The sequence below is a fragment of the Caretta caretta genome, chromosome 13, assembly GCF_965140235.1.
Source record: "Caretta caretta isolate rCarCar2 chromosome 13, rCarCar1.hap1, whole genome shotgun sequence".
Classification (NCBI taxonomy): Eukaryota; Metazoa; Chordata; order Testudines; family Cheloniidae; genus Caretta; species Caretta caretta.
The window spans coordinates 11,867,677-12,011,855 of record NC_134218.1 but is presented as its reverse complement, the minus strand read 5'-3'; the positions used below and the strand labels follow the sequence as shown (position 1 = coordinate 12,011,855).

The 144,179-nt window shown below is 41.6% G+C and overlaps 1 protein-coding gene across 1 annotated transcript; it reads left to right on the top strand.

Annotated features, from left to right (window-relative positions):
* The first annotated feature begins 47,427 nt into the window (after positions 1 to 47,427).
* CIMIP1 (ciliary microtubule inner protein 1) lies at positions 47,428 to 141,473 on the top strand. Its single transcript, XM_048820503.2, has 5 exons — positions 47,428 to 47,914; positions 52,950 to 53,060; positions 134,004 to 134,085; positions 136,157 to 136,255; positions 140,646 to 141,473. The coding sequence occupies exons 2-5, from the start codon at positions 53,035 to 53,037 to the stop codon at positions 140,799 to 140,801; spliced, it is 363 nt and encodes a 120-aa protein (XP_048676460.1). The 5' UTR covers positions 47,428 to 47,914; positions 52,950 to 53,034; the 3' UTR covers positions 140,802 to 141,473.
* Positions 141,474 to 144,179: the final 2,706 nt, after the last annotated feature.

The window sequence follows — 144,179 nt, the reverse complement described above, 5'->3', positions numbered from 1 at the left end:
CAGTTACTGCTCTCCTGCAGCTTTTTCCCCTGAGCAACTCTTTGCTGCTCCTTCTGCCTCTGCTCTAATCTGCCCTTCCCTGTCTCTTTCAGGCAGCTCTGACTCAGCTTCTCCTTTTTATGGCCCAGGTGTTTTCCCTGAAGCCCAGCTGGGCAGCAGCTTACAAGTCACAAGTATACTGGACCCCCTCCATCTTTAAGGAGCCAGTCACCCCGTGGCAGAAGGATTAGATGGAACCGTGATGGCAGGTCTTTTCCATCTTCAATATTTATCACTCTGGGGTCAAATATGAACTCGCAGTGAGAAATAATGTAAAAACCTCTTTTCCTGAATGTGTATCCTGGGGGATCATGTGTAAAACTCAGGAGGTAACATTGCCTCTCTATAGAAACCTAATGTAATTGCATCTAGAGTCCTGCATGCCGTTTTAGTCCCCATAGTTTTGGAAAATACAGAGAGGAAAATACAAAGGTGTGCAATGGAAGTGGTACAAAGATTGGACGACGCGAGGTATGCAGAGAGATGAAGGCAGCTAAATGTATGCAGTTTAGAAAAGAGAAAATCTAGAGAGACAATGGAGGTGTTGTGATCACATTCTATAAATACCTTCAGAATAACAATGTAAGATAGAGGTAAGAGGCAACATTCTCCCCTCAGTCTCACTGGTATGACTCTACTGGCTTTACTGACGCTGAAAATGAGAGAAAAATGCAGCCCTGAGAATCACTCATAGTCCCAGAAGACAATAGATAGCACAAAGAGTGATGGCCTAAAATTACAGCAGAAAATTTCATATTAAGAAAATATTCTTAGCAGAGAGAGAGAGAGAGATTGGATAGCAGAATTCCCCCAAGGGTGATGATGAAGGCATCATTACTGCAGAGGTTTGAGGAAAAGAGAGATAAGACATCAAACAGGAATAACATCATTAATAAATAACGTCATTAATAACTCCAGATTCAGGTTTTTCAGGCCAGTCTTTTCCAGGCTTGCTTTTCACAAACCTCCAAATTTACCAGATATAGTTTGTTCTTTTATATTAATTCTCAAAAATCTCACTACTACAGCAAAGAAACCCTCCAAAATAATGTTGGGTTTGTCATGTTAAATAAAGCAAAATGACAGAGAACTTTGAAAACCCAACTGAATCATATGGATGTGCAAGGCTAAGTAGCAAGTGAAGGCAAACTGTGTGCCTCACAAGAATTATAGTTAATCGTGGTCTGTGAAATATGATGAGATGATGAAAGGCAGGATGAACAATTAAGCCTGATACATAACATATGACAAGCATAAATTGCTCTGTATTGTGGCCAATCTAATGCAGTAATGAAAGGGGATGTCACAAAAGATGGACAAGAAAAGTGAATGACACATGAAAACTATTCGTGGACACTGGGTAGATTATCATCTTTTTATAGATCTAGTCCTAAACCATAAAAAAATCCCATCATGAATGGAGGGGGGCGGGGATGGGATAGGCAGAATCAGGAATCTGATGCAGTTTTGCAGGGGGAAAATAAACTAGGTAGTGAAAAAAGTTTTTATGTGACTACAGTTTGGACTGGCATCCAGACACAAATTATATACAGACTGGTGCTGAACAAAGCCTGTAAAAACCAGTTCATAAGGATTGTATGAACCAGACTCCATACGGTTAGCAAAAGTCATCCGTGGACTGACCTTGGCTGATTCATGTGAGGTTCTACTCCCAGAAATTTCTCTTCCCCAATACCTTAGCTCCTTCCCTGGAGACTGCACCTTGAAGTGGGGGAAGGTTTATGGTTTTCAATGACCCTGAAAGCTATGCTGGTGGGAGTTTTAACTCCTGGTAGGGCCACCCAACCTGAACGGGTCAAAGCGCAGGGATCAGATAAAAATAAGTTCACTGCTCCTCCAGGTTGGGGTTTGAGAGAGAGAGACCCTTTACCGATACATTACAGAAAGACAAAAAGGGAGCTATTCCAGCAAACAGCATGGTAGGCAGGGATGGTGGAGCCTTGGCCACTCCCTTAGCGATATCTGGTGGTGCAGGAAGGAATTAGAATACTTCAGGGCACATTTCCTACTCAAGGCTTCCAAAAACACATTCTAGAACAATGAGCTGGATGTACCAGCTGGTAATGAATCAGTGAATGGAGCATTTTTGGATGGTATGACTTACTGGACCTCAGTCCCTCATGACTTGCCATGCAAAAATCATTCACCATTCTGGCAGCTAAGAAGCTAACACATGTCATTACTGTAGCACAAATGTATTTCCTTCCTCACAGAGACAATAGGAGGATCAAGTTATAGCATATGTCTTTTTTTGTATATTACTTATATAGACCTTTATACAGCTTTTGGATGGAGGAAAATGTTCTTTTCTATGTTTAGCTGTGTCATGTTAGCTATCATTTCTTATTTTCTGATATTGTTGCTGTAATTAATTCAGGGAAACTCAGCCCTTTGCACTGATGACCTTTCAATCAAGGATCTCAAAGCACTTGATCATTCCCTAAGCAATATTAACTAAGTCTCACATAATTTCATGCAGTGGGTCAATATTCAGTAAGTTCTATTTGAGAGAAAGGTAAACTGAGGAACAGTGATTTTCACCAATTTGCTGAAGGCTACAGTGGATTAGTGGTCAGGAACAGACTTGAGGCATTCTAGCGCCCCTCTTTTGTGTTAGATTCCAGGCTTTTGTCCAGTACAGATTGAAAGCCAAGGTTCTCCTGGCTCCCAGACCCAGAGCTCTCCTCACTAGATGATGCAGATAATTCTATAGATCTTCTTGATGCATTTCATATTGTATTCCAGGGAACAGATCCTCAGGGACTGCCAAAATGCCTGGAGTGCAGGCTAGGGGATGGTGTGCAAAAGAGGCTACAACTCACCTTAGCACTCCCCTCCTCCTGATACTGCAGTGAGCAGGGCAAGTCCTACTATACCACGGTAAGCAGACTGAGGCCTGATCAAACGTATGCCAGGCTGCAATGCAATAGACACAAGGGCCCATAGTCTGCAGCTGAGATCTGGCTTAGTGCAAAGGCATCGCTCATCATGACCCCTTTATTCCAGCCTTATGTCCATACACGCTGGTGGTACCGTGTAAAGTTGCTGCTCCACACAAAAGTGACTGAATCTAGGTCTCCAGTGTTCAAGGTCTTCCCTCCCCCACTCTCCCCCATACCTCCATCTTTTGTTTTTTTCAGGGTAGCTTTCCCTAGAATTCCAAACCGGCACATACAACATAACCAGAGGTCATGCAGCATCAGTGCTGATTCCCATGCAGAATCTACCAGCCGCTGTAAGCAATTGCACTAACCTGTAAAATGTTATTACCTTAAAAACCAGTTTTAAAAACACATTCACTGAATAAAATCTACCTCAAAGCAAAGCAAATTTTGTGTCTTGCAATGAACTCAACAAAATGAGGGGAATTCACAGTTAGGTATTAAACATCTGACACCCAGACACAGAGTAGGAAGTAGTCAAGGAAACCCTGACAATAGAACATTTAATTCTTAACTGGGAATTGTCTTGCTTTTATGGGGGGTTTTGCTGCTGCTTTCCCACCACAGTGAAAAACACAGACGTTCATTAATTTATAGACTAACATCAAAGACATTTCTATATTACTTATTATTATTAATTTGTATTGCTGTAGCACCTAAGAGCCTCAGGTCATAGCCCTGCAGCCCACTGTGCTAGGCACTGTACAAACACAGAACAAAATAATGATCCCTGTCCCAAGGAGCTTAAGTATAGCACTTGTGATTACAAGTACTGAAATTGCATGAGCAATTCCTGCACTTGCAAATTATCATGGAGATGCACAAGCATTTTTGCTCATCTACTTTTCAAAATCTGGGCCCACACTGTGACATAAGTTGAACTGTATCTGCAAATTTCCCTGGCACTAATGGGATCTGCATTTCTTACTCCCCAAACATTGTCCTAGATACTTTCCTCAAACATCCTTGAAAAGATTGAAATAGCTCAATGAGTCTTTTGGGTCTTTGATTTAATATATTACTGCTTATTTAGCATCTAGGCAATTAATACTCTTGTGACAAAAAAGTGAATAATATTGGTTTACTACTGATTGTATTTCCTTCTCTGAGAGGGATGTGTCACAGCTCAGCAACAGTATACATTACAGTCTCCACTTTCCCCCACCCCCTGGGATGCACAGATTTACTGTGTGTGCATAAGTGAGATTGTGTATGTTTATAATTAGCTGCTGGGGAAGGAAGGAGGGAGAAGACAAGTGTGTTCTGCCTTCAGCATTTATGGATGAAGATGCTTCATGGTTAGTGTTCTGTCAGGAACCTTCATGTCCCCAGTTTGCTGTATGGTTTAATCCAAGAGGAGGTAGAAATTGCTCTCCTGGCTAAATTCAAACTACTCAGAAATGTTCCCTGCAACCTTTGCAGCATGCCCATCTCCACTCCTATCTCAACACTCACATTACCTGGCAGGCAGCAGTAGGTTCCAAACATCTTAAACACATGATCTGCCTATGGGGGGCTCTGCCTCCCAACAAAGTCAATGGGAAATCCTCCATTGACTATATAACAGTAGTTGCATTAGGCCTGTGTTTATACAACGATATACACAAACTAACCCAGATATTAAGTAACCCTAGAAATCAAAGACGTGTTTCAAAATTGGATGGATTCTTCCCAATATACACATGAAAAAGCAGATATATCTGTCCTTGTGACGTTCAGATGTGAGAGAATTTATGTTTTTCAGCATAGTAGGATAGAGCTCTTCCTGAGCAACTAGGGTACTGTAAATAATTGCCTTAATTAAAATCACATTCCCTCCAAATTTGAAACCATTCTCAAGCTCTCTGATTTTATGCACACACTTTTTGCATGGTCAGTTGATTTTTTTATCAGCAAAAGAATACGTCACAACCCCATTTCAAACAAATTAAGCTAGCATTTGCATGTGCAAAAATGGCCGGGCAGTGTTAGTGAACATATATATATTAGATTAGTACATAGCACATTACACAAATGCCGGGCAATTATGAGAGCTGAACTGGCCTATGTTTTTCCCAGCTTTCTGTTCCCTCATGCTAAGCCACATCCCACAATACCCTTGCAATAGTACAACTCTGCATTTGACATAAGCAGATAGGAAACTTGTCAAAATCAAGATACATTTGTTCTATGTTATAGTCCAAGCTAGGGAGGTACCTTCACGGACCAGTACTTGGAATGCTAGTATCCAAGACAAAAGATAAAGAAAGGAACAGAACATCAAGTTAAGGAATATAACAACGCTGCACAAGACGGCTTCCTGAAGACTGGTATTGTATTGAACCTTTCTCCTGTACTATATTATTATTGGCTTATAGCAATAAACCAGACTGATGTTGCTTATTTGGTCTCTTGAATATATTTCATAATGAGCCACAATGTGGTCAAGCAATTGACTGTACAATTGATCAGCCGCAGCCAGCTTCCTGACCTCTGCATGAAAAGGCTGCACACATCAGCTTTTACAGGCAGTCAGATGCACATGAGTAAATTGTTGTGAGTGCAAAACCAGAGTCCCTGGGTAAGGAGTAGCAGCAGGTGCTGTCCCCAAAGACACACCTGAGTCACAATTATTCCTCTGCTTCCTGCTCCCTCCTGGAAAGGGTGTCGTAATTTCTTGCTGGCGTATGCACTCCCATCCTCCCCACACACACTCAGCTATTCTGGCTAGCAAGAGGTGGGCATGAGCCTCTTCCTATTCTCCCATTTCTCTCCACTCATTCCCTGCTCACCTGTTCCAGGGAGGGTATAAACAGACATGGTAGCCGCACTTACCCCTGTGTACCTGGACCAGAAGTGCAGATAATCCATCCTAGAGTTTAGGAGTGTGGCTTCCATAGGGAATAGATCTTAATATTGATCCCAAAATGGTTATTAGTAAAATTATTATTTATTCTAAGAATTTTAGGTTATTGCAATTTTTATTTTGCCTTTACTGAATTTAGGAGATATGATGATTTTTATCTACATGATGTTTGGAGAATAGTCCACATGCTTATGGTTTTGGCGGCTTATTTAGTTAAATGAAATACTGGAATTCCTAAGAAATCTTTGCTTTCTATCAACTAGTGACAGGCACCAGGAGTGTCAAAGAGGGCACCTCCTTAGCCATAAAGCTGTATTTATTATCTCCACATATGTTTACACAGACTCTGGGATGCAGCTTTATAACATCTACTTTCAATATTGTTTTCTTTTATGCTATGTCTGAGAGAGGTAAATAAGTGTTAGTGTGATTTGTGCCTTTTATAGAATTTTGCTGGAGCCTTTAATTACAAATGGTAAATGTACAACAACTGATAACCATTTAAGTTTAAAGACATAAGCGAACTTTGGTAAACAGAGAGGAAATAGTGGGATTTAATATGAATGTAAGAGTCTTAATATTCAAAGCTGTTTCTTGAATGGCCCATTTATAAGTTGTTTTACTGATTTATGATCCTCTAAGATGGGACTCACTACTGATGAGGGGGAAAATGTACTTTGATCCTAGCTCACCTGGAGATCAGTATCCATACCAAAGGTGGACCCACTGTGAAGTTATAATCTCTATTGAAAGCTGTCCATTGAGACACATACAGAAGAAACTGTAGCCAAAGTACCCCATGGGTCTAAATAATGGGAGTCACATCCCTGATAATTAAGAGATAATTATTAAGATTCAGCCTGCCAGTTCTTGTTTCTCTAGTCTGTACATCTTTATCAATTTTTAGATAGAATTACTTGGGTGTCAGCATCTGAAAACACCCCTTCCTACCCCAGAGTTCTTACTCCCTCTTATTTTCCTGCATGGCCTAGATTGCAATCTAGCCCTTAGAGAGCATATTGAACTCTGAATTTGTATTCTCAGTCACCATATTCTTGCACATAGGTACCATTCTCCTCCTTTTCCTGCCTGTCTGATGTCATGAAATCTCAATAATAGAAATCTATCATTTCAGTAGTTAGACATGCAGCCGTGCCTGTTAGCCACAGAACAAATATGCCTCGCCACGCTCACTGGCCAGGCAGTTACAATCCTACTGCTGATGGGGGGGAGGGGAGGCGAGACAGTTATGGCTTCCTAAATCCTTTATATAATAAAACATCCAATTTGCATTCAGCTTCCAGTCTTGCCTGGGTCTAGCACAGCTTGTTTTTCATAAATTTCTCACCAGAAGTTAAGATGTTGAAGAATACACGTCAATCAAATGACCTACATTTCCAGAGAAAGAAACTCCTAAGGGTGAAATGCAAAACTCCAGTTTAATTAGCAGACATATACAACTCTGTGACAAGGCTCCAGGGGCCTGGGGGAAGGGGGAGGGGAGCCCTTGCATCTTGACTCTGTCTAGACAGCAGTGCTGAATGTTTTCCAAAAGCCTGATCTGCAGCAACCTAGTCTCCACCAACATCTCCTTGAATGAGGGATTTGCCATGGCCTCTTCAGTATTTCCCCTGAGACACTGGAATTGTAAAAAAAAAGATCTTTGTACCAGACACCGCATGAGGCACATGGCTGACGTGTGCTTAGAGACACACCAATTACATAGTCACTTCCCAAATTAAAATCGCTCTTTACAGCTCTACCTGTTTGCAATAGATGGACCCCCAAAAATGGCCCCATTAGGAGACATGAAGCCTAAAAATACACACAAGCTGCACCCAGGTTACATTTTCCTATTAACATTATGGTCTGCCACAGTTTATTATTCCTTAAGACCACTGCGAAATGTCAAATGGTTTTCATATGCTTGTCTGAAAGACTCAGGCATTCACCAGTGCTTGTGCCTAAGCAATGTAGACAGCCATATGACACACACCCCTCATATAGAGCTTCACTGGGAACCATGATGCTGCTGCCCACTGTCCTAATTATCAAAGATGCAGCTCCAGTCGCCTCCATAGGTGTAAGCTAATGTACTGTGAAGCTAAATGAAGCAGGACTCTTACACAATGATAAAAGCAGATGTCTCTGATCTAACAGGAAAGAAGGGAAACCGCACTAGCAGAGATTTTTAATAGTGATGGGCCTGAAGCAAAACTCCAGATCCAAAAACACTAGTGTGCCCCCCTTTCCTCCCAAACTCTCTGGCAACAAATTGTGTAACTCAGGGCCCCTCTGCGCTTTTGAATTGAGTTTCTCATTATAAATCCCAATCCATACCCCTCACTGACTCCAGTTAAAGTTTCATAAGGAGTACAAGACTGAGATCAAATTATTGATACCCTACTCATGTGGAGTGCCAACCTGTGCATTGATTTTGTGGCTGATTGTAGCAGTTTGTATCTTTTCTGTCTTTATATTTTAATGTAGGGTGACCAGATAGCAACTGTGTAAAAACAGGACATGGGGTGGGGTATAATAGGCGCCTATATAAGAAAAAGTTCCCCAAAACAGGACTGTCCTTATAAAAACGGGACATCTGGTCACCCTATTTTAATCAGTTATGAATTTGTTGCCTTTCTCTTGGGTTAATTGCCATTGTCAGGGAAGCGAATTGCCTCTATCTAGAAGCTCCAAATCTGTAACTCGGGAAATCAGAAATTTGGGAGATAAAAAGAAAGGACCCTATATCCTTAGCAGAAGGAGGAGTGGGGAAAAAGCTACTGAACAAAATAACCCCCGCTTCTGCCACAGACTGGAACATGGAATTGAGAAGACCAAAGATAATCTACGATGATATGAAACTGCTCAGGATGAAAGAAAGGGATCAAGGAATGGAACCCCTTCCAGATGTGCAGCCTGAAAGAAAAACAAAGCTCACAGGAAGAATGGGACATAGCAAAGAAAGCACAACACCAACTAGTTGCTGGAGAGCAGCATTCTTTCCCCCCCTAGGAGCACAGAACTACATCCATCCTTGGGAAAACTGGGGTAAAGAGCAACATCCAGCTGAGCTCAGCTTAGAACAGATCCATGTGTCATCCATCCGGAAGACAGGCTGCCATGTGGCTCCCTGGACAGAGCTTCCGATGTGGATCTGGCCAGAGGAATGGCCAGGACACGAAGTAGTAATCAAACCAGCAAAATGGAGAAGTCCACTAATTGGCTCAGTAAATTATAGCACCTGACCACAGCAAATGCCCCAGTCTCTGGAATTAAGACATTCAGTAGCAGAGTCATAAAGAAAAGTTTCCAGAAAAACAGAAAAGAATTCATTAAACAAGCTGGAAAAGATTTGAAATGAGGCACTAGAAGAGCCCCAAACTGCATGGAATTAAAGAACAAAACAGCTCGTAATATCCTGGAACATCCCTTCCAGATTCCTGACCAGAACTGTGGAATAAACAAGAGAGAATCTTTGTTCCCAGAGAATCTTTGCCAAATATTGCAATAACATAGTGTGGGAAGGATTCCCTTGAGGTCAGTTGTTGCTGTGTGAATACTTATAAACCGTAGATACACACAATCAATGAAGCTCATAGTTTATGGAATTCACTGTTGAGTTTCAGTGCTTTGATTTAAGGAGCAAATTGTAGCCTGATCTTCTGAAAGTGAGTTCCACAAGTTAACGATGCATTTTGTAAAATAAGGTTGTTGGTTTTTTTCCATTTTAAAATGTATTGCCTTTCTGTTTCCTTGTCTGTCCCCTTGTTCGTATATTAGGAGAGAGGGGAAAGAGGAGCACCCACTATTCCTTCTCTGGATCAATCAATTTTTACAACTCTGTCTTCTCCTCCACAAGCCAAATGTCCCAACTTTTTCAGGCTCTCTTCACTTTTGTTTCCTATCACTAAACATCACCTTTTTACTGCTATTTTCTTTTGGAGACAGGATGACCAGAAGTGAATACAGCACTCCAAAATGACTTTATATGGGAGATGGACTTTATATGGGAGATGGACTCCTCCACTGTGAGTTCCCTAGTTACAAACACTAGATAAGTGCAAAATATTTGATATTAATTATTAGCACCTGCTGGCAACATTTGAATGCAGGATTCATCGAAAAGTCTGCTTTCTTGTGCATCTTCCTGGGGATGGGGAAGAACCCACAGAGATTTTGAACTTGGATTTGAGCTTTCACAGTGTTAGTTTAAATTAAGACACTTGGGGGATAGTGTTTCATTGTCCTATATATGTTAAAACGTCTGGGGCAGTAAATACATTATATATTATTATTGTTATCTTTGCATTGCAGCAATGCCTATGGGTCAGCCCTTTTCTAAGCTCTGTGCAAACACACCATGCCCCAAAATGCTTAGGAAGATTTATCAGATGAAATATAGTCAGTATGGGATTTTACTTCAAAGAGTAATTTGTTGATCAGTACTGTGCATGCTATAAGTGGCAACATTTCAGTTGAGTAATTCAATGGTCACCCAGTCTCCTAGGGCAGACATTAGTTCTGACATACACAATCTTTACCAGTGACCAAATTCTTCTCTGGAAGTCCCTATAGGCCTCACCTTTGAAAGAAAATGTTTATAAGTCAAATGATTTCATGCAAAGCCATTAGAAAATAGCTTTCTGTGCTAATAATTACAAAAGATATTGCACCCATACCAGAGCAAATAAAACAATCAGAGTGGGTTCAGAATAGTTACATTCATGCTTGTTGGGTTCCAGTGTGCTGCAGCAGATGTAAAGCAGCGGTGCCCTTTTGCTTGGATGCCAAGAACGTGACAAGCATGTTTCAACCCAAATAAACCAATCTTTCCCTCCCCCATTTTTTCCCTCTTCCTCTTGACACCTTTTTATTATTCTGTTCAGCTGGTTCTTGAACTGCTTTCACGGATTAAGCGATGGAGGCTGTCTCGCATAGATTTCACATGCATGAAAATCCCCAAATCTCACAATGTTTTGGACTGATCTGTACAGAGCACAGCTCACAGGACTCAAAGCTCTTCTTGGTGCCCCTATGATCCTGGTGCTGTTTGGTTCAGGGCTCTCATCTCTGCCTGAAGACTGCTCTGACTTATGCCGGACTGCAGAGAGCCAAAGGGACTGAAAATACAGCCCAGGATCAGCATGATACAGGGGTGTTCTCACCTCACTGCCTTTTCTCTGGCCACATCCCCTTTTCCCTTCTGCACCATATGCAAGAGAGTGGTCTAAAATCCACATACATCAATGCTCTACAACCGGAGGATACACTGTGCAAGTCACAAATACAGAACTGTGAGCACAAATAATTATGCATGCAAAATATTGCCCCCCAAATTGGAGGCAAGAGCCCTGCAGTGTGGACTCTGGGAGTGTGAACTTTAGGTACCTTTTAGTGCACAGTAGCAGGGTCTACACCAGACAGTTACAATGCAGCACTTTAGTGTGCAGTGCAACTCACACACCCCATAGCCTACACTGCAGGACCACGTAGACAAGCCCCAAGTTTGAGTCTATGTTGAAAATGTAGCTCTATAATGTCCGTCTGAATGTTGCCATTTAATCTCCAGCACCAGCCACCGCAATGGAAAAATCTTGGCAGTGTGAAGAGGGGATTAACATGAGACTCGGAAGCAAATAATAAAGATGATTTGCAAAAAAAAAACCCAAAACCCCAGCAACCAAGCATGATCATTTCTCTGTGCGTTGAGTTTTTCCAGTGTTCTGTATTATATACAGTTTGGTTTTTTTAAACCCACCATTGGGCTCGTTGGAAGGGCTGTTGGGTGAGGACATTGTGTGGAGTTTAAAGCCAAGAGTCTCAAACCTGACACATTTCAAAGGTTTTGGAGCAAAAGTAGGCATATAGGATAAAACCTTACAAGATTCCTCCTGTAAAAGGGGAGAACAGAGACAGAGTTGCAGAGGGATTCTTGTTCCTTGCTCCGTTTCAGTTCATTATGGAGAATAGGCCTGAATTTGAAGATCACACCTGAGCAGAGCTGATCCTCAGGATTGTTTAAAATCCCAGTCCACATCCGGAGATGGACTTTGAACATGACCCATATATTTACAGTGGACTGAACCAAATGTCCATACCCAAACTTTGGCTAGCATGAAAACTACATCTGGATCTCAGTTTTATGGCTTGAGACAACCTCAACTTTACAATCTCATCTCCATCATAGAAAATAATATAGATCATCATGGGCATCTCTGAATAAAATGGGACAGATCCCACGTGGGTATAAATCAGCCTAGCTCCACTATCTTCTCACTGATTTACACCAGCTGAGGAACTGGCCCACTGGGTTTGGACCAGCTCTCCCCACAAACAGACTCCTAAATGTCATTTAGTCTTCATAATTAATCATCATGTTGTTTTAATGAATGCTCTGTCTACCTCGTGGCTTTTTCAGCTTTAGATATTTTTTGCTCATATCCTTTTGGACATGTGGGGATTTTTAAATGAGCTAAGTTCCCGTTTAGGCTCTTATATAATGGCCAGATTTTCAAAACTGTTCTGCACCCAGAAGATGCCATTGTGACGCTAATGGTGACTTAATCTGATACTTAAGTGAAAGCTGAACTCTTCTGGAAATCTGGTTCCACATGCTTGCTTTCCCCACCAGTGGCCTGAAAAGGTGTAAGAAAAACCCAGACTGCCAGACAGTGAATGAGCTGCTGAATAAATTGCTTTTGTTTATGCCACACATTCACGAAATTGACAGAATTAACCCACTCCTAGCAACACTCTCCAGGCTCCTGGCAATATTGGCTGCCTTTGTGTAATGGATTGGAATTGTTGTATAAAAGCAAGATTATTTCTTAGAGTGTTTGCTGGTAGAGAATGGATTTAATTGTCAAGCTAATTGGAAAAGGGGATTTCTGAACATTTTGTCATGAGCGCTTTTTTGTTTCTCAGAATGTTAGCTGCAAAATGTTTTTAGAAAATCCCTGTGATCTCAGCGGGGGAGTGTTTGAAAATTTCTTTTCTCAACCTTAGCTGATTTAAAAAAAGGTATTATTTGCAGGACAAAATGGGGTTGCTCTAAAAAATTCTCAATTGCAAAACACACTTTGCTTAAGTCAGTTGCACCTGATAACACAAGGTGCTGCATGTTGAAAGCATCCGTGCTGTGGTCAAATAACCATTAGAATAAAACGAAGGTACAACATCCATGTCCCATGAATTAAAGAGGTTAAAAATATTCAAGGCTCTCTTATTGCATACTGGCTTTATCGTCAATAGCTCCTCATGGCATTAATATAAAAGTAATTGAATTTCAAGCTTCATCATGAAAACTGATGTCTTGAGGGTCAAGGTACCATGCTGCCTTTGTGTAATGGATTGGAATTGTTAGGTAAAAGGAAGATTATTTGTTAGAGTGTTTGCTGGTAGAGACCGTGCTATATTATTAACTAGGTACATTATGAAATAATTTTTCCTTTCTCTAAAGCATTAGGCACTGGGTGCTTCTGAAAACAGAATACCAGGCTTGCCGAACCAAGTCTGATGTGACAGAGCAAATCATAGAATCATAGAATATCAGGGTTGGAAGGGACCCCTGAAGGTCATCTAGTCCAACCCCCTGCTCGAAGCAGGACCAATTCCCAGTTAAATCATCCCAGCCAGGGCTTTGTCAAGCCTGACCTTAAAAACCTCTAAGGAAGGAGATTCTACCACCTCCCTAGGTAACGCATTCCAGTGTTTCACCACCCTCTTAGTGAAAAAGTTTTTCCTAGTATCCAATCTAAACCTCCCCCACTGCAACTTGAGACCATTACTCCTCGTTCTGTCATCTGCTACCATTGAGAACAGTCTAGAGCCATCCTCTTTGGAACCCCCTTTCAGGTAGTTGAAAGCAGCTATCAAATCCCCCCTCATTCTTCTCTTCTGCAGGCTAAACAATCCCAGCTCCCTCAGCCTCTTCTCATAAGGCATGTGTTCTAGACCCCTAATCATTTTTGTTGCCCTTCGCTGGACTCTCTCCAATTTATCCACATCCTTCTTGTAGTGTGGGGCCCAAAACTGGACACAGTACTCCAGATGAGGCCTCACCAATGTCGAATAGAGGGGAACGATCACGTCCCTCGATCTCATAGAAATACTATGTTCTTTATAAGGGGGCTCAGAATTTATTTCTGGATCAGCCTCTGATTTGTTGTATGACATTGGAGTAAATCCTATACTCTATGCCTCAGTTTACTCATTTGTAGCATCTGATCTAAGGTATTTGGATCTGTGGGTGTTGTTTTGTGCAATCTCTAAGGCATACCTGTTCGGTCAAAATGAATACGGATCTAATTTTTACCTACATTGCAGAGATGCTGGAAGGTTTAATTCACTGATATTTGCAAAGCATTCTGAGATCCTAGATAAAAGATTCGAGAGAAGTGCAAAACACAAAAACAGTGAAAGACAGAGACTGTATTCCTGAATGAAAACACAAAATTGCATCATGTTAATTCAGTTTCCTTTTTAAGAGCTGAGCCGAACATTTTATAACAAAACCTAACTCAGCAGGCTCAGCACAATGGCATCGGGCATTCTCCTGGCACTGTGAAATGATAACTTCATGTCCTGTTTGTGGTACGCAACCTGTTTAGATAATAACCGGAAGAGTCCTAGAACCAAGAGGAACGCAATTAAAATTCAGGAAGCCCACAAAAGCATGAGACTTATAAACAGGGGCATAATGAAGCTTACTCATGGTGCACTCTCTTTAAGTATATCTGTGTCATCTTAAACAAGTTAGGTGAAGTCAGAAAGAAACATTGTTAGAATTCATTGTAATGTTTGCTTGCTAGTCTATCATTAAAGACAATATCCAGCACAAATGGAATGGGATGTCTGAGATTTCAAATACACAAAAGGTCAATCAAGGCAAATTATAGTTCCCGCAGACACTGCAACTGACCCATTGTAACATTTTGCATCACTGCATGGCATTGTATGTTATACACAGTTACACAGTGTTAATCTTTTGATTTGTAGGGCTCATCCTGCAGAGTTAAGTAATTGGGGGGGTTGCATTAATAAGGTCTGCAGGATCTCTCTCTCTCTGTCTCTCTCTCTATATATATATGCATGCTTAGATTTAAAATAAAAAAGGCACCTATGCAAAGCCCCATCACCCTAACACATCACCAATAAAGCAATCAAGTCTACATGCACTGTTTGCTGCTGGATGCTCAGCACTTTTGAAAACTCTGAGCTCCTATTTAGGTGCCTAAATTTGGATCTATGAACCTATTTTTAAGCACCCATTTTCAAAAACTGGAGCTGCAGGATTGAAGTGTCCCTTGCTACTTCATTATTAATAGTAATTATAATAGTTGTTGAGACTCTGTAGAGTACAGATATGTTAAGAAACTAAGTTAATATGAAAAAATTCTGCAGTGTAATTTAAAGCACTTTTCCCCACACTATTTTACCTGTACTGTAAAAAAAAAAAAAAAAAAATCATTGCAGATACATAATGACTTTCTGAGGGTGAAATAATGCTAAGGACATTTTGATCGCTCATAATTTTTATTTAAAACTTTAAAGATTTGGGAGACACCTCACTATGATTAGGTACCCACTATGGTATGTAATGCCACTCAGCTCTTTTAAATGCAGTTCTGTGTTTGTTTGTCTAGTATTTAAAAAGTAGCTCCATAGAAGCACATTAAGCCTCATGAGGCAGTTTTTAGAGGCAGGGAGAGAGGAAGCTGTTTGAGAGCACTGATTCTACATGTACATACTGTAAAAAGAAGGTGGAAAAATGTGTTGGGGGAAAATTGTGGAATTTAAATGAATCCTATAAATAACGTTTATAGCACACCCATCTGCATGGAGGTGGAAAAGGGAGAAATACATCATTTTAATTCATTCCGATTATCATGAGGTTACTCGATATAGCCATCATTCAACTACAATGTTGAGTCTTGTATTTCTCTATCTCCTTTCCAATAGATCGTATGTTTTCCAGACAATTACAAGGACATGGACCCTCAGCTCAACCAAATCCTTGAAAAGTATCAGTGGAGCATGAAATCTAAACCTTTGTAAAAGTGGTTTGCTCAGCTACAGTATTTCATGTGGCTCTTTATAGCCTGGATGAAAGAAGATTTGAGATCCATACTGGAAGGAAAAAGTATCAGTGATGATAAAGCACTAAGAGAGGAACATCTTCACTGGGAGATAAAAGGAAAGGGACGGTCTAACAGATGACATCACTTATGCTATGTGAAGACAATAGGGACAACAGAAGAGGTTGCAAATGGTGCTGTTCTACTGAGTTTAGTCACTTTAGAAAACTCCTCAGGTTCTAGGCTAAGTGAAAATAAAATAGACCAGACTTTAAAAAGAATTCTCCTGGGCTTAGAATGCAAATAAGAACACTTTCCATCCCCAAAGAGTCCACTATCTGCTTTTTCCTGAACTAAACAAATAAAATAGAAGAGACTCTAGAAAGGACTCTCCTAGGAAACCCCCAAACCTTCACCCATTTGCTTTTACCGAAGTTACATAGAAATAAAATAGAACAAACTATTAAGAACTCTACTAAGCTCAAAATATAGCCCATAACCCATTTGCTTTCCCATTCTCTCCTTCTTATATGGCTCATATCACCAGGTGACCAATCACCAGCTGAAGATCCTGGCCTTCATTAACAACCAGCTGTATTCTCACCTGTTCCATTTACAAAGCCCTTAAACTTCACCCTATCCAATTAGCAGGACCTGACCCACCGTACCCCCAACAAACAGTGAGTGAAAAGGCACCTCAGCTCCAGGGAGTTTAACTCTGCACAGACCAAACTTTCAGGCTCTGTTTCAGCCAATGAAAACCACCACTGAAAGAACTAGCTTTCTCCCACCAAATCAATTCAGAGACAAGTCAAATATTGTATCTCCTTTTATGAGCGTGACAGTCTCTCCTAAGAGGTGATAAGGAGGCAATGTTCTGTTTCAAGCAGAATTTCAAAGTTTTTTAAAAGATGCCTATTTTTCTACTACGCAAATTTGACCTGCCCCACTATCAGATACACCTAAACTGCAGGGACTGGCTTCTCATTAACCCACAGACCCCTTGAAACTTTCAGACTGCCAGAGCAGTGCCTACTCTAAATGAGAAAAGGCCTCAGGTCTGTAATGGCCACACTCATACATTTTACAGAGCTTGAAGGATGTGGCTTTTTTCCTCATTTAGGTTGGGTTGTTGTTTTCAGTGACTTCATGAATAACGACCAGAATCCAGCGTTACCAGTTTTCATCCAAATGGAAACTTGCTCTCCAAAAGTTAGCTCAGCTCTAGTAACAGATGTGCACACAAGTGCCACAGAAGGCCTGGACTAAAAATGAAAATGATCCAGTAGCTAAATAAGAAACATAAAGAAAGAAAATATCTTTCGTGCTTTACTGCATGGCACTCACAGGCACACAGGAGCAATATTTTCTTTGGCTGTCTTCCTCAATGGCACATGCAAGCCTGGGACAGTAAGGCAGTTGCTTGCTCAAGCCTCACATTTGCTCATGCAGCGAAACACCCCGAAATCCAGGGTGGATGTGCGTAAAACTTGCTGATACAATTTTGGAGGCTGTCTTTGAGACCTGCTCAAAATTTGACCAATGCAGTACTGCATACAAATAATTAACGGGTGGGTGTGGGGTTGAGTGGTAAGAGAAATAGTTTTTTTCTCCTGAGTACTGGTTGCTTTAGTATTTGAACACACAGAATCCAACAGCCATCGAGAGGGGCAAATAATTCTGGACAATCAAGGTGTCAAACCATCTCCTGGTACTGTAAACCATCTGTTAATAGGGCAAAAAAATTCTGGAGACTTAATATTATGGTGGTAGGCACAATGGAAAAATTGGAGACAGATGAAGAGTGAGAGATTAAAGCTTGGGATCAGTTAGCTGCCTCTTTATTATATTCACTGTAATTTATGAAATGGGGCCATATTCTAGAACACTGCCTGGTCTGTTGTGTTTTGGTCTGCTGTTGAGTTTCTCCACAGGAAGTCTGCAAAACCAGGTTCTCTAGGAAGGGATATTTTGACTTTGTACTGAGGTATTAGATTTTCCAGTAAGTAGGCTATGTCCATATTGTTGAGTGCAGAAGCACATCCCATACAACACATCAAGTTCATGGACTTGCTACCCTCCCATGGATTCAAATTCCTTCTTTCTTGCACCTTCATTTGTTCCCTTCATTTTTAATCTTCTTACATATTTTATTATGACACAAAAACAGATCGCACAAATATTACACATAAGCAATGCCCATTTGATGTGGTCCCATGGGCTTAGTTGTTTACAAAACACAGTGGCTAAATTCTACCCTTTTCAGTAAGTTTTCAGCTAGTGTGCTTCCTGCTTAGAAATTTATTCCTCCATGCTTATTTGTCACCATGCTGATGACAACAATTTTAGAAGTACAGTGTGTTTATCAAAAAGAAGATGCATATCAAATTAATATTGCTTTAGGCAATTCTTGCTAAAAATCAAGCCTTACAAATCCTTCAACAATTCAGATATAATAAGCCCCTTTGGAAGTTGTTTCAGTACCATTTTTTAAACTTGTGCAGCAGCAGATAACCCTTCCCTTCTAGAGCCCGCAGTTCTCATCCTGAACTTGACGAAGCCTTCATTTGTAGTCACTCTATATTGTATACAGCAGGAATAGCAACCTAAAATGTGAATCAGATCTGATCGTTTGAACTTTCTCTCACTGTTTTCTATGCATTCGTTCTCAAGCAGTTTGGCACCAAAAATTGCTCTTGAGTCTGCCTTAAAATACCCCTAAATTGTAAGAGGGATATATATACACACACACACACACACACACACAACTTCTGTGATCAGAATGCAAACACCCAGATATCTGAGAGTTCATTCTCTCTCTATGAAGCCTTATATGCTTTTTCAGCTCCCTGCATTTTTATCTTGAGCCCTAAATACCGACATGATGGGTCATGCCAGGAGGGCAAATGTGAGCAGATGTGCGGTCATCCCTGCTTCACTAATATCTCATTTTTCTTGTTGTTATTCAGCAGGATAGCTACATTGGAACCAAATGTCACTTGGTTAATTAAGTGAAAGCAGAAATGCCTTTTCAGTGGATTCCTGGTTTTGAGGGCTTCCTGTATCTGTCTGCTAAAGTGTCCTTCTCACCACAACAATTACCATTTGGGGGTGACTATTTCTGGTTATTTGTATGGTGATGCAGCACAGTTTAACTATCTCAGAACAATTCCTTGCGTATTTTGGAGAAGGGCAAATGTCTGATTCTGTTTTAATCAACTGAAGGAAAATGAAAGTTCAATCAATGACCTACTGGCATCATTTAAAACTGAGGGTGGGAAATTAAGTTTGGCTACCTGTTTTATTAGTTCCTTTGCTAGGTATTAACACTGGAACTCTGACATCGGGTGGTTTTGATTTGCTTCATCAAGAATTGATTCATCTTTCTAGTGGAGTGTGATTTTAAGGGTTTCATTCTCCTTGCCCACCTGTTCACAGAGGCTGACATATTTTTCTTCTGTTTTATAACTGTAATAGCTCATAGAGTGGTAGAATACAGCAAATCAGGTCAGGCTAAAACAGCAGGCAAGGAAGTTTCACTGATCCACTGCCATTCGCTAAGGTTTCATAACTAGAAACCTTTGTAACATTTGAAAAACTTGATATTAGAACGCATTGATTTACCTAAGTGGCTCAATGCTTAGAGCTTTTCACAGCTCATGGATGTTTTAGCTAATGTTTAACGTAAAAATTTAATGAGCAAAATAAGTCTTCTGTTTGCAAACTTAGAGGGGGAAGGGACCTCTTAATATAAATGACCCACAGTGTATCTAAAAGGATTGTGTAAATGAGATGTAATTTTATTTTGATATTGATTGCTGAAGGCAGACATCTCTATTATAGTTTAGTACACTTTGGATCTCTATCAAATATGTAAAGACAGCACCTGCTAACCAAGCTGTAATGTTACCATTTTGGAACCAACAGTGTAGAACTAAATATAGCCGAACATGCAAGGGTCTCTTTCTCTTTCTCTTTCTCCCGCACCTTCCAATTTTAGTGCCAGGTGTCAGACTGCCAGCAAAGAAATACTAGGGGCAGAATCCTGTAAATGTATGATGTGCACTGCTCCTATTTGAGTACAACAGGAGTTTCAGCTGCTGGCTAAAAGGCTGAAAGTCTTGGATTAAGAAGTCTTCTGTTTAGCCGCATCAACACAATGGGAAATAGATGTACAAGTCTGACCCGTCACAGAACCTCAGCCACTTTTACTGGGTCCCCGCTCTTGGCTAGAGTGTAAATTAAATAATGCAACAGAATTATTTAATATTATTTACTGGATGATTGATATATGAACTGAACCCTGGCTTTATTGAAATAAGTGGGAGTTTTGCTGCTGACATCAATGAGACAGTATTTTGCTCATTGTGCCCACTTGGTTGTGACTAGAAACAAATTTAAATAAAATAAGTAACTGATAAGCCTTTGCCCAGAAATAAGTCCGGGAACCTTTCTGAGTTCAGAAAAACTTTTATGGTGGTTTTTTTTATATATCCACCTACTGCAGGTCACACAAGTACAATTTATACATTGGGTAACAACAGAAAGTGAAAAAGTTAGAGCACCGACCAGAACAAAGCATGTGGCAGCCAAGCACTATGCAGGCTTCCCCACCCACGTCGCTCTGCCAATGAACCGCACAATGTTGCTCGCTATTTTAATTACATCAGGACTGTGGGGTGAAGTCAGTGGACTGGGACTCAGCAGATCTGCATTCACTTCCCAGCTCTGACACAAGCTCTGTGTGACACTTGACCAAGTCTGTCTGGAACATGGGGACAATAATACGGGGGCACTCAGGCCCAGCTCCTCAATGGTATTTTGGCATCTATCTGCCTCTTTAGGCACCTATGGCCACTATTTAGGTGTCACTGCCATTATCAAAACTACCGCTCAGCTGCCATAATCACCTGCATCCCCTAGGTGCCGGTCTGTATTCCCAAAGCCATTTAAGCTCCGATGCCACCCCAGCTAATGAGCAGCTCGGGGCCCCGGCAGCACCAAAGTAGGATTCTCAGCTAGGTGTGGGAACCTATCTCAGGGCGGCAGAACTGGGAGGTCAGCAGGGACTAATGCCACCTCACTGGAAATATTTTGTGGGGGGGGGGGTCATTTATGTTTCCATCCCCGCGCACACATTCTGGGGACCTGGGAACTGCACGCACGTGCGGCAATCCATATAGTGTGCAGGCTCTGGTGGCTTAGGGTGGGCAGGGGTGCCAGGGTTGACACAGCCAGGGAGGGTGTCACAGTCGCTGTCAGGAAGCAGGATACTCGAAGGAACCTCCTGGCTGCAAGTAGTCTCGGCGACTCACTGGGCTCTCCAAGTAAGAGGCGGCCGCAGCTGGTACCCACTCCTGCCAGGGGTATGGCTCAGGGAGCAGATGATAGTGAATCGGGGATGCTCCTTCCTCTCCACTTCCTATAGGCACCCAGCACCCCCCCTTTGACTCTCCCAGAACCCACCACCCCTCTGCCTCCTGCAGGCACCCACTCCCTGTCTCCTAGAGACACCCACCACCCATCAACGCCTGCCTCCCATATAATCCTCCCCTGCCATCCACCACCCAGCCCCTGCATCCTCCAAGGCACCAAACCTCCCCCGCCCCCACAACTCCTAGTTTCTCCCCAGCATTACCAATGTAGCTGACTGGGCTATCCCCCTCCAGTTTCCCACAGCAAGGGGATTCAGCTCTGCTTCCCCAGTCCCTCCTCCCTTTTCACAGTCTCTGGACCTCGGTGGCTGCAGGAAGCCTCCAGCCCCACAGCCCAGGAGAAGCCTAAGCCGCAACTGGACGGGAGCCTCCATGGCCTCCTCTTCCTCCTCCTCCACTCCAGCCCCTCCCCCCGCACAGGACAGTGCCTAACTCCACGCAAAATGGAGGGGGAGGCAGGGCAGAGGACGCATACCTCTTGTTGGCATCTCCCATGGATTTGCTTAGGTGGCTCCCTGCCTAGCATGCTGGCTTTTGTGGATGCAGTCTCAGGCACCTCTCTCTCCACATTTGTGGATTCTGGGATTGTCAAGGTACTTAAAAAGAAAAGGAGTACTTGTGGCACCTTAGAGACTAACCAATTTATTTGAGCAATTTATGCTCAAATAAATTGGTTAGTCTCTAAGGTGCCACAAGTACTCCTTTTCTTTTTGCGAATACAGACTAACACGGCTGTTCCTCTGAAACCTGTCAAGGTACTTAAAAGTTAGAGGTCAGAATGCTTAAGCTTAGGTGCCTGACTCCCAGAGAGGGTTCATAGCTGAGGATCCTGAGTGGAGGAAGGTGCCTAACTCTAGCCCCTTAGCCAGGCACACCAGGTCATCTGCTTAGGCACCTATGCCCCTCTCCTCTCCCCCATACCTTCCCTCAGCATTTCACTCCTGGCTAGCTTAGGCAGTTTCCTGCACTGCTTGCTGTCTTCCGAGGCTCTTTATTAGGCGCCTAACTTCCCCGGGTATTGCATGGGGAGTTTAGCCACCCAGCTTGGGACTGAGGATTTGCTAGGTGGCAGGGCACCTAGCAGTTAGTCATCACAATAGGGAGCAGAGTCTGGGATCTGGGCCTCAGTTACTACAGAAATAGCTGCCACATAACAGATAGATTTAATGTGAGCATGGAGACTACTGATGCATTGTGCACTCCCCAAAGGCATGATTAAGATCCAAATACCCTAAGGTGCAAGGATATAGCACCACTCCTGCCTTCTCTCCTTCAAACAATCAGGCTGGTTTCATCAGTGGAGAGGTATCCTGATAAGGAATTTTTAATTTAATGGCGCTCCTGCAAATAAACAAGCTTAATGCAGATTAGACTGTCCCTGGAATCCATTCTGCTGCTCCAGTTTGATGCTATCACTTACATAAGAGACTATGACAAAGTCTCCAGAAAAAAATAAAATATGCAAATTCAGACACTTCAAAGGCTTTTATTTTAATTGTGCAAAATGCAGAGCAGAGCTCTAGCAACTCCACTAAAAATGGAACAAGTCTGAGAGAGGAAAATTTATAAGTTTGCAGGAGGTCTTTCAGCTTTTTTAGAATTGCTCTGAAACAGAACAGTTCTCTGAACAATTGCTCTGAACCAGCACAGCTCTCATGACTGGTTTGCAGAACTGTGTGAAATGGCCACAATAAAACCTGAATCTCCCACACCTCTCTCTCAATGTCAGATTTTCTTGAAAACATCAAGCTCAGCCCAGATTTTCTAAAGTTTGTAAATGTTATGAGCCAACTTTGGACCAAATTCAAGTCAATCTGTGACCTGTTTTGAATGAATTTAGGTCCAGTTTCAAACACACCTGAGTTGAGTTTTGGTTTGGCATTGAAACAGTGAAATTGGGTGGTTTTGATAAAATTTTGCATTGAGTTTTGGGGATTGTTTGAATTAGAGATGAGCTCAGGATGAAAAAACTAGATTTGGACCAGATTTTGTGGGTGTTTGGGTCCAGGGTTGTGGTTCAAGCCCAGAGCTAAATTGAGTCAAAACCACAACCCAGATCAAAACTGAAGAGAATGTACATGTAAATCCTGCCAACTAAAAGGTGCCAGATTCTACACAGCTCTGCTGGTTTGATGTTTTGACTGGTCACAGTGGATATGCTACTCCATTCTGAATGCACTAATTTAATCCTTATTCCTCACCAAGGAGCTATAGATGTAGCATTGTGCATATTGCAATTTACTGCAGGGGAAGAATTTCTTAAAGGAGACAAAAACCATATATTTTTTAGGATTCAACATGTTTGTCTGGATGTTTTTCCTGTAGAATTATGACCTGGTTATAGTCAGTGATACTACTGAGTGTACATTTTGTATCCTATGTACCAACCAACAGCCTATGCTACATCTGCATGTAGGCCTATCCACCAGTAGGGAAGTTGGAATTGCAGGTAATCCAAAACATACTGGTTGCAATTTAGCAAGAGACAAACAACTTTAGAGATTTACAGCTGTTACAGTGGGTAATAAACCCTAAATTGAGTTAAGATCTTGTAAAACCAAATGTAGTCAATTTGGTCAAGAGAATGAGAGTGCACAAATTTCACATGACAGATTTTAGTCATGGTGCACGATAGTCATCATCCTAGCAACACCATCTGCTTTTATATAGCACTTATAATGCACTACTGGAGGGTGTTCAGATACTACAGGGAGGAGGAAGCTAGACTAGACTAGACTAGACTAGGTCAAAAAGTGGGTGCCTTTTAGTATAAGCAAACAAATTAGAAATACTATTATCCCACTACCCAAAGTGTCAGTGCTAACTGATAATTTACCCCATTCAAACGCAAAAAAGCAGCAAGAAAGCAAGCAAGTTAAATCTTCATATTGCTACACACCTCGCCACTTATATTCTACTTCATAGCATTATTTCCTAACCATCAGTAGGCAACCTGGATAAAGATTCTATTGCAATCTGACAAGCCTTCATGTTCTGTTATGCTGTACTCCAGAAACACATTCTAATTTAAGGATAATTAATACTTTTGCAAAGTTGACAATTTAATTCCCTTAAATGTCTAACAGCAGCAGATACATCGTTATAGACACAGAGCTGTACGTGGCCCTTAATTTTTGTACAAGATCTCAGACCTTGGATCCAATGGGAATTCCATCCCCGAACAACTATAGAATAAAACCATAAGCTTTTGCCCCAACACCCATCTCTTCTTTGGTAATCACACTGTAAGAAAGCAATTGTTGTCTGTAGTGTTCCCAAAGAGTCCAATAGCAATAGGTAAATAGCATAACAACACTCGGAAGGATAGCCTTGTGGTTAAACCACTGGTCCACAGTCCAGGAGATTTGTGATCAGTGCTCAGCTAAGCCACACACTTCCTGTGTGATCTTGAACAAGTCACTTAAGTGTCTCTCTGGCCTGGCCAGAGATATTAGGCACTTAACTCCATTGATTTCAAGAGGATTCATGCCTCAGTTCCCTGTCTGCAAATATGACATAATAATGCTTCATTTCTCCCATCCTACGTCTGTCTTGTTTGTTGATATAGGATAAGCTTTTAAGAGGATGGCCTGTACAATGCCAGGCACAACAGGGCTCTGATCTCAACTGGGCCTTTTAGGTGTTATTGTAATAAATAAAAATAGCAATTACAATGAACCAAGAAAAAAATCCTCTCAATAAGGATTTACTTTACTTTCAAAGTATGCAGATAAAGAACCTGCCCACCAGGGTTATTACTGACAGCAGTACAATCTTTTAGAACAGAACTGATTAAAAAAACAGTCAAAAGTCTCATGGGATTTGTTCACTTTTTGAAATATAGGTGTTTGAAATGAAAAGGAGGCGTTCCTTCTAGGAGATCAGCCAAATAGGATTCTGCCTCCAACCAGACATGAATAAGGATGGACTACTCCAATGAACCAAAACAATTCATTCCCTGAGGAGGGCCTGGGCTGCCATCTTGGTACAACTGATCTACAACCCAGCTGAGAGCAAAGGAAAGTTTCATGGGGATCAGGAGTATTATTATTATCACAATTACTCTGTTAGGTACTTCTATGGCCCCCGTTACCTCAGCACCTTTAATATATTTATCCTCACAATGCCCCTGTGAGACTGGGCAGTGCTGTTATCCCCATTTTACAGATGGGGAACTGAGGCACAGAGAGGCCAACCAACTTGTCTAAGGTGATATAGGAAGTCTGTGGTAGAGAAAGGAATTGAGCCCAGGTCTCCCAAGTCATAGGCTAATGCCCTAATTACTGGACCAGTTTTCCACTCCTAAGAGGGCCTGCATGTATTATTTGGGTGGTCAACTGCTTGGATTTGTCCTCAGAAAATGATTTAGACTAGGGTTTTTAAAAGTGATTCTGGGAGACAGATGCCCAGTTCCATGGGAGGTGAGTGCTTAGCTTCCTTAGAAAATCCAATCATTAACTCTGAAGAATTTGCCCTACGATTCAAAAGCCAAAGGAATAATGACGAGAAGGGTGCTGAATGCACAATGATTTACATGGAGAAATGTGGGTTACAATGTGGGGACAGCCTTTATTCTGACTGTCCAGCTATGTCTGCATAGCCAACCCATGGTTCATTAATGGAACCTCATCACTGAAAAGAGATTATATCTGGATTGTTTTCATTATGTCTCAGGTTAGCTTCCAGGAGGATGGAGTTCCCCGCTGATCTTCAGAGACACCTCTGGCAACCGCTGCTTTGCCCCAAAAAGAGCTAACAATTCACATGCTATTTAATGAGGCTAATATTTTCAAAAGCATCTAGTGATTCTGGCTGCCTCCATTTTTTGGTGCTTGAAATAAGACACCATAAAGGGGGCCTGATTTTCAGAAATTGCTGACCACATGATCTTTGAAATGTCAGACCCCCTCAAATTGTCCTATGCTGAGCACTCCAAAATTAAGGCACCCAGAATCACTAATCACTTTTCAAACTCTTAGCTCAATCCATCATGTAACAAATGGATGCTATGTAGTGTTTTTAAAACTAACAATCTCATCCTCTGAACAAGTATTTTTCAATAAAAAATGGGTGGGAATTTTTCCCTTCAAGCTAATGCATAGTTAGCGTCTCAAATTGTCTTGTGTAGTTTTTGAAACATATTTTGTCCCGTTCCCCCCCCACACACACACTTTGTATTTAAGTGCCCAAGATGCACATGCTGGACTATCTTATTATGATCAAAGTAATCCTTAGTGTAAATTACTCCATAGATTAATTTGGCCTACAGCATGCCTGGGAATGCACACTCTGTTCTGACTTAGTGCTTAATTTACCTCTGCCTTCTACAGGAGGAATAAATTCTGCCCTCAGATGCTTTGTATGTAGTTCTCATTGAATAAAACCACATCTGCAGAGCATTTGAGGGGAAAAATTAACCCACAGACTTTTTAACTTCCTGAACATTAACTACCTCGGTGGTTAATTTTTTACCAAACTGCCTGGTAAAGAATTCATCATGGAAACTAGAGATGCTTCAGTTCTAGAGCTGCCAAACAATAGGATATTTTGTTATGCAGCATACATTAATATAACTGATTATTTTAAAATGGAAAGGATGCTGTTACTGCCTTTAAATAAACCACGAGAATACAAGTTCCCAAAGCGTGATCGTGCTAAGGAATATGGGTGCACATGGTGTGCGACATGAAAATTCAGCAGTTGAGCATCTATGGTTTGCTAAGGGCAGGATGAACCCCAGTGCTGCTGATATAAAGGCTTTACAGGGAATAGCATCAACCAACAGAAGCTGAAAGAGGCACTAATCCTACAAGATGTTCTGCACAGGCAGAAAAAGTCAGCAGGTCACATTAGAAACAAGCCGATAAAAAAGTGTTGGACCAGTTGATTCTGTTAATTTTGTTCCTACAGGATCTTATCAACTCATTTTATCCAGGAGAACTTGCAGTATATAAACTTAACAGGTATGAAAAGAAAGGATTCATGAGAATCTGTAACTAAAGCCACATGGAGGAGAACTAGAGCATAGTGTTCCTTCCTGTGCTGCCTTTGAATAATACTTCATAACCCTAAGGATATTATCGCAGGCAGGGGTCTGTTGAGCAGGACAAAAGAACATCTACATCCCAAATCTCTTTAATGTTAACGTTTGGCAGGATGAAACAGGGGAGTGATCTTCAACAGTAATTTGTGCTCAGGGTGTGGGCTTACTAAGATAAACTGAACTGAGATCCAAGATCAGTGTCCTCATGCTGGAAACATTCAGACCTGCTCAGAAGGACTCTGCAAAGAAATTAAAAAACAACAGACTGCAGCATAATCAGAAGAATTTGGAAATCTTTTCTTAGTGCCAAGAGACAAAGTACTGGAATGCATTTCTGTATTTATAGCTGTTTTGGGGAGTTTGTGGCTTTGGCTGAGTGGTTTAATAGCCATCTGTGAAGTGCTTAAACTTCAACTGCACCTGTTAGAATTCCATGCAGTTCTGGTTTTAAAATGTTGGGGAAAAGTTCGTTAAATTCGATGTGGGGTGATCTGTAGTTTTGCAAAATCCTACAGTCAGTACCAACACTCTTTGTAGTCTTAGAACACATTCTGTCAATCCTGAAAACATTTTGGGGTGGGATTTTGAAGACAGTCTAAGGATAACATTTGCAAAAGTGCCTAAGTCACTTATGAGCCTACATTCCATTTTCAAAAGTGAGTTAGGAACTTAGAAGCCTAAACCTCATTGAAAGTCAATGGGATTTAGACTCCTCGGACCTGACTTTCTGGAGCTGTTGAACCACCCTGTTCTGATAATCAGACTCATTTAAGGCTTCTCAGACTGGGCACCCAAAAAGTAAGAGATCCAAAATCACAGTCACTTTTGAAAATATGAACAATACTTTACACTTATACATACAGCATTTTTATGCAAAAATCTCATAGTATTTTACAGGTAGATAGGGTATTTATTATTCCCATTATATAGACAGGGAAGTAAGGCACAAAATGTTAAGGGCCTAATGTTCAGAAGTACTGAGAACTCACCTCTGAGAAGTCAGGCTTTGTGTGAATTGCCCAAACTCAGAGAGAGTCAGTGTTGGAGCTGGGACTAGAACCCAAGCTTCTTGATTCCTTTATAGACCCTCTTACCACTAGAGCATGCTCCCTCCCAGCTAAGAAATTACTGGCTCCCTATGCTTACCAAGAAATCAAAGTGCCAGGCTAATTAGAAGTGTCTCAAATCACCAATTTAAAATATAAACAATGAGATTTTTTAGAAAGTGTTCCTGCGAGTTCCCAACTCTCATGGACTTTCAGTGGGACTTGGACATGTAACTCAATTATTTTCTCGAGAAAAGCCCGTCCATAATCTTTCCACTGCTGTTAAGAGAAATGTATCCCAGCAAGGAACAGCCTGCATTATAGCTCATTCAAAAAATGCACCAAGCTGTAATTCATTTTTTTTAAAGTGATTAGACTAGCAAGAGTCATGGAAATAATTCATCCCTGTTCTTATGAGCTCCTGGAACTATACTAGGCTGAGGGACAGCATCGTACAAGTTGCAAATGCTTTCTGACATAGCAGCAGCTCTGATTCTTTAAATGTATTCACTCTCCTTAGAGATAGCATAGACAGTTGTTTTATTTCTTTGTTAATACACATACATCATACAAAAAATGCTAAATCTTACCAAATCTTGTTGCGAGTCTCAGTATATTGAGGGTGAAATCCCGACCCTGTTGAAATCAGTGGGAGTTTTGTCATCGACTTCAATAGGGCCAGGATTTCACCCTGAGTGTTTTTCTTAAACCTCAACTCCTGGAGCTCAGTGATTACTTTAGAATCTCAGCTTTCATCCAACGTTTTCAGCCCACAAGGCTATGGAGAAAAGCTTGAAAACATGACCCACTTGGGTCTCCTAAAGGCACAGAAACCAGCATGCAAATAAAGAATCCAACATTTATTTATTTTTAAATCTCTATCTTTGGGGGGTCTGAGTCAAGTTTTGGAGGGCTGGCAATACTTCAGGTAGATCAACACCAGAACTTGCCAGCCTGATATCATTATTGTTTTAGGTTGTTTAAAATCTCCCAGGAATTTATCACTGTTTATTACAAACATTTAAAAACAGATGAAAGTAGGTGCAAAAAATTAACTTCACTGTTTTCTGAGTAAATACTGGGGTTAATACTGGGGGAATGGGAAGATGGGGAAAAAAGCAAAAAATAGAGAAAAGTAAGGTTAAATAAAGAGGTGAGGGCAGCATCTCTTCACACTGCCTCCTCCATGTCTTCCCCTTCCAAGTCCATGCCAGATGAAGAGATGGTAGCTCAGTAACCTGAGTGACCCAGGTTCCTCAGCCAACATCTCTCCTTTTGAGCTGGTCAAGGGAAGCCCCTTCAGTTCCCCCAGGATCTGCCCCAGTTTTCTAGCCACAGCCAAAGTTCAGGTGAAAAGAAAAAAAAATCAGTAAAAAAAAAAAATTGCTAGCTTTTGTAACACCTAGGAAATTGTTAGTAAAAATCAGTAAACTCTGAGAACAAAAGGACTTACCTATAAGACAGTTCAAGCCAATGCATCTCAGAAGTTTAATTTGCCTATATATGCCTTACAATTTAGTAATACCATAGGGATGGGTCTGAATCCAAACCCTGGATCCAACAGACCCCAACATTATCATCTCTGAAAAATCTGGATCTGGATCTAAAGTGCTGGTTCAGGCCCTTTTATAATATAGTGTTAGTGCTACGTTTTCAAAAGCGCTCAGCTCCCTTTTAGGCACCTACGTAAGGGTCAGATTTCCAAACCCTATTGTGACACTGATGGGCAGTTTGTCAAGAGAACTCGACACCCAACTTGCTGAAATCTTTTGAAAATCTGGCCATTTATTTAGGTTCCTAAATGGGAGCTGAGCTCTTTTGAAAATCTCGCTCCTTAAATACCATATTATATATGCCTTTTTAGATAGGGATTTTAATGTAATAGTAAGGGAGAACTAATATATAACAGATATAACAGGACTGGAACAGTTATCCCTTACTATTACAGTAAAATCCCTATCTAAAAAGGTACTGCGCCCTTTGTTACTTGAGATCTGTGTTTAAATAGTCCCATCGTGTCTCTGTGTTATCCTCTATCTTCATCCATTTCCAGTGGAGGGGCACAGTGAATATCTGACTGTATTGATGTTTTCCACTTCTGCCGCTTTTACATATTACTGAACTACCAAAATATTTACTGGATGTGGACAAAAGGTTCTCATTCAGAAATCTGGCAAGCTTGAGAACTTGAACCACAAACAAAGAGAAATATAGGTCTGTAAGTTTGAAAAAAAAAATTGAATAAATGCCCTGGCTTTCCATTTCTAAAACCCTCCTTTGTTTCATTATCTCTGCTCTTTTACTGTCGGAAGTTCATGACCTATCAATCAACCAGGTATTAAGAGTAACTATTAACATAGTTGATAGAGTAACATATTTATGTGAGAGACACATCTAATTCTTGGCATAGAGTGTAGCCTTCGTCTCCCTTTGAACCCACTGATTTCTCTTGGAGCATTTTAATCTTGAAAGAATAGCCTACTGTCAAGTCAAGTCATTTAAACCATTGACAGAATGCCTGCTTCTCTGATTTTAAATTTGTAATCTGTGGAGGAATAATTGTCTGATTCAGACATTAACGTGGGCAGAAGGCTTTGCCCAGTGGATCATTAATGTGGAGTGCATTTTAGGCACAAAAGTCAGTAAAGACAAGTCAGAGCAATAGTCTGGTGGGAGGTTCTCCCTAGTAGGCCATGCTCTCGGTGGCAGTGGGCTTTTTGAGCTCTCCGCTGTTCCGATGGGATATGCAGAGTGAAATCCTGGACCTAATGAAGGCAGTGGGAGTTTTGCCATTGATTTCAGTGGGGGGAGGATTTCCCCCGCAGCATCCAGAGTGGAAGAGTGTAAGGGACAAGAGACTTGAGTTTTGTATCTCTTCAGGGCTGAAAAAATGCATATTGCTCCTCCTCACTTGAGTCCATACCTAACTTCTGCTCACTCACAATAAAACAGAACAGACTTGCACTCCCTACCTACCTATCTTAGACTTGTCTAGAGCATGGATAGGTATACCACTGAAGTCCACCACCCAGTCACTTGCAGGCTCAAGGCCATATAGTTAACAGAGGTTCAATAAACCCTGTTGGCTAAACAGTACTGAATCTTTTTATTTCTATAGGCAGTATGTCTATTATAATAGCCTTGCTTTCCCATTTGTCTCTCATCTCTGTTTCCCCCATGACACCCAACCCAGTCCAGCCCTCTTGCCTGCTGTGATGTTACAATGCAATCACTCAATAATGAACTGTTTGTAGGGCATTAGCAGAGGGAGAAGAGGGGAGCAGGAGAGCAGCAATGACCATGCCCTTGGATGCTTTCACAGGCATCAGCTTTGTCAGTTCTTATCATTTCAAGGAGCTGGAGCAGTAAAACAAAGATCAAAATTCTCTTCTGCACTTGGGTCAAATGGGACCAGTCCTATTACTCCCATGTTGTGCTGAGTGCTCAGTGCACCCATCTGCACAAACATATAGAAATTAAACTAAGCCAAAGCAGTTAAAGGGGGATAAAAACCACCAGCGTGCTAATGCATCATGGAAAGCTGTCACAATAAGTGAAAGAACTGGAGCAATTAACAGGCACAGTACTAAGCACTGAGCTGTTCCTTCCCCCTCCCCCCTTTAAATTGTGCTCCATCTTTGTCAGATGCTGTACTCGGTTGAATATAGCAGAACTGACTCATATAGAAGAGCACAATGGTCTAACAGTTAACTTCTACCTTCCTGACAAAATAAGAAATAGGATTTTGAGAGCCGAAATGTGAGGGAGGAAAAGACCTGGGGGTTTTGCAAAATCAGACCAGAAAGACTTTGGGTTTTTGGATTTTAGACACTCATAAAAATCTGCAAAGCCACCACATTGTCCTCCTTTAAATCCCTCCTTAAAGCTCACCTCGGCTGAGATGCCTACAAAAAGTTGACCATGGTATGCTGTGACCACTGCTTATCACAACCATCTTATTGTTAGCTTGGGAATCTTTCTTATAGTTACCTGTTGTCTCTCATCTTATCCTTAGATTGTGAGCTCTTTGGGGCCATCTTTTTGTTACTTGTTTGTACAGCACCTAACACAATGGGGCCGGGACCTCTAGGCATTACTGCAATGCAATTAATAAATAATAATAATCAAACAAAACCCCAGACTGCTTTGGATCTGAGTCTTATTTATCTGAATCCCTGAAAGTTTCAGTGAGAGGGGAGAGGAGTTTTTGGCTACCTTTTCTATCTCAAAAGCCTGGGTAATATTTAATCATTTATGTATCAAAAATATAGACTCCTGGTGGGAGGAAGATACTGCAATTGACGATGAGGTTCTGTGCTCCTAGGGCCAAAGCAACCCCCAGCCTTGTGGCACTGTCTAAGTTATGGCAAACTGTCTCTGCCATCCATTGCCAGCAGCACTGCCCGGAATCCCTGCAGCGCTACCTGCTGCAGCCCTGCACCTGACATGGCCCTCTCACTGCCAGCCCTTCCCTGGTCACATCCCCTACACTGGGGCTTGCACAGGGGTCCTTGTCTTCCTGAGATCCTGCACCAGGTTCATGTTCCACCAAGCGAACCTGGGGCTCTTACAGCTTCTTTATACCACCCTGCCCCTTTACCTGGGGGCATAAACCTCCAATGATCTAAGATAAGTCATTAGTAAAAGAGTTATTCATACTCCAAGTGTGTTATGGCCAGTGGAGACTCCTCCTAGTCAGAGACGGTTTATTCTGCACCCACCCACTTTCAGATATCAACCCCTCCATTGTCTATGGCATTACTCCTGTTACGTACAATAAGGAACAAGAGGCTGCTATGTTTCTGAACAGCCATGTCACCATGCAAGAAGCACAATATCCACTTAAAAGGGGTGGCCCTGAATCTTTTCTCGCTGTTATGCAATGATATTTGCAAATGACAATACAGGAGCCAGCTAGCCCTCATGTGTAGACAGGGTATAGGTGTGATATCGCTGGCAGCCAGTGACAGAGCTCCATGGATCTAAAGACATTTCACAGCTGCTGGGTGAAATGCTTGTTAGGAGTCAGTGAGTTGTTTTGGAGATTACTCGTGTTATGAGAACTAGTGCTGTTTTCTTTACCATATCTGCCACTGGGCACGCTGGTATCCTCACCAGCCCTTTTTTGTTCAGTCTGTGCATTGCTTTCGAGAGGTGCTTGTTACTGAAGGTCTATTAACTGACCTGGCCTCTTCTAAGGGCAGCTCCAGATCAGTATTTCTCTAGGATGGTATCTTGGATAGTTTTTCCATTTTCAGCCAAAATTTTACAATTTTTGATTTTCAGGTGCCCATAATCAAACAACTCCGTTTTTAGATTTTCAGTTAAATGTTGAAACGTCCCACAGAAACCCCACTCCCTTCACATTTTCTGACCAGCTGTATATTATTTACTCCGTGAGTTCCCCGGGACAGGTAAAACTCACCAGCTATTTGAATCTGAGATCTGCTCCTGAACGAAGAGAGGAGGTGCATTTGTGCTCTGCGCCATACACGTATAATATAGGTGGCTAAACATATACTTATACTTTGTAATCACTGCTCAAGAACATCTCAAACTGGCAATAAAGAATGAAGAGCCAGATCCTCAGCTGGTGTCAACTGGCTGATGGAGATGCACTGATTTACACCAGCTGTGGATCTGGCCTGAAATGTTTAAATCCTTCTTGTTGCCTTTTCCCCCTCATTTTCCTTTGCCTTTGATAGGGATCAATGCAGTAACTAGCAGAAGAATCACAACCCCTTTTCTGGCTGAAAAGTATAAGGGGGAAAGTACTGTATAAGTATTACATAAATGCTACTCCCACTGCACCATATCACGACAAGCTTTCTCTGAGCTGAAGTTTTTAGCAGCTCAGGAGCGGGGTTAGTTCTCTTTCTTTTAGGCTTGGGGGAGTACCTTTCTCATTGTTGTTACTGTGTTAGCTGCTGGCAGCAAATAAGTCTTCACTATTTAAGCAGATAGCTTGCGGACAGACATCTTCCTGCCTTAATCTGAGAACTACCCCGCTCCGCACAGGCACAGGGACATGCCAAGAGCTTGCACTGAGCACAGGAGTGAAAAGCTTGAACAGGCATGGTGGGTGAAATTCTCCACCCCCTCCTTCCCTGAACAAAGCCTTGGTAAGGGGAACACCATGGGGTTTGGAGCAGGCGGAATTCACCATTAGTTCAACTCAGGGGCAAGGCATGGGAAACCTCTTCTTCTTGCAGCCAGTATTCCAGCCAGGGGGAGCATCTCCTATGATAAGGTTTGTATCCGCTGGAGCCACATGGTCACGAACCCAGAGGATCTCGGGCCACTTCCTAACACAAGCCCCTCCTCACTTGGTGATATGAAGCTGGCACATTCCTGCTCGACAGCTGCCCATCTCCTGCTCGACAGCTGCCCATCTCCTTGTGCAGAACAGCTGTGGTTCCCTGTGGGCCAGGGGCAGGGGCGGCTAGAACTGCCCCGACACTGTCAGGTGAATTACATGCTGCTGAAAGAAAATAGTGCTGCCCTCTGTCTCCAAAACAGACATCTTCACACCGTTAAAGAAGCCAGGGCACTGGCTCAAAGAAGAGGTTAGTTAATATCGAATGGCATCATAGTCCGATGGCTCGTGGAAGTCAGGAGACCTGGGTTCTAGTCCTGGCATTGCTTCATGAGCTTAATTAAGTCACTTCACCATTTCTAATGTAAGATTTCTGGAGCAAAGTCGGTCTCTTACTATGCGTTTGTCCAGTGCCCAGTGCAATGAGGCCACAATATCCTTTAGGGCCTCCCTAGAAACAGTAATGAACGTAGCCATCATAAACCCCTTTTCACCCATAGCCCTCAATGTGATTTACGACAGTGGGTAAGCATCATTATTCCCATTCTACAGAGACAAGTGGACTCTGGGCGATGGCTGACGCACTGAACAGCTTTTAGAAGGCTGTGCTTTCTTCTTGACTCACGCTTGCTCCATGAGAAATTTGCTGCATGCACCTCCCCTCCATGACATGATTTACAAATGCAGCATGCGCCCTCGCTACGGCAGGATATTGGAACTGAAATGTAATGTTTCAGCATATCCTTCTTGTTGCCCTCCCCACCAGGCAGCCTGATGAATACTCCTCATCAGTGAGCAGAGCCTGTGCTGAGCTAGGCTGGGATGAGTTGCCACATGCCGTCTGCCTTCATTAATCATTATCACCCCGCTGCTTCAGTCCCTGGGAAGTCTTGTGGGCTTCATAAATAAATTACTTCATGTAACTTGGTCTCTCTAAAAACAAACTTCAAATGCTCCACACACACACACAAAAAAACCACAAACACACATTAGGTTATTGGCCTGTTAAACAGAACTGTGGCAAATGCTTCTTCCCTCTGGGCAACACACAGCTGCTTCAAGCTAATGAGCCCGAGCTGGCCAGTTTACTCTTCTGTTACGCTCAGTCTTCAGCGCAAACCTGAATATCCCCGTTAGACTCACGCTGCAGAAGCTAATGATGGACAATGATAACTCTGAACATTTTGGGGGGATTATGTATTATTACTACTACCTGTATAAGCAAGCCTAAGGCTGACCTGTCTGTCTGAGAGAGAGAGAGAGAGAGAGAGTGACAGACAGAACATAAAATAGTAATCTGGAACTGGGTACAATCCTCTGAATTGATAAGCTCTGCCATTGTGCTGGAAGGGGCTCTGTGTCTCATTAGATTGGACCCGACAAGGGTTTTGGGGAGAGTATTTCTTCTTCTTTGTCTCTCTGTTTTAAGGAGTTCTCATCCTCAAAAAGTTTCACACAGAAACTGAAGGCCAGGCTGGATTTGGGTTGTGAGATTTTGGCCCCAATGTTGGAAAACTCAGAAGATCAACTGACATCATGAGATTCCTACCATACAAAGAGTAACAATTTCACAAGCTGTTTTCACAAGATTTTGGCCAATCTGGGTCAAAATCTCGCATGATTTGTTCTCACATGATTTGGGCAGCACCCCAAACACAAATAGAAGATGGGACCCTTCTGGTTTGAGACCTGAGCTTTAACCAAAACATTAATGGCAAGTTCAGTTCTGGGGTCTGAATCAAAACTCTCCCAAAAATGAAAGCGGTCTGGAGTCACCATTCCTGTTCAAGTCCATCTCTAGTTCGGAAAAGGGTTCTATTTTGAGCTACAGCAAACATAAGGTTAAATGAGAAAATAGCATTTGGCAGCAGTCACTGTTTGATGTCCTACTGACAATAGCTGCCCATAACATAACGTCAACCAAAACCAAATGAGGGGATTGTGCCACTGTTGTTCGAGTTAAATGTAAAACTGTATAAGGACTTCAAAATCTGGACTTTACATTTTACCCATTTGTCTTTATCATCCCGCTGCTTCAGTCCCTGGGAAGTCTTGTGGGCTTCATAAATAAATTACTTCATGTAACTTGGTCTCTCTGAAAACAAACTTCAAATGCTCCACAAAGAAAACAAAATATAAAAACACACATTAGATTATTCTGTTGTCCCTAGGTTTGGACAACTAACTGGTAGAGCTGATGGAAGTTTTCTCAATGAAAAATGACATTTTGACCAAACCAAAATTGTCATTTTAGTCAAAATTTTGTATTTTCATCAAAAAACTGAAACAAACTTTTTCGGTAAAAAATCAGTTTTCAGTTTTGTTTTTACTATTTTTCATATTTGAAAACTGAAAGTATTTTTCAAAATCTGGAAAATGTTCAGGTATTGGATTCATTTCTTTAACCCATTTTAGCCAAAAAACTGAAAAATGTTTGCAGGAAATTTTTTTTTAAAAAAATCACAATTTCCCATGAAAACTAATTGGCATTTTTTGACCAACTCTACAAACTAGTCAATTCAGTCCACAAATGTAGCCTTCTAATACACACACAACTGCTCTCAGAGATGTGAACGCTGGGGTCTCTGCACACAATAAACACTTTATATTTTCATCCCTTTTTACAGGTTTTGGTGCCCCATTTTAAAATACTTTTTTCTTTTGAGAGATTTTGCATCAAGTTATCAGCCAGACTGTGATATTTAAAGCCCACTTTATGTACAACTGATTAGCATGCTGAGCTTCCCTTTTGCTTGATGCAAAATGTGTGCGCGTGTTCTTGTGAGAGTACGAGCCGGCACGTAAGCTGGCTCACAGAATCAGAAACCACAGCTGAAAATTTGTTACCAACCAAAGCAACTTCATGTTGGCCTTAATTTGTACATGGAAATGAGCTTAAGAGTTGCATATTATTTCTTGTGGATACAAGTGATAGTGCCCAAAAAATCCTCAAAAGTCCCTGCAAACGCAAAGTTGCTGATGCACAAACAGGAGCCACATACACAAACAAGAGCCCTTTCCATCTTTCACAGACTGTGAGACCAAAACAACACTCAAGCAGTACACTCAGGGGAACTTTTTTGGGGAAAATCGGAAACTAAGATAACAAGAGTGAGATTTTTATGAATTCTGAACAAAAATTAAAACAGTATGTTTAAGTACCTTTTTAACCAAGAATTTCTAGTTTTTATATCCTTTCTTCCTTCCTTCCTCTTTGCCTATTTTTTTAACATTTACTTTAAGGTCATGTAGGCAGGAATGGAAACAATGACAGATAATTTGATCGCATCTGGATTTCTTCCCAGTTCTAGTTATTACCAAACAACATCTGTAAGGGAACTTGAGATGAAACTTCCTTAGTCCAGGGAGAGGCTGGCACAAAATTGGAGACCCTGCTGGAATTAAATAGCCCCTAATGATATAGTATGGAGCAGCAGGAAAAGCCACGGTTTAACATGCATATCACAAACCAGAGAGACAATACAGTTTATTTGTATAGAGCATCCTTCCTACACAGTTATCACACAATGTTTCACTGTGAGCTACAAGAAAAAGTGTTTAAAGTGACATTTGCAAAGAGGAAGTGTTTCCCAGAGAACGGGTAGTAAGGAAAAAGGCAGAATTCCAATGACAGAGATTAACACAAGGGACAGCACTATCTCCTGCCCCACCACTGTGGATAGCAAAGAGTGGAGGCCCAAGACCGGAGGAGGAGAAGGAGTGAGCAGGGGGCTAGAGGGCATAAGATCAGAGACGTGGTGGGGTGGGGAGAGCTTCAGTGGCAAGTTTTGAAAGTGAATAATGTGAACTTGAGCTGAACATGATGTAAATGGCTAGATGGCCAGTAAAGGAAGATGGGAGAGATATGGCCGCGCTTCCTGCAGTGGGAGAGCAGTCTAGCTACAGCATGTTGGGATCTCTGGAGCTCAGAAAGAGGGGATGTAAAGAGACTGTCAATGAGTGAATTGGGGAGGTAAATTCGAGAAGTAAAAAGGCAGCACTGTGGATGAATTGCAGCACGTCACAGAGATTGTAACATCAAGGAAGTGCTGAGAAAAAACAAAGTAAGCTCAAGATCCAGCAAAGTTAAGGTCTAAGCTAAGAAGAATGAAAGCAAAGTGCACATAGGACAAAGCTGGATAAATCAAGATTAGTTACACTTTCTCTCAACCAGAAACAGTCTGTGCTTGAGCCTGACCCAGGATGGCTCTAGGCACCAGCAAAGCAAGCATGTGCTTGGGGTGGCACAATTCCAGGGGCGGCATTCCATCCACCCCCTTTTTTTTTTTTTTTTGCTTGGGCAGTTGTGCTCTCGGAGCCCGACCTATTTGCACCATGGGAAATCTGGTGAAGTCAGAGTGCAGTTCAAATAGAGTTACACTCATGTACCTGAGATCAGAATCTGGACCACCATCTTTATTTTTGGGCAGCAAGATTTCTGAATGTTATGATCCGAAGTATTGTTTAAAGGCAACATGAAAAAACATTGGCTTTTCCTAACCCTTGAATATCCTCCACTAGTCTTCAACTCTCTCCTGAGAGAAGGAAATGAAGCAGTTTTGGAGAGCTGCTTTGTTTCCTCTTGACTTTTCTTAGCAAACATGTAAGAAGCAATTTCCTTTATTTTACAATCATAGGTCTCGATCCTTAAAACACTTATGCACATGTTTAACTTTAAGCATGCCTATAATCTCACTGAACTCAGTTCAACTACTCCTGTGCAAATATGTTTACAGGATTGGGGTCTATGTTTGCAGCCAAATAAAACTGATTGAAATAATTATAAAAAGCAAGTTTGCAGTCTTTCATCTCTATTGCAGTAATATGCTCCCAGGTTGCCGAGACAGGAATCCTTATTGGATAGGTAGGAATATTAAATAATCTTAAAATGGGTTTCAAGATAATTAAGAGATTAGGAAGTTAGAACAAATACTGAGCTCTCCTTAAAGCTGTTTTAGTTTAATCCTCCCATTGCTAAACTAGCTCACTGTGAAATATAGCACAGGGCCACAACCCACAGCATTCAGGATTGATTTCAAAGCCTGTTTATTCAAAACAAGTTTTGAAAGTTGAATGGAGCCATTGCAATTTCTTCCCTCAGCTTCCTGTTGGCGAGAACAATGCTGGAAATAAAACCCCCTAATATGTCATCCAAAGTCCTTCATGCTCTTGGCATATAATCATCAAGGACAAAGAAGTATTAGTCCTCATTACTAACCACTTAGGTCCTAACCTGACCGACACAATTTTTCATCCTTGAATCACACCATTTTTTATTATTATTAGTTTTATATCAGCACAAAACATCAGAAACCAACAAAGAAGCAATGAAGAACATTTCAAGAAGTGAATAAAGGGCTATTTAGAGCAGAGATTGTTTTCAGGCTGGCCAGTGCACAGAGCCTTGTGGGTGTCCATCTTGTGTTAATAACATGAATGTTTTACAGATAGCCTGATTCAGTAGTGAAATGTCAGTCACATTAATTTCTTAGGGCAAAATCCTAAGGTCTTGACTCGGTTTTTATTCAGAAAAAATTCCCACGAAGCCCCCTTAGAGGCAAAGGACATTGTTGGTTGTTAAAGCACTGGGCTAAGACTCAGGAGATCTGGGTTTAACTAGCTGTCACGGAATTCCTGGGTGAACTTGGGCAAGTTGCTTTGGCCAAACTGCACAGAAATAGTTGGTGCCTAAGTCGCTGTTTTAGGTACCTAAGTCCCAGCTTCAGGACCACTGTGATGCACAAAACTCCCCCTGAACCCTGTAGGCACCTAAACTCACTCAGCTCCTAAATTTTTGCAGGAAAAAGTTCCCTAGATGCCTATATTTCTGCCTCTGGGCATGAGCACTTTTGCCTCCTTCTAGGCATCCAGATGCCTACTTCCTACATAAGCCTCAGAGCAATTCACAGACAGGAAAAAGAGACTCTTGGCTAGCTACGTCACATGCCAGTCCCAACCCAGTAGGCAAGCTCAGAGCCAGTTCACACAAAACAGCCCAGCGGCAGGCCCTCCCTCATAACTGCTAGTCCCAGGGTTCAGAGATATGGGATATGGGATACCCCCAGTTCAAGTCCCCCGCTTCTGCCAAAGGGAGAAAGGGAATTTGAATTTCAATCTGCCACCTCTTAGGTGAGTGCCCTAACCAGTAGGATGTAGAGGGTGTGCCCAAGCATGAGAATAACTCTCTAGCCAGCTGGTTATTGACCTTGGCCAGGATATGGGAGACCCAGGATCTCGTCTCCCTGTTCCAGTGACTCTTTTTATCCAGAGCACAACAGACAGAGAGCCCCACATCAGAATATCCCGTAGCCCAGAGGTTAGGGCTGTCACTGGAGAGGTGGTAGGTTCCCAATTCAAATCCCTCCTCCCCTCCAGGCAAAGGAGGGACCTGAACTGGAGATCTCCCACATCCCTGGTGTGTGCTCTAACCACTGGGTGAAAAGTTATGAGGGAGGAGGTGGCTTCTCGGTAGAATGGTGTGGAGGTGTCTAACTCCAGAGGAGATTTCACAGCTGAGAATCACTAGCAGAACTAGGCATCTCCCTGCAGCCTGGATTTAGGAACCTATCTCTGTGAGAGGGGTGGGCCTGAGCTGGCATCCCCCATGGGCTATCTTAGGTGGCCCACTGGCCTAGCATGCTGACTGTTCTGAATCACACTCTAAGGCATCTCTCCCCACTCACTGTATAGATAACACAAGTGCCTAAATCAGGCCTTGTGAATCACAGTGATAGTCTAGGGGCCTAAAAGTTGAGTGTGGTGATGCTCAGCATCACAATGCCCAATTCCTTTTGTGAATCCAGACTTTGACCTCTCTGTGCCTTAGCTCCCCCTGTGCCAAATGGGGATAATAATCCCTCCTCTCTCACACCCTTGGCCTGTCTCATCTATTTAAATTGAGCTCTTGGGTGCCTGGAGCAGGGACTGACTCTTATTATGCATTTGTACAGCATCTAGCACAAGAAGGCCTGAATCTTCATTGAGGCCCCTAGGGCCACCATAAATAGTAAAGAAAATATGAATGAGGAAGCCATTCACATGTGATATTGGAACTGATATAGGGTCTTAACTCAGTGTTTAACTTTTGCAATTCATCTTTGACCCCAGTTCATCTTTGACACTGCAAAGGGCTGATCAGTTCCTGGAAGTGTAGCGCACACTCAGCTTCCCGTGGCTTTGATGAGAATTGATTATTCTCGGTTCCCGTGGGGGTTGCTCTGCCCTTTGCTGGATCAAGTCCTATATTAGCAGAGATCCCATCTGAGATGTAGACTGAGGCAGATATCTCCAGCTCAGTAGCTCTGCTGTTAGCACATCCGAGATGCCCTGAGACTATCACACATCTGTGGAAGGGACTAAAGCATCATCAAGTCCTCAGCCCTCAGGGATAAGCACCTTCTTCTTGAGCCTCCTTAGCATTACCTCAGCATCCCCAGGGATAGCTATAAGGAGGATGAGGTGTTTTAATGGGTCCAAGACCCCGACTCTTATCTTACTACAAACCAGTGTAAATCAGGAGCAACTTCACTGAAGTCATTGAAATTATACTGGTGTAAAACTGGGATGAGAACGGAATCAGGCCCCAAGTAATTATTAAGGGGAAGCCACTCCAAGCCACACCTCTCTTGTATCCCTGGTTCTACTCCCACACTTACCTGAACTGAGGCTATAGAAAGAATTATTTACTGTAAAGGAATGAATCCCAGAGTATTTTAAGATTTCAGAGTAGCAGCCATGTTAGTCTGTATTCGCAAAAAGAAAAGGAGGACTTGTGGCACCTGAGAGACTAACCAATTTATTTGAGCATAAGCTTTCATGAGCTACAGCTCACTTCATCGGATGCGAAGTGAGCTGTAGCTCACAAAAGCTTATGCTCAAATAAATTGGTTAGTCTCTAAGGTGCCACAAGTACTCCTTTTCTTTCTGAGAGTATTTTAAGTTTCTTGCATGCATAATTTTTGTGTTTTTCATTGGCTCTCTGTCCCACCTTGTGTTCTACATTTGGGCCTGAACAAGGTGAGAAGCATGCACTGGAGTATGACGTGCCATCACCTCAAGAAGAAAAGCGTCCACTCTAGTGTTCAATAAGCCTCAATTCCTCCCAGCACAGCAAACTTGGTAAATAGCATTACTTAGAAAAACTATCACTATTGTGTTTCCCAGAGCGAAGTCTAAAATGAGAATTAGATATCTAGTCCTCTCTATAAACTCAGAAAGGAACCTAACTGAGACAACATCTGAATAAAGATAAAGGAGCCTGCTCTGAGAGCTCCCTTGTGGCACATTAGTATAGAAACCACATTCTTTGTCAGTAGGTATTGGGATTATTCTCCCATGGAGTATGGCCTTCAATCATTGTACCACTGAAAAAAAAAGAAAAACAAAAGCTTAAAGTGAAAACAAAACTAGCGTTTTTATGCTGGGGAAAGAAAGGAGTCGATAGAAACTTGTTAGAGCGGTGGACAATAACATCTTTGCAATTTTGTCATGACAATGCTAGTAACATTACCACTGTATTACCACTAATCTCAGAGTAATATTCAATACCTACAGATGGCAATTGTGAAGTTTAAATATAACAACTGTACATTCAGTACTGAGTTTTTCAAACCTGATGCAATAATGTTTCACTTTTACATTTTCCTTTGAGTTACATGAGTATGTGATAACATGAGGTATCTTAGTAGTATGTAAATATTTATACCACGTCACCTCTTAGCATGCGACCGGCGTGCCCTGCAAAATTAAATAGATCCACCATTAGGGTGACTGTATTGTAAGTTTATCCATTGTGGGCCAGATTTTCATAGACTTTATTAACACAATTATTTTGCTGCCATGTGCAAATCAGGCTATTGAACGTGCAAATGGACAGTTAGATGCATTTGTACTTACATAGTTACCTGATTTGTGTACTCTATTGTGGTAATTGCATATGTAATTTAGGCATGATTCTATGCCTCAATTATATAAACAATCTGCCCCTATATATCTAGGTCATTTTTTCAGTGTGTATGTATAATATTGAAATGTATGTTACAAAATATTCCCAATTCAGCATGTGTCTAACTTCAAGCACACGTATCCCTTTCTACTCTGGTATTTACAATTGGCATGTGCTTAAGTGCCATGCTGAATCTATATTCCTATAAATATATGCCTAGTGTATTTTTATTGTAGTGGAAAGCTTGCCTTGACAACTATTGGATCCACCACTGCCTTTCCTTCACTAATTTCTGCAATCTCAGGCCTGAGACACACCAGGATATATTGTGGAAACTAGGAAACTTGAGACTCTCAGTAGGGGTGAGTGAACTTGTGTTCTTGTTTCAAACCCACAGGAATCATGGGTTTGAAAGTTTGGCTTCAATTCAATCTTGACTAGGTTCACATTCACTTAAGAGAGGCTATGTCAATAGGAGCAGACAGAAATTTTCCAGTGAAATCATAGAGTAAAAGATGGAGGTGAGAGCAGGAAGAGGGTCTATAAGAGGATCCACGGGAGTTCAATTCCCTGTAAGGACCACCACTTTCTAAGGTCATCAGCACACCTAGAATTTGGGACCTTCACCACCAAGCACAGATCTCTACCACTAAATAATCCATTATTTGGTAATAGTAGTCTCTTATCATCTGGGCCCCTCTCAGAAGATATGATATACCTAACCAATATGTTGCATATTTCTGCCGTAGCAGGAAATCCATTAGAAGTTAGGCACAGCAGAAATAAGCTACCTGAAAGCCTCATTCTGCTGGGGGGCTTAAAGAGGGCAAGTGGCTGGAGCTCAGACAGGGCCTGATCCAAAGCCCATTATAATCAAGCATATCGTGAATGCAACCAGTCCAGATAGAACTGGTAAGAGGCAGATTATCTCAGTGATGAGCTGATTCAGAAGCTGCACCTGAAATAAAGTTGTAAATCAGAGTGCAGCATATAAAAATGTCTGTTATATCTGGCTAACGGGGCCCACCTTCCAGAAAGAAATATACATCCTTATTAGCCAAATTCTATGCTTTAATTTTTCTGTTTTTGTAGATATTCTAAGTGCTTATTACTAACAGTTTGTTGTCCCCGGAATTCTTGTTTGTATAGTTGATAAAAAGCATCCAGATGTCACCAAAAATATCTGCCCTGTTCTGTAGTCTGTACTGTACGTCACTCTTTCATATGCTTCTGAGTTTGACATTGAATCAACCATTCGGCACCAGATGGTCGAGTTTTACTCTTCCAGTTTGTTAATTTAATTCCTTTTTTAAAGCATATTGGGGCAATTTTTCTCTACATTCTATTTAGGCTGGAGCCACTTTGCATTTCAGAAGTATCATTTAAAATACAGAGGGCAGGACAGATCTATAATCTGATACTTAAAAGGACAGTGGGCTTTTTATGGTAACTTTTATTTTTATTTTACAATTTCTATCCAAAATTCATGAATGACAGTACCCTTCCAGAGTGTATGATTTATTCTAGGTGTGTAAAGCATCCTATACATTTATGGCACAATATAAATAATAATCTAGTATTATTTTTGCAATTCCAGCAGGTGATGGAATTTCTCAGGTTCATGGAATCACTATAATGGGGTGCAGAACTTCTAACATCTTTAATTATGGCCAATATACGATCTGATTCTGTTAAAGTAATTCTAATGGGAATTGAGGGCACTCAAATTTTGCAGAAGGGATAGAGCACCGTGCTGGGTGCTGGACTTTAGAATAGTATATTCCAGTGCTCAGTAATGGCCTCCTCACAGCTGAGAACACTGAACATCCGTTTATTTTTTTAAGATCTCATTCCAATTCTCAGAAGGCTTCCAAGTGTGCTAGGGGGCCTTGGGTTGACTTGAATCAGACATCTCTGCAAAGTGGAAGATTGATACCTCTTGCATCTTATTTCTTGTTACTGATCTGCAAGGCAGCAGTCTGGTGATGTTCTCAGAGAAGGATTTAGGAAGTTCTGTATTGTGGCTCCCAACTGCAGACACTGCCAAAAGAGTGCTCTACTCAGCCCCTTTTGTTCCAATTTGAAGGAAGAGACAAATCTGTTGTTTTTTTTAAAACCAGTTCTTCATCCTGTTTGTACAGTTTAGCCTTTAATCAACTTATTAATTGAAGGCTTACTCCTGATATTGGGCCAAATTTCCTGTTGATATAACTCCAAGGGACTTTAATGGAGTTACATCAGCAAACAAATGCATACCATAGATTTTTAATTGGACTCCTTCCTGGATCCCCCATTTTCTATGCATTTTACCATCTCCATGAGCACCCAGTACTGGGCTTCTTGGAAATAACAGATAATCTCCACAATCAGATATTCTTTCATGCTGGATTAACAGTCGCTGACAATGAGTTCAGGGTGGAGAATACTATTCATATACCTGAGACGTGAGCATGAGCCAAAGGAAGTGGTATTCAGAAGGAGGTATATTGCGCATCTGTGGCCAGTCAGTGAAGAGGTTGAGAAAGAAGTGCTGTCATTGCAGATGAGATGATGACCACCTGAAGATTTCATCAGTGCATTGTTTGAGTCTCTCCATGACAGAAAACAGAGTAATGACAATTGAGAGAGGAAGGGTTAAGGAACAAATCTGGGAATCAGGAGGCCCAATTCTGAGTTTATGCCCGTTTTATACACTTAGGTACCTGCATTGACTTCAGGGGACTGCTCCTGATTGACACTATCGTAAGTGAGATCAAACCATCAGCTCTGTGACCTCAGGGAAGTCAGTTAGGCCAAGATTTTTAAAGGTATTTTGGCATTGCTGTGCTCAGCATTGCAATTCCAAACTGATTTAGGATCCTACATCAGATTTTCAGAAGTGACTTAGGCACTTATGGGCTGTACATAAATTAGATAACGTTTTTTGGTGATTTTCAAGACCCCCTCACCCACCTTTGCAACACTAAAACAAATATGCAAGATTAAGGATCCACCCACCTCCAGTGCATCACATAATTTATGGACAGCCCCTTAGTCTAAATCCCATTGACTGCCAATGAGATCTTGTCTCATAGGTGCCTAAATCCCTTTTTAAAATTAGATTTAGGCTCCTAAATCAGTTCAGAATTGCAAAGCTGAGCACAGCAATGCCTAAAAATCTAGGCTTTAGGGACAAATCATGCCCTGATGTACTCCCATTGCATTTTTTTTGATCAATGGTATTATATAGGGTGTAAATCAAGGCAGAATTTAGTCCTCTCCTCCTCCTCCTCCTCAGTATCCTCATCTGTGAAATGGTAATAGTTACTTCAAAAGGAGGTTGGGAGGCTACATTATTTAACATTGGTAAAGTATGTTAGAATCCTTACTTGGAGGGTGCTATATACTGATTCTTCTCTCCATCACACCAGTGTAAATCAGGAGTAAGTCCAATGGAGTTTCACTGGTGTAAAGGGCATTATTACTATGACAATTACTTAAGCAATGATGTGAGAAATAAGAGATTGTTAATTACTATTAATTACATAGTCACACAAGGAAGTATTGGGGGAAGTGGGTTAAGTGAGAAGTACTGTATCATTTTTCTCCTGCTAGAAGCACAAAATGCTGAGTTTACTCTAGTGATTTGAAAACTACCCTTCCAGGATACACAGCTGAAGCACCAAGAGTACTTTCTGCTGACCTATGAATTTCTCACAAATTAATTTACTCCTTAGCAATGTTCACTGACCAAAATAGAAGTTGTGCAGAGTTTTTACTGGCAGATAATTTTGTTAACTACTGTAAGTCAGTATTTCTGGGCAAGGCTACTATGGTAATATGGTTTTCTTTTTCTTTTTTTAAAGAGAGGAAATATCAACACTTTTACACCTATACGAATTCAGACTCATTTGATCCTGCAAATTTCACTCACATGAATACTCTCATTGGCTTTAATGCAAATATTCACAAGTATGTACCAGAGAGCCCAGAGGAAAGATGGAGCAGTGATTAGCAGCCAATCTGGGAGAGAGAAGACTTGGGTTCAGCTCTGCGCTCTTCCATAGACTTTCTCTGTGACTCTGAGCAAGGGGAGAGCCGGCCCTCCTTCCCAGCTCTGTGACTGCCATGGCAGGGGAGAGAGGGAGAGAACCCCCTCCTTCCCAGTCCCAGCTTGGGGGTTGCCACGGCGGGGAAGAGAGGGCACATCCATCGCATTAGAAAGGTAAGACTACTGATATTAAAATATGAGTTGTGTGCTTTTATTTGTAGAACAAAAATGTTAATTATTATTAAGGGTTTTTTATATATAGCGCTTTTATGCAAAGCGCTTTATAATAGTTAGCTAACGGCACAAACAACATTTGGAAAGATCGTTAAGTGGTCCGCTGAGCCCCTCAGCAATTTTCAAGTGGTCCACAAAAAAAAAAGTTGGAGAACCACTGCTTTAAAGTAAGTGCATTTGCAGTCCTGGCTCTGTGCTATAAAGTCTATGTCAGCTTGGCAAAAACATTTATATACCACTGTACATGGCGGTTTCCTTACCAGTATATTCACTTTTAAAAAGTGATAGAAGGCCAACCCCTAAAATAAAACAATTATATTATTATATTCCAGTACAGCCCAGTGCTCCAGCTTGAAGTAAGGCCCCCAGTAAGCTAGGGTCTGTACAAACACAGAGACACAATCCCAGCTCCAAAGAGCTTACAGACTAAGAAGGCAAATGACACCCAAAGGGTACGTAGACAGAGGGATCCAATTAAATAGATACATGTTTGTATACATTTGCTAAATAGTTTTCATTATTATGAAGTGGCTAACTTTCCTCACCTCCCCCACTCAGGATAGCATCCATAAATTTACTGATTTCTTGTAGATGCCGCAATGGAAGTTGGCATTGGGACATTACCCCAGTTTGCTCTCAGAATTAGTGCAAATTTCCCATTTTCTGTCTCCTATCAGTTTGTTAGGATTGTCATACTTTACTCTGACTGCAGAGGAAATCTTTGAGGATCTTGAGAATTATAGACCAGTCAGCCTAACTTTGACACCCGGAAACATACTGGAACAAATTATCAAACAATTGATTTGCAAGTACCTAAAGGATAATAGGTTGAAGAGTGGTAGCCGTGTTAGTCTGTATCAGCAAAAAAACCGACTAGTAGTTGTGGCACCTTAGAGACTAACACATTTATTTGAGCATAAGCTTTCATGGGCTAAAACCCACTTCACTGGATGCATGCAGTGGAAAATACAGTAGGAAGATATATATACACAGAGAACATGAAAAAATGGGCGTTGCCATACCATCTGTAATGAGACTAATCAATTAAGGTGGGCTATTATCAACAGGAGAAAAAAAAACTTTTGTAATGATACTCAGGATGGCCCATTTCAAACAGTTGACAAGAAGGTGTGAGTAAAAAGTAGAGGAAAAATTAGCATGGGGAAATAATTTTTACTTTGTGTAATGACCCATCCACTCCCAGTCTTATGCCCAAATAAATTTGTTCGTCTCTAAGGTGCTATAAGTACTCCTCGTTTTTTGCTAAAGGATAATAGGGTTGTAAGTAAAAGCCAACATGGATTTGTCAAGAACGAATCATGCTAAACCAACCTAATTTCTTTCTTTGACAGGGTCACTGACCTAGTGGATAGGGGGGAAGCAGTGGATGTGATATATTTTGATTTTACTATGAGGTGTATGAACAACTGGTTGAATGACTGTAGTGAAAGAGTAGTTACCAGTGGTTCACTGTCAAAAAGGAAGAACATATCTAGTGAAGTCCTGCAGTGGTTCTGGGTCCAGTACTATTCAATATTTTCGCTGGAATTGGATACTTGAGCAGAGAGTATGCTTATAAAATTTGAGGATGACACTAAGATGGGAGAGGTTGCAAGCACTTTGGATTAGAATTCAAAATGACCTTGACAAATTGAAGAATTAGTCTGAAATCAACAAGATTATATTCAATAAAGACAAGAGCAAAGGAAAAAATCAAATGCACAGCTACAAAAAGGGGAATAACTAGCTAGAAAGCATACTGCTGAACAAGATCTGTGGGTTATATTGGACCACAGATTGAATAGGAGTCTTTTTTGCAACTGCATCACTGTGTTGGCTACTATAAGTCTGGGTTGTATTAACAGGAATGTTGCATGTGTAAGACATGGGAGGTAATTTTCCCACTCTACTCAGCGCTGGTGAGGCCTCAACGGGAGTACTGTATCCAGTTTTGGGCATCATAGTAAGAAAGATGTGGGAAAATTGGAGACAGTCCAGAAGACAGCAACAAAAATAATAAAAGATTTTGCAAGAGGAAAGGTTTAAAAAACTGGCCATGTTTAGTCTTGAGAAAAGAAGATTGAAGGGGGATCTGATAACAGTCTTCCAATATGGTAAGTATTGTTATAAAGAGGATGGTGATCAATTGTTCTCCATGTCCACTTAGGGTTGCCAGGTGTCCAATTTTCAACTGGAATCCGGGTTAAAAAGGCACCCTGGTGGCTCCAGTCAGCACTACTGATGGGACGGTTAAAAGTCCATTTGGTGGTGCAGTGAGACTAAGACAGGCTCCCTGCCTGCCGTGGCTCTGCACGGCTCCCAGAAGCAGCAGCATATCCTCCCTCCAGCTCCTAGGCATAGGGGCAGCCAGGGGGCTCTGTGTGCTGCCTCCGCCCCATGTGCCAGCTCCACAGATCCCATTGGCCAGGAACCATGGCCAATGGAACCTGCAGGGGTGGTGCCTGCGGACAGCCCGCAGAGCCACCTGGCCATGCCTCCACATAGGAGCCAGAGGTGGGATATGCTGCTGCTTCCAGGAGGTGCCTGAGGTAAGCACCTCCTGTCGCCTGCACCCCCTTCCCACACCCCAACCTCCTGCCCAAACCCTGATCACCCTCCCGCCTTTCAAGCCCCTCAGTCCCAGCCCGGAGCACCCTTCTACACCCCAAGCCCCTCATCCCCAGCCCCACCCCAGAGACAGCACCCCCAGCCAGAGCCCTCCCCCCCACACATCCCAACCCCTCAGCCACAGCCTGGAGCCCCCTCCTGCAAATCCCTGGCCCCACACCAGAGCCTGCACCCCCAGATTGAGCCCTCACCCCCTCACCACATCCCAACCTCCTGCCCCAGCCCAGAGCCCCCTCACTCACTCTGAACCCCTCATTTATGGCCCCACCCTGGAACCCACACCCCAACCCCCTGAGCCAGCCTGGTTAAAATGAATGAGTGAGGGAGGGTGGGGAGAGTAAGCAACAGAGGGAGGGGGGATGACGTGAGCGGGAGGTGGTTCCTCAGAGAAGGGGCAGGGCCTCACATGAGGGGTGGGGCAAAGGTGTTCAGTTTTGTGGGAGTAGAAAGTTGGCAACCCTATGTCCACTGTAGGTAGGACAAGAAGTAATCAGCTTATACTGCAGCAAGGGAGATTTAGGTTAGATATTAGGAAAAACTTTCTAACTAGAAGGATAGTTAAGTCCTGGAATAGGTTTCCAAGGGAGGTTGTGGAATCCTTGTCATTGGAGGATTTTAATAACAGGTTAGACAAACACTCGTCAGAGATAGTCTACATCTATTTGTCCTGTATCATCACAGAGGATGGAAGGGAATGACCTCTCAAGGTCCTTTCCAGCCCTACATTGCTATGAGTCTATACACTGTATGAGAGGCTTGTGAATCAGTGACTTCCAGAAGGCTTTGTTTCTGAGGAAAAGTCTCAGAGAAGCTGGGTATGCAATTATCACTTGTTTGAAAATCTGTGCCTCAGGCTGTATTTAGGGCCACATGTTCAACTATGCAGGAATGACCTGCATCAAAATCTGGCAGTTCCCCTTACAGAGTTTCCTGACAAGATTCCTTCAGAGGGGCAGAATGAGTGGGGGGGCTCAAATCTCAAGCCCAGCAGATCCTTACACTGCATGGAATCTCAGGGGCTTCAGCGAGGCCAGGACCATCTTCACAAAGACTGTGTGGGTCAAGAGTGGGTTTCCACCCCCTCCAAGCAGCATCAATGTACCATGCAGTTGGTAGAGGAATGACAACTGGACAAGGCCCATTTCCTCAGACCTGGTCCTGCACAGGTGTGACTAGATATCACATGGCAGCTCATTCTCAAAGCATCTTTGAATGGGTCAATGTTACCAATAAACCCATTTTCAACCATCTTGTCATATATAATGGAGTGAAAACATTTTAAGGAAGGGAGGATAATTTAATACTACCATTGTCTGGAGACTGGTGGGTAAACCATTATGCCTCTTAATAATTTTAGGCTCTGGATGGCACATTTTCAATAGCTACAGAAGCTCTCTGGCTGTACACATCTGGTTTAGAACCTCCTGTAGTCTCCTTTAAAGATCAGACTCCCCATTTGTTCTTTAGTCAATGCTGCTTCTGGCTCGAAGTCACACTGTCTTATTCAAAAGCAGAGTCAAATGTAAAAAATTGTTCAGTAATTAACTGGTAATTTGTAGGGGAGGTAAGGTGTCTTTACAATAGGGGCTTAATGGGATCCTATTGAAAATGGTCTGAAAGTACCGCATGAAAATACAGGGAAAGACATTTGACCTCATCTGCACCAGTTTCACAAATAAAGCCTTAATAGCAGCTTGCAATCACACTTGGTTGGGCTTTATTTCCCCAACACGCAAGGTCCAAACTACAAGGCCAGAAGCAGTGACTCACTCTGCCAGCTGCTGGGATGGTACAGAGCAGCTTGCTGTTCTGCCACAAGCCATTTGACGCATGTTGTAAAAGCCTCCTATACAGCTGATTCCTCCGGAAAACGTCTGATGGAGATATGTCTGATTCTTTGTTGAATGTACATTTTTGGTGGGAGGAAAGAAAAATAAAATCAGATTTTTTTTAAAACAAGACACACAGAGCTAAGCAATATTAATGACAGTAGGTGACTGAAAAAAAGGGTTCTGAGGGTTTCTCCTGCAAAAGCAATGTAACGTATGGCTCTCTCTTTTACTCACAAGGCTGTGCATAAGGATATTGCGGCAATGTTACTACATCCAATTCTAAAACAAGGAGACGAGGTTATAAGATTGGGGTGTAGGTCTTTACAATTTATATCATGGGTCAGATCCTCATGGGAATAACACCATCTGAGGACCTGACCCTATGATTCTGTTATCAGAAACTATGACTAGGAAAACTCTATTTGTCTTATCTATTAGGTCAGAGCCGAAAGTCAAGATGAATGGTGATCTAAAAATGGCCATTTCCCTCTCACCCACCTCCCATTATCTTTTAGGGCTGATTATCCACCTGCCTATACCATTTGACACTGATGTAACACCCACTGAAAGAGGAAATCACCAGTATAGCCAACAGATGTAATGTTGGTGGTACTTTTCAGCAGAAGGTATGTCTTCCCCCCGTCCTCAAGCGTGGGCGACTCTCCAAAGGTCTGGAGTTTAGCTTCGGAATGAATAAGCAGCCACAGATTGGGGATTGACACAAACTGTATATGACCTCTCTAAATATCTTGATTTTTCATAATTTGGCTGAAAAAGTTTCACATGAGCTGGCTTACCTCATGAGACTTCTCGGACTTCCTGTTTCTAAACTGCCCTAAACTACCATGAGATCAGCCGTCCTTGGGGTATTTTAGCATTTCTGGATCCAGACCTGGCTAGAATTCAGAAGCGTAGAGGCAACAGCACTAATGAAAAATAACAGTGTGAGGTGGGGAGAAGTTAAATGGACTTTTTAAAAATCTTCAGAAACATTCAGATGCAAATTGGCAACATTTCATGGACAGGGTGGGAGGGAAGGTGAGGAGAGCATCTTAGCTTGCCTGACCTGTATAATCCATTCCAAGTGTATATATCTGAGGTTGGGTGTAATGCATTCAGCAATGTATCAAAAGCCAAAACCCATCAGAAAAAGCCACTATTCTTTTCCTCAGGCTATTCACTGCTACTGATTTCCCACCAACATCCTCTTCACATCACATGCTGTGTTCACACCTCTTCCATACCTCAGAAAAATTGATTAACTGATATATGGAAGAGTTGAAAATCCTCAACTCTATAAACTTTCTGAGGATACAAAATTTCCTGCTTTGGGGCATAAGCCAACCACTACATGGCTGAAGTTAGGAAGAAAGTCTTGGAACCCCAGAAAAGCTCCAGGAGACTGGAAGAAAGTTAATGTTGTGACAATATTTCAAAAGAGTAAATGGGATGACCTCAATAATTATGCCAATCTGACATCGATCCCAGGCAAGATAATGGAGCAGCTGATATGGGATTAATGAATAAAGAACTAAAGGAGGGTAATATAATTAATGGCAATTGACATGGGTTTATAGAAAATAGATCCTGTCAAACTAACTTGATATCTTTTTTGATATCATTACAAGGTTGGTTGATAAAGGTAACAGTCTTCAGTCTCCTCTGTGGAGTCTGCATTGAGAAGCCACAAAACTCTGGACACTTATGATCTCCCATGAATGGATGCCAAGAATTCCATTCATTCATTCAGGTCCGTCTCAATCTCTTACATCTCTCACTGGCTGCCAGGCAACTCTAGCAACATTGCAGTATCTGTGCCATAGCTGGGCTGTTTCATTTATTAATTTATTTATTCATTAGCAAGCCACTATGACCCACAATGGGATGTTATCTTGTCCCCAGGCACAAGCAACAGGTACATATGCTAATCAATCAGAGCCTAGGCGCTTTACACCATTTGCCAGCATAGATAGAGACGTGTTCAAACATACAAAAGCACTCAAATCAGGGCAAATCCATTCTTAAAAACACAGCTAGAATCCATGTTCTCCCCTATCTGTCCCGTGTGTATTACTGCCCGTTCCATTTTCCTACAGATTCTATAAATCAGGCAAAATGCCTTCATTGTAGCGTGACACAAAGCAGAGGAAATCCATTTTACTCAGGCCCTGCCTACTCTGCTGTCTCATTTAATACCATGATAGATTCACAACTTATCCACAAAACCGTCAGCCGAAAATCTGTTTCTAACTCTGACTTCTTTAATAATCTGGATGCGGCGACAGAAGAGGCAAAAGGAGTATTTGTGTACTGTGTAATGGGCCGTAGATTGGAGGCATGTTCCACCATCCAGCTTTACCGACACAGCACTTCAAGCCGTCCAACAATCAGATTTCAGCACAAAGTGCCATGGTATTCTTGGGGGCTTGGTTCATTTTTCATAGTTTTGGGTCAATCTGACACTGTATTTTTCATGAAATAAACTATGTGTCTCAAAAATGTCACCCAGCTCTAGCGCGTAGCCTCAGCTGCCCACCACCACAGCTTGAGGCGCAAGATGAGCAAGGGCGAGCAGGGGAATAGGTTCTCTGGTATGGGCAACTGGGCCTTTAAGGCAGAGGTCTTCAATCTGTAGGGCATGCCCCACTAGGGGGGCACTGAGTAATGTTCAGGGAGCATTGCCCAGCTCTGCCTCTGACCTTGGCTGCCTGCCTGCGCCTGGAGTGCTGGCTGCCTGCCTGCGCCCTCAGCTGTGGCTCCGGCCCCCTTAAACCTGTCTGCGTCCTCCCCCTCTCAGAGCTGTGGCTCGGCTCCTGGCTTTGTGTGTGGGGGGGGGTGTGCAGACAGGGGTTATGGGGGGCACAAGGTAAAAAGTTTGGGGACCACTGCTTTAAGGGCTGAACTTCCCCGACAGTCTGCATGGGGTGCTGTGAAACTCTTGTTAAGCACAACCAGTTGGAACTGGACACAGAATAAAGCAGATCTGAGATCTCTTACAAGGTCATTAATCACGGAGTGACCACCCAAATAACCCAGATAAATCTCCCAAACATACTCTGATTCCAAACCACATTGCAAGATCTCCACCAGATCTGGAGTTGAATATTTTAAGTTCTTAGACTCAACATGGGAGTAAACTCTGAATGCACTTTAAAGTAATAGATTTCAGCTCATAATTCCATGCCCAATACACATTAACACAGTCTGGATTTTATTCAGCCTACAAAAATATCAATGCAGAAAATGGAAATATGCACTAGTATATGGACAGTGTGGATAGTTATATCCATGTAAAGATCAATACATAATACTCTCACGAAATAATAAGTGCTTTATTCCTCAGCCTTTGTGTTTCATGTCTGAGATTTATCGTTGTACTTGGAAAGTTTCCTAGTTATTGGCTTTACCCTTTTCAAGGACACTGGAATGAAGGGCAGTTGTGATTACCTATTAACTGTCGACTTCATTTGACTGTAAATCATGGTGAAAAATTCCAATTTTACATATTTAAAACAGTGGAAAATATATATGACCGGTCACAACTTTTTGTTAGACTTGTGCTAATGCTTCAATGAATATGTTATAAGAGTGACCATAAATTATTCTGTCTTTGAAAAGAAAAAAAGACAACATCAGCCAACCATAAAGATTATGCCACTCTCAAACCTGGCAAGACCTTAAAGTGGAAAACGACATGTAGTCATTACGAATGCTTTCATTTTGGCAAGGATCAAATCGCTCCATTGGTTTCAGATGTAACCTAACACAAAGAATAGTCAGTAGCTAAGGTGAGGATGTACATGTTCACACTGTTTGAATTAATATCTTTTCACAGCCCCAGACTATCTTAATCTGCTTTCACATTCCCTGCAGAGAAAATTCTTGTACCACTACCTAGGTGGATATCCTTCCACAAAACCAAATATCTCCAATCCACTGTGTAGTCCAATGAGACTAGGAACTCTGTTTGACCCGGAATGAGGAAAGTTGAGAGTTTTGGTCCCAATCTTTTTGCCAATGGGATTGCTTTGGTTTCAGACAGATTCATTCTTACCTGCTATAATTCACTAGCATGTACAGTTGTACTTAAGCTCATTTTCTTATGCCCGGCCTAGCTGTGCAGGCAAAGGGCAGTGTTACGGTACCTGTACTGTAGATATTTGCAATCATTTTGCAGGAATTTTCTCTCCTAAGCCCCAGAGACAGGATACATGATATCAACCTCTTACATATGTCATCAGGTTTCTAATATAAAATAACTAGAGACTTACATTGTGGGTAAGGCTAAGTCTTGCAGTTCTGAGCAATTGTTTCTGTGGTTTTCCCATTTTCCCTTCCAGCATTGTAATTGGAGGGTCATCTAACCATCTGAGAGCATTTCAAATGCCGCCCTCTTGGGTGCTCGAGAGCTGAGAAACAGCCCACTGAAAACTGTAACAGAACCTAGAGGATTTGGGGCCAGTAAAATGTAGCACTGAACAAATGATCTGCTCTGAACAGCCAGGAACTGGGGGGAGAAGTTTATAAGCAGTAGCAGCAACCACTTCTGCAGAACATCTGCCTTTTGGGGATCTGCCAAATGCATTGACATGTAGAACAGCTAATCCAAATGATAGCCGGTGATCCTCCCGAAAAACAAAACATACTCTAAACATTTGAGATGCATGGCACTGTAGAGTGGGTACCAACTATAATCCCCATATTTTAACAAACAAATTCACTGAAGAAACAGTATCATTCATTATCATTTCCTTTCATTTCACAATACATTGGTACGGGTCCTAAGTGTCATAAATAGACATAGCTCCACTGAAGTTAATGGATCTTTGCTGATTTACACCAGCTGAGGTTCTGTCCAAATATGTTTAGCCCACAAATTTCTGTTGCTTTTGTAGTATACCAGAAGCATTTGGGTGGGTGACAGCTTATGGCTAGTATGATAAGTGTGTGCAGTAGTTATAGCAGGGACTCCTGGATCTTCTCCTGACTTTGATACTGCCAATGTGTCACCTGGCAAAGATATTTAGGTCTACATTTGCAGAAAGTTATGTGCACAAATGCTGGCGCAAAAATTGTGTGTGCATTTGTGCATCGAAGCCACATGTGAAATTACCAGGATTACATTATTTGAAAATCTTACCCTAAAATCTCTCTGTATCTCCATCTGGCCAGTGGGAATATCATTGCCTGCTTCATAGCGGTATTGTGTAGCAAGGTTTGCAAAGTTGCTGTCTTCAGGTGAAAGACTCCATAGGTTTAGTGAAAGAAGAATCAAAACCAACAGAGTTACTGTCCAAATTATATGAGAATTGGGCCCCTTATGTATCAGCATATCTCCATTGCCCATCTTTGTAGCATTTCGGCAACAAATAGAGTGTGTACAGAACAGCATGTATAAGACTGCAAAGTATTGTTACTCTCAATAACAGCAGGTGACCTCTTCCCACAACAGGTCTGGGCATTCAGAACAGTTTGCTAGAATCCACCTGGTTACATCCTGGAGGTTTGTAATGGTTATCCTCCCGATTTGGATGTCAGAGAGTTGAAAGCTATTTGGCGTTTACTTACCTCCCCACAGATGAAAACTTCTGCAGCTGGCGTGCTGATTCCAGCCCTATTGCTTTTCTTCTGTTGTTTTGTCTCCAATACCCTGTCCTTTGTTGCACTGTTTATTGTTTCATAGTTTTAAAATGAATTCACGGAACTGAAAACAAAAGTGATTCATAAGATCTTCACAAAGTCACAGCTAAATGTGACAATAAGCTAATGCAAGAAGAGAGTGAGTGATGCTTTAGGAGCCACATGTTAATAACTATATGTCTCAGTATCTTGATTAGCAGTAACATGGGGCAATCCAACCTTTATATTTGGGAGAAATGCCTTAACAGTTTCTAATTCAAATGGTTTCCACTGCAAAGACTATCCAGCATAGGCATAAAATCTCTCTTTAGGAGCAGATTCTTATAAGCTAACTCATGCTGTATAGCTCCTCAGTCCTTGAATAGCCTCAAGTGAGCTTAGTAGAAGTAAGGGCTACCCAACATGAGGAATATCAGAGTCTGGCCATCTTGTATAAGGAATTGTTCTTTAGTGGTAATAGCATGAACAGAACTGCTGAGTTCTGGGTCTTGTTCTGGAATCTGTCTCCTCTGGAATCATCACACTGAGAACCAGGGTTTCAGAAAATTCCAGCTTTGGAGAGGGAGTGGAAGGGAGGGTTGTTTTGCTTTATTTACACTGCTGTGGGGTTAACAAGTGATTCTACTTAAAATTGGGAGTAGTTACATTCTGAAGGGGAGGAGAAATCAAACAGCTAAATTGTGTGCAATATCTGAGCAGAATTAAACAGAAGGGAAAGTCAGTCCACAGTGTCAAATGTGGAACTTATTTTCTACATCTCTTGGATCTGAATTAAATCTAGACCCGGAAGCACAGGATGTTCAAGCAGGCTGAGCAATTGGGGAAAAAAAATAAAATAGTTAAAACAGCAAACCACAGAGAATCTCAACTCCAATGTGCACTGGAGCAAAACCTGGGCTCCTGCCAAGCCTGTCTTTATTCTAAAGATTCTTCTTTACTGGCAAACAGTCCTTTCCTGGGCATTCTTCCTTCACAGGACCTGTCTGCTCCTAGTGATGAAATTCAGTGACGAACCTGAGGTTTCTGCAAAAACAGATTGCACCTTTTTATTGAATTATTGTGTCTGCAAAAATGCGAACACAGCTAGTTTTGTTCAACAATTCAAACAGATGTCAGGAACGTGATAGGCTTATTCCAATTATTTCTTTTGTGCACCACAGACTCCATATAACATGCAGGAATAGGTCTCTTTTAAAATGTAACATTTTATTAATTTTCCAAGGTTCAATATGGTAATTCACAAAACATAAAAAAAAAAAAAAAGTAAACCAAAGTACTGAGACCATACAAGGAACACATACGATTATCCCTGGAAACTTACAAGATTCATATACGACTCTTTGCATTATGGAAATATCATCAAGGTCATGTAGGAAACTCTGATACAAAAGCATGACTGAACCCCACTAGTGTCTAGGGTTTTTTCCTTCAATATTAAAATATAATTCCCAGTCTCGCAATGAGGCATGGAATCAAACCATCATCTCTTTACCTCCATGGGATCTACAAACTGACCCCATAGTCCATGCTTATCACAAGAAAAACAGAATACTGGAGCACATGCTGGTGGTGACAGTGAAAGGAAATGGATTGTAATTATGAAATAGCTCACCTTTCTGTCTGTGTGTCAGCTGCAAGCCACTGATAGATATGGGTGATATTTCTCCCTGCTGATGCATGAGTGACACATGAAAGTCTTCAAGCAGCAGCTGCTTGCATAAAAGCCAAAGAACATAATCAAAAGCAATAAGCAACTGCCCTTTAGAAGGGAGTGAAATGAAGAGGGGTTGTGCAGCTGACTGACAGTTTTGCAACAACAAAAATTAAAAAGTTTAAACTCTATCGTGCTGGTAATGGGCTTATGCTTTTTCTTGTATGGTTTCTACTGCACCTGCGCCCTTTGTGAAAAAATACATACAATGAAGAGGGAAAGAGTAGAAGGTTTTCCTTGCAATTAAGGGCCCGGGCCAGGACTCAGGAAATCTGGATTCAGTCTCTGGCTCTGCCACTGACTTCTCATGTGAACTGGGGTTGAGCCAGTTAATCTCAGCATGCTTTACTTTCCCCATCTGTAAAATGGGAGTAACCCTATTTCCTCCCTCCCACCCTTCGTCAGCTTTTCAGGGCAAGGACTGCCTCTTACAGCATACATGTACAGTGCCTAGAACAATGGGGCCCTGATCCTGGTTTAGATCTGTAGCCCTGCTCCTACTCACACAGTAGTCTAAAGGCAAAACTCCCACCAATTTCCATGGTGCAGGATCAGGGCCTATTATTTCTATTCTAGTAGTGTCTATAGAAATACAATGAACAGTTTAACTTTGCAATAAGCATAATGCTTTCTAGCAAGGCTAAACCTAATCTTCTCCTCTCTTCATATGGCTTCCATTTATCTTTTTTTCCAAATCTATTTGAAACCTGCATCACTCAGGGACTACAGATAAACATAGGGGCTTCTTGACAATCTTCTCTTCTGCTGTCTCCTGAGCGAGAAATCTACTGCATGGTGTTTGAGGGAGGCAGGTTGTATGCAGGGGCATGGAAGAGGAGGAAAGCGGGGGGACGTGGTGAAGTACGGTTCCACTCCACCACTTCTCCACTTTCTCAGGGATCTTCGACCAGTGGTATAAGTTCAAGACTGCAGTTTTTGCTGGGGCCGGGCAACTGAGAATCAACAAGCCACAGTGAGTTCCCTGTCAGCCCCTCCACTCAGCACCTAAGCTCATTTTGGGGAGTGTATCCCTGGGGAATCTAGATTTCATGGGACGCTATTATCTAACACAGGAAATCACCATTCAACAGCACACATCTGTCAACATGCCAGTTTACATACTAACAAAACAACACTGTTCTACAACACCTTTCATTTAAGGATCTCAAAGTCCTGCATGAACATTAATTAAGCCTCAACACCCACAGGAGGTACGTTTGAAATATAGAGGGATCTCTTTACCCAAACTGACATGAAGCTAGCTCTGAGACAGAATGAGGCAGCAGTTTAACAGGGCACAGGATCATTATGTACCACTTAAGGACAAGATGTAAAGAAGTCGTAGTGTAGGTACAAGGTTCAATGTAGGCACAGTGGACAGTTTGAATAACTTTTTCATAAATGATGTAAATATTCTCCTGAGGAATTGGAAGGAACAAGTAACACCATCAAAAAGTCTTATCTCTGGGTTTCCACTTGCATTTAGCAGACACAGGAGATTCAGATAATTCACAGAAGGTTTGAATCCATATCCAGAATTTTTGCTGCCAAACCAAACAACCAGCCTTTGGGTTTATATACTAGTTACAGCACCCTTCTCATTGGTCAAAGCCTGCCATGTTCCAGTCATTCCCCTCACCTTATGTTGAGGAAAGGGACTGTGAAACCAACCAGAAGTTCACAGGAGCTGGAACTAGCGGTGCTGCTGCACCACTGGTCATGAAGTGGTTTCCATCATATGCAGGGTTTACAGTTTGGTTCAACGGCTCTCAGCACCGCCACTCTACACATTGTTCCAGTGCCCCTGCAGAGCTTTCAGGATCAAAAAACTTCACATAATAGGGACTGCATTTTCAAAGGGTTTAACTGCACCATAATATGGCAAAATGCATATGGAATTAATGTGACTGCATGGACACACCGTGTAACTGCATGAGCAATTTGTGTGCACAGCTGCTAGATCTATGTAATCCTGGGAGCTGCAAGTGGAAATTAGACAAACAAATGTATATGCATTTGGCACATGCATTTATCCTCTTCACTTCCTTAAAAACCTGGCCCTGGTTACATAGACCAAGGCATTCAAAAGGCAACTAACGATTTTGGGTTTCTCCTGTTTTCGTTGCCCAAGGGGACCGATTTCCAAAAAGCACTAAACTCTCATCCTCTGAAAAAAATCAGGCTCCGTTTAAGGTCTCTTGAGTTGGAAATCCAAGAACCTTCCCTAAAATGGCCAGTTGCTTTGGAAAAATCTTGGCCATAGTACATTGCAAGGTGCTAATGACTACCAGTTCTCTCTGATGGATTTATCTGCCGGCTGTGGAACAGAAAACAAAAAGTATTCATGGTCAGACAGAATTTTGTACTATGTGGTGATTGGAAACACAGAAAATGATTGCATTACATTAAAAATACAAAGATAAATGCTAATTAGAATCTTCTAGACATTGAGAATGGTGAGCAGTCAACATTTAAGACACCCTCTGCACCAGAATGAAACAGGTTTTTATGTTTTGAGAATGACTTTCAGATTTGTTGAATTTTAGAAATGTAAAATTAACTGCATGTGTCACATCAACATTGTCTTCCATAAACACTCAGTCTGCATTCTGAATCAGATTACTACTAGTTAAATATTTAAAGATGATTGCCCTGTGGATCCTGCTTTAATGCCTGCAGCCAACAAACATTATCTTCCGACCCCACTTCTAAGATCCTCAATGTGGGAGAAAGATTTTAAATCAATTCAAGAGCAAAAATCATTCTCTATCCTTTTAAACATAAAAGGGAAAAAATATTCAAAAAATGCCACTGCAAAATTTGGATCATGAGAGGTTGTATTCAAGATGCAATAGGGAAAAAGTGATATAAAATTAGGCACAGCAAGACTAAGAGGGGAAAAGTTAGGCATAGGGGTTTGATTACTGCATATGGAATCCATAAAACATACAGTAATAACACAGTGCAGGGGAAATCAACCAGTTGTGCTTGTCTCCTTTTTGTGTCGTTTTCTTTCTGTTCTGTATCATTCTCTTTCTTTCTCTCTGAAATGTTCAGATCCTGCCACACATTCAAGCGCGTCAGGTCTCTTTATATTCCCCCTCTCACTTATCTTTTCCCCTAGAGTTTCAGCAGTTTAAAAATAAATGTGAATTAGAAATGATGGTTGCACCTGCCAGGGGTGCTTTTCTCACAAGTAGCCAAGGCAAATGAAGACCTTGATGACAATGACGCCTCTAGCCCTCCAGGAGCGCAGAGGGCCTGGATGGTAGCTGAATCAGGACGGCTCTGCTCTTTAGCTAGAGGAGAATTCCGGGAGCTAGGGTAAGGGTCACTGCCTGTCTCTGCTATGCAGGCAGGTCAGAGAAGGAGCGAGGATGTGATGACTTGCACTGAAGACTTAATAGACTGAAGTCCTGCCTGGTTTCACTGTGAAATAGCCAAGGAACAAGCTTGGAACAGCTACAAAGTAACATACCAAAGTGGTCCAGTGTGGACCGTTCTTGACCACCACTTGGAGATTCTTGGTGCCTGCTTCTCCTTCACAAGAGTTTTCTGAAGACTCTTCTCTTTGTTTGCTGTTCTCTGGCTTGCGGGTTTAGCCTTTGTGACTCACCAGCACCCCTCAATATCCTCACTGAGAAGGGGGGGATGGAGGGAGGATTAGCACCAAGTACTGCATTCAGGGAGACAGACAAGGCATCATTCCGCATCAAAAGAGCAGTATAGTACCAGGTTGGGCAAGGGGATCTCATTCTCTAAGGGCCATTTTTTAGAAATGTGTTCACAAGATTATATTTAGGTAGGACTCACAACTTTGTGGCATAAATCAGGTGAGTACAGGAAGAAAGTCTGTGTCATGAATGCCATGTACAAAGAAGACCTGAAGAAGAGCTCTGTAAGCTCAGAAGCTTGTCTCTTTCACCAACAGAAGTTGATCCAATAGAAGATACTGACTTATCCAACTTGTTTCTCTATGTAGTAGAAAAGAAAGAACCATCTTTTGGAACTAGGTCAACGCAAATCAATTTATAAGGAACCCCTGTTTGCAAGCCAGGTGTATCATTTAATGTGGGACTGCAGTGGGTCTGCTGCTTTCTGAGTACATACTGTTGCTGGACATTGATCCATTAGCCATAGCTCTGCCTAGCATTAGTCAGAGAAGAAGTGAGACAGGTAAAATTGAAGGAATTCATTGGGAGGGGAAGATATATTGATGGGATGGGATGGGACAACCCAAAGGATAACTTTGCAGAAGATCTTCCAACACATGCCATATTTTCAAAAAGTAGCAGTGTGTGTATGGCACATAATTGAGCATCCAGTTGCCATGATTGCACACTCGAATGCCTAGTTAGCCACATTTGCAAATGCAGTTAGCCAATTTGCTCACCCAAGTGCACTAATTGTGCTTGTAAATTAGGATTGTAAATGCAGATCCAAACTTTTGGAAAATCTGGCTCCCATTGTTTCATAAAGTCACATTGGACCAGATCTTTAAGGGACAAAATGTATGCATGCAAATCAACTGTTTAATGTGAGTTGTGACTTGAGCTTGGCACCGTGGTAAATGAGTGCACCATGGGATGTGGAACTTCATATGCATTTTTGCATTTGGATCTCTGGTCTGCTTTAAAAATTAGGCCTTTTATGTGGCTGTCACATCACAACCTGAAACCAATCAATACTAACAGTTACTTAAAGTCAATTAAACTAAGTCAATTAGGCTGAGAGAATAGTGTATTTGTTTCCATTGGCCTTCTATATTAATGTATTTCAATTTAAACTCATGATGTCATGTTTCCCTCTGAATAAAGGAATTGATCTTTGTGTCATTCAGAAGCATACTATCTCATAAATACAATCCACAAAGAACAAATTAAGAGGCTGATCAAATGCTCAGTTAATGTAACTCTTTAATAATAATATCACTTAGATATTAAGCTGCTTAATTAGATTTCCGTCGTTGCAATGAACACCCTCATTGAAACTGTTCATTTATAATTTATAGTTTTCATCTTACAGTTCATTTGTAAAGATAGGGGCAAAAAACTATCCAGACAAAAAACAAAATGAACTAGACAAAATAAAAAGATGAACAAGTCACTCCAGGTGATTCAGAGAGATATTGGGCCTGTAGAAAATAAACAATTCCACACACCTCTCAGGTTTAGGGGTATAATCCTGGCTTCATTGAGTCAATAGCAAAACTTCCATTGACAGTAGTAGAGTTAGGATTTCACCAGTGGGGAGGTGCATATGGAAACTGAGCCTGAATCTGGATCCAAATCACAAACCTGAGGATAAAAAAATATATAAATAATCCAATGTTTTATTTGTGTGAGAAAGTTGAAAGATGAAATTGATCTACCTTGGTGTGCTTTTAGCACAAAAATTCAGTTTGACATTCCACCTATGAAATAGATATTTAAAGGTAATGAATATTTAAGAAGCCGATCAGTTTGCTTTCATAAGGCAGACTTTTATATAAAAATAGTATGCATTTAATCAGGATAGAAGTATTCTGTGAAGGAAGCCTTCACGTATGCATGTGCACACCTGCCTATCTGAGCTTGTGATTAGAAATAAGCCATGTATCAGGGACGGATGACACAGACCGATTAAAACTCGGATCAGATGTGTGGTAAACATAGTAGGGCTCGGATCAATTAAAAATTCTTCATAGGTGAAGGGGCATCCAGAGGCCTGATCCTGCAAAGTGCTGAGTGTCTCTTGGGAGGTGCTCTGAAGACTAAACTCGGTTCTGGAATGGAAGTTCTGAACTGCCAGTAAACCGAGACCACTGCCTATCATGCTGACCAATATTGTCTCATTGTTTCGGTCTCCCCAGCCTGTTGTCTCTTGTCTTATGCATAGATTGTAACTTTTGGGGGCAGAATTCATCTTTTTGTTCTGTTTTTGTACAGCACCTAGCACATCTGGTTACTGGTCCCTGCCTTAGACTCCTAGGCACTACTGCAATAAACATAACAAACAGTGAGCACCTCCAAAAAACAGGCCCAAAGTATGGAAGGCAGTATTGAAAATACGATTTCTTTTAAAATGCAAAGATGTCACAGACCTAGTAAAGCATAACGCTTAGGACTAGGGAACCCCTAATGCTTTGCAAAGTAGACTCAGACTCTAAGGTCAGAGGGGCCATCATGATCACCTAGTCTGATCTCCTGCACATCGCAGGCCACAGACCCTTGTCCACCCACTCCTGTCATAGACCCATAACCTCTGGCTGAGTTACGGAAGTCTTACATCATAATTTAAAGACTTCAAGATATAGAGAATCCACCATTTACACTAGTTTAAACCTGCAAGTGACCCATGCTTCATGCCGCAGGTGAAGACAAAAACAAACAAACAAACAAACGACAAGGTCTCTGCCAATCTGACCTGGGGGGAAATTCCTTCCTGACCTCAAATATGATAATCAGTTGGACCCTGAGCATGTGCACAAGATGCACCAGCCAGACACCTGGGAAAGAATTCTCTATAGTAACTCAGAGCCTTCCCCATTCTATGCCCCATCCCCAACGGCCGGTGATATTTGCTGCTGGCAGTTGCAGATTGGCTACATGCTATTGTAGCCAGTCCCATCATACCATCCTCCCCATAAGCTCAGTCTTGAAGCCAGTTAGGGGGTTTTTTTGCCCCCACTGCTCCCCTTGTACAGTGCCACGTACACCTAGCAACTAAGAAATAACCCCAAAATAAAAAGTACCAGATACTAACATCCTTAATCAAATTTTGCTCTGTCTGCACTCACACAGAAACCAGTGGGTATTTGACCTGAGCATAAGGTCTTCTGCATCTCTCCAAATATCAACACTTCATGGGGTCTTTACTGTATTAAACCTTCCATTGTACGGACAGAAGTGTATTTTATAGATGGGCAAATGTACAATCCTTGGGCCTGACCTGCAGGAGAGTGCAGCTAAATATTTAATAGAATTCACTCTGCCTTGACGCTGGAATGTTACAGCTCCAAGACCGTAGATAAGACCTAGGAGGATTTTGGTCCTTCTCAACATTAAGATACTTCCTTTCTTGGTGTGGGGGAAGGGACGCCAGTGGTTTTTTTTAAATAAAATCCAGACTTTTGTCTTCCCATTGGTATTGGATCCAGTTTTTATATATAATTATTTTCATCTCAGTTGAAACGCTGATTGGTGGCAGGGTGCTGTTGTCCGTTGCACTCCAAGGGAAGAACATATTTTGCTGGCTTCTTCCTACAGCCCCCATTACAGAAACCACCACAAAGTAGGTTAACATCAGTCCCTCTATAGCAATCTACTGAGGTGCTCAAAATATACTGTAACCTAGCAGGTATCTGCTAAACTACCAGTGTGCAAAGATCTCAGAAAGTAAATAAATGTATCTGGTTACAGATGCAGAGATTTATAGTGCTTTTCCCCATTTCCTTTTTCACACTACAATAAATACAACAATGGCACTGGCTAATAAACAGCCATAAATCTGCTTTCCTGTTTTTCTGATGTTTGCTGATTGACAAGTAATGTTGTGAAGTGATGAAGTCAGCGACTGTAAATGTGAGAAGGGTTTGTGGGGTTTTCTTTAATGTTTTTGATTATGTAGAATGTTTCATATTAAGGGACTTTGCCAGTTACACATCGATGTGTTGGGGTTTTTTCCACCACACAGTCTTCACCCCCTCTATTTTCCACATGCTGTGTGCTAGATTCTCTCCCTTAATAAGTTCAGTAGACTCAGTGCAGATGCATAATACAAAAGGAGGCTTGGGGGTTTCCTGACGGGCTTTTCATTAAGCATTTGATACAACTCCCTGTGAAATCAATGGAAAAATCTGTAGACTTCCATGGAAGTTGGATTGGGTCCCAACTTCCTTCCTTGCTTTCACTCATTCTTCTCTCCTTCCTTGAGAAATCATTTTGAGTTCGTAACAGGGCTTTGGGTCATTAGCATACAACATAAACTAGTGCTGGGAGCTGAGTTGATACAGAAGAACTTGGGATTTGCAAACAGATACAGCCAGACCATCAGCAGGTGTAAACTGATAGAATTGTAATGATTCAAATGGAGCCATCTCATTTTACACCAGGTGAGGTTCTGGCACAAGGCTGTCCCATAAGTTGGGCATGTTGGCTACTCCTCCTGCTTCTCCCAATTCTTGAGCTGTGTCAGGTCTGCAAGTACTGTCTCCAAATGGCAGATATCCTAAAGCCAGATCAGCCTGTGCTGAAATATCACTCCAAGAGCTACCTTTTACAAACTGTGGAGATAAGGCAGTGCCCTTTTCTTCAATGTCACCAGTGGTAGAGAAGCTAATAGTAGGGTATTCTGAGGCTGGGTTAGAATTAGCCAAGAAGGGTGGATAATTTAGGTGGCCTGGTACCAACTTCTTTCTGTGAGTCGTGGATAAATATCCATGTGTGTCTGTCACTCACTTCTGCACTAGTGCAATTGCTGTGCATTTGTTACATAAGTGTGCAAATTTTATGTTCTAGCCTGCAATTCTGCATGCCTGCTTTGCAAACACAACTCATTGCACCAACTAAAGGAGCCAGGTGCCCATTTTGTTCATATGAACAATCGCTTCTGTGCTCACTGATTTTGGCATAAGCAAAGAGGGTGCACATCCATTCTTTGGAGTTCAATAAATTGCAACCATGAAAGTCAATGAGGAAAACAGAAGACTGGCTTTTAACTGCCCATGAACATAGTTCAACATATGCAGTGAAAGGATATTTGAACTTAGAAAGGGCATGTGTGACATCTTGTTATTCACTGTTGTGCAGAAGAAGACCTTAGCTATACTGGTTCTTGGGAAAGGACAAGATGGAGGGTGTGATAAACCTGTTATTGGGCAGTTGTTATAAATATTATCAATAATCACATTTTGCTGCCCTTTGAGCTAAGGAACCTTGGAACCAAAAGCTCTGTATGTACAGAGAAAGAAGATTCTGCTGATCTGGTCATCTTTGTAGCTTCCTCATTCAGTCTTTCAACCACAATGGTGACATCCAATCATCAACTATACACTAGAATATGACTCCTGCCAGCACTGAACAACTGCACCAGATATTTCACCCACTGCAAAGCACAAAGAAACACCTCTTCATTGTACATCAGTATAGAGAAAGATAGCCGTTTAGGTAAGGCTCTGGACTGCACATAAATGGATCCAAGTCCTATTTCTTGCTATACCACAGACTTCTTGTGTGATATTCAGCAAGCCACTTTGGCCTGGATCCACAAAGGAACTTAGGCACTGCAACAGAGCTCAGAGCATGCCTACCAGATTGGACCACATAGGCAAGATAAGTGAGCCAACCTCTATCTTCACCTGCTGTGAGCCAACCTCTATCTTCACCTGCTTTGAAGATCAAGGGGGGGGTGGGGGGGGGGGGAAGAAATAGGCATCTGAGTGCCTGCTTGAGGCAGCAATGTGCATGCCCAGAAGCAGAAACATAGGTGCCATGGGAAACTTTTACAGTGGAAATTTAGGTACTGAAGCCCAGATTTTTAAGGTATTTAGCCATTGCACCACTCAGCATTGCAATGCTTAACTGATTTAGGTACATAAGTCTCATTTACAAAAGGGATTTAGGCATATAGGACCCTAAATACCATTGAGAGTTAATACTAAGTGCCTACATGCCTCCATCTCTTTTAAAAATGAGATTTTGGCGTTTCAATGCTGCGCATAGCAACACCTAAATACCTTTAAAAATCTGGCCATTAGTGATTTTAGGCACCTATAGGGTTTGGAAGCAGCTGAGCAGGGGTTTTGTGGATCGTAGTACTGCCAAAACCTGGGCTTTAGGCACCTATGTCCCTTTGTGGATCTGGCCCTTACTCTCTCTGTGCCTCAGTTCCCCGTCTGTAAAATGGGAATAATAGTTTCCTGCTATTACTTTTATAATTATTCCCACAGAGGGGTGTGAAGCTCAATTTGGTAAATGTTAAAGAGGTGCTCAGATACTAAGGTGATGAATACCATAGAGAAGCATTTAAAATTATTCATGAATAGATACTGAAAGAAAGAGTTAGACAGCACTGACAATGAAAGTACAAAGGAAAGCCCTACGCCACAGGAAGAAACAAACAGGTCATCACAGAAAATTGTAATGGATTTAGATGGAATGAATGTAAATTCACCCTCCCCTTCCACTGCAGAGAGAAGTGTTAGAATAACAATATTTTTAGAAGTAGGGGTGGATTACAAAACCATTTTTTAAAATACTGATTTATTTATTTCTTTTAAAACACTACTGGGACAGTATTCTATTTTCTACGAAAACCCATATCCTGTGTGCAGAAGACATGTTGTCAACGTGATACATTAACAGCTGCTGTCACCCATTTGGATATATTGGAATAGATCACATGACAATTGCTTGTGCCTCGTTTCTAACCCCAATAACCTATTTTCTGAACTTTTTAACGTATTAGAACCAAACTGGGACACATTCACACTCGCTGGCTTCTAACTAATTGAAGTCATTTACACTGAACATAAGAGTGGCCCTACTGGGTCAGGCCAATGGTCCATCTAGCCCAGTATCCTGTCTTCCAACAGTGGCCAGGGCCAGGTGCCCCAGAGGGAATGAACAGAACAGGTAATCATCAAGTGATCCACCCCGTCGCCCATTCCAAGCTGCTGGCAAACAGAGGCTAGGGACACCGTTCCTGCTCATCCTGGCTAATAGCCATTGATGGACCTATGCTCCCTGAATTTATCTAGTTCTTTTTTGAACCCTGTTATGGTCTTGGCCTTCACAACAGCCTCTGACAAGGAGTTCCACAGGTTGACTATGCATTGTGCCCAAGGCTTCAGTCAATATTTGTGGGGGATCAGCTATGTTTCCATTTCTGAAGATGCAGAGAAACAACTTCTCTCCTTTTCACCAGAGAGGGCAGCCTGTGGTCATCAGCCTGTTTCAAGTGTCTTCTCTCCCTCTCACGTAGCGTCTCCTGTCTGCACCAAGAGTCACAACTCTTTCCTGCTGGGTAGATCGACTTTAACAAACATGCTTCAAGCTAGAAGCTGTGTCCTTCAAATGAAACACTTTAAACTAAGCCTGTTTATGTTCATGTCTGGAAGCTCAAGCTCTTTCTAACAAGAGTAAGAGAGAAGCCTAGCGTCTTCTCAGTCAAAATTCCCTCCCTCACAATAAAACAAGTACCTATGTCTAAGAGCCACATGTCAGACCTCTCTCAGAGCTATGTGGTGAGAAGATCCCTGGGAATCAGGAGAAATGGATTCTTTCTTTCTTAGCCACTATGGCATCAGAGTTGCATGAGGCCTGTGGCTGTTATGCCCCCCAAGCAGGTGGATCTGTATAGTCATAGATCCATAGGACTGTCTTCCAGCAGAACAGAAAGAGCCCACATGCAACAGTGCACAAAGCCAGTAACTTCTTCAAGCTTATGGCAACCCGGGAACCTGAACCACTAATGATGGGACGTGTACAAGCAGGATATTATGGGAAAGAGGTAGCAACACAATAAATCTGCTCTTCCTTTTGGACTGCTAACATTTTGTGTCCTGCAATAAAATGATCAGAAAGATATTTTATTCTGAATATGAGTGTTATTTAAAATGTTTTTTCCACCCAGACCCATCATTGATTTGACCTGAATGGGGAGTGTGGAGGGGTTATAGATGTATATTTAAATGAGAAAGCAAAGCCATTATTCTGTAGATTTGTAATGCTCAAAAGGTCACCACTTGACCTGCTTTGGTCCAGGCATTTCCAGTTTTTGTTTCCCTGGAGTACGTGGATCTCGAGTCTCATTTTAATTAGTGCTAAAATAGACAGTTTTCCCATTGTCAGACCATCTGCCTCCCTTCCCTCCGCCTGACACTACACAGAACATCTAGGAGTTGTTCTGAGGGGGAAAAAAATAATAAAAGAGAAAAACGTATTGTTTTGGTCACATCCTCTGACGGTGGCAGCCAGCTTCCAGCAGTGACTGTCTCCACAAAGGGACATAGTCAGTGTCTGCCAAGCTGTGACATGCATTTTGTTAAAAAAAAAAAAAAACAAACAAAAAAAAAAACCATGCACACACATCACCGCATTGGTTTGGAATGAGGAGAAATGTGGTTTCCTTTTTGCTGCTCTCCCACAGTCATTTCAGAGCAGGGTAACTCCTCCAAGCATTGTTGTGGCCCTGCTGACATTTCAGACCCAGGCTAGAAATTTCACTTCACAAATTTCTGATCCAGCTTGAGCTTGAATGAGCAGCAGCGAGACCTGTTCACATCACACACCAGCAATGGGGCTCTTGAAAAGTGACAGAAAATACAATCTGGGGTTATTGCTGTGTTGTTGTTGTTTTTAAAGAAAACACCGACTTTAAATCCTACAAATGCTTTCACTGGCTTTCGATTATGAAAGCCAAACTCTCTTTTGCCCTGCATCATAATTGCCCTCAATATGAATAATGCTCTCGGGGAGAATAAGTCCCAGTACATATCCAAGACACAATGGGCCTTAGAAAATATTGGGGGGCATCATCAAGGGGTTTACTCACCGTTCAGGCCCCTCCTCGTGGCTGCATCTGGGGACTAGCTTCACTTGGTCTGACGCCCCCTTCTGTCTGTCATTCACGCTGTGGCTCTTCTCACACGTCAGGAGATGCAGCCCTCCAGCCAGGTCACTATGTGGTTTCCCCCTTCCAGGATACTCGAAGTCTCACTGGACTGGCTGACCAGGTATCATTCCCGACACTCCTCCAATTCAAGGCTATGCCGCATCCCCAGTGGGTGGCTGGGGGAACCTGGGCCTGTCCAATACTCCAGCTTCCAGCCCAGGGACCCTACTTTCAGCAGCCCAAGTCTGCTCTGTCCCAAAACCCTGCTGCCATTTCCCTTGGCTGTTTCCTATTCTATCAGGCTTCTTTCTCCACTCCTGCCTGCCCCCCAGGGGTAAACCCTTCCTTTAGGGCCAGGAACCCAGGATTTCTACTCCCTTCCTCCCTGGGTTTCCTCTTTTTTCCTTCTCTAATCTCAGTGAGTGACTGCAAGCATCCACACTGCAACCTCTTCTGGCCTCATTTTCTGGCCTTAGACCAGCCCTGCCTGCTGCTACCCAGGTGGGCTTCATCCTCAGTCATGATTGCCTATCAAGCCGAACTCTTCTTCAGGTGTGGCCTATCAGGTTACATAACATTTTCTGAGCCACACTAACCCTATCCAGGCTGGTGCAGGGTAAACACTCCAACACAGGTATAAACAAGTCAACAGAATGGTTATTTTAAGGAGCATCTTAATGTAAAACTTTATGCCGGCCTAGAGCAGTATGAGTAGTCAGAATCTCATGAAACAAACTGGATTGTTCACCTTCCATTATGTTTTTAGAAATAGCTGTTGATTTGGTTTTTCTAATGAGAACATACTGAATAACAGAGCTGTCAACAGGAAAAAAAATGGTAACAAGAAGGCATCTTTCAGAATGGATTACAAAGTAGACCATTGCCTAAGTCTTGCAGTCACATGCTATAGTTTGGGAGCAAAACGTGGACGTATGGTTTTTGAAGTCTTCAGTATATTGTGTCTCAATTATTTCTTCCACATAGAAGTGGCTTCCCTAGGGGAAACTGGCATTTGCTTTGCTCTGGAATTGGCAGATGCACAATTAAGATGGCTCTGGTAATTTACCTGCATTGATGCCAATGTGTCATTTTAGACGCGATGGCAAAAAGAATGATAGGTAAACTAGAATTGAGGACAAGTACACAGCTTGCAAGTTCTGGGAGCCAAATTCTGTCCTTACCTATATCACTGAAATCACCCCACTGCACAGGTATAATTGAGAACAGAATATGGAGCTAAGCCAGCAGGTGACAGAATATCATGGCCCTGATTCTGGGCTATGTATGGACCCAGTGAAGAGGAGCAGCCTCAGGAAGCTAATTGTGGCTCATTATTTCTTATTTTTCCACTTCCCAAGCTGAGATGTTGTGTATGCTGTTGAATGGTTCCTGCAACACTCTATGTATTTTATGCAAATTCATTTTCTCCCAAAGATATCTGAAATTTCAAAATTTAAGAAAATAGCACCATCTCCAGAAGAAAATGGAACCAATTTCATTCAAATATATTTCCACTGTCAAGCTATTAAGCAAATGCTCCCATTTCCAAATACCATAATTGTACATGCATTCATGAGTACGTAGACTGGAGCCTCCACCTTTGGAAATTCACTCCCTAAGGCTTAGATGCAAGGATATATGATACTCCGTGCTTTTGAGAACTCACACTATTGGGTCAGATCCTCAGATGGTGTAAATCGGCAGAGCCCCATTGACTTTGATGGAGCTATTCTGATTTACATCACCTGAGGAGCTGGCTCTATATATTCAAATAAGCACCCCTATTGGTACTGCTCTTTATTTAATAGTAAAGCACCAATGTAAAGATTTTGCATTTTAAAACCTACAGTGTCTCCTGCATTGCTGACTATCCCAGTCTTGCTTGCTTGCTTGCTTGCTTGGTGTCAGAAGAGAAAATGCTTTTATTTATTTTGTTTTCATGATTCACACAAATCATTCACAGGAAATAAAAAATGACATATGAGAGACTTGTTGATTTCCTGAAGTCCTACTACAGTAATGCAAAAACACCTGCACATATAAAGAACTAGTTTTTGTAGCCAGTACTGACTAATCAACACACTAAATGATTATTAGATTTATAGAGCAACTAATGAACAACTTATGCAACTGGAGTTTAATGCCACATAAATCACTATTAGATAGCTAGCTTCCATTGTTGTTTGCTGTATTGTTGTAGCTGTGTTGGTGCCAGGATATGAGAAAGACAAAGTGGGCGAGGTAATACCTTTTATTGGACCAACTTCTGTTGGTGGAAGAGACAAGGTTTTAGAACAGCTCCGTGAAGCTCAAAAGCTTGTCTCTTCCACCAACGTATATCAGCATATGCACAACGTGCCCAGCCATTTGATGGCACTGTCATCAGCCAGGTGGAGAGCCGGTAGTCCACCATCAAAATAAGTCAGTGGGCACTCATCAAGAATATCCAACATAGTCTGAAGTTGACCACAGCTGCATCGTGGGTCATTAAAAAAATTCATTGAAAGAGATTGGCCACACAGTTGCCCTGTCCTATTTGAAACCCGTTCAGGAGGACCACAGGTGCCTTGGCAGATCAAAACCTGGTGAACTGATGGTTGGATCTCTGATGAGACAGTGATTCACAACTACTGTCACTGACCACTCATTGCACCAAACAGATTCCACCATCATACCCTGTGGTGGCATAAATGACCAGAGGCGGATTAGGGGTTTGTGGGGCCCTGGGCCAGAGCAAGCGGGGACCCCTCCCTAACCCTTCCACCTGCAGTCCCCACCCCCAGTGCTCCTGCCGGGGAAATGGGGTCAGGGCACAGGGGTTTGCCTCACCCCCACCACCACCACCCCCAGCACTCCTGCTGGGGAGCTGGGTCAAGTGCGGGGGCTTGATCCACTCCACTCGCCCACATTCCTGCCAGAGAGCGGGGTTGGGGTATGCGGGGTTGACCCGCTTCCTGGAAGGAGCACCGGGCGGGTGGAGCAGGGCAAGCCCCCCGCTCCTGAACCAGCTCCCCGGCAGGAGCACCAGACAGGCAGAGCGGGTCAGGGTACCAGGGTGCCCATTTTTCTGGGGGGCCTACAATTGGCCAAGGCCCCTGGGCATGGGCCCCGTTGACCCAGTGGCTAATTCGCCACTGTAAATGACCATAAAGGGCATCTAGAAGATAGACGAGTGGGTGAGTGGTTAAAGAGGTCTGCGTACAAAGGCAGGTCGCTATTCTCAAGGATCTTGGCCAGCAGCATGACAGAGGCCTTCTCACACCAAATGTGGGGCGGTGCTATGTCACTAAGTATCAGTAGCCATGGCAACAGATTTGCACGTAAAGTCCCAGTAATAATACGCATAGCTTTGTTAAACTCTACATCGACCAGCCTCTTGTGAGATGAGAAACACCAGACTCTGCTGTTGAATAGCAAAGGGGATGTTCGAAGCGTCCGGGCACTCACACCCCGGGTTGAACTGGCCAATTTTCTGAGCAGGTTGTCCGAGTACTGACTTTGGCTGCCGTCTTCCTCAAGTGGTTACCAGTGTCACACCAAGGTAAACCAAAAGAACATGGTTCAATAAAAGATATTACCTCACTCACCTTGTCTCTCTATTAGCAAGATAGAGAGTAATATTAAAATATGGGGTCAGATCCACAGCTAGTGTAAACTGGTGTAAATGCCAACTTGTACCAGCTGAGGATCTGACCTATACGGTTTTGCCCTATCTTCTATCCCTAATGTCCCATTCTGACCACTGCCACATTTTTGGATAGTGGTAGCAGATGTCCAGGGCCTTTAAAGTCAGCTACACAATGGAGGAGAAATTAGTGACATGGAGTATGAGTATCCTATAAGTGTAACTTGCTTTATTTACACATAGACACCAATAAGATTGCCAGGTGTTTGGTTTTGGACCGGAACTCCCAGTTGGAAAGGGACCCTGATGGCTCCGATCAGCACTGCTGACCAGGCCACTAAAAGTCCTGTCAGCGACGCAGCGAGAACTGCGGCCAACGGAAACTGTGGGGGTGGCATCTGCAGGTGCAGGCAGAGAAGGGTGCCTAGGAGCCAGACATGCTGGCCACTTCCTGGAGTCACCTGAGGTAAGCGCCGCCCGACCGGAGCCCACACCCCAAAGCCCTGCCACACCTCAACCCCTTTCCCAGGTCAGAACCCCCTCCTGCACCCAAACTCCCTCCCAGAGACTGCAACCCAGTGCCCTGCCCGAGCCCCCTCTTGCACTCAAACTCCCTCCTGGAGCCCTCACCCCAACCTCCTGCCCCCAGCCCAGAGCCCCGTCCTGCACCCCAAACCCCTCATCCCCAGCCCCACCCCAGAGCCCACACCCCCAGCTAGATCTCTCACTCCCTCCTACATCCCAACCCCCTGCCCCAGCCTGGTGAAAGTGACTGAAGTTGGGGGAGAGCAAGCGACGGAGGGAGGATGGAGGGGTGATGGAGTGAGCAGGGTGTGCGGCCTCAAAAGAGAGGGGCAGGGGTGAGACCTTGGGAAAGGGGCATGGCAGGGAGTGGGCCAAGGGTGTTCGGTTTTGTGTGATTAGCAAGTTGGCAACCCTAAACACCCGTCCTGCAATGAGATGGTCAAACATCACACAGAGCAATCCCTTCTCCCAGGAATCTCAGCCCTATACCAGTGCCTGGCTCCCAGAGAGCAACTCTATCTCCAGATTTCAGAGGGGTAGCCGTGTTAGTCTGATCAGCAAAAAAAAACGAAGAGTACTTGTGGCACCTTAGAGACTAACAAATGTATTTGGGCATAAGCTTTTGTGGGCCAAAACCCACTTCATCAGATGCGTGCAGTGGAAAATACAGTAGGAAGATATATATACAAAGAGAACATGAAAAAATGGGTGTTGCCATACCAACTGTAACGAGACTAATCAATTAAGGTGGGCTATTATCAGCAGGAGAAAAAAAAACTTTTCTGGTGATAATTAGGATGGCTGATTTCAAACAGTTGACAAGAAGGTGTGAGTAACAGTAGGGGAAAAATTAGCATGGGGAAATAGTTTTTACTTTGTGTAATGGCCCATCCACTCCCAGTCTTTATTCAAGCCTAATTTAATGGTGTCCAGTTTGCAAATTAATTCCAATTCTGCGGTTTCTCGTTGGAGTCTGTTTTTGAAGTTTTTTTGTTGGAGAATTGCAACTTTTAGGTCTGAAACTGAGTGACCAGGGAGGTTGAAGTGTTCTCTGACTGGTTTTTGAATGTTATAATTCTTGACGTCTGATTTGTGTCCATTTATTCTTTTGTGTAGAATTAACTCCAATCTGAGCCAAGGCACAGAGCAACCTTTCCTATTGCTCACACAGGTCTCTCTCCCACCAAGCTGCCTCTACACCAAAACCTTGCATAATGCAAAGCTAACAACACAGCATCTCTTCCCAAAAGTCAAAACTTACTCACAGGCTGAGACAAAGAATTTAGCAGACTATGTCTAAATAAGCACCTGCTAGTGATGCCTACCATAACCATACTTCTGAAAGTATATATAGTTTAACATGGTAAAGTTTTCAATGCAACATGCCATGTTACTACTTGTAGCTTTAAACACCAATATATTGTGACTGTACAAGAATTTTGAAAAAAGTTTCTATGGCCTGGACTTGATGCGCTAAACCTAAAGCTTACAAAAGCTTTAATAAATACAATACTGTATAAATATTATGCTAGTAGTAATAATAACTGCAAGTTAATTCACATGTATATATGGTAACACATTTTCCTCAAGGATCCTTGAGCCTTTCATGGCATTGGCTCTGAATTAGCCCAAACATTTGGAAAACTCTCCTCCCCATAAACATCAAGAATATAGTTCTCAAGCATCTGAAAGCACCTCATAAATGGCCATAAAAGTTCACCACAGCAAATCAGAAATGGACATGGTTTACAAGGGAAACTAGCCATCCTTCATCACCACAATATAACACTCAGTGCAGGAGAGAGGAAAGATGGTCTTGTGTTTAAAGGCACAAAAGTAGGGATCAGGAAATCTTAACTCAATCCCTGGCTCTGACACAGACCATCCTACATGACCATGGACGAATAACTTAATCTCTCTCTGCTGCTGATCCCAGCAGTCAAATGAGGATACTAGTATTTCACTTTCTACCATCCTTTGTCTGTCTTGTTGTAGCAGATGTCACTCAGAGACCAGCAGGCCTAGTGGGCAAGCTGTGGCTCTACAGTACTTTCACCCCTAAAGTACTGGGATGGGCTAGCCTGGCAGTCAGCAGGCCTAGTGACCAAGCTGCAGTGTGTCATTCCCCAGTGCGCCACAGTTCTCCCAGCAGCGCGGCAGCAGGGGGAAAAGTAAGGGGACCTGGGCCCAAGGAGGAGAGGCGAGGAGTGTCTCGGTCGCCTTTTCCTGGTGCACCTGACCAGTCTCCTCTGGGTTGCGTCCTACCTCCCTGCTCTCTCTTCAGTTTGGAGTGTGATCACAGTGTGGAGTTCCCAGCCAGTCTCAGCAGCTCAGTTGGTCAAAGTGTTCTCCAGTTCTCTCCCCAGTGTTCTGTTATTCTCCCTCAGCTGGCAGCAGGGGAGGGAAGAGGGCCAGGCCCCTACTCTAAGTTGGGGTCTTTCCCACAGTCCTGTGGATCACTGTGTCCCCACAAGCTACAAACTGGCATCCTCCCTTTGGACAGCCTCACCTTCACTCTCTCCTCCGGCTTGACTGTCAGAGTCCCCGTTTGAGCAGATTGTCCATCTGGAGCACACTCCGCAGCCACTGAAGGGTGGGGCCCTCTTGGCCCGTATTGCTCCGGCATCATTCCGTTAATCTTTGTGTGGGGTCTAGAAACCCCATCATACTTGTATTTTTATAGCATAAGCTCTCTGGGCTAGTGATGTCAATGTGTGTGTGTGTGATACTTAGCACAATCAGTCCCTGATCCGAGACTTCTAGGCACTATTGTAATATTATTAATAATAAACAACAACAATATGAAAGCAACAGATGGAGGAGCTGATTTTCAGTGGGGCTCAAAGCTAGTTTCCAGTGCTGTGCGCACACTTGTCCATGCAATGTGAGGCACTAGTAACTGCAATATTCTAACACGTGCGCATACAGCTGACAGGATTTCTGTATGTTTGTTCAAATGGAATTTGCGTGTGAACGATCTCCTTTCCCATGTGCGTAGTTGTTTATCTATCACACATGCATGCAGGTGTTAGTGTTCAAAAGTGTGCAGACAGGGGAGGGGCTGCACCAAATGGCATGCCATAGGAGTCATGTTATGAATCCCTATGTCTGCTTTATCTCGAAATGTCAGTGACCAGCCACGAGGAATGCACGCCAATCACCTCAGTATTGCAAGAGGTAAGTATATTCCAGGACCATCTAATTCACATCTCATTGTTATTCAGGCCAGGCCAGCGTGTTATGAGTGAAACGGTATCTATTTCTCTTGTTTCAAAGAGGAAAGGCTGGCTGCAGCAAATAAACTAAACCATATTACCACTACCCCATCTGTATTCACCACTGATCTACCACTGCAACAAAGCACTTTGTAATCCTGCTGCTTCAAAGGACATCACAGCATTGCAGGTCTGACAGACAGGCAGTACGTCACATCTTTATTCCTTCCAAACTTCCTGTACGAAACAAACTGTGGAGGTCAGAAAGCAGCTGAAGCCATGAGTTATTTAAAAAGCCGTTCAAACAGCACACTCCAAGTGGGGGGCCCTCACAGATGGTTTTGCTGGAAATGTTAACAGGCTTTATAAGGCTCATGTCAGAGGGTCCCTTTGGGGTTCTTTCTGCATGAAATTAACACTCTGGAGAAGGTGGTTTAAGGGACATGACCGGTCGACATGGGATTCTCTTTCATTTTTGTAAAAAAGAAGAAGAAACGCAACAAACCGGTTCATTTTTCATACATAAAAAAGGCAGCTAAGATCCGCACATTCCACATGATCCCCTGCCCCAAAGTCTAATCCACTTAGTAAGTTGTTTTCATCTGTGAGCAAACCATTCTGTACACAAATGGCTAACTGCTCTTTAAGGCACACACTGGGATACAATTCTCACACTGAGTAGAAGGTTACTACTCCAGTAGTCTCATTACCATCAGCAGGACTACTTGTGGTCCAAAGTGCTTCTCGTTGTGAGGAAGGTTATCACAATCTGGTCCAATGTGTTTCTGCACTGACAAGCTCGAACTTTCAGTGCGATTCATTTGCCACCATTAAAATTCCTCCATTCCATCCATGTCCCTTCCATTCACAACACGCTTCAGACTCATGACCAGGTAGCTAAAAGAAACGGCAAGCTATTGCACAGCTAGATAACTACTTGGTAGGCTTCCATAATGCCGTATATACAAAATGCATTAGACATTGAGCCAATAGACCCGAGCCTCACACATCCAACATAAATATTGGATGTATTGGGGAAAGACAGGGAAAATGTTTGAATTTTTACCACTCCAAACATTATTGCATACGTAGCAAAAATATTTTGCACAGATGGTTGTTTGAAGTGCCCTTTGATATCCCTTTAAAAATGTTGTAAACACTGAAAATGGCTTTAAGAAGAACTGAAGTGAAGCAACCAGCTGCTGTTAAAAAGAATTTCTTGGATATCTGAATGCAGCTGAAGAGGAAAAAGTGGTGAGAAAAAATATGTAGGCCAGGAAATCAATTTGGGCATGAGCCAATGCTGCTGAAGTTAATGGGAATCTTTCCTTTAATGAAAAAAGAAAAGGAGGACTTGTGGCACCTTAGAGACTAACCAATTTATTTGAGCATGAGCTTTCGTGAGCTACAGCTCACTTCATCAGATGTTTACCGTGGAAACTGCAGCAGACTTTGGTAAACATCTGATGAAGTGAGCTGTAGCTCACGAAAGCTCATGCTCAAATAAATTGGTTAGTCTCTAAGGTGCCACAAGTACTCCTTTTCTTTTTGCGAATACAGACTAACACGGCTGTTCCTCTGAAACCTTTCCTTTAATGGACATTGGATGAGGTCCTTAAAGACCTTGGGCAACCACGAAAGCAAATTTTTGTCAGGACATTGTTGAAAGTTTTTGACACTTATTTCTAGGAAGGATTGATCCGCTTATCCATTCTGAACTTTTCTGTCCATAGACTAAATTCAATCCTCAGACCTGTGCATCTGGCTCCCATTAACTTCAGCAAGGACACTGGACCAACTGCATGTGCACTGGATGAGAGAATTTAACCCACTGGAGATGGATGATTAAAGCATTTAGTGGGGGGAGGGGGTTGTGAATGTGCATATATATATAAAGGTGTAAAAGAGTGTCAGCACCATGAACTTCCAATTTGAAGAGGAGAACCTGACATTTTAATTTCCCAGAATTCACTAATGGTTAAAGTAACTTGCTGTTTATCACTTGCTATCTAAAGAAGATGGTCAACGAGGTAAAGCAGAGGATCAAATCAAGTACCATTTCTACCACTGAATTGCCATGCTACATTGGTGAAGTCATTAAAATTATTTATTTACCCTTCTGTAAAACTGATATTAAGACCTAGGTGTAAAGGCCGCTGGAGATGGCATTTGAATAGGTTAACTTAGATTCTTGTTGGCTTATGTTTTAGCCGGTTTGGTTTTGCTTGGGGTTTTTTTAAGTGTGAGAAATGTACTTTTGTTTTTCCCAGTGAGACATTAATATAGTAGTTTGGGGGTAAGTGTTTTAATAACATATTATGCTGTCTGTTGGGTTCAAATATGCAACTGGCATTTCAATTAGATTACTAAAATATTCCTAATAATGATTTGAACATACAGTCGGAAATATTGGCTTGATAGGAACAGCAGGTTTTCTTTTTGTGCATATGCATGTTGTGTTGCACACGTGTCTTTCTTCCCCAGAAATCCAGAGGGCTATTGCTATTTGTCTATGGACCTTTTTCTTCTTCAATTTAGTCTTCACATTTTGCTCCAGTTTCTGTTATGACCCTTATTTGGGCTATGACTGAAGGCATTTAAGACCCTTCCTTCTCCTTGTTTAAATTGCTTAGAGAACATCCTGATGGTTGTTTACATAAATAGCTGCAGCACAGTTGCCAAACAGGATAGTTCAATAGACAGTTCATTTGGGGTTTAACTGTTATGTTGGATCAGATATCACCGCAAATGCCAGTTTACTTGCCAGGGCTTCAGATGAGATGTAAAAAGGCATATTTGTTATCAAGACGCTATCAGTTTATTTCAATGGCACAGCTGCCCTTGAGGGCTACCATGGCCCCTGGGCTGAAGAACCAGACATATTATGAAAGGGCTTGTTGGAAAATAGCTTAACAAGCCTGAAAGACAAAACAGCACACTAGAAAGAGAGTACATGATGGGTTTTCCTGCTGCTTCCAGCTACTGCTTCAATACCACTGTGTGAAGCCAAGTCTGTAATGCAAAGTTAACAGAGATCCCTTTCAAAACAACACCCATTCTGCCTCACGGGGTCACAGAGCCGACTCCTCAGTCACAAAAATATGTTTCCATTCCAATCCCTATTTCTGAAGACCTCAATGACAAAAGTTAAGATCCATCTCCCTGGTTACAGCTAGATTGTGGCTGTGAAGCGACAAGCTTCTAGTCGAAGGGCTGCAGCAGCATGCTGCCTCAAAATCAATGCAGAGGCATTGATCCTGACTTGGGTAAGCTGGTTCCAAGACTTCCAGGAAGCACAAGTCAGAGTGACCTCTGCTACATCCTTCCAGTTCTATGATCCTCTGAAAGGGTAAACAGTCAGGCTCTGCTTGCCAGACCAGAAACTGGGACATGACCATTGCACCAACCTCATCTGTCCATACTACGCTTGCTAGGTCCTTGAACAAGGATAGTCTCTATTGCTGGCCTCTTTGGTAGGGCACAAGGGATGGGGCATTGGAATGGAAAGTCATTTTCTACACCCTACCCACCCATGCCAAGCTCCTGCCTCAGACTAATCACACTTGGAATGCAGTTTCTCTCTCTGAGAACGTCACTATCCGCTGTACTATATAGTGTGTGCCCAGCACTCCCCTGAAACCGGTACCTGTAGTATGCGGACAAGGAAAGTTTTAAGGAATCAGCTTGCACAGAGATAATTAAAAAGAAGAAAAACTTAAGATGCAGTAAGTCCAAGGCATGTGAGAGTTAAATGGTGGAACCTCAGAATTTCAGGATGGAATCTATGCCAGGTGGCACTGGCTTTCTGCAAGATCTGAACATGAAAGTAGGATACATGCTGTTCTTGTCAGTAAGGCACAGGGAGCTTGTATGAACAATTATATATTTTTATTGAAACAACATAGAACACAGTACCCAGAGCCTACAATCTACAGCAGTCTATTTTCCCTGATCTGTCGCTGTAGTCCAGATCCCCATCTTTCAAGATGGAGTGACCTTTGCTTGATCCTGACGCAACAATGATAGCTGTTGATATTCCCTGGCATGTTACACACATATATTGGGTGAAATTCAATCCCTGTGCACAGAGCTGGCAAAAGGCCCATGCACCCCTTCTGTCTCAATCACTCCCTAGCTTGATAACTGGTGGATTTCTGTGGGCCCTCTGCTCAAGGCCAGATTTCATTTTTTAAAGCCCTTTGCAAGTCTTCTGGGGAACTTCATACTCTGATGGTGAGATTGTCTTAAAATCTTTCATCAATTTCTTCCCCACTTTAACACGTATTGTGCTTGAATAACACAGTGTATCCAGCTGATATGAAGAAAGCTATCAATGAACTACTTTTTTGCAGATGCTCACAGATAACTACCGATGGAGACATTAGAAAACATGTAGCACACGTGCATGCTAGTCACGCTGCTGACTCAGAACTTCTGAGATTTAGAGTCACGATTCTGCGTAAAAGTTTTCTTCTCTTTGAAAAATACATGTGGCATGGCCACGTAGAGTTGCACATTACACAGCCCAGATATGTGACCGAGCTAAATGTCTTTGGAGTGAATGCAACAGATATTCAGGAAATGTCTAGGAAGGACAAAAAAATCAGGACAGCCACATCTACTCATACGAGTCAAATGTGCTAACGCAGAATATTTACAAAGTAACAGGTACTTTGCGATGTTTCCCCATTTCCTTACATCTCCTTGAATTTCCACATACCTGGAGATTTGAATAACTAAACACCTCCTGGCTCATGCTCTCCGGCACCTGTTGAGCATGTCAGCTTTGTTTGGCAAGTGCAGTGAAGGACAAAAACTATGTCCTGTTGGTAAACAGTCTGAGCTGAAGTGACTGAACAACTTGAATAAGCTACACCCTAGCCTGTGTGTTTACACTTTACACAACTGGTTCCCAGGCATTTGAGTCACTGGTGCCATTGGGACATGCAGAAAACAACACTTGCTTTATTAGACGTGTTTACCCAACAAATATCATCAGTGTTGCAAAGGCCAAGCATTAAAAAATGTCAGGAGCCCCCAAGTAATGAAATTTAAAAAAAAAACTTGTGATTTTTAGGCTAAAAATAAAGCATTTGATTTTATTTGTCTTCTGGGTTAGGTTTTGATTTTGGGGCGGGGAGGTTACCCTTTAGGAAGTTCAGGTAATGTGTTTAAGCTTTTCTCAACAATCATGAGGGCCAGAAACCTTCTTTTAAAAAAACAAAACAACCCCCTCCACCCAAAAACTGAGAATCTCACATATTAACATGACTCCAGTAGCTGAGGCTTTAAGAAAAGCACCAACTATCACAAGATTTGTGATAAAACCACACTAGTGATGGCAACACAGTATTATAGGCATGCCTGTTACTACTTGAAAAACTTGCAGGCAAGTCCTGTCCACACTACAGCTTTGAATTGAGTTTGTGACCACTTACTAGCATGGTGAGCTTTCAGTAGGATTTGTACCCTATTTTATTTCTTATAAGGGTATCAGAGTACCTGTGCCCTCCCATCCCATGGCATTTGTAACCAATTATGCTGACTGTGCCTATAATCAATGTAAGCTCTTTAGAGCAGGGATTGTCTTTGTGTTCTGGTTTGGACAGTGCTTAGCACAATGAGGTCCTGGCCCGAGACTGGGTTTGCTAAGTGATACTGTAATAAAATAATAAACAATAACAACAACAACAGTTATAAAATCCCTAATTTAAAGTTGTAGTGTGGACAATGGCTTAATAGAAGAGCTCTACAGCTATTCAGCAAGGCAACAAACTTAAAGTTTCAGAGTAGCAGCCGTGTTAGTCTGTATTCGCAGAAAGAAAAGGAGGACTTGTGGCACCTTAGAGACTAACCAATTTATTTGAGCATAAGCTTTCGGGAGCTACAGCTCACTTCATCACTAAGGTGCCACTAGTACTCCTTTTCTTTATACTTAAAGTTGTTTGGAGAGTTCACACTGAAACCCAGAACCACACTATGAAGGCTGGTGAATATGAGCAGAATTTGAGCAGATAAACCTGATATACTTTGGGGGCTTGATTCTAATTCACACTAAAGCCTCTTTGCACCACTCTGGCAATGTTAAGAGGGCTTAGTGTAAATGAAAATCAGGCATCTACTGTTTTCCCAGAGACAATGTCCCATGTATTCCCTTTTTCTTCAGTTGCCTGCCTTTTGTATCACTCTGAAGTTTGTGCATACTAAAGCTGGTCAGAAAATGTCCAGTCTGAAATGTTTTTTTCAATTAAAACAGGAAAATATATTATGAAAATATTCATATTTTCTTCTGGTGTTGTGTTTTTGTTGTGTTTTGTTTTGTGGGGGGTGTTTGGTTGGTTGGGTCTTTGTTTTTGTTGCTGTCCTTGGAGTATTTTTAGCTAGCTGCTGTGCAGATCCCTGAAAGTCCGTGGAGGCAGTATTTACCATCTTCTTCTTTGTGGTATGATGAGTGGGACTAGAAAAAGAGGACCAGTCCAGGAGGGACTTAATTTGGAGTGATATCTGGAGCTCAAGAAAAATTGTTTGGCCAGGCTGCCACTGGACAAACACTGCCCTCTCAGCAAGTTTGATAAAAATCTCTTTCCCACAACTCTGTCTGCCCCTCCTGCATCACTTAGTGCTAGCGAAATATTCTGCATTAGTCACCTTGGCAACTGCCTGAATCTCACCTAGTTTTGAGGTTCAGTTACTCACTCAGAGTAAATCAGGTTCTCTGTCAGTTTTGCTAAGGTTTGTGTAACTTCCTGAACTAACGCAGGCCCCATTTTCAGCAATCTTCAACAGATTTATGGTTTTGGTTCTGAAATCCTGCAAAATGAATGGGTTTGAATGTTTTCGGTGCAGAGCCAGAAGAAACTCAACCATTTAGAATGAATTTTGCATTCAATGTGGGTTCATTTGATATCACAACTGATAGAAAATCTTGCAGGGCAAGGGAAGCAGATGGAACGAACCTTCAGAAGATAGAAACTGAAGGGAAGGTTTGCAGAAACCACTATGAAGCACTAGTCCCAGGTGTAACACAACCTACTCAGAATGCACTGAGAAACACAGAAAATTAATGGCACCATCTCAAAGCTTATATATTTCATCTCTGGACCAGGCCTCCTACTGTTTATGTTTACATTTGATTCATAAAAAGTAAGAGCTGGCATCACAGATATTGGGCTTTCTGCTTTTGTGGTTTGGCAAGAAAAGACACTATGCAAACTGATAGATGAACGCTTCTGAGAGTGATTGTCCCAGAGAGACACATTTTCATCTTTCAAGACCTATTCTTTCATGGTATTGCATCATGTAACATAACAGTGTGATGTCTCTGAAAAACAAATCACTGGCTCCCTGATGAACCTGTAAAGAAATAATAAATATACTTTTCTTTTCTGAGCTAATGACAATGTTTTAAATTGGAGGACTGACAAAAAAAGGTTATTTTGCCAATATCCAAATTACCCAGGATGTAAATGTTTCATCACTATTCAAACAAGATGGTGAAGAATTCTGTCGTTTTTTTTTTTTTTTTTTTAAATGCACGCATGACTCCATTTCTCTATGGCTGTCCTACATGGCTCATCAGATGCACGTTCTGCTTGGAAAATTGTCTTTTAGATGTTGAATGTTTATGCCTCTGCAGACTGCTTCTCACTGTAGTCATTAGGAAAGAACCAACTTAGCACCTTATAAGGTTAAGGCACAGTGGGTGTTTTGAGGTGGGTGTGGTCAGAGTAGTGTAAGGGCACCGTAGTGTAAATGTGAATCTGGTCCTCTGAGACCATGATCCTAAATGAGAAGAAAAGGAGTACTTGTGGCACCTTAGAGACTAACCAATTTATTTGAGCATGAGCTTTCGTGAGCCACAGCTCACTTCATCAGATGTGTACCGTGGAAACTGCAGCAGACTTTATATACACACAGAGAATATGAAACAATACCTCCTCCCACCCCACTGTCCTGCTGGTAATAGCTTATCTAAAGTGATCAACAGGTGGGCCATTTCCAGCACAAATCCAGGTTTTCTCACCCTCCACCCCCCCACACAAATTCACTCTCCTGCTGGTGCTAGCCCATCCAAAGTGACAACTCTTTACATAATCAAGTCGGGCTATTTCCTGCATAGATCCAGGTTTTCTCACTTCCCCCCCACCCCCATACACACACAAACTCACTCTCCTGCTGGTAATAGCTCATCTAAACTGACCACTCTCCAAGTTTAAATCCAAGTTAAACCAGAATATCTGGGGGGGGGGGGTAGGAAAAAACAAGAGGAAACAGGCTACCTTGCATAATGACTTAGCCACTCCCAGTCTCTATTTAAGCCTAAATTAATAGTATCCAATTTGCAAATGAATTCCAATTCAGCGGTTTCTCGCTGGAGTCTGGATTTGAAGTTTTTTTGTTTTAAGATAGCGACCTTCATGTCTGTGATTGCGTGACCAGAGAGGTTGAAGTGTTCTCCGACTGGTTTATGAATGTTAGAATTCTTGACATCTGATTTGTGTCCATTTATTTTTTTACGTAGAGACTGTCCAGTTTGACCAATGTACATGGCAGAGGGGCATTGCTGGCACATGATGGCATATATCACATTGGTGGATGTGCAGGTGAACGAGCCTCTGATAGTGTGGCTGATGTTATTAGGCCCTGTGATGGTGTCCCCTGAATAGATATGTGGGCACAATTGGCAACGGGCTTTGTTGCAAGGATAAGTTCCTGGGTTAGTGGTTCTGTTGTGTGGTATGTGGTTGTTGGTGAGTATTTGCTTCAGGTTGCGGGGCTGTCTGTAGGCAAGGACTGGCCTGTCTCCTTGTGAGACTTGTGAGAGTGTTGGGTCATCCTTTAGGATAGGTTGTAGATCCTTAATAATGCGTTGGAGGGGTTTTAGTCCTTGCCTACAGACAGCCCCGCAACCTGAAGCAAATACTCACCAACAACCACATACCACACAACAGAACCACTAACCCAGGAACTTATCCTTGCAACAAAGCCCGTTGCCAATTGTGCCCACATATCTATTCAGGGGACACCATCACAGGGCCTAATAACATCAGCCACACTATCAGAGGCTCGTTCACCTGCACATCCACCAATGTGATATATGCCATCATGTGCCAGCAATGCCCCTCTGCCATGTACATTGGTCAAACTGGACAGTCTCTACGTAAAAAAATAAATGGACACAAATCAGATGTCAAGAATTCTAACATTCATAAACCAGTCGGAGAACACTTCAATCTCTCTGGTCACGCAATCACAGACATGAAGGTCGCTATCTTAAAACAAAAAAACTTCAAATCCAGACTCCAGCGAGAAACCGCTGAATTGGAATTCATTTGCAAATTGGATACTATTAATTTAGGCTTAAATAGAGACTGGGAGTGGCTAAGTCATTATGCAAGGTAGCCTGTTTCCTCTTGTTTTTTCCTACCCCCCCCCCCAGATATTCTGGTTTAACTTGGATTTAAACTTGGAGAGTGGTCAGTTTAGATGAGCTATTACCAGCAGGAGAGTGAGTTTGTGTGTGTATGGGGGTGGGGGGGAAGTGAGAAAACCTGGATCTATGCAGGAAATAGCCCGACTTGATTATGTAAAGAGTTGTCACTTTGGATGGGCTAGCACCAGCAGGAGAGTGAATTTGTGTGGGGGGGTGGAGGGTGAGAAAACCTGGATTTGTGCTGGAAATGGCCCACCTGTTGATCACTTTAGATAAGCTATTACCAGCAGGACAGTGGGGTGGGAGGAGGTATTGTTTCATATTCTCTGTGTGTATATAAAGTCTGCTGCAGTTTCCACGGTACACATCTGATGAAGTGAGCTGTGGCTCACGAAAGCTCATGCTCAAATAAATTGGTTAGTCTCTAAGGTGCCACAAGTACTCCTTTTCTTTTTGCGAATACAGACTAACACGGCTGTTCCTCTGAAACCTAAATGAGAAGAGCACCTGTATCTCTAATGCTGTTGCTTTTGAAAATCAGACCTCCGATTCATCTTCTATTGCTAGTGTTCTTGCTGGTAGTGGACAATTCTCTAGGCTGCAGTAACAGTGAGGGAGAAGCACAAAGGGATCAATTGTGCCCTTTTGCCATTGACCTCCCTGGCTCCAGAATTTGGCACAAAGGCCTCCAAGTCCAGCAAAACATTTAAGTGCATGCTTAATGTTGAGCCCGCAAGGAGTCTGACCACAGTTTTTAAATTTTTTAAATTTACGCCTGGAAGCTGGTGGGCTCTCTCACTGGCCCGTTCACCAAAGAACACTCCCCATACGCAGGATGCTCAGTCCCTTTTTTGTTAAAATGAAACTAGTAACACAAGTATCAATTATGTCCCCAGTTCATATGCTGTCCCAAGCTCCTGCAGAAGACTCTATCTACTCCCTCCAGGTTTACACTGCACAGGCAATCTGCCAGGGAGTCAAGGGGAGCCCCTCCGCTCCCATCTCCTTCCTGGGCTGCTCCCTACAGCCTTCCAATCTGATAGTCAGAGATAAACTGGGTTCTTTCCCCTTCCCCCCAGTCTCCTGTGGGAGCCTTCCCAAGTCCTGCAGCTCTCCCTCTCAACTGAAGTACTTGCTGGCTTTTACAAAGCCTAGGCTATCTTTAAGCTATTACCTGCCCCCCAGCCTCACACCATCAGCCAGGAGGCAGCTGATTAGTTATGGAGAGTTGGGGGGGCTAGGCCCAACACCCATTAAAGGAACAACCACGCTATGCCAAGGCCTTATAGATCTAATTGGGTCACTGTTCCTGACATTACCTTGCAACAAAAATCCAGCAGGGCTACCACACATTTAAAAGGTGGAGTACAGGCCAAGCTGCTATTTATTTTCATGGCCCCTCAGTTCCAAAAGCCACTTGCAACTTTTGTAAGCACTAACACAGGGGTTCTCAAAATGCGGGTCGTGACCTCTCAGGGGGTCACGAGGTTATTATGTGGGGGGTCATGAGCTGTCAGCCTCCACCCCCAAGCCCCACTTTGCCTCCAGCATTTATAATAGTGTTTAATATTTTAAAAATGTGTTTTTAATTTAGAAGGGGTGTCATACTCTGAGACTTGCTGTGTGAAAGGGGTCACCAACACAAAACTTTGAGACCCACTGCACTAGCAATTCTGTCAGTGACAATTCCTGTACTATTGGCATGGAGTTAAAGGAATTCAAGTGTTGTTATAAGAACAACAGATAGAAAAGTTTTAAATTATCTCATTCTCTACAGAGAGCATGAAAGAAATGCCACTCATGATCACCTGACATCTTCAGATCTATTCCAATCCTACTATATTGTAGTACACTGTAAAGCTGGTCACTGAAAGAAAAAAGCAGCCACAGGTGACAAAGAACATGTTAAGAAACTGCCCGCATCAGAAAGAACATGTAACAACCAAAGATGTGCTGTTTACACTGTCACCTATGATATTTTCCCAGTCTTATGACCTTCATTAAAAATTTCCCTAACTAGTCTAGTGATTGAAGTGATGAAAGGTCATTTAGTGCTTTCCGTTCCTTAAGGCATTCAGTTGCACTTTGTCCTGCAAAGAACATTGGTCTTCTCCCAGGATGCTTAATTCCATATAGAAGGCAGCCAGCATTGTCGTGTTGAAAGAGTTGTTCATTTATCTTTCCCTGATTATTCTTCATTACAGAGGCTGCCACTGGCTCATTTTCTTCTTGTTCTGCTAGTTGACTACAGTGAAAAGCAAAGCCAATTCAAATTACTGATCAGACTCTTAATCCTCAATAACAGGGTCAGCCTGATTCCCTTACATAATGTCTTATCTAACCTGCTCTAGGATATCTACAATGCAGGTGTCTCCTTTTGTATTGGGTCTCCACAAATGTGCTGACAAACCTTAGTTCCTCTTGCAGTAGTGATTTCTTCAAAATAGTCCAATAGAGAGTTTTCTGCTTTATTTAGTTCACCATTAGATTAAAATAAAGTTTCATTCCTTTGTAACCAGGACAGCATCCAGCACTCTGTGAACCAGAAACACAATGGCTTTGACAAGAAGTTTTCCTGATTAGTTCTGCCAAATCTGACCATAAAGTTTCTGAGTTGAAGTGACCTGAGGAGGATACCTCAATTATCCAGACAAGTCATATGCAGTGTATTTGTAACCATGTCGATCCCAGGATATTAGAGAAACAAGGTAGGTGCGGGGATATCTTTTATTGGACCAACTTCTGTTGGTGAGAGAGACAAGCTTTCAAGAGAAAAGCTCTATGTGGTTTGAAAGCTCTGTGTCTGTCTCACCAACAGAAGTTGGTCGAATAAAAGCTATCCCATCACTCCCTTGTCTATCTAGACAATGTTAAGCAAATCCTAAGTGAAATAAATTTTCAGGAAGATGAAAGGCTGGCAGACTTGGAGACTCAGTTCTCCTGTTTATGCACAGAATGAGTACAACTAAACTCAGGCACTGTCAGTATTATGTTTCCATCTGAGTCCTTTGCCAATATGCGTCAACTCTGAATTGCAGGGATCACTTCTGAAATGGGAGGAAAAATATCAGTGTCTGTTAAATATCCAAGGCCATCCTCCTTTATTTGTTTAGGCACTGGAAATTCCATTTCTCTGTGGCAATTGGCAATCCTATCCCTCAGTATGGAAAAATTCCTTGTGAAGTGCTGACTTCCCTTCACAGATATTGACAGGCTTTGAGTTTCAAAGTGATTGTTCAGGGCTGGAAAAGGAGTAAAGTGGCCAGGTTCCAATGTCAGTTGCCTGTTTAGAGGATTTTTTTAAACATTACTCAAGATGGAAGGAGTGGAGTGAAAAAACAAAAAGAAAAAGCCATTGCAGGAATAAAGAAGGTATAGATAAGAGTAGGAAATTAACAGCAGAGGAAGTAAGATAGTAATGTGTAAGGTTTCAGAGTAGCAGCTGTGTTAGTCTGTATCTGCAAAAAGAAAAAAAGTACTTGTGGCACCTTAGAGTCTAACAAATTTATCAGAGCATAAGCTTTCGTGGGCTACAGCCCACTTCATCGGATGCATAGAATGGAACATATAGTAAGAAGATTATATATATATATATATACACACACACACACACACACACATAAGTTGGAAGTTGCCATACAAACTGTGAGAGGCTAATTAGTTAAGATGAGCTATTATCAGCAGGAGAAAAAAAAACTTTTGTAGTGATAATCAAGATGGTCCATTTAGACAGTTGACAAGAAGGTGTGAGGATACTTAACATGGGGAAATAGATACAATATGTGTAATGACCCAGCCACTCCCAGTCTCTATTCAAACCCAGGTTAATGGTATCTAGTTTGCATATTAATTCAAGCTCAGTAGTTTCTCGTTGGAGTCTGTTTTTGAAGCTTTTTTGTTGCAAAATTGCCACCCTTAAAATCTTTTACTGAGTGGCCAGAGAGATTACAGTGTTCTCGTAGCGGTTTTTGAATGTTATGATTCTTGACGTCTGATTTGTGTCCATTTATTCTTTTGCATAGAGACTGTCCAGTTTGGCTAATGTACATGGCAGAGGGGCATTGCTGGCACATATCACATTGGTAGATGTGCAGGTGAACGAGCCCCTGATGGCGTGACTAATGTGATTAGGCCTTATGATGGTGTCACTTGAATAAATATGTGGACAGTGTTGGCATCGGGCTTTGTTGCAAGGATAGGTTCCTGGGTTAGTGGTTCTGTTGTGCGGTGTGTGGTTGCTGGTGAGTATTTGCTTCAGGTTGGGGGGCTATCTGTAAGCGAGGACTGATCTGTCTCCCAAGATCTGTGAGAGTGAGGGATCATTTTTCAGGATAGGTTGTAAAACTTGGATGATGCACTGGAGAGGTTTTAGTTGGGGGCTGAAGGTGACAGCTAGTGGCATTCTGTTATTTTCTTTGATGGACCTGTCCTGTAGTAGGTGACTTCTGGGTACTCTTCTGGCTCTGTCAATCTGTTTGTTTTTTTTTCACTTCAGCAGGTGGGTATTGTAGTTTTAAGAATGCTTGATAGAGATCTTGTAGGTGTTTGTCTCTGTCTGAGGGATTGAAGCAAATGCGGTTGTATCCTACAGCTTGGCTGTAGACAATGGATCGTGTGGTGTGTCCTGGATGGAAGCTGGAGGCATGTAGGTAAGTATAGCGGTCAGTAGATTTCCAGTATAGGGTGGTGTTTATGTGACCATCGCTTATTAGCACAGTAGTGTCCAGGAAATGGACCGCTTGTGTGGATTGGTCTAGGCTGAGGTTGATGGTGGGAAGGAAATTGTTGAAATCATGGTGGAATTCCTCAAGGGCTTCTTTTCCATGGGTCCAGATGATGAAGATGTCATCAATATAGCGCAAGTAGAGTAGGAGCGTTGGGGACAAGAGCTAAGGAAGCGTTGTTCTAAGTCAGCCATAAAAATGTTAGCATGCGGGTACCCATAGCAGTGCCTCTGACTTGAAGGTATATACTGTCCCCAAATGTAAAATAGTTATGGGTGAGGACAAAGTCAGAAAGGTCAGCCACCAGGTTTGCTGTGACATTATCAGGGATACTGTTCCCGATAGCTTGTAGTCCATCTTTATGTGAAATGTTGGTGTAGAGGGCTTCCACATCCACAGTGGCCAGGATGGTGTTTTCTGGAACATCACCGATGGATTGTAGTTTCCTCAGGAAGTCAGTGGTGTCTCGAAGATAGCTGGGAGTGCTGGTAATGTAGGGCCTAAGGAGAGATTCCACACAGCCAGCAAATCCTGCTGTCAGGGTGCCAATGCCTGAGATGATAGGGCATCCAGGATTCCCAGGTTTATGGATCTTGGGAAGCAGATAGAATACCCCTGGTCGGGGTTCTAGGCATGTGTCTGCACAGATCTGTTCCTGTAATGTGTAAAAGCATATTGAGGAGCCTGATGATTAAAACAGGAAATATTAGTGAAGAAATGGAAGAGTAAGCCACAAATGTAAGAATATTTACAAAATTCTGTGTTTCTGGAAAAGTATGATTTCTGTTTAAACAAGGAGGATGACCTTTGCATAAAATCTATCAATCTTCTGCCCCATATTGCCCCATCCTCCAACTCCCTCAAAACAACATATGCTCAGTTGTCTCTGTATATATTTGACTTTTGAGGACTTCTTCCCTCCAAAAGCCATTTTGTCTCTTGTTTGAAAGACACGTGCCTGGCCTTACTTTTGTAAAGACTATCATAACTGGGAATGGTGCTCCTGAATGTAATCATTATAAGGTTACTAGATACTGCACACAAGAAGGTGATTCATGGATATTTTGTATCAATGGCTTTGATGGAACTTTCTCCACAACAGCAGAGCACTTTAGACTACCATTGAGAGGTATGAATATCCCAACCCAGCTCTCCTGCACTTCATGTTGTTCCTCAGAGGTAAGATGAAAGCTGGAAGGCCATTTCCAAAGATTTCTCAAGGTAAGGCTCTTTTCTGTTTTGTAATTGCTACCAAGGAAAGAGAGGAACTACAAACCACCCAAAAACAAAAGACAGCTGCCCTGGGCTGAGACTCGGTCAACCTGGGTTCAATTCCCTGCTCTGATTTCCTGAGGGACTTTAGATACTTAAACTGTCTGTGCCTAAGATTTCAATATGTAAAATGAGGTAACAATCCTTACTTTCTATCACCCTTTGTGTTCTCAACTTAGACTGTAAACATTTTGGATCAGAGATTGTTTCTTATAATGTGCTTGCACTGGACCTAGCTGAATGAGGTCCCAATCTTCTTTGGGACATTTACCATAATAATAAATAATAATAACTACCATACCAAATTAGTGGGGGAAGCAAAAGTGGATGGGAATCTGGGAGGCAGTGACCATGAGTTGGTTGAGTTCAGGATCCTGACACAGGGAGGAAAGGTAAGCAGCAGGATATGGACCCTGGACTTCAGGAAAGCAGACTTCGACTCCCTCAGGGAATGGATGGGTAGGATCCCCTGGGGGACTAATATGAAGGGGAAAGGAGTCCAGGAGAGTTGGCTGTATTTCAAGGAATCCCTGTTGAGGTTACAGGGACAAACCATCCTGATGAGTCGAAAGAATAGTAAATATGGCAGGCAACCAGCTTGTCTTAACGGTGAAATCCTAGCGGATCTTAAACATAAAAAAGAAGCTTACAAGAAGTGGAAGGTTGGACATATGACCAGGGAAGAGTATAAAAATATTGCTCGGGCATGTAGGAATGAAATCAGGAGGGCCAAATCGCACGTGGAGCTGCAGCTAGCAAGAGATGTCAAGAGTAACAAGAAGGTTTTCTTCAGGTATGTTGGCAACAAGAAGAAAGCCAAGGAAAGTGTGGGCCCCTTACTGAATGAGGGAGGCAACCTAGTGACAGAGGATGTGGAAAAAGCTAATGTACTCAATGCTTTTTTTGCCTCTGTCTTCACTAACAAGGTCAGCTCCCAGACTGCTGAGCTGGGCATCACAACATGGGGAGTAGATGGCCAGTCCTCTGTGGAGAAAGAGGTGGTTAGGGACTATTTAGAAAAGCTGGACGTGCATAAGTCCATGCAGCCGGACGAGTTGCATCCGAGAGTGCTAAAGGAATTGGCAGCTGTGATTGCAGAGCCATTGGCCATTATCTTTGAAAACTCGTGGCAAACGGGGGAAGTCCCAGATGACTGGAAAAAGGCTAATGTAGTGCCAATCTTTAAAAAAGGGAAGAAGGAGGATCCTGGGAACTACAGGCTGTTAGGGGGCTTATTCCTTCACCCACTTACTTCCCTGGTCCTTCTCGCATGAACAGAGAGCAACAATACCCAAAGTCCAAAGGTGCAAACAATTCGATGTTTATTGGGGTGAACTTCCAGCAAGCATGATTCCAGTTTCCTTCCTTAGTATCCTCCTTCCCAGCTCTGACACCACAGAGCCTTACACCTGTGTCCCTGTTCCCATTCCTACCCTTAGCCAAACATGATTCCAACTTCCTTATCCCCATTCCCTGTTCCCATCTCTCCCACCCACCCACCCACCGCCTCCCACCCACACCCCCTCACTTCCTCATTGACTACAGATTATATAGTAAAACTTGAGTTCTGCTTAGCTATACCTTAAGCAATCATTTTCCTGAAATTTAACTAACCAATCCTAACATATTGTAACATGATTATGTAACCAATTATATCCCACCACCTTAATTAGTTTACACCCAGCAAAATTAATTATACAGCAGACAAGAACAATCACAGAACCAGACAGAGATTATACAGACAAACAACAGCAAAGTGGGAACTATAATGACAAAACAATACAGAAGTGAGGATTTCACATCCCAGCTATTGATAAGTGAGTTCTTGCCAGACAGGATGCTATCAAACTAAGTTTCCTTTTACATTTTCTAGGCACTTCCCTTTCTCTGGAGGTGATAGGAATTATCAGGACAGGATTGTATTCCTAACAGCTGAATAGCACCTTATTTCAGTGTGACTAGTTTGGAATGTGAGGATGTGACTGTTCACTTCCTAGCTTATGGCTGCCTCTGCTGCTTAGCCAAAGGCCTTAGCCTAAGCACAGGGCCTCAGACTGTCACAGTAAGAGAAGGCCCTTACACCAGCAGACAGTGATTTTGATTCTTCTTTTATACCTCTAGAACTAGCCAAGTGATAAGAATACCCCTAAATTCTTAAAGTACAGGCCTTTGCAGAAAGGCCTGAATATCTATATCCTAACACAGGCCAGTCAGCCTCACCTCAGTCCCCGGAAAAATCATGGAGCAGATCCTCAAAGAATCAATCCTGAAGCACTTACATGAGAGGAAAGTGATCAGGAACAGTCAGCATGGATTCACCAAGGGAAGGTCACGCCTGACTAATCTAATCGCCTTCTATGATGAGATTACTGGTTCTGTGGATGAAAGGAAAGCAGTGGATGTTTTGTTTCTTGACTTTAGCAAAGCTTTTGACACGGTCTCCCACAGTATTCTTGTCAGCAAGTTAAAGAAGTATGGGCTGGATGAATGCACTATAAGGTGGGTAGAAAGCTGGCTAGATTGTCGGGCTCAACAGGTAGTGATCAATGGCTCCATGTCTAGTTGGCAGCCGGTGTCAAGTGGAGTGCCCCAGGGGTCGGTCCTGGGCCGGTTTTGTTCAATATCTTCATAAATGATCTGGAGGATGGTGTGGATTGCACTCTCAGCAAATTTGCGGATGATACTAAACTAGGAGGAGTGGTAGATACGCTGGAGGTCAGGGATAGGATACAAAGGGACCTAGACAAATTGGAGGATTGGGCCAAAAGAAATCTGATGAGGTTCAATAAGGATAAATGCAGGGTCCTGCACTTAGGACGGAAGAACCCCATGCACAGCTACAGACTAGAGACCGAATGGCTAGGCAGCAGTTCTGCGGAAGAATACCTAGGGGTGACAGTGGACGAGAAGCTGGATATGAGTCAGCAGTGTGCCCTTGTTGCCAAGAAGACCAATGGCATTTTAGGATGCATAAGTAGGGGCATAGCGAGCAGATCGAGGGACGTGATCGTTCCCCTCTATTCGACATTGGTGAGGCCTCATCTGGAGTACTGTGTCCAGTTTTGGGCCCCACACTACAAGAAGGATGTGGATAAATTGAAGAGAGTCCAGCGAAGGGCAACAAAAATGATTAGGGGTCTGGAACACATGACTTATGAGGAGAGGCTGAGGGAACTGGGATTGTTTAATCTGCAGAAGAGAAGAATGAGGGGGGATTTGATAGCGGCTTTCAACTACCTGAGAGGTGGTTCCAGAGAGGATGGTTCTAGACTATTCTCAGTGGTAGAAGAGGACAGGACAAGGAGTAATGGTCTCAAGTTGCAGTGGGGGAGGTTTAGATTGGATATTAGGTTTAGATTGGATAAAACTTTTTCACTAGGAGGGTGGTGAAACACTGGAATGCGTTACCTAGGGAGGTGGTAGAATCTCCTTCCTTAGAAGTTTTTAAGGTCAGGCTTGACAAAGCCCTGGCTGGGATGATTTAATTGGGGATTGGTCCTGCTTTGAGCAGGGGGTTGGACTAGATGACCTCCTAGGTCCCTTCCAACCCTGATATTCTATGATTCTACTAACCAAAAAATTCCATTCAACACAACAGTATTTCTGCTAAGAGTGGGCACAGATCCTTGTCGTTCTGGTTTACATTCTCTGCACTTTTCAAATGGAAAAAAAATAGCAAACTGACAGATTTCACTGTCTAACTTGGACACATCTCCATCATTTCATGACATACCCCAGTAACAACAGTCTGCTCAACCTCTATTGCATCTGATTTTCCTGTCATGGATTTATACAAAGGAAATCACTGCCTGAATTATCCGTGACTAGTGTGAAATGTGCAACATTCTTGGAGTATGAAATGAGAGAGGTTTAATGGCATTAGAGCAGCAGTCCCCTATTTTTTTTTTTAATTGTGAAGGGAAAAAAAGATATTCCCTTTAGGGAAAAAATTTAGATCAAAAGAGTGCAAAAAAACAAAAAGAAGTTTCATTCCTCTCTGGACTGATTTTAGCCAGTTGTAAGCTAACTTCACTGAAGTTAGTACACATTATATCCATTTGCATCAAGGCTAAATTTGACTCTCTCTCTTTCTATTCAGTGTTATATACACGAAAAATATACATTTAAAAAACCCCTAAATCTAAGCCATCCTGTTGCTACAGTTCCCAATACTGATCAATGGATGTGTTAGGAGAGAGGAGAAAACCAGATCCTCAGATGGTGTAAATCAGTATGGAAGTCAGTGAAACTACACTGATTTATATCAGCTGGCCTTTATTCATCCTATCCACTCTGCATCCAAGATATCTCAATTGCCAATGATATTTTACGACCACAATAGTTACTGTTTTCTTGTTAAGTTAAAGGACTTAACCAGTCAATATAAAGAAACAGAGAACACTGAAAATAAAAACACTGTTGCATGACTAAAAATCAAGAGCAGATTAAAAGGGGCTGCCTGTTTCTTTGAGGCTTTGATTAGTAAATTTGAAAAAAGTACAACATATATTTTCTTTAAATACTGAACCTACTTTTCCTTTTAAAGTTACCAGCACAGTAAAACAGTGGCCTCTACTGAGCAGCATTTACATGGCAGGCAAAGTAGAAACAATATTTGATTTTCAACTTAGTTTAGACAAAGACATTCCAAGTGTAAATGAGTAACAAACTACTCATTTGTAGTGGCCATGCATACATCAAGGAAGGCTTCTCTGCAGTCAAGGTGTAATTTTGCAGCCTGGCCTTATTACCAAGTTGACTTGAGGAATGTGCAGCTATTCGATGGGAGTTGGTTGCAGTCTGGGATTCTGCTTAGCATCTTAATAAAAGACAAAGCAACATCTCTTAATGTGCTGTAGAGGGATTTTTTTTCTTTTCATCAGAAATAATTTAATACAATAAGCAATTAACCTACAGTATTTGAATTACACAGATGTGCATCTTTGCAAATATGAAATGCTGGAATGTCTTAAATAACAGAAGTAATGGTCCTACTTGCTGGCTACTTCTTTCATTAGCCCTTTGTTCTGTTTAGAGATAAAAAAAACTCTCACACACACTTTTCACAGCATTCCCCCCCCCCCCCCCCACTTCTTGTTTACTTTATAGATGTGGAAAGTCTTATTCTTCATACTGTGGCATAGCTGCTTCCCCATAAATTCCCAGTGATCAGTTTGGCCCTGCTGGTGCTGGATGATTACTCGGCATTAGCACATTTGAAGCAGCCGTTGGTCTGGCTGCCAGAAGAAGAGGCCATCAGTTATTCCAGTGGAAACCAGAATGAGGACTGGAGCCCTAGGAGTCTGGTGCTCCTCTTTAATAAATGTTATACTACTGTTGGACTTAAAGGCCTCAGCTGAGATCACAGCCCTGTTGTCCTGGATGCTGTATAAACACATAATAGGAAACAGTCTCCACCATGAACAGCTACTAATCTAAACAGAAAAGGAACTCCAAGGATGGGAGGAAGAATCCATTGTCATCTCCATTTTACAGGTGGGGAACTGCGGCCCAGAGAGATTTTAGTAATGTGCCCATGGTCACACAGAGTATCTGTTGCAGAGTCCAGAACTGATCTCAGATCTCCCTTGTCCCATTCCAATCCTTCCTGCCCAAACATATGTCTGAGAGGGGAGGATCCCAGGTGACTGACAGATGATTTCCCAGGCAGGATGTGACCTTGGGAAGAGGAGGGGGATCGTGCTTTCAGTACAGAGCTTTCTCCTTTCTCTTGTGCCAGAGGTGGGGGCGACAGGTAACAAAGAGATGCTCCAGGAAGAACTCTGGGTTTGCATCCATCACTTGACTGGCAGATTGCTTTGCTGGTTGTGAGTCCTTCATTGTTTTAATGCTAATTTACATATGATTAAATAAATTCATAAGCCCCTATTTTCCCAGGCACTATTCACTGTGTATGCTCTGGCTTCCCCTGGTATTGCAGTCTCATTCCAGTACAGCTTTAGTTCATATAGTCCTACCAGACTGAACACTTCAAAGTGCAATAATAGGATTTAATAATTATGATCATGATAATAATGATAGTCACAGCATGCTGGACCAAATTTAGACCAGCTGTAAGAGGTTCGTCTCCACTGGAAGTTGTATACCTCTTACACCAAGTCAGAATTTTGCCCCATCTTTGTTTTATTCTGTGTGTGTACTTATATATCTTCATATTCCCTATCATGATATGGGAGCTCCTGCAAGTAGCATGCTCAATTGCTTGGCCATACGTAGTGAAATGAGCGAAGTAAGTTCCAACTTTTTTTGGAGCATTAGAAATGGATACAGCATTGACTACCAGTCCAAACCGACTGTCTCTCCTGAGTTCTTTCACCCTATGCTAAGAAGTACACCCACTCCCATTATATGACAGAGCTTGCTTCCTTATTGTTGCATTCGAGAGATATACTTAGAATCATAGAATCATAGAAGGTTAGGGTTGGAAGGGACCCCAGGAGGTCATCTAGTCCAACCCCCTGCTCGAAGCAGGACCAATCCCCAATTTTTGCCCCAGATCCCTAAATGGCCCCCTCAAGGATTGAACTCACAACCCTGGGTTTAGCAGGCCAATGCTCAAACCACCATTTAGCACATAATGGACATAGTCATAAAGAGACCAGCATTGAAAGAGGAGAGATTCTAATCTCAGTTACACCGTGTAAATCCAAGTATCTCCATTGACTTTACTGGAATTACTCCAGACTTGCACCAGCATTACCAAGATCAGCATCTGGCTCTGGCTCTCCAGAAAACAACCCCCCCTGTGGTAAATTTACAGAACTGATAGAGCAACATCTTCTACCACATACCGTTTTACGGTAGAAGACTCACTGCAGAATTTTGCAGAGCTCCCCACCCCCTCCCTATACATGCAGTTTTGTTTTAGGATCATACTAAAGGAATTTTCGAATCCAGAAAGAGTTTGAAATCAGAATAAGAAGGTCCAGGGGTTGAGGGTGTTCGCACCCTAACGTGATTAAGTCAATCATTTCAGAAAATTGTGAGTTAGTGAGGGGAGGGAATCCATCCATCCGGCCCATCCATTATTCTGTTTATCTTTTCTGGTCTCTCCTGTTTTATTATTCTTTATTATTTCCTATATTTTATTCCTGAATTATATGAATTATCTCAAACCAGAAGGCTGATGACAACTATTTTTAAAAAATCAATGCAAAACTTAGGGCTGTATTTGAGTATAAAATTTCTTGATTTATGACTAGCTTTTGCCAAGTCACCCCCCTAATCTGTTTGGTAAATAATTGAGGTTTATAAAACAACAGAAGCTGAATAATTCATTTTCTCATTGGCTGATAATATGTTTGTGCACTGTGCTACCAGCATAACCTTTTCTTTTGCTTCTGCTGCACAAATTGTTCTATTCATTGGAAATTTTTTAACAAACAGATTATTTTTTTAAAAATCCATGCTCATTTATAAATAGTCTCCCCCCACACACACACACATTACTGGTGTACAGGTATGGTATTTCAGAAATTCTTTGTGTTGCAACCTTATCACACAGAAGACGTGTAGAGGAAAGATATGTACAATGGAAAAGTTAAAATAGTCAGCACTAACAATATTGCTAGTATAAAATGTCATATGGATTTTTCTGGCTTTATGATATGTCCAAGTATTAATTTCCCACCTCATTTTCTAACCCAAGTACTCATTGTGGTTTTTCACAAGCAGGAGAACTTGCATTCTTCCACATGCCACGTTTATAAAATCTGATCATGACAATTTAGTTGGAAGTTAGAGATTGAGCCTGAGTTCCACATAATTTTTTCATCTTACTCTGGACATTAAATATTGCAAACCCTTCACCTTTCTATACTTACATTAAACTGCTTGCATTTTATTAATGAAAAAAGTTCTGTCCATCTATATGGGAGACATTTTTTCCAATCTCGGCTTTGCTGATGCAAGTGCCAATTCTTATATAGTATTTGCCTATTAAATGCAACAGAGGTCTAGGACTGTATTCCTTTAGACACTGGAACACTAAGGAGACTATTAGCAAACATCTATTGCATGCAATGTTATTGTAGCTGTGTCAGTCCCAGAGAGACAGGGTGCGTGAGATAATATCTTTTACTGGACCAACTTCTATTGGTGAGACCGTAAAGCTTTTGAGCTTCCTCAAGAAGAGCTCGGGGTAGTTCAAAACCTTGTCTCTGTCACCAACAGAAGTTAGTCCAATAAAAGATATTACCTCAGTGAACGTCTATGTGCTTTAAACAGTCATACTGGTAAAATGCTGAACTTTAAAAGGAGGTATCTTCTGAGGAACAATACGTATTTTTGCAAAGCTCATCTTGGGAAAACATTCTTTAAGAAAAGAACGGGCTTGGTCCACCACTTTTGTTTTGTCTAGTCACTCACCCACTCATGGTGACAGCTGACTTTAGACCCTGACTTGCCACCTTTCTATCTGTTGGAGATTCTATACAAGTTGGATAGAATAAAGATCTAATCCAGGTACTCAGGAGATGCCAGTTCTCATATTTTGCTGCAGCCTGTGGGCAGTGGATACTCATAGCAATTAGATATGAAAAAGACTTAATGGGGGGGGTCTAACCATGGAAAGAATCCAATTGAATTCCCTGGGAGATGGAATGGGCCCTAGTCCAACAAGTTCATTTTGCACATCTTAATATAGGTCTCATCAAACATGATATGGATACATTATATAGATGACATCCAATGCTGGTCAAAAAAATTTGGAGAGTTCACTAAAAACAGACAAAAATCCACATGAAAACCTTAGGAAAGGCCTGGCTAGACTTTCCAAGTTAGGCAAACAGCAGACTCAGTAGTAACTCAGTGCAAAGGGGGAAACCGCAAACTGAAATGAGATAAGAAATATCTTGCTCTCTGGACCATGGGTTGTGTATGTAGATTCATAGTTGCCATGTAAGATGCAAGATCCAAAAAGATATTTGGCCACATGCTATGAACTTCGCACACAAATTCATGAAAATCAGACTCTTCATTTGCATACGTATTATTTATGTGATAAATTCAATATGAGTATAAGACCTCAAAAGAAAGGTATAAATTATGTACTTCCAAAATATTAACATGTTAGAGTTGAAATACAAGTTCACAGGATTTACACCTAAAATGAGATTCTGTATAAAATTTTAAATTAGCTACCTAGTCATAGAATATCAGGGTTGGAAGGGACCCCTGCTCAAAGCGGGACCAATCCCCAACTAAATCATCCCAGCCAGGGCTTTGTCAAGCCTGACCTTAAAAACTTCTAAGGAAAGAGATTCCACCACCTCCCTAGGTAACGCATTCCAGTGCTTCACCACCCTCTTAGTGAAAAATTTTTTCCTAATATCCAATATCTAAACCTCCCCCACTGCAACTTGAGACCATTACTCCTCGTTCTGTCATCAGCTACCACTGAGAACAGTCTAGATCCATCCTCTTTGGAACCCCCTTTCAGACAGTTGAAAGCAGCTATCAAATCCCCCCTCATTCTTCTCTTCCACAGACTAAACAATCCCAGTTCCCTCAGCCTCTCCTCATAAGTCATGTGTTCCAGTCCCCTAATCATTTTTGTTGCCCTCCGCTGGACGTTTTCCAATTTTTCCACATCCTACTTGTAGTGTGGGGCCCAAAACTGGACACAGTACTCCAGACAGTCAGCAGAGCTGCCCAAAATATTTCAAATTCTGCATTTTTTTTTAATGAAAAAGGAGCATTTTTCATGAAAATATCTGTGAAAATTTTCTCACTTTTCCACTAAGTCTACTGGTCAGCCACACGAATTCACAATTTCTGGGATACCTGCCCTTCCAAATGTAAAGTCTAGATGGCAATAAACACTCTCAACAGGTATCTTACATGGACTGCTTGCTTATTTGCCCCTTTTAATATAACAATGTTAATGTCAAAGGAGATCAAAAATGCCTACAAAAATGTAATGAATGTTCAGTAGCTGGCAAAGCACCTGTTAATATAATTGCTCTTAGAGTGGTTTCTTCTCACACGGCAAGGAATGGTTTTTGAATTCGCATTATTTTTAAGCAAAAAAACCCACCTTTTTTCCTGTCTCTCTCTCTCTTTTAAATAAAAAGGGGGTACAACTGTAGTGCCTATATTTGTCCAGAGGAAAAAATGATGGGTTAATCCAGCCCTGAATTTGTAACACATTGAGAGTTAGAATTTCTAAGGCTGTAAAGTGTTCATATTCCTCCAAATGACTCCCAGAAGTGTTCACCGTAATTAATATTGCTCCAATGAGCACCCAAAAGAATGAATAATCATCTTAATACTAATGGAAGAGCATTGCCCATTCATTACAGGATTCAGTACTTTATGAGAGAGACTTTGCTTTAAACAGACAGTATTAGTGGATTTCTTCTCGTATGAGGTAAAGCACATCTGTGAGGTTTGGAATTCTCTAGTTCATTAGCTGGCCCTGAATCATAAAGAGTGGGTAATTTCCATCACTGCATTTCAAGACTGTCTTGTTTTCTCCCTTTGTACAGACCTTACCTCACATCAGTGTTTTTAAGATGTTCCTTGTTACTGGTATATAAAGAACATACCTGTTGGCTGAAAAGAAAGAGAAAAAGCAAATGAAATCAAAACCAAGCCCAATATATAACCCATGAAGGACACTGGATTAATAGCACTGGAAATTTAAAACAAAGTTTCATTCTCTTTCTACAAGGGAGAGAGGAAACTTAAGAGTCCATGCCCTGGCAAATTTTTGGCCGTTCTGATCAGAATACAAACAAGGGTGACAGCTGAGCTGATGCTTCTGTAATGTGAACAGCTGTCCATTAAGAACTGAATCGGGCGAGTTATTTGTGCACCTTTGCAAAATCAGTTATCAGGTGGTAATGAATTACTTTCATTTGCCAGCACCTTTATTCATCTCTGAACCAGTGCTCTCTAGCAGTCATGACAAGCTCCATATCTCAGTAACAATTCCCTGAGCTATGCTGTCCCCTTAGATACCAGAGGTCAAATTCTCTGCAGGTGTAAGATGAGAGATCTCCATTGAGTATGATGGCCTTACAGTGATAGGACACTAATGTAACAAGCAAATAAGGCCCAAGTTGTGTATAGGACAGTTTAGACAAGCAATTGCACACACATAACAAGACACGTATATGCATTAAGACAGGCAAGTATGCATGCATTTTAGAGGTACAATGGCACATCTAGATTTTAGGCCACAATTCATGATTCTGGAGCCTCTTTGCTAGTTTCGCTGCCTTTTTCACTGTTAAATTAATGTAATGTATTTTGTCACACAGAAAATCACTCATTATCTATCTATTTCCACATTCAAAAAGCACAGCCTTCACACCAGACTCATATGGGGCGAGTGATGCCACCACCAAATTTAGCAATCACACGGTCTGCTCAGCATTACAACCCCAGCATCTATTCCGACACCAACCCCAGGCATGCAGCAGCAAGCACAACTGAAAAGAAAACAGTTCAGCAGGACCCAATACCAAGGAAGGAGGTTGAAAGCCAGAAACATGCATGTTGAGCTGGCATTTGCATTCAGTGAAAAAGCAAAGGACTATTTTCCAGAATGATTTGGAAAATGTAGATGCTCAATCTGGTGTGATACTTTGCTCAGCGTGGAACAATTAGCCACTTGGGTGGGTTATTGTTTTGTTGTTGTTGTTTTCCTTCTTCGCTCTTCCTTCCTTGGAAAATTAGCACTTGAATGGGGAAGTCTAGTAGGATTGGTGAAGCTCTGCAGGCAAAAACATACATGAAGGCTTACCACACTAATCTCAGTAGCATCTAGAAAGGGGAATTTGAGTCAACAGAAGGTGAAACAGTGGGCACTGGTATGCAATAGACATTTAATACCAAATTGCAAAGATCTACTGGCTCCAATCACTAGTTTGCTCTTGAAACAACAGATTGATGGCTAGTTTAAACATGACTTCACCTTTCATTGAAACCTATTATGAGAGTCACAATTATGACCACATGACTGCATCGTTTCAAACTTTTTGCTTTAGCATAGAATAGCAGACAGTAGAGAAAAAAGTTTGTGGGTTGGGAAACTGATTATTATTACAAAGGAGACAGCAAATTAGAATGTCAGCACCAGCTGATGGATTACAATGTGAAATCACAATACAAAGCCAAGTTGCCGAATCTTAACATTAAGCAAGGGGCGAAAGAGCAATTTCCACCTCTGCCTTGCACCAAGAAAAGCACAGGGTATGATTTGACCTGGCATTGATTCCTCTGGTGTACCATGGATAAATGGACAGCATCCCACAGCCTCTACTGAAAGAGCTAGCGGTACTCTAGCAGCCCCACTGCCGGGTGTGAATAAAAGCTGAGGTACCTGTATAATGGCAAAGGGGCTGGAAAACACCCAAAGACTGGAAATCACAGACAGAAAGGAACAATTTATAACATTCTGCTTTCAGTTTAAATACAGGTTTCCGGCATGACAGGTACAATTTTTATTTATCTAAGATGTCCAGGTACAAGGGGGACGGTCCCTAGGAAATGAATGGCTGGTAAATCAAGAACAAATAAAGGCGGCACTCCTGTGCACAACATACAGGCAGCACTGCAGAGTTAAATACTGCAACTGGATTAGATCATTTTAGGACCAGTCTGCAGTCATGCATGCTACAATAAAGGCGATCGAACCTCATGCTTCAGGAAGAAAACTGTCTAAGTTAGTACTTATATGACTCCCATCAGCGTTGTATCCAAGCCCCTTGGCACAAGCATCAAGAAGTACCATCAGCCTGCGTACCAGATGACTGGCAGATAGCTAATGTAAGGCTGATTTTTTAAAAAAGGCTCCAGAGGCAATCCTGGCAATTACAGGCTGGTAACCCAGATCTTAGTACCAGCCAAACTGGTTGACACGATAGCCTGGGAATCTTTAAAGCAAATATTAGTATCTGATACAAGACTACAAGTATATTCTACTGGCTGCACCTGCTGAAATACAGCAAACCGTGATTTATTATGAATAGAATTATTATAGAAAGGTATACCATACATTTCTCTTGTGGCTTGGGAAGAAGATGAATCTGCCACACCAGCTACAGTAAAATGATGGATTTCCCATGGACATTATAGCACAAACAATTAAAAACAATGTCTGCTGTTCATAAGGTAAGTCTGTGAAGCAGCTGGATAAACAGCACTGGTAGCCCACTGCATGACTTACTACCTTTGTACGAGTCCTTTGTGACAATTACCTGATGTGCCAATGGCTAGGGTTTCCAGTAATTACCATCCATACCTTTTCTCATGCCTCACTTTATAATCTCTATAGTGAGCTACATTATAATATTTTCAAATCCCTATTGTACATTAGAAATGAATCTGCCAGAACACCTCATGAGGCACTAGCAAGTTACGGTCAAACACAACTGCTCAACACTTTGCCTGTATTTTGCTCAGCTTGGGTCTGATCCAAATCCCACTGAAGAGAGCAGAAAGATTCCTATTGACTTTAATGGGATTTGAATCATCCCCTTTCTCCCTTCCCTCTTCTGCCTTTTACCTGTTAGGATTTTAAGCATTTCAGGGCAGGGAATTTACCTTCTTGTATGTCTATAAGGTACCATGCATATTGATGGTGCTCTATAAAAAAGAAATGCCAAAACCACAGGTCCAACACGTGCTTGCAGAAATTTCATGGGTTCAGTTCAATGTTGACAATTTAACCCTAATAGCCCCTGAATATGGACTATGTATTTTAAGTACAGATCCAAATACACACGAGTGTTTATATCAATGTATTAAAGACAAGTATCAAATGAAGGTATCTTAGAGGAATCAAAATAATCTAGCAGACAGTGTTATATCATGTTGTAGGAGACAGGGATTCAGGAGAGACTGTGCCATTCATGCTCACGGGGTAGTACGTGTTATCCAAGAAAGCTCTCCTTGTTAAGTGCACCACGATGAGTAACATTATTAAAGGAACAAAGATTCGAGTGCCACATCTGTGGGCTAGCAAGAGGCAGAAGATAAAAATGCCAGGACCTTGCTCAGATCAAACTGCTATCTTGAATCTCTCCCTAAAGGCAGTAAGGTCTTTCTTGGAGAGGATGATGACCTTGTGGCTAAAATAAAGATCTGGACACAGGTTCTAACTGTCACCAAGTTATTCTTGCTACAGCTAAGTCACTTAGACCAAAATTGGATGCCCAAATTTAGACAATTAAACCTAATGTAGGCACCATATTTAGGCATCAAAATAGGTGACTTAACTTTCAGTGATGCTGAGCATCTGCAGCTCTCATGATTTCAGCAGAAGATCCATGTTTGAGGAGATGAAAACAAATGGACCTAAGGAAACATAAAACTTAACAGCTCCATTTCACTGTCAGTGCTTCCTAAAGTGGCTTTACAATTGCACATTTAGACTAACCAGAAATCATCTTTGTTCATTTCGCTTTACCGTGTTTGCATAAAAAGCGGGCACACCACAATTCATGAGCATCGCACGTCAACGAGCAACGCTAAGCTCGATCAGGGAGAGCGAGAGAGGGTCTTAATCGTTTACCAGCCCCTTACAAAAGAAGGAAGGGAGTTGGTTTCATGTACAGGTATGCTGCAACACTATTCTAGAGAAAGTTAACCATCAAACTGCACTATTTCAAAAGGTGAATCTAGAAAAGAGCTGGATTCTGAATTTCAAAAAACCACCACCACCCAAGCAAACATAGCATTGTTCTTATCTGACCTTGTTAGGATAGAGATAAACTGCCAATAAGAATTTAACATTATCGGTACATATTATTTAAATAGCTGGATCTCTAGTGTAGCAATGTAACGGGGTAGACACACACTCCTGCCCTGAGGGGCTTAGAACAGCCCAGGGGAGGACTGGGGCTGGGGCAAGCAGCCCAGGCTGAGTAGGGAAGTAGGCTCAGCTAGGGCCACGCCCCAATCAGGGCTCAGCTGGCCTTATGTAAGCGGGGAAATAGTCCCGCTATTGTGAGGAACTTTCCTGGCTTCTGTACTACCCTGGTGAAGTGGGCTAGTGAAAGGATCTGAGTCCTCACTCCCACTTCCTTTACCCAGTGGCCTCCCTACCCTTGAGGACTCCCCTTCCGATCTCCTGTCTGGCAGTCCTCATAACCCCAACAAGGCTGGGCCCAGGATTCCTGTGGGGCTCGACCCCCAACCCTGCTGTGGTCACCTAGGACAGGGGCTAGGGTGTCCCAACTCCGGGGTACTCTCTCTGCACTGGGCACTTCTCTGAACCACTGACCATTACATACAAGTTAAAACAAATGCAAGTTATTTAATCAACAATTAATTTTAAAAAGAATAAGGAAAAATGGGAAAGGTGAAAGGAAACACATCAACCCGCTCTGTGGCAGGGAACATCACAAACAGTGTCTCTGGAATGTCGGAGCAATTCACAGTCTGTTCCTTGTAAATCCCAGGCCTTCCTCTCAGGCCCTGGCTGTGCTGCAGGGATGCTGTGGGTTGGACACTTGCTCTGGTGGTGTCCACACGCTCTCAGGCTCTAAGTGGTAGGACCCTTCTTCCCAGTGTCGCCCCTGCCCTGCTGGGATTACGATCCAAGCCTGGCCTGCAGAGCCTCTTGGCTGAGGCGTCTCCCTGTGCTGGGCCCGCTGCCCAGGGTCCCCCTCGCTCTCCCCAGCTGCTCACCGCACCCAGCTCCAGACTGCTCCAGCCCCAGCTCCACCACTCGGTTTCAGTGCTGCTGCTCTATCTCCAGCTCTCTGGGCTGCTTCTTTGGCCCCTCTGCCTCTGGTTGCTACAGCTCTGCTCCCAGGACAGGTCTGCTCTGCAGGCTGCTTCTGTGACTCTGCTCCCAGCACTGACCTGCTTCATGGGCTGCTTTTCTGGCCCCTCTGGCTCTGGTTGCTGCAGCTCTGCTCCCAGGGCAAGTCTGCTCCCTCTGGGCTGTGCCTCTGGCTTTGGGGCTGCAGCTCTGCTCCCAGGACAGGGTCTGCTCTCTCTGGGCTGCTTTTCTGGTCCCTCTGGATCTGGCCCAGCTCTGCTCCCCAGCTCAGCTCAGGCCCCTGCTTTCTCTTTAGCTCAGCCCCCCTCTGTCTGACCCAGGCAAATCCTCACACGGAGGACGGAGGACGGGACCTCCTTGGCCTCCTGACTCCCTGATTAGCCTGCCCACCCTGTCATTCAGGCTGACCTGGAGCATTGGCCTCTCCCCATTGTGCCTGGGGGCTGTCAGTTTCAGGGTCCTGAGTCCCCATCAACCCTTCCCCCTTTTTTAGTACTGGGAGCTAGCAACTAAAACACCCCCACTGAATGTTAGTAAGGGGGCAACAGTCCCCTTACACTTATAAGTAGGCAGTGAGCCAGGAGCAAACACACTCTCTCTCTAGCCTTTGGAGAGGGAGGGACCTGGCTGCAGGGAGCAGAGAGTACCTAGATTGCAGCAGGGCTGGAGAAAGGCTAAGGGAGGTGGGGAGCTCCGGCTGGAAAAATCCCAGGCTGCGACCTAGTAGAAAGCCAGGCAGATACGGAGGTTGCAGCCATCCAGGAGACAAGGGGCACCGGGTCCGGGAGGGATGCGGAGCCAGCACTAAGGTAGATCACCGGCCTGCATATGGCGCTCCAGAACCTGGTGAGCTAATTCCCAACCAAGACCAGCAGGAGGTGCCGCAGGGGTGAGTCCACTCCTTTACAAGCAGACTGAATTTCTTTTATTCTGCTTTGTCATGTACATCACTTAGTTTTAAGATGAAGGTGAGATTCAAAGCATAGAAAAACTTTATGATTTGCTACACTTTACTTTTGGTAACTTGGGCACTAACTGCAGCTGATAAGTTTCATTAACTGGATGTGCAGATAAACCTCTATTTTACCAATCACAATGAGAGAGCAAAGGAACTATAAAGAGAAATTAAAAAGTTTAAAATGTCATAACTCAGCCAAACTGTTAACAGTCTAAAGAGAACTGTTAAAGTTCATTACCTTACAAATGTCTCTTTATTATTAAGGGAAGAAGGCAGATTTCTCAATACACTACTTTCTTCTCAGCTTTCTTCAGCACCATTATTTCTCTTTTCCCCCTACATGTACAGAAGCCAAAAACTTTTATCAGTGAATTTAGGGTCACTTGGAGACTTGTCATGGACTTAATGAGAACAGGGTCAGGTTGTTGAAGACTGTTCCGTTATATAAAAACATTTGTGTCATAACTCAATTTTTTTCTTTCAAAAGATCAGATTTGATTGAGTTCATATAAATCCATTTTACCTAAACTCTGTAGCTTCTAATTTAACACCATTCATGTCAATAGGCTGCCACTAACTCTAGCTTCCTTCTCTCCTGTAACCGTGACATAAAGAAGTGTCAAAATTGATGTACATTCAAGACTAGGGAAATTAATTATTTCTAGTACAACACTCCAAAGAAATATGATGCAATAGCTTCAAATGATATTATCCCTCTTTTCTTATATCTGCAGAATATCATGTATCTTATTTTCTTAACAAATGGATTATCTCATTCAAATCAAACAGAAAATGTTAGCTTATTTACTATGGCTATTATAGAAAAAAACCTAGCATGCTTCAACAAACAGACTTTGCCAAATACCCTATTATTGCTCTACATAATGCTAAATAGAGGCCATAATTTAAGCATTAAATATGGTGGATTTGTAATATTTTTTAAATCATACAACAAGCCATCTAGTGTATTATATGTACCACTGCCCTGCATAGAATCTCAGATTTGATTAGGGTTTCAGTTCAGGCTAGCAATGCACATATGTATACAGAGTTCCAGGAGTGCATCTACAGCCTGTCCTGAAGCCCCTGCTGCCATATCTTCACGGCTATTTTTAGCTATGCTAGCTAAATTAAAGCTAACAAAGGTATGCCTACACAAGCTGCACCACACCTTCAATTGCAGTGTAGACATATCCTCAGTGCCCGTAATGTTGCTTCCCTAGTGACTTGCCTACAGAGTATCTAAACCATAATACTGCCAGCAGTAGACATTTTCCTTTAGCTTACAAGGTAAAGGCTTATGTTCTGGGAACAAAAGGCTCTCAGTTCAGTTCCTACCAATGACCAAGTCATTTATTTAGCTATGTAGATAAAGACCACAGAGCCTGTGTAACCGTTGAGTCATTACAACCTGAATTCTAAATCAGACTACTGAAATTTCCCCTAACTGGAATGAGATTTTTAAAAATTTGTGCAATTTTTTTTTTCTAACATAGAACCTACTTCAATGCTCACTGATGTCAAGGACTACATTGACTTCATATATCACTGTTTAAAGCCCATTGAACTCCCATTGATTCAAAAGGAAATATTTTATATTGTTTCATAAGCTAAAGAATATAACTAACAGCAATTCATTCTGTAATCCATACAAAATACATTAGTGTTATTTATTGTCTCTATAGCCCAAAAATATTTGCATGACTCTTTACAGAAATAAATAAAAAAAAAACCCAAAACCCACAATCCTTGCCATGATGAGTTTACAATAAAACTAAACTGGACACTTTTCTACTGCTGTCAGTGATCCGAGTCCCAACCTCCAATCTGCCTATTAACAACAACTGAAGTTTGATGATCATATTGGGATTTTAACAGGACAATTAAGTGCAGATATTTTTAATAACTTTGAGTTCAGTCTTTTATTTCCTGAAAATCCAAAACTCCTATTGCTATCCATGGAAACTTGTGTGTGTTGGAAATGGCCCACCTTGATTATCATACACATTGTAAAGAGAGTGGTCACTTTGGATGGGCTATTACCAGCAGGAGAGTGAGTTTGTTTGGGGGGGGGGGGGCGGAGAGTGAGAAAACCTGGATTTGTGCTGGAAATGGCCCAACTTGATTATCATACACATTGTAAGGAGAGTGATCACTTTAGATAAGCTATTACCAGCAGGAGAGTGGGGTGGGAGGAGGTATTGTTTAATGGTCTCCGTGTATATAATGTCTTCTGTAGTTTCCACAGTATGCATCCGATGAAGTGAGCTGTAGCTCACGAAAGCTTATGCTCAAATAAATTGGTTAGTCTCTAAGGTGACACAAGTACTCCTTTTCTTTTTGTAGAATCTACGTAACTTAGGTTCTAGTAGCACACTCCTGATTCTGATACAGGATGTTTGTGTGTTAGCAAGGTTTGCACCCCTTATGAGAAATGTTTTAAAATGTTTGTATGGGCAGATGGTCTAATAGTGTCTGGGAGTGGTTAAAAAGGGGGCCTGATCCAAAGCCCACCACTGACTTCACTGGGCTTTGGATGAGGCTCCTGGTCAACTCCTTGCTTCCTTATGCAAGCTCCCTGCTGTTTCAGAAAGAGTTTTGCCTGAGTAAGGGCCTCTGGTTTTGGCCTTAATAGAAAGAAAGCTAACTGCTTCCAACCTGGACTCAGCAAGGTGAAGAGAAGGTGGCCATTGTGTTGGACTCGTGGTGGTTTGCAGCTGAGAGGCAGAGCAAAAGGGAGTTAGCACAGTTGCACACTGTGCAATGATCCAAACATGGCTGAAAGCATAAATCTATTTTAAACATTTATATGAAAAAATATGTTTACCATGCATTGGTTTTCAAGTGCTGTCATTGTGCAAGGAGTAACATGTGCAGAGTTAAACATGCATCATGGCATTTGTGGAGCAGGTGCACGGGGTAGCTTGATACATTTTGTTTTGCTTTGCAGCGGATGAGAGAGAGAGTGCTGTTCATAGGGAAACAAGTTCTTCTTCATTGCAGTATTTTTTAATTTTAACATACCATCAGTATCATTAATGCTCTTTCCGCTGCTCAGTCCAGACTGGTTTTGCTCCTGAGTTTCTCTATGATGAATCCATAAGCAGTGAGAGTTGCTCCATTTTTCATTTTCTCTTTTCTCAAAACTAGTAAAGTAAAACTGAAATTAATTAAAAGGCCCAGTTCTATTAAAGCAAGCACGGGAAGATCCATAGCCTCCTGGAAATTAATTTTCACTAACATTTTTATTTAGGAGCAGAATATAGAGCCCTTGCTCACTCTGGCAAGCATTTATTCATGAGACTAAACTTACTGAAACCAGATGAACTGCATGCTATCCAATGTGACTAAGGGCTTTACAATCTGGCTGTTGAACTGTAAACTCTTTGGGACAGGGACTCACTCTTAGTAAGAGTTTTACGGCACTTAGCACAATGGGCCCTATCAATTGGATCTTAGGCACTACTGGAATATTTATCATTATTAATTAATTAATTATTATTATTATAGTATAGTATTATAGCAGAAATACAAAATATTAAACATTTTAAATCCTTACACAAATTAAATTGGTATTATATAATTCACAGGCTTAGAACTATCAACGCATTGACCTGTTCTTAACATAACTGTTGTAAAATGGCAGCAGGATAGAATCAAGAGTGAATTCCTGCTGTTTTTACTCAGGCCTGGTCTACACTAGAAAATTAGGTCAGTTTAACCAGGTTGATCAGGGGTGTGAAAAATCCACACACCCCCAAGTGGTGTAGTGAAGCTGACCTCAGTCCCCACATAGTGCTCGGTTGATGGAAGACTTCTGTCAACTTAACTACTGCCTCTCGGGGAGGTTGATTACCTACATCTATGGGAGAATCCCTCCCGTCGAGTGGTTACACTGAAGCATTACGGCGGTGCAACTGTGCTGCTGCAGCATTTTTAGTGCAGCTAAGCCCTCAGGTAGACATCCAAGTTGGTTTCACTAGGAAGTTTGAACAAGGACTGAGAAAATTGAAGTCAAACACTTACACGGGTGCTTTACATGCATGCATAGTAATGTCTCAGAAGACAATGATACAACTCACATATCTAATATTAAGCATGCCTTTGCAAGATAAGCTCCTAAAAATAGTAGAACGACCATACTGCACATTCAACATTTCAAATCACACTCACTTAAAACTGAAAAGCTGAAAGGCTGGTTCTTCTTTGGTCTCCTTATTTAAAATTGTAAAAAGAAAAGGAGTACATTTTGGCACCTTAGAGACTAACCAATTTATTTGAGCATAAGCTTTCATGAGCTGTAACTCACGAAAGCTTATGCTCAAATAAATTGGTTAGTCTCTAAGGTGCCACAAGTACTCCTTTTCTTTTTGCGAATACAGACTAACACGGCTGTTACTCTAAAACCTGCCATTTAAAATTGTGTTTGTTTATTTAGAGCAAGTAATTAACAGAGCTGTAAGATCACAGATAAGGCTGCCTGGGTAGCATTTCAGCTTCAGCACACACACGTCACATGCACAGAATTCATCAAAGCAAGAGTTTTAAAAGCCTGGTGCAGTGAAGACAGAAAATATTAAACTTTTCAAATCCTCATTTCCCTGGCCTTTTCCTCACCCCAGTCTTCTATCACTTTTTTCTTAAAAGACATTATGTGTTAGGAGAGCAAAGCAGCCTGGGGAGGTGATATTTTACCATCATCTGTGCTATTAATGCAGTTAAAAAAATCCTCAGACTGGAAAAATCAGACAGATGCATCTTCCAGGTTCACATGTGCCAACTCCATCTGTTAAATCATTAAAACACAGTCTTGGCAGAGTCTAGAGAAAAACACATTTGTTTTCACTATAAAGAGGAAGAGTAAACTTTCTTTCTGTTCTTATAAGCTTCATTTCCAATTACTTTTATGTGAAAACCTCCCTGAATTTGTAACATTTAACATGCTACTGAGAAGTGATGGAGGCTTTCATTAAATTATATATATATTAAATTACATGTTATATAACTCAGATGGGTTAACAGCTATTTAATAGTAATAAGATCTATTATACCAAAACTTACAACTACATTATGATGCTCCATCATTTGCCTTTTTCTAACATATATCTTTATACAGCACATCGTATGACAGGTTCTCAGACAATCCTGGGAAGAAAATGGACTAGCTCAGGTTATGTTTAAAGGGGCAATTTACATAAGGAATAGCAAATCAGACTGAAATATGAAAGGTGGGTAATCTTGGCGGCAATAATTGATGCCAGTAACCTTTGCTACATTTGGAATTGCTCCTTCTATAAAGAACGTGTTAAAAGTATCCATTACTGAAATACAGGATGGGGGGGGGGGGGGGAGAAGCAAAATGATAGTCTAAATCCAATAACAGAGGCTTACATTTGCCGGAAATTGTTGGTAAAATTATTTATGCAGGCAGCATACGATAATTGTCCATTAAGATAATTCTTCGCTATAGCAACACCACATATGGAACGTACGTCTAAATACTGACATGTCTAGGATTTCATACATTTGGCAGTGTAAATATTTTAAGTCCCATGACCCTCCACAGCTACAGTAAAAGCCACATTGTGGGGGAATGCATTTTCTTCCTCTTTGTATTCCACTGAGGAAATGAATTTTATACTCTGTGCATGGCCTCATCTTAAGAGCCCCCGAGGCTCTAATATCAAGACTATTGTTGCAATGACAACCATCTTTTACAGTACATCGTAGTGCAGGATGTCACAGACTAGTCTATGCTTTTCAACAGCATTCAGGTTCTTGAAGCTGCGACGGCAGGTGAGGGCACTTCAGCACCTTGCAGGATGGAACCACAAAGCTGTATTTACTGCAACGTGCATGACATTTTAATAATACTAATACGCACATAACTTGCCACACCAAATGGAGTTTCCCAAACACTTCAATTAGTGGATTAGATAAAACAATTATATTAAGTACAAAGAGATAGGTTTTAAGTGAGTACAAGTAATGAGGCATAAAAGTCAGAAAGGGTTACGAGAAAAATAAAGATAAAATACAACTGGTGCCCAACTTAACTATGTTAAACTCAAAGCAAAGGTTCTCACCACACGCTTTCAGCAGTCTCACTGACCAAACTTCATAGGTCAGGACCCCAGTTCAATGGCTGCTTTCTTTGTCCTTTCTGGTGCAGTGAATCAATGGCAAAGAGAGGGAGAGGAGGGTTGCCTTGGGGTGTTTGTCCCTCCTTTTTATAGTGTCAGTCCCACTTTTGGAAAACATTTCCAGTTGACATTCAAGAGACAAAGAGGATGTTCTCTGCTGCTTTTTCTTGTTGGAGCTTCTTTTGTTTCCCCTCCTACATGATGATTCTGTATATTGCTTAAATGCAAATTAAACAGAGCACACATTCCGTTGTTTGAGACACACCTATTTGCCAACCTTAGTTTGGAATGTGTTAATAACACCATACAGTGGAAACTTATCAGTTCACATACAAAGTCACCACACACATTTTGTCAGGACAATAATGACCAGCAAATTCTGAGTTTTCAAGTGATACCTCACAAAGTATATTTTGTATAAAGATTATTACAATAGTGTGTAAGGTGTTGACACAGGCATGCATTCTGTCATAAGCAGTCAACTCCACTACTAAGCCCCAGCAGACTCTCAAACCTAAGGATGTCCCAGATCTATAACATTTTCATGAATACCAGTGGCTAACACCACAACAAAGGGATTGCTTGTCCTAACTTAGATGCAGAGATGTATACATGACTACCTTATTCTAGATTTGACTCCACTGAGCTCAACACGTGGGAGCTTATCTAAGTTTCTAAGGAAAAATTCTATTCTATTCAGCTTTACAGTGAAATAGCAGAGAAGAATATGGCCAATAGTCTGATATTATAAGCGTTAATAAGAAATGCTGTGCAGAATGATCCCAGAAACAACTAAGCTTTCCTTCCCGTTGCAGTGTATCAATGTTATCTATATACTAGGGGACTGTGTAGGAGGAGCATAAAGCAACCTTATCTTCAACCTTAGGGAACCCTTTAGCCCTTTTCTGTTCGATCTTGCACAGGAATATTTATGCTTCCAGTTGTTTTGGTTCACTTTCCTCTCATTTACAGTTTGTTCTCATCTGTATTCCTATAGGGTGCAGATTAATCACGTTTTGCTGCTACTTTTGAACTTGGTTTCTCAGGGAGGAATCTCATCCTAGAAAATGAGACCATGATTCTAATTGGTGTGCAGTTTTGAACCTCCTATAAATTTTTTTATTTTTCTTTCCCATGGCTTCCTTTACTTTGCAACAAAGTAAAGCCACCTTCTCTCTTGCCTTAAAGAGAAAGCACTTAATTAGGGAACTTGTGTCTGAGAATGTTGGGAGACTTTTTGATACTCAAGAGCACTCAGGAGAGCAGGAAATGTTGTGATATTCTCAGGCTGTGCTTATCTTTCCCAGTGTTCATTAGCAAATACACAGACTCAAGCATTGTGTGTCCTGTTTTCTCTGTTGGGGACCTTTAAGGAGACCAAAAAAGTTAAAACCTATTCGCTGGAAGGAACTTACAATAGACGGTAAAATGCATCCAAACACAACTAATTAAGTTACACAAAATTAAGCCAATCAACTCCTTTTGAAATGGTCATTTCCATGTTTTAAAAAACAAAAACACCCAATTCAGTTATAATATTGAGGATCCTGTACCTTACCATTTGTGATTTTTATCAACAGTTTATCTATGACCTAAAATGCTTCATCTTACCCAAGTTAATACAAATAATTTTTGGAAAGCAACTAAAAATTGCCACATTTTTTGGTAGTCTCTCTCTGAAACAAGTGTTTTTAGATGTGATTAGAAATAGTAACTATGCCACCATGAGCTGCAGGTATAGCCTTCATTCTTGTCTAACGTTCAGATCTACAAATCTTGTCAATGACATGCTTAAAAATTCATGTAAACAAAAAAAAAAAAACAGAGCCTGACCAATAATGGCAAAGCTCCCAAGCTCTATAATTTAGCGAGCATGAAGCTTGTGATGTATATCCTAGAGGTCATTAATGCACACTTAAAACAACCTCAGATGACAGCAGCAAATTATTGTACTCTTTGCTCTTTAAAAATGCATAAGAATATTTTATATTTGAGTATCTAGAACAAATTTCTTTAAATATTTAAATACATGTCAAAATATTACATTTACAAGTTCAACTAATAAAAATTTTATCACCGGCTTGAAAAATTTAGTGGTAGGATTATACAAGTTATCTTTACATTTGAGTAGGATTCTGAGCCATGTTAATATTAAATAAAAAATTATTCTGTTTAGACTGACATTCATATTTGGACAATTTCATCTGAGCCACCTTTGTGCATGTTCTTACACTTTTTTACCTGTTTCATTCTTATATCGTAGAGTTAACAGTTGTTTCCGTTTGGCATTCTCAACAGCAAGGAACAGCCATTTCTCATGAAAATATCTGCCTCCGTAAATTCAGTGATTTGGATGCAAGTCACCTCTTTGTCCTGCTCTAACTATGAAAATCACAGTGGTTGATCAAAAACTGAGGTGCATAAACAAAACCATAGAATGCAAATGAAGCAAAATGCACTTTGAATCCATTCACCACCAATGAAGGCCACCTGCTAGCACTGCACCATGGCAGTAAAGGAAGCAAATAGAAACCTTTCTTCTTCCACCATCGCAACTGCAACCATCAGTTAGAAGTGTTATATTCCTCTTAGTGAGCAGCTAATAATCCCAGATTGTGTAATAAAACTCAAATTTTGACCACTATGAAGAGCATTCATCCTGCTTTGCAGAAAAGATAAACAAGATGAACTCAACAAGGCAGAAAACCCAAAACCTGACCCGCTGATATTAACCATCCCACTGTTGCTTATTGAGGTTGGCTCTGTCCACACATGATGAAAGCACAAGAAGTCCTGAGAAATATCCTAGCCACTACATGTGACACATACCAGTGGCCCCCGCTGGCTGAAGAAAGCCAGCAAAGAAAACTGTGCCCACTGCTAATGGAAATTAATCAAAACTTCCTTCCAAGTGAATCTGCCAACATCCTTGGAAAGCATAATAGTCTGTCCTGTCCTCAAAAGGTCAAAATCCTATACAGTAATCCTCTCCAACCTCTAATTTCTAGGCAAAATTATTCAGAACATTCAAAAAGTAGTGACAGCCACGTTCCAACAACGTGTGACATCCACTGACATCTGGAAGCTTTACTACCAAGCTTCAGGCTGGGATGTGTTGTGGAGACAGCCTTAGTAGCACTAATGGATGACCTCCTTATTGAAATGGATAGAGGACTCATCTTAATGCTCATATTTCTTGACCTGTCTGAAGCTTTTAACACAGTTGCCCACAAGGTATTGCTGACCCTGCTTCCTCATCATAGTAGGTGATATAGCACTACAATGTTTGAAATCTTGATTACTCTCAACAATACACAGAGAACGGTTGTGGGCAACTACTCATCTTTCCCAAAAGCTGGCTAGTAGTTTGAAACAGGAGAGGGAACTTCACCACACAGCCAAGGAGGAGGGGGAGCTCTCCCTCTGCTTTTAGTAAAGAAAGGTAAAATGTGCCCTCCCGCCCTCAGCCCCTTTTATTTTTACCCCTGGCAAAAGCTCCCCCACCCATTGACTCCAACATGGATTTATCCTGTCCCCACCAATCTTTTCACTATCTACATCAGACCACTTGTAGAAACGGTGAAGCATTATGGGCTCCACAGTCAACAATTCATTAACAATCGGTTGTGTGCCTATATACACAGAGCCCTAGGAGAGCTTCCTAGAATTAGGGAAGGGTAAAGACCAGAATACTCCATGAAGTCCACCATGGACCCCACTTAGTTGCTGAAGTTCATTTGTGGATCCATCCCTAAGTGCCTCTTTTTCAATGCCTAATGTTGATCTAGCCTTTTGTTACTGCAGTGATGGGCACTACAGTAAGCCCTAAAACACATTAGACAGGTTAGATAAAGCCTCTCCACTGAAGCTGACCCCACAGCAACATGTGAGTCGTCTAAAGTGAAGCAACAAGAGTTCTACCAATATTAAGATTCCAGAAACAGGGATATCTTGGTCCAGTCTCAGAAGACTAAATTCTGTCCTGTACTACCTTTGTAGCACCATTGACTTCAACTTCATTCTCCAACCCTGCTGACTGAGACAATACAGTTGCACTGATATAATATAATTGAAGATATTTAGAAACTAATGTGTAAGAGAGCAAGCAGAGTAGGATGTCTCACCAATCTATCAGAATTCTTTGAGGGTGGCAATAAGCATGTATACAAGGGTTATCCAGTTAATATAGTGTACTTGGACTTTCAGAAAGCCTTTGACAAGGTCCCTCACCAAAGGCTCTTAAGCAAAGTAAGCGGTCATGGAAACTCTTCCCCTGGATAATAACTGGTTAAAAGATAAGAAACAAAGGGTAGGAATAAGTGGTAAGTTCTCAGTGGAGAGCAGTAAATAGCGGGGTCCCTCAAGGATCTGTACTGGGACATGTGCTGTTCAACATATTGATAAATGATCTGGAAAAGGGAGTGAACAGTGAGGTTGCAAAATTTTCAGACAACACAAAATTACTCAAGATAGTGAAGTCCATAGCTGACTGAAAAGTTACAAAGGGATCTCATTAAACTAACTGGGCAAGAAAATAGCAGATGAAATTCAAAGTGCAAAGTAATTCAAAATAATCCCAGCTATAAATACAAAATGACAGGGTCCAAATTAGCTGTTACGACTCAAGAAACAGATCTTGGCGTCATTGTGGAGAGTTCTCTAAAAACATCTGCTCAATGTGCAGCAGAAGTCAAAAAAGCTAATAATGTTAGGAAACATTAAGAAAGGGATAGATAATAAAATAGAAAATATCATAATGCCACTATATAAATTCATATACATCCACACCTGGAATATTGTGTAGTTCTGGTCACTCTGTCTCCAGAAAGACATATTAGAATTGGAAAAGGTGCAGAGGGGGCAACAAAAATGACTGGAGTATGAAACAGCTTCCACATGAAGAGAGATTAAAAAGACAGAGGCTGGCTGTTTTAGAAAAGAGATGACATGGGGGGAATATGATAGAGAGCTACAAAATTGTGAATTGAATGGAGAAAGTGAATAAGGAAGTCTTATTTACCCCTTCACATAATACAAGAATCAGAGGTTGTCTGATAAGAATAACAGACAGCATGTTTAAGATAAACAAAAGGAAGTACTTCTTCACACAACACAGAGTCCACCTGTAGGACTCATTGCCATGAGAAGTTGTGAAGACCAAAAGTATGACTGCATTCAAAAAATAATTAGGCAAGTTCACGGAGGACTGATCCATCAATGGCTATTAGCCAAGATGGTCAGGGATGCAACTTCATGCTCCAGGTGTCCCTAAATCTCTGACTGCCAGAAACTGGGACAGGATGACAGGGGATGGAACACTCAAAATTGCCCTGTTCTATTCACTCCCTCTGAAGCATTTAGCACTGGCCACTGTCAGAAGACAAGATACTGGGCTAGATGGACCATTGGTCTGACCCAGTATGGCCATTCTTATGTTCTGAGTGGAAAGAGAATACTGATAAATCACAGGGCTCAGGACAGGACTAAAGTTTATTTGTTCATATGCTCCAGAGGAAATATTGTAATGTCCTGCAACAAAAAATTAGTAATTTTGAGTTTCATTTTTATCAAATATTTCTAATTTACTTGCTCAAAGTATGCCCAGTGAGATATAGCTAGACAGGACTGATAATAACTTCAGACAGGGCTGATAATAACTGATAATGGCTACAGGTGCCATTTGTGTGTAGGAAAATCTGAAGCTAATAACAAATGTTTCCTTAAATTAGAGGAAAATTAGATGCTGAAATCCATCACTGCCTATGATTATCCACAAGGGAAGCAAAACAGTATGAGACTAATAAAATGAAGATCACTTGTTTTTACATTTACAGGAGACTCAAAAAAAAGTTTCACATGCATATTACTTCAGAAACAAAGTGCTATTTATTCTTCCTAGCAATGATATTTTACGTAGCATTCTGGGATCAAGATGTAATTTCAACAATAATATATTTTCTGACATCCTCCAAGGCAAAATTACTAGTTTCTTCCCTCTAAAAGGATTTAGATGGAATAACATCTGTGTTGAGATTATTGTGAATATGTTAAACTGACAGCAAGTCTCTAAGGGGCACTGCTCATTAAAGTTCTGTGCATAAAATTAAAACCTGAAATATATTTTTCAATCCATTTTCAATCATTTAAGCAATTCTAATGCAAAGAAACTATTGTGCTGCAATAATATATTTGAAGAGTGGAATATGAAAGCTATTAAAATGTCTTAGACTCCCTGACTAACATGCCAAAAAAAAAAAAGGTAACTCTCTCCTGATTTGAAACTTGCACTGTATGAGACACAGAAAACTACTTGGAAATAACATTAAGAGTTTGATATCAAACCATATAATTCAACAAATTCATAGCTAAATCTTCTCACTTCATCCTTAATTCATGCTCTTATGCCTAGGTACTCCAGCATGTATGAGCAATATTCTTGTAAGTGATGCCTGTAGGCACCGACAAAAATAATCCTCACCAAGCACAGGCTGGAAGTTGGCTGCCCATGTTCTGTCTTCCTTCAAATCTCAGTGAGACCATTATGCAGACTCTTTGCAACAGGATCTGGGAACTGTGTTCGGGGATAGGGTTGAAGAGTCAAGGGCCATACTTTCATGCAAAGGGACACATATGCAGAGTCCCCTATGCTGTTTGAAGAAATAATCTTCCTTGGGGTGCTACACATGGATATTCTGTCAGCCAGATTATAGATATGTGTACCCCCCGGGGGTAAGAGCCAAAATCTAGTATGCCTATGTGACCTCTGAAGTATCCATGGAAATTGCAACAGTTATGTCCAAATTCAATTTAAAATTATTCCAGCTTCAGCAGCATGAAAGCCCGCAAAAGACTGCTGTTGTCAGTGTCATTTTATGGACAGCAAAAGAACAGTCAATCATTGAGAAAGTCAAGACAACATTGTTCAAAGCAATAGAATCATTACAGTCACATTAGGATGGTGACAGCTCTAAATGTTACCATAAACTCTAATGGTTCCAACAACACCATTGGGGACCATTGTTAAAATGGATATTCCATACTTTAATTAATGTATTCATGACATGACAGGTCTTAGCAGCTTATAGTGGAGTGGAACCACCAGTCTATAACATCAATAGGATTTTGTCTACTTCAAAAAAATAACAGTAATAACGAAGACTGTACCATTTAAGGTACCTAAATTGAAACAGTAATGTTAAAACATTAGTAAAACAGGCTGAAGTTATGTGTACCATCTCTTCTCTTAGTCTCCTACGCTGTTAGCAACCCAAACAATATCACAGCAACAGGCACAGAACTGCCAATGGTAAACACTCTGAAATGCGATTGCCTAAAAGTAGACACTTAAATGTATATTTAGGCACTTGAATAAGTCGCCTGATATTCAGAAACACCCACAGTTCCCACAGACTTCAGTGGGAGCTGGGGATGTTCAACGTCTCTAAAAATCAAGCCTCTTTTTAGGTGCCTATATATACATTGAAGTGCCTAACTCCATAGTTTGAAATGGAGGCCTTCAAAAAATTAAAAATGTCTGACCCCTGGACTGATGATATATAGAGCCAGAGAGAGAGAGAACTATTGTACATAAGTCCTGCCTCTCCGTATAAACCATACCTCCGATACTGTAACAGATCTTTAGAATTACTATTGTGTGTTTCAAAAATGTCAAAGACAAACACATACTTCAAAGCTTTTTCTTAGTGACACATGCTTCCTACCTTGAGCAATTCTAGGCTGTAGAGATGAAAAATATTCTCATATATTTTCATTTCTAGGATTTTGTTCACAATATATATGTGAGTTAGTACAGTAGGTCATGAAGCACATACAATTTTGCCATGAAAAATGGGGATGGATGGAGCATGTCTCTAAGCCACCTTTATGATGCTCCAATCCTAGATCTGCCAAGAGCTGAAACAATCCCCAGTGTAATTTATGGTCTAACAGCTCCTCTAAATTGCACCAGGTGGGAAACCATTCTGCCAAACCAGGATCCACAAGAGCACTGTGAGCTCTAGTTCTGTGTTCACCTGCCCTCAGACTCCCTCCCTACTCCCAACATACCACCTACACTTGTGGGGAAAGTAAAACAACTCATCTTTACAACACCCGCGTCTTCCCCTATATAAGGCAGTTTTCCAACATGCACAGCACAAAGCAACTAAAACAGGGGCAAAACATCTAGCCCTATAATTGCCACTTCACTTTTTCCTGAATAATTCAAAGTACTGATGGACTAAGAGCTAGCAAAATACAAAGACCCTCAAAAGTTCCTTTTATAACAACAACTTTTCTTTTGCATTACTAACCTCTGATGAAAGCCATCCACGGTAACACTCTTTTCTCTACTGGCAAGGATAGCAACTGTTGTCAAATCTCTTCAGTTGATGATATGGTGTAATATTGGCATTGGGAACCCAATCTTAGATATAAATAAGAAGCCCGGTTTTGTAACTGAAGATGAAAACTACAGAATAGATACTTTAGAGTCCAATAAAAGGAAAAATACTTTATGCCTATATCTGTACTACTTGAGTGAAAGGTATACAATAGAATCATCTATCTCAGTTCACTTGGGTGGGAGTGAAAACACTCATAAATAGTACTTATGGGCTACTTATACAGAGTCCATGTGAGATGAACCCTGGTCATGGCATATAACTTCAGTGAACAGATTATCTCACAGAAGGCTCCCGTATATGAGTTTCAGATTCTTTTCCCCAATGAATAATATACAAAGCATCAAATACAGTATGTTTGCATCAATTTAGGGATAAACATTATAAATGGATTTCAGATCTTGAAGACAATCAGTCCCTGCTTTTTTGAATTATGTTCACAAGTACACACCTACTTTTGCACAGTCTTGGAGGGGGGAAATGTATGTAAAAGAGAGGATTTTTTTTTTAACTGTGGATATTATAAAAGTCCTAAAACCTATAGTCATGTTTTACATCTGCTTTCTCATATCTGAAAACTCTGATTCCATTCAATAATGGTGACAAGAATTTTTTTTGCTAAATTTAGTATTAATATTCAAATATAAAGTTTCATTCCATATGACAGAGAATTAAAGCAGTTCCTTTACTGTGCATTAGAATTTAAGTTCTGATTTTGATTGTTTTCATTAAAAGATTATTTTTTGCCCATAAAGTGGCATAGACTACATTAAGAGGGTTCCAGGAGATAAATGTGACTAAACAGCAGGAGCTAATTAAATAGGACAATGAGTAAGCTTTTCTGAGTGTTATTGGAGACTCAACCAATTTAATTGCTGAACTAATTGATAATGAGACACAGTATAGAATCAGGCGGCTAGGTGCAAGTGAGATATCTGTTTTATTTTAGGTAGTTTAAAGATTTTTGAGACCCCAAAGAGCAATAATAACTGCTATTTTGGGTGTACAGAGTGGTGCTTATTTTTTTGCTAAGCAAATAAAAGTTCTTTTGTACATCTAAAATGACTACTGAAGGTGTTTACAGTCTTTTTTGTATTCAAGACCATTAGATCTCTTGCCCTAGGAAAAAAATAACTTGGCAATTAAACAGTCAAATATGTTGCTTGTAAACTGGTAAGTTTAGTTTTAAACCCTCTCTGCATTCATTTTACAGAATGAATAAAAACCTGTTGCATGGCATGAAAAAGCTACATTAGGTTTTAACAATTCATTGCACAAAACAGGTTTCAGACAAAAAGGAGGAAAACTATTCAAGCACATTAGTGGAAAGAGCCAGTTGGCTTTATTTGTTGTTGAAATGTTTTATAAAGCAACTGCAAGAAGAAAAACGGTACTGAAAAATTGGTAGAGGGCCAAAAATATTAATATACTGGAACACAGTGAACTTTTTGCAATCTGTAAATATTTTCTCGGGTTCCCACATATAACCATAAAGTATGTTGAGTCCTTTCTTTCTCAAACCTTCCAGTAGAAGTTTGTAGTCCATGATAAATAACATCTACAAAAAACAAAACAATATTAAAAAAAATATTTTGGAAAGTCATTGTGTTTGTCAAAAGGCCTACGTATTTCCAATTACAGATACCAGAAGTAAGATCCTTTTTATATTTACCAAAACTATCTAGGAATTGGAGACTAGTTAGTTAAAAAATTATTAAATAAGAACTAAGATCCATCATTGTAGATATTGATTGGCTAGCTTTCTGGACCTTGGACATATTAGCAAGTTGGTTCCTACCAAGATAATAAACAGCATCTGTGAAAGGTCTTATTACAAATTGAATAAAAATTAAAATGTCATTCTTGTAAAATTCTTAACCTTGGTACAAACTTGCATGTTCAGATTTAAACCAAGTCTATCAGTTAGAATATGGGAGAGTATTTTACTATTTGCTTCCTATTAAAAAGAAGCTAATTTAGATTCAATAATACCTCGAATTTACGGAAGCACCGCTATTTGTGACATAAGACTCACTAAAGCCCCAGGGGATACGTCAGCTTTCCATCAGATTAATTCAAATATATTATATTAGCAAGAAAGACACAGTGAAGTTGTAAACAAATTTTAGCACATTCTTAAGGTAAAAGATGAAGATATTCATAGAATATCAGGGTTGGAAGGGACCTCAGGAGGTCATCTAGTCCAACCCCCTGCTCAAAGCAGGACCAATCCCCCATAGTTGCCCCAGATCCCTAAATGGCCCCCTCAAGGATTGAACTCACAACCCTGGGATAGCACAAACCACTGAGCATCCGACAAACTGCTCTGCTCTACCAGCCGTCCCTGCAAACTATTCCGCAATATATCTCCACTACTTAACACAATACTCAGTGATTTCAGCTTGTAGTAGAGGAGCCTCAGTGCTGGTGCACCATTAGCCCAAAGTGAATTCAGCTCAGCAGCCTGTAACTAGACTCCTAATGGAATCAAAATTAGCTTTGATATTCCACAGTGGAGAGAGGAGGAAGTGCAATTAGCATGTAAGGCCCTCATCATGGGGCCCATACCACCAAGTATTAATACCTGTTCCCAGCCTCTCTCCCTCTCTTACAAATATCTCCCTTTCCAACCTTCTAAACCAGTTCCACTCCTTCTCTACAGCAAGTATGCATGGAAAATGCAATATTAAGAGGTAATTATGAAACATTGCTACCACAATGGATGTGGCTACTTGGTTATGTCCTTTCTATACAACAGTTCCCAAAGATATCACCTATTCTAAATATTAGGGGAAATTAGTAATCTCACACATCACTCCGTGGTAACTATTGGCAACTGTTAACTTTTTAAAACTGCAGTTTATTTCCTCTCCTTAAGTATAAGTTACATTTATTAATGTTGAATATCAATCCCATTGTCTGCAGACCCAACTGCTCTTTCCAACTCATGTTGTAGTTTGATTATGTCTTTTTTTTTTTACTCCCCTAACACACCCCAAATTTTGGTGTGGTCTGCAAACTTGATTATGGTTGAATATAAAACATTGGACAAATATAAGAAGGGTTCAGGAAAAGTGCTTACTTATTATTAGTTTCATTAGTTTAAAATATCCTCTGGAAAGCTGGCTACAACTAACAGACGGCAACCTTTCATATAAACGAATGCACTGATCTTGCAAACTGCGCCACAATGGCAGATTCCAGCATCTGTGAGGCAACCACTCCATATATTTCTACCAGTGCAGACAGAGATGCCACTCGCAGTTAAAAAAAAAAAAGCAGCTTCAAAGACCAGTTTGAGAACTCCTGCACTAGACAGGATCGCTGTACACAGGCCCAGCAAAACCAAGAACTAAATCCAAGCAGAATCCATCTTAAAAAAAAAAGATATGTTTACATATTATTTGCAACAACCTTATTCTAATAGCGACTGCAGAAATTCATTCTCAGCCTGTAATTTGCCCATCTACTTTACATACCATTTAGTTATTTCTTCTTTATAGTTGTAACCATGTTTTTTAATGTACCTGGTTTCTGGACCTATCTCCACCCTACAAAAACATGGTGCTATTTCACTGTCTATTATTTTGTATAACAAATCATGAAAGAAGGGCTGTAGTAAACTTTTTATACATAAAAGAATTTCTTACTGTGCAACATTATAATGGTGAGCTGCAAAGAAAAAAAAAAGGCGGGGGGGTTCCCCCCCTGCTTCTTCTACAGGAAGCCAGAAAGGTGGTATTCTTTTTTAAAGTTTCTTTTTTTGCCTTTTTTTTAAAAACCTTAGAAATATCATCACCAAATATGCTCTTCCCTGTTCTTTTGCTGAAGAACTCATTGGATGACTGGGTAATGGAGACAGAGTTTTTTAGCCTTTATCTCAAGGGCCTTTGTTACTGGATCCTTTAAAAAAAAAAGTGAGTTTTTTTCTCAGGTGTTTTCATTAAATAGTTATTAACAAAATAAGTGAAAAACAGAGGTGTAAATTGTCTGAATTAAACCCCTTTCCCCCTCAGATGATTTGATTTCACTTCCTTGGTACTTAACTCTCTAATCATTAAGGTTTCCATGGTAGACTTTCTAATGTAAACAAGGAATGGTGGGGAAACCTTCAAAATCAAAACCAATCCTTACTGGACTTCTTCACACATCATAAAGAAGCAAAAAAGCCCCATTGTCTCCCCCCCCACACACACACACACCTTTAAGGTTCCTCTTCTGCTATTTTTGCTTTGTCCCTCATTTTTGTTTTTGCCACTCTTCACAAAGACGAGCACATTTTAGGGCTTGGGTGGGTTGAGAAGAAAAACACCATCTGTAAAATAGCGAACACTCCAAATTACAAGTCTGTTAATAAGAGTGTTGGGGAGCAGGGAAAGGGAAGAATAACAGCAAGAAAGATCATCAGAATAAATAATCAGGCCATTGAACTTGGGAAAACACCCTATCAGATTACACCTTGACAGTGGACTGATGCATCAAATTCTATTTGTCACATGAAAATAACTAGCAAATCTAATAGTTGCATGCAGGACATTTGCACAACCAAAGGCTTCTAAAAACTAGCTGGATCCTGGAGGACACCTATTTATATTGCCGTTCAGAAAGCACCACAATTAAGTAGTAGTAATCCTGATGTTTCTTAATTGCATTGTTTTGCAGACCTGTGTCAGAGGTCACCATGTTTTGAGGAGGTTGGTGGCGGTGGTGTACCTGCCAACAGTGGAAAGATATATACACTACAGGGGCAATGGATTGCATTAGCTGGATTGTAAATTCTTTGAGGCAGGGCTCACCTTTTGGTTCTATGTTTGCACAGCACCTAGCACAATGGGGTCTTTGTCCATGACAGGAGTTCCTAGATCCCACTGCAATATAAATAATAAATAAAAAAGCATGGCCATACATTTTTGTTCCCTTTGAAATACATAAAGGAGGGAGATAGAGAGGATAGTCAATATTCTGGGGAAATTAAAAGGGAAGGCTGGCATGTGCTAAGAATGATTTGGGGGTTTAGAGTGGTAATGTGGGCCTTGAAGGGTCATGACTAACAGTGATTACTGGTTGGGGGTTCAGGCTTCTTTTGGGAGGGCGCTGAGCCCTATCAGTGGTTTGGGGGCATGGAAGGGGTGGTGGCTCTCAATGGTTTTTGGAATAGGAAGGCTGACTTTAGAGTGGTTTTCTGTGAGGACTGCAGGCTTTCTGGCTTTGAGGCTATGGGTTGCAGTGGTGTGTGGGTTTGGGGTGGCTTTTTGTGGGGGTTATAGCTCTCAGTGACTCCTGGGTTGAGACCTGAGGTTTTGGAAATGCTGTTCTCTACCAGCAGCCTCTGGGCTTGGAGGGCTGTTGCGTGGGGACTGGGGATGGGGCACTGTGTATTGAGGAGCGATGATGCTGAGCTGGATTTGGGCGTGATCAGGATGCTATGGGGGGTGAGGAGAGGAGCTGGGTTAGGGCTAAGCAGGTTGGGTGCTGCAGGGGGAGGGAAGATGCTGAGATGTATTGAGGATCATGGCTATGGGTTGGGGCCCTGGGGAAAGGGGAGATTCGAGCAGCAGGCTCTAGGGTGCTTGTTATAGGGAGAGGCAGTGGTAGCCTGGGAACCGGGTGCCAGGCCTTATTCACTCCTCCCTGGAGCCTGAACACACCGCCGTCTCCTAGCAACACCTGAGGTGGCAAAGGGCAGGGCCAGGCTGGCTCAGTCCCAGGCATCAGACTGTACCGGAGCCGCCGGAGGGCTCAGCCCAGCCACTGGGGGGGCACTAGTGGGGGCAAGGGGGAACCATGGCACAGAAAAGCACCAACCCCGCCCAGCAATTCAACTTTGTGGCTCAGGATAATATCTGGTAAGGCCTCCCCCACTCCTCTCGCTCTGACGTGCCCCCTCTGAGTCACCACTGAATCTCCTTCCCCCCCCTCCATCCCCCTCACTCTGGCTTGTACCCCTCCTCGGGTCGCTACCCAAAAATCCTCCCCCTAATCCCTCGCTCCAACTCCCCACACCCCAGGTCACCACCCAAATTTCCTCCCCCAACCCCTTGCTTTGACTCCCTCTCCTGGGTCTCTACCCCAGTCTCCTCCCTCCACTGGGGTCTCCTCCTCCAACCTCCTCTATCCAACTCCAAAACCCCAGCCCCTAAACTTCTCCTCTCACCCTGTGGCCTCTATACCAGCCTCAATTCTAGACACAACCCCCTCCCCCCAGAAGAACCCCACCCCAACGCACACACACCCTACCACATGGCTCACCCCATCCCACATGGCTCCTGGCCCAATCCTGCAGACACAGTTCAGGTACCCACTCCTCTCCTCCTGCAGCCTCAAACACATTGCACAGCTTGCCCCCTCTCATGCCAATTCCCAGGACCTTATCCTAATGACCTTCCCTCTCCCAATCCTCATTTCCTCCCATCACTGATTCCACTGACCTCCCCCAGCTCTCTGGTTTCCTGATAAATACTTATTTATCTAAATTGCCTATTACATATTGCACTGCCTTTGTTAATATTCCCATCCTTCTCTGTTTGCCCTCATCTCTGAATATATGTGACAGATTTTGCCTGATAAGTGTTATACCATGTAAAACTCTTGAAAAGCTTTCATGTCTCTATGAAATTAAATACCTGTTTTAATTTTAAAAAACCCTAGCAAGTATACTTCTGAACAGAAAAGCTAAGCAGATGAGACATGAATGTGAGGTGGGCTACATATGTGTTTCATTCATCAATACGCTCAGCACTCCACGGTCATTGGTATGATTCTTGTTACACCCATTTTTCTTACTTATATATCTGTGTGATGTAGAGTGGCAGGTACCAATAGTAACTGGGAAAAATAGCAAGCAAAGTCCTTTTTCTTAAGGTAAGAAAAAAACAGATGAATGATCAACAAGAAGTGTTATAAATGCGATTCTGAGCAGAGTTATACAATAACAAGTTCCTTTATAAGTAAGACCTTTTTGTTTCATCAAGTTGTTTGATTGTTGAGGACCTTTAAAAACTATCACTCAGTGAATAGAATAAATCAACACTTTTGTAAATTCTCCAGTAATTCTTAATGGAAAAGAGTTTTTGCTTAAAGTCTAAGCAATAGTCATAGTTATTTTGGTGTGCATTTATTAAATTAGTTTTATCTGTAGTTCACTTTTAACAGGTATCTTTGGTTAATTGAGACATACAAAATATGAAATCATGTCTGTTCTCATTGACAGGTTCATACAATCTTTTTTTCATGGCTTAATGGCCACTACTGTAACAAAACCTGCCAGTATTATTGAGTCAGGATTCCCAAATGATTATGTTTCTGAGACTTCATCTGATGATGAATTCTAAATATGAATCTAATTTAACAGGGGACATATTCAGTCTTATTTTTCCCTGATAAGAAGATCTTTGGCTCAGACTTCTTTAGCCTTAAATTCTTAATACAGACACTTTTGGTTTAAGTTGGGGGACTACAATTTCACAACTTACGTTTCTCATTATTGTAAATTGTGTTTTGTGACTTTAGATTTTTTTATTTTGATGATAGCTAGGAAAGTCTTTTTAAACATAATTTCTGTCTGCTTCAGGAAATACCATGTTGAAACTGAGTTTGAAGCTGCAAAGAAATGGTCCATCAAATGGGGATATTTAACAACACCTTTTGAGGAGGTAAAACTAAATTTGATGTAGCCTGTGTACGAAATTTACTTGAATAGCATACCCAGAATAGTTAGGTATGCCTTTCAGTTAAGATGTCCCAGTTTAGAATCATTATTATTGAAAGCCAAGCTGTAACAGGTTGCACACTGTGCATCTCCAGTTCGGCCCTTCTCCCCCTCTTCTCAGAGACTCTTCAGGCTGGTGCAACCCCCGTGCTCTTTATTTGTGATCAAGTCCCCACCACCAGTTCCCAACTATACACAAGCTTTTTACAACAGTTTAGCCTACCACAGACCCGGCCACTGCCGCCGCCGCCGCCACCGCCAACAACAACAGACCCGGACCCGGACCTGGACCCGGACCTTCCTCTCCTGGCCTCCACCCCCCTCTTTTGCTCTCACTTCCTCCCAGCCTTATAGCTCCTGCTAACAAAGCAGGGAGCTGTGGTCCGTTACCAAGCAAGCATCAGGCTATCTACCCAACCCCAATCCAATCCCCCTAATTGGGGCTGGAATGGCAGGAACTGATTAAGGCACCCTGCCATACATGCAAAATGTATTTCTCCAAAGAATCTTCATCTTTTGCAGACAACATGAATGGAGCATATAAGTGTAGATAAGCACTGATAACTTGGAGCCCTGTTTGTAGGAGTACTAACAAATGAGGTTCTTTTAAGGTGATAGTTCTAGTTTCTTTCAGAATAAAATATGACAAGTTGTACTTTGTGTGTTGCACATATTCTAATGTTCCTCTTGACGTACATCACTCTCAGTGGTGGTGACAGGAACTAGATGCACTGATATGAGAATATTTCCCCTTTGTTTGTCTATGAGATGCTTTTAAAATGGAAGGAGGGCCAGGATTTAGCTAATTTAATTTTCAGTAAGGAATTTTACAATGTGCTAAAATGATCTCTACTGAAATAGGGTTAATGTTGCCACTGAATTTAATGGCAAATCTCCCACTGGTTTAAATGGGAACAGGTTCATGGCCTGTATATTTAAACATTACAGGATGCATATTAAATTCAGTAAAATGTGAGTCACTTAATTGATTATCTGACACGATCTTCTCTGTGAGACTAGTTTCTGCATAATTTTTCCTGTACTGAATGACTTGAAAGAATGATTAAGTGCACCTAAAACAAATTGTAACAAATGTGAACACAAACAGCAATAACAAAGGGCTTGCAGCTTTGCAAGTTTATATATTATGATCCAGTGGTTAGAGCATGGATTGGATGGCAGGGCATGTGGATTCTGTTCCCAACTCTGCGTAGGCTGACCAGACAGCAAGTGTGAAAAATCGAGACAGGGGGTGGGGGATAATAGGAGCCTATATAAGAAAAAGACCCCAAAATCGGGACTGTCCCTATAAAATCAGGACATCTGGTCACCCTAACTCTGCCACTGATTTGTGTGACTTTGGACAAGACTCTTAATCTCTCTGGGCCAGCTTTTCAAAGGTACTTAGACTCTTGGAGATGCATATAGGTGCCTAATGGGACTTTCAAAAGTGCCTAAGAAGGATAGGGGCCTAAGTCCTATTGTCCATCTACATCTTTAGGTGCCTATGTACCTTTGAAAATCTGGCCCTCTGGGCTTCAGTATTCCTTCTTTACAAACAGGGTAAATTACGCTTGTCCACCTTTGTACAGCACTTGGAGATGTAAAGATGAAAAGCACAATGTAAGCTTTAACCAATATGTTTAATGCCATATATTACTATACATTGTATATTACAAATATATTTGGCACTTTTATTATGTATTTTTAGTTTGTTGTCACACAAAACAAATTTGCAGGTTTCTTCAATTCAGTGAAGTAAGTGAGAGTTGAGGGTGCTCGGCAAGATTCAGCCTGTCTTAAATTCAGAATTAAAGCTCTTTCTGAAACTGAAAAGTGCATTAGAACAGCTTCCAAAGCTGTATAATAAATAGTCCTGTATTGGGTGCCAAGAACACAGTGCACAGATACCGTAGTGATGGGAATGGTATAGATATCTGATATTAAAATGCTATGACAACACATTTCTTAGCCTGAAGTGTTAATTTTGATTAATGTTGGTATTCTATTTTTAGTTGATAAAAGACGAAAAGAAAGAACCCACTAAGCCTAAGATAGAGCTTCCAGAACATTTACAAATCCGACCTGTGACACCAGTGGAAAAATATATTAAGGTTAGGCAATAGATTTAAAAACGGCAATATACCAGTAGGTTAAATCTGTCCTAAGCAGCCACCCAAGTGCTAAAAGTCAGTTACCTAGTAGAGGTGGGTCTTCCACTAAAGGTCAGACTAAATTGTATTGGAAACCTCGAGGATACTTTAAAGGGTTTGCTTAAGCCAGGGAATTTTCTCTTTTGATGTGGTTGTTACTATGGGTTTCACTGTACAACAATCAACTATTATGGTAAAGCACCTCCTCTTTAACCTCCTGTGTAACATAAGGTTTATATAGTATCAGACCAGTCTTCTAATGTGGTGGGGGAGGAGGGTAGCATTTATAAGGAGCTCAGTGGAAGCTCCCCTCTACCTCCATCTCACAATGATTTCAAGATTTATCATAACCCATTTTTAAGAGCCATTTTTCAACTTCAACAACGTTGTAAAAACGAATCCTTGCTCTGTCTTTATTTAAATAAATCATTTTTTTCTGGATTTTATTTATTTTAAGCCCTCTTAGTGGCACAAATTAGATTTTCTTGCTACTCCTACTAGGCTATCTTCTAACAGATGATTCAGCAATTTGGTTTTATAGCTTGTCATTGATACTCATATTCCTGAATGCCAGTGGGAGTTGTACACACACCTGTTTCTGACAGTGGAACCTGGCACATTGTTTAATTCATAATTTTACAGTGTTTGTACTTCAAGTGGATGTCCCCACTCATGCAATCTTCTGCTTAGTAGCCAAAAGAGCAGCAAGTAGCCACAAAACAAAGCAAAAATAAAAGCATGTGAGAAGGGAAAGATTAAAAGGCAGAAAAGAACAGAAGGGAAAATGGGCAGAATAAAAATGGCAGCAACAGTGCCAACCTGTGATGTGAGAAGACTCTGATCCATCCTTTTCAAGGTGGCAGCAACAGAAGACATTTGGGAGCTGCTAGGTTAATAGATAGTTGGATTTATGGAGACCCACAAGGCTTCAAAGGGACTACTTGTGTGAATTAGGATTGAAAGCCCCATAAGCCCGAATCCTACAAAGACATCCACCCCCACAGAAACTTACTTCACCCCACTGAACTGACCAGAACTGTGCCTGAGTAAAAGATCGTATGGGCAGATTTCTTAAAGTCAGGGCCTTATATCATCATTTCCTTGGGAAAGCACTCCTGTTTCGTATATCTATAAAGGGCTATGAACACCTGTATGTCTATCAGTACTATTACAGAATCTGCTGTAACATTGCATCAATGTCTGTAACTAGGAAGTGAATTCTTCTTGCTCCTTTGGAGTGGTTATTGTAACCTTTTCCTTATAGCAGTAGATCCATTGATCACCGGTAGTCTGCTGAGAGCTGACTTGTGATATGGCGTTGGCTGTTCTTCTTTCCTGCTGCTGGCTCAGATTAAAGACAGCCAACAATACATTCAATTTCTTAATATTTCTCTGCCATGTAAGCAATTAAGCAATTGCCAATGAGCAGGATACACAGTCAGAAACAGGAGGTGAGCTGGGGGTCATGCAATTGCCAATGGGAGGGGAGGTTAGTCCAAGAGACAACATCTCTATTAAGATGCATACCATATTATGGAAGAAATTACCATTAGAAACCCCGCCTTCTGGTGGAAAAAAATCTTTTTAAAGGATTTACAAAAATAATAAGCAACAAAGCTGTTACCAAAATCAAAATAACTGAAAATTAAAGAAAAAGTTAGTGCAGAATGTTAGAATTGAAAAAGTGCCACCCTTTCTGCTGTTAATGCTTCACATTCTTAAACAGTGTTGTAAGACCAAATATTCAAGTCAGAGCCAAGCTTACCTATGTCTACACAGCAGCTAGAAGGTGTGAAGCTCAGGTAGACACACTCTCACAGGCTCTGCTTGAGCTAGTGCACAAAAAATAACTGGGGCCATAGCAGCATGATTGGCGGCTCGGGCGAGCTGTCTGAGTACATACCTAGGATCTTGGGCGGGGTTATACCCAGGCAGCTAGCCTGAGCTGCTACCATGCCACTGTGACCAAACTGCTCCATTACCAGCAGGACAGTGGGGTGGGAGAAGGTATTGTTTCATGATCTCTGTGTGTATATAAAGTCTGCTGCAGTTTCCACGGTATACATCTGATGAAGTGAGCTGTAGCTCACGAAAGCTCATGCTCAAATAAATTGGTTAGTCTCTAAGGTGCTACAAGTACTCCTTTTCTTTTTGCGAATACAGACTAACACGGCTGTTACTCTGAAACCTTTTAGCATGCTAGCTCAAGCAGAGCCAGTGCAGACGCAGCTGCCTGAGCTGTGAATTACACTTCTTAGCTGCAGTGTGGACCTACCCGGAATTTGTGGGCACAATTGCACCTGCACCCGTCTTGTGCATGCAAAGTGTGTACTACAAATTCAGCAGTTGGGCACTCAGCTGCAAGATTAGCATGAGTAGCCAGTGGTGTGTGCTCAGAAACAGAGGCCAGAGCTTCAGATTTGACCTCTGACATATGAATTAGCCAAGGAGAGCAAGAATTAGTGTAGTAAAACTATTCCCCATGTTTATTCCCCCCACCACCACACCCCCCACTGTTCCTCAGAGGCTCTTGTCAACTGCTGGAAATGGCCCACCTTGATTATCACTACAAAAGGTCCCCCCCTCCTGCCCCACCGTTCTCCTGCTGGTAATAGCTCACCTTAAGTGATCACTCTGGTTACAGTGTGTATGGTAACACGTATTGTTTCACGTTCTCTGTGTATATAAATCTCCCCACTGTATTTTCCACTGAATGCATCCGATGAAGTGAGCTGTAGCTCACGAAAGCTTATGCTCAAATAAATTTGTTAGTCTCTGAGGTGCCATAAGTCCTCCTTTTCTTTTTGTTGGATCTATGCTGCAGTTCATCCTTTTACATGAAGATCCATATTAATGTTTTTTAAATCTGTGACTTGAAATTATCACATTTGCTCTCTCTCATGGCAATGCACAATAATAACATGTCTGTTCCTTTGGCTGGGTTAGATATGTAATCTCCTGGCCTTCTCGTCCCCTTCTCTTTCCTGCAGAATAGAGGTGGAGCATAGTTTTCTCCATTATCCTGCTCAGTGGGTGGCATTTATGGCAATAGAAAATCATCTCTTCAAAGGAAATGCTCCACCTCAATATCAAAAACATTTTTCAGTTTTGGCCAAGGAACAAAGCAAAACAACTCTGGCAAAAGAATAAACTGAAACATTGTTCTCTCACTGTGTGTTTCTCTACTGAGTAAGTCCCCAGATGTTAAAGTGATACAACAGAGAGCACTTCTAATGTGCCTTAGTGGGATGATTCAGCCAAAGTAAGCAGTGCAGTCAATGATCAGAGAATGCTGCCTTTTGTTTTGTTTCCTTCTTACTGATTATCTTGATGCATAACCATCTTTTATGCTAGAAACAGACTTTAAAGGATAAGTAGTTCTTGATGCAAGAGCCAGCTTGGTCAGTAATATCTTCAGTGTTTGGCCTCAGAACTATTATTTCTTAGCTATTTTACATTCAATTTGGTACCAAAATGTCTGCTTCCCTTGTTTAGAAATGTTACCTACCCAGAGATTATTTTAATATTTGATAGTTGGGAAACAATTAAAGCATCAGCTTAAATTTTGATTCTAACAGTGAAAACCAAACAAAGGCTCTATTACTTTATTAAACAAAGGTAATGATGAGAAGCTATAATCTAAAATATATTAAACACTTAATTCTTTCCTGCCAAATGAAGTTAAAGCTAATTTTCATACTCTTCTTTTTGCTTAAGTTGCCTTTCAACAGTAGAGAAAACTTGAAAAATCAGATGTATGTTGATAAAAATTGAGGATTGGATGGCAAATGGAATGCTTTCCTTTTAACTTCTGATTACCTCTTGTTTATTACCTTTGGAACTAACTTATTTTCTTTGATACACACTGATTTAAGCATTGCAATAATTTTTAAGCCTGTTGGTCAAACAAAACCAATTGCTTAACCAAAACCTCTTAATCTTTTCCATTGCTATTAAAAATATTTCCAACATAGCTTGTAGAATGGGCCCCCAAAATATTCTAGATGGTTTTTAATTATGACATCTGTATTATGGGCTTAATCCGGGAGGGTGCTCGTCAACTCTTGAAGGTCCTTAGCTCCATCAACTTCCATTGACTTCAATAAAAGTTGAAGGTTATTCAGCACTATGCAGGATGGCACAGCATATACTTGGCACCACTTTAAAGAGAGAATTCATTTAAACTTTGAAGTAATATTAGCATTCATCAATTTTCATTTTAAAAAAAGAGCTAGTTGAAAAGAAATTGTCCATTCCATCAACACTAGAATACAAAAGAGCATGTTGCATGGCAGTACAATAGAAATGAACAAGAAATATACTTAATTCTATTTACTTACTCTTATTTCAGGTCTACCCGTCTCCTCCAATCCCTAAAACAACTCAAGGATTTATTGGCTGGAGATCATCTGTGCCAGGACTGGAACTTGAACGTTATTATCAGATCAGTAGCTGCAAAGGTGCCTTTCACAAGGATCTGAAGTGGCCTGATGAACCCTCTGATTGACATTAAGAAATAACGAATAGGCATATTGAGCCATTTTTTCTTAATCTAAGTTAATATTCAGTAGAACAAATGTCAGATTTGCATAAATTGATATTAGAGAGTAAATGTTTGTGCATAGTGTCAGCAATATATTAGGTAAGAGGTGTATGTGAGAAATGTAGCATGTCAGTTGTTACTGTTTTATTGAAGTCTACAGTATACATACTGTTAGTGCACATTTTGGAATGTTTTTCCATGAAAGCAGCCCTAATTTAAAACACCTTATTTTTTGCAATAAGTTTTCCTGTAAAAGAATCCTAGGAAGATTATTTAAGTAGCACCCTTCTAGTTGTCTGCATTACAACTTGTCTATGACTGTGCTGGTGAGTCAGATGTGTCACTAAGCCATAAATTACTAAATACATTGTATATGCTTTATAGGTAGTTTGTGTAATGAACACATCTGTGTTATTTTGTGGATCCCAGTTGAGCTGCCTTATCAGTATAAATAGTTCACACCAATTCTATTTATCTGCATGCAAGGCGGTTGCTTTCAAAATGAGAACCACTTAGATGACTGATCAAAAAGGTATCCATATGTATGTTGGTGAGCATTTAACTGTATATAACAATACAATGACTTCTCAAGCATTTGAATTACAGTAATTATATTAAAATAATTTACATAATCTAGAGCTTGTCAGAGACTCGGAAATAGTTTGTTGAATAAACTGACAAAAGCAACAAAGCTGGCCAAATTCAAGTAATTGTATAGCATTCAAACACCTCCGAAGCCATCTAGCAAGGTACAAAACATGTAAATTTTACATAAGCAAAGACAATGCCTCATGTTTCAACCAAAACCAAACAAAGAACCCTCACACTAATTTTTCAGAAACATTGTGGGTTTGAAAAAAGAAAAAAATCATACAAACCCATTAGCACTGCCTACAGGTCATTGAGTAACCCACTGGACAGCCATCAGGTTACAGAGCTACTCACTCTTTGATTGAAAATGCTTGTCACATGACGTTTAGAGAGCTTATAGAGTGCACCCTGTGTCCTACTTATCAAACAGACACATTAGTCTCACAGTGGCATAGCTGAGTGCAATATAACATGCACAGGTTTAAAATTAAAAGCACTTTGCTACTGCACAGAAATTAGGCCTGAATGCAAACCTGAACAAGGTTTCTCTGCCTCACCTGATACATTTGAGGGTCTGATCCACCTGACATTAAAATCAGTGGAAAGTTTCCTATTCCTATTGACTTTACTGAGCATTAGATCAGTTCTTTCAGTGAGTCTCAAATAATTCTGTGCAAACTGGTCCCTCTTATCAGTGTTGAGAAATCACTGGCTTCTATCAGGTACCAGTTTCCTCTTGCTGTTGGTACAAATGACTTTATAGTAATCATTGTGGTGTTAGCAAATGTGGGGATCAGTGGCCAGTCTCACTTGTTTGGTTTACATTTAGGGACAAATGAGCTGCTGTACTGTTCAAGGTGGAAAAACTTATGTCATATCAGTCTGGCTATTATAGCATGGCTTCTTTATTTTTGAAATCAGTAGCCTGTATCCGAGCCATGCACAAGTGCAAGCCACACTTTACACTGGTGCAGTGTGGATCAACATTATGATCTGCCTTGTGCAGCTACAGTGGTTTAGCTATCCCAGTGAAAACAAGCTGTTGCAGGGTTGAATCCTGTCTTACTGTGTTAACACTTCAATACATGCCATCTAGCTGAATGTCCGTTAAAGGACCACGACAAAATGAGGTATAATTGGCTAAGCAGTAGTACTGCAGAAAAGGATCTGGAGGTGACAGTGGCTCACAAATTGAATATGAACCAACAATGTGATGCAGTTGCAAAAAAGGCTAATATAATTCTGGGGTGTACTAACAAAAGTGTCATATGTAAGACACAGGAGGCAATTGTCCTGCTCTACTTGGCACTGTTGAGGCCTCGGCTGGAGTAGTGTGTCCGATTTTGGGTACCACACTTTAGGAAAGATGAGGATAAATTGGAAAGAGTCCAGAGGAGGGCAAAACAAGTGATAAATAGGTTGGGGTTATTAAACCTTTTATTTAGTGTGTGCATAGTCATCTAGCCAAGCGATGGCATCTTCAGTGGCCCGATGCAGCTCTTCTAGGCCAACCGCTGAACCTAATCAGCAGGCATTCCTCAACAACATGCGCCATCATCTGTGTTGCACCTCAGCTGCACAAAGGGCTGTCACGAAGGCCCCAGCGATACTGGTTGGCTGCATAGAGACCTTGCCCGGTCCAGAACCTGTTCAACAGGGACCACTGGCGATGGGGCAGGTCAAAACCAGGCGGGCAAATTGTGTGGTTGGTGTCGAGGGACTGGTTGGGGATTATAACAGATATCCATTCCTCTTGCCAGAGTGTTTCCACCCTAACATCCTGGCATGGCAGATGAGACCATAATGGGGGATGTGATGGCAAACGTGCAGCTGGTGATTTAAAAAAGTCATTGTGCAGCAGCAGGTTTGAGTTGGTGCATACTTTCTCCAGTAACTTGCCAGTGGCAACCTCTCATCTAATATGAAGAGCAATATTGCTTAGAACTGGAAGCCATGGGCGTGGAGTCAGATGCAGGGTGTCAGAGATGATACGTGACCTATGAGGAAAGGTTAAAAAACTGGGCATGTTTAGTCTTGAAAAAAGAAAACTGATGGTGGACCTGATAACAATCTTCAACTGTGTAAAGAGCTGCTATAAAGAAGCTGGTGATCAATTATTGTCCATGTCCATTGAGGGTAGGACGTGAAGTAAGGGACTTAATCTGAAGCATGGGAAATTTAGATTAGATATTAGGAACAACTTTCTAATTATAAGAATAGTTAAGTACTGGAACAGGCTTCCAAAGGAGGTGTGGAATCCCTTCACTGGAGGTTTTGAAGAACAGATTGGACAAAACTGTCAGGGAATGTCTAGGTTTACTTGGTTCTGCCTAGTTCAGGGGGCTGGACTTTGTGACCTCTTGAGGTCCCTTCCAGCCCTATATTTTTATGATTATTTTGAATTTACATCTGCAGGTTTTTTAACTTGTGAAGATATTTGACATTAAAGGAAGATTTAAAAAATCCCAGAAATTAACACAGGTGACTTCTCCCCATCCCCAAAATCCTCCATTTGTAGTATTGCTATCAAAACTCCAGTGCATCCTGCAGCTGTCAATACCTACTTCTTGAGTCAGCAGCAACCCCCTGGCACAAATGGCAGTAGGTCAGCTGTTTGTGAGTTGTTGTTTTTCTTTCTTGCTTCCCAAGAAGTGACTCATGATGATCAACAGCCCATCTATTTTTTACGTTAACATCCCACTCCAAATGCCCACAAAAGAACATTTGACTTTCTCCATATTCTTTACAAAT

What these genes read in the sequence shown, in the direction of transcription:
- CIMIP1 (XM_048820503.2), top strand. Translation starts at nt 53,035, where the DNA reads ATGTTGGTGGTACTTTTCAGCAGAAG. An exon ending in GTGGTACTTTTCAGCAGAAG is followed by an intron (nt 53,061 to 134,003) that starts GTATGTCTTCCC and finishes TGTCTGCTTCAG; the next exon opens with GAAATACCATGTTGAAACTG. An exon ending in TAACAACACCTTTTGAGGAG is followed by an intron (nt 134,086 to 136,156) that starts GTAAAACTAAAT and finishes TTCTATTTTTAG; the next exon opens with TTGATAAAAGACGAAAAGAA.